Raw genomic sequence first — 119,126 nt, forward strand, 5'->3', positions numbered from 1 at the left:
GGGCTTGAACTTAAAACCCCGAGATCAGGAGTCACATGTTCTACCAACCGAGCCAATCAGGCGCCCTGGGAACGTGGCTTTCGTAAACCTCCAAAGCTGGGGGCTTTAGCCTGGTAAACTTCAGTATAGTTTCTGGGGATACAGCAATGATCAAAACAGGTCGAAGGCAGCCTACAGTTTGAGAAGATGATGTTCATCAGGAAAAATGATGTAGTGTGTTGAGGCCCATGTGTGAAAGCTCCTGAGTGTCTAACAGGCAACCTACATAAGATAGGTGGTCAGGAAAGGTTCTGTTTAAGAAAAGGTAACTCTAGCTCTAGTGTGCAGAAGAGATTGCAAGGATGGAGTGACTATAGCATGTGAAGCTATTGCTATAGTCCAGAAGAATGAGGGAAGCCTGGACTAGGGGCAGGGCCATGGAGAGACATTCACAGAATAGAGAGATTTTGGAAGGCAGATCATAAGCACACAAATGGGTTAGATTTGGGGTATGGTGAGGGGCAGGAAGGGATGGAGATGACACCTGGGTTGCTGGCCTCAGAGCCTGAGTAGATAGTGACAACACTGAAATAGAGACTACATTGAACAAAGACCAGGCTCAGGGGGGTGGAGGAGTGAGGAAGATCACAAATTTGAGGTGCATTTGAAACATCAAGGGTCAGTTAGGCATATGCCTCTGGAAGTCAGAAAAAAGAGGTGGGAGATGTACATCTGCGAGATGTGCGGGTATAGGTGGGAATGAGATCTCCTAGGGAAGAGCAGAGTGCAGGGGGAGGTAAGGGGAGAGCCTAGGACAGAGCTTGGAAGTTTATCGACTAAGGAGAGGAGGATGAGCCTGCAAAAGCAGCTCAGAAAGACAGCTGGAGAGAGAGGATAGCCACAAGAGTGTCTTGAGAGCCAGGGAAGGAGTGCTGGATGAGGAGCGGGGAGCACAGTGTCTAACGCAGCTGAGAAGACAGACGGTAATACGAAGACACCAACCACCTCAGCCAGAGATGTTTCAGTCAAGTGATGGGGGCGGAAACCATACCACAGCGGGCTGGGTGAGAGCGGGTCACCAGGGGGCACAACTCTTTCAAGAAGTTTGGAGGAAAGGAAGGGAGCCCTAGAGCATTAGCTGCAGGAGCTGAGGGGTCCAGGAAGGAATTTGTGATGGTTTTTAATGGGAGAAGAGTTCAGCATATTTAAAAATCCAATAGGAGGAATCTAGTTGAGGAGGCTAATGAACGGGAATGGGATCAAAACAGATGTAAGAGGAGTGGCTTTAGACATGATAGGTGCAGGGAAGAAGATAAACAGATGCCTACCTAGGTCAGCCAGAAGATAACAAATTGGGAGGGTACTTCTGGGTGGCTGCGGTTTTCTCAGGGAGCTAAGAGGAAAGAGAATTTGTTGCGAGAGGGACAGAGACAGAGGTGGGAGGCCTGGGGTTTGAGCAGAGTGAAGACGGTTTGAAACCCTTTCAAGTGAACCCAAAGTGAGCGGTGTTAAGGGCATACCTGGTAAAGGCTGGCAACCTCTACAAATGTATAGAGGTACCAATTTGCCTTGGATTTTTCTCCCCAGGAGTCAGCTGCTCGGGCAGATGCAGGAAGAGAGCTGGGTTCCCCCAGGTGGCTGCTATGAAGACAGAGGAGCAAGGGATTCACAGGTTTTGGTGAGGGTGGTGCCGCAATGGTAGGCTGTGGAATCAGAGCTGGGAAAGTTGCGGGACCGACAAGAAGGTGAAAGAGTGGGTAGACTAGTTAAGGACCCAATAGACTGAAGGGTTGTCACAGTGGGGACGCACTGGAGAGAGATGCTTCAGTTATTGATTTCGGAAGATGCTCTGTTCCAGCACTAACAGTCTAGGGGGCGGCGGTGGGAGTGGGAGGATGGGTGAGCTGGGGTGAAAGGGCCATCGTCATACACGAGGAGGTTGAGGAACCAAAAGGCCAAGCAAGGTGCTGAGCGTGTCTGTGGACGGTGGAGTCAGGATAATGGCAGGAGTGGCAGGACAGGGTTTGCTGAGCCTGGGTGACACAGGGAGACACACACACGTACAAGTCATGGCTCCTCAGCTTCTACCCTGAACACTGCTCTTTCAGACACTAACAGAGCTGAGCGGGGAGGCTTTTATTTGCTGTTATGCACCCGACAAAGGCACTGCCCTTGTATTTATTTAAATTTTTAAAAGTTTGTTTATTTAGAGAGAATGCGCACATGAGCTGGGAAGTAGACAGAGAGGGAGAGAATCCCAAGCAGGCACCGTGCTGTCAGCACAGAGCCCAGTGTTGGGCTCGAACCCACAAACTGTAAGATCGTGACCTGAGACGAAACCAGCAGTTGAAGGCTTTACCGACTGAGCCATCCAGGGGCCCCAAGGCCCAGACTTTTTAAATCATTGAGAGGGCAGGGCTGGGTCTTTTTCAGGGCTTGATAGGGAACTCACTTCATATTTGCTGGATGTATTAATAATGAATTCATTAAGAAGAAATAAGGGACCCTAACTGACAGATGAGAGTGAGGCAGAGTTGAGAACATACTAACCTCCCACACTAGGCAGGGCTGCACAAGTCGGAAGACAGAATCAAAACACAAGTCCCTACAATTAAGGAGGGCTGTGTTAGTCTGCTAAGGCTGCCATAACAAAATACCACAGGTCGGGTGGCTTAAACAATAAAAACTCATTTTCTCCATGGTTCTGGAGGCTGGAAGTCCAAGTTCAAGGTGTTAGCAGGGTTGGCTTCTTCTGAGGTCTTTTTTCTTGGCTTATAGATGGCGATGCTTTTGTTGTGTCCTTGCATGGTCTTTACTGTATGCACAGGCATCCCTTATCTTTGGCCAAGCTTCCCTTTTTTTAAAAGGACACCAATCAGATTGGACTAGGGCCCACCCCAACGGCCTAATTTTAACCGAATCACCTCTTTCAAGGCCCTATCTCCAACTACAGTCACATTCTGAGGCGTGGGGGGTTGGGTTCAGCATTTGAATTTGGTGGGACACATTCAGCCCATGGCAAGAGCTGGGTTTGAGATCCACTGGCTCTGTGCTCACGTTCTCTTTGCTCTGCCTACTCAGCTTTCTTGGGACTCTTGCTTAGCTGCTGTGTTCCAAGAGCCTGAAGTACACAGACTGACCCTGCCGACAAAGCAGAGTTTCTCAGGGGAAGCTCCCCATCCTGGAGGGAAGCTGCTTCCAACGGCAGCTTGGTCACCCATTTCTCCTTAAAGGATACCTTGAAAACAGACTCTGAGAACCCCTCAGTGCTGCAGCGGTGTGGCCATTGCTGGGGCTGGGGGAGTCAGTGGAAGAGGGAAAGGGGAAATAAAGGCATTACATTTATTTGTGAGCTGGCACATGGAAGATGTTGAGGCTTCCTAAATCTGAATCAGATCAAGAACTTCCTATTCTAACTTTCTCCCTAGAGCAGAAATCAGATTCTCAGCTCCCACACATTAGAGCTCCCACACTTCAGGTAAAGAGTCATTGACTTGCAAATACACAGTTCCACTTTCTTGCACAGCACTTTTCCAGATAGGATTCTGCTGATGCTGACAATGTGGCACTTGTGGTAAACCTGAGCTTGGACCAGTGAGTCAACTTTGCTTAGCTAATACAGCCTAGTAAGATCAGACTATACAAACGTCAGCATTCTAGGGCTCATGCCAAGGAGTAGATTCTTAACTTGGTTAAGGAGCCCTTGGATGGGGGCCGAGAGTGGTGTGGAAGAAGAGGAACAAACACTGAGTTCAGGTGAATAACAGTTTGGGAAGGTAGGGCCAGGCCAAAATCTCAAGCAAAGTGAGTAATGGACACCCAAATAAATGGAGCACTGATGATTCCTAACATGATTCCTGAGAAACCATCTCCCCTCCTCTGTGTGACTCAAAGTATAATAAAGCTCAGACTGATCCAATGATTAAGCTCCTGTCAGTGAAAGTCAGTGATGGAAGTAGAACCACAACTAGGTTTTTAGGAATTTGGAGTTGGCCTAAATCTGCTTAAAAATGGCACCGGAAGAGACTGATGAGACATGACCATCAAACGCCACATGTGATACTGGATAGGATCCTTTGCCAGAAAGGAAAAGGAGAGGTTGCTGGGACGATGGGCACAATGTGAATGGGGTCTGCGGATTGGGGGGTAGTGTTGTGCCAGTGTTGATTTCCTGGTGGGGAGGGCTGGACGGTGGCAACACAGGACGGTGTCATTATGTTTGGGAGTTACACACTGAGAATTTAAGGGTGACAGAGCATCATGTCAGAAAAGACAAGAGATGATAATGGAACAAATACAAAATGTTAACAATTGCGAAATTTGGGTGAAGAGGATGTAGATCTTTGTTTCGTACCGCTCTTGAAATGTTCCTGTAGGTTTGAAACCATTTTAACATAAAACAGAAAAAAAAAAAATACAAGTCTAAAAGCATTTTTTTATTTACAGTATAAAGGTTACAAAGGTATATATGTATTTATATATATAATACCCTTAAGTTACAAATTTTCATTGTAATGTACAACGCTATATATGTTGATGTGCAACTCAAGGGGAAGTGTTGTCTATGCATTTATATTTATTGAGTACACATAAAGCTTTTTTTATTATTATTAAGAACACAAATACTGCCCTGTTTTATGCCATAAGTTTTGATTTGGTAGCCTGGTGATACCAGATGATTTGAGAACTAAATCTTAAACAACACTTAAAAAGAAGTCCTGTTTAAATACAGTGTTCTAAAAAGAAGAAAAAAACAGAATATCACATACTTTTAATTTTTTGTAGAAGCATTACTCTAGCCTTCTAAGTCTTAATACTTAACAAAAATTAAAGTTGTGTGGAACAAAATACACACAAGGGAGTATAATCAGAATTTGCACAGATTAGCCATAATAGGCCTTCATAGGTAGTGGTTTGCCACATTATCTTCTAGAAGATCTTGGATCCGGTACCAAAAGGGAAATATTCTTTGGGCACCAAGGTCTTATCATGAAGACATCCAACAGATTGTAAACATAATACTGGAGTCTTATGCCGGAGAAAAAAGTACAAAACTAAAATGGGTTCTTGTAATAAGGGTAGATTTGCTATAGGTGTGAAGAATATCACTGAGAATGATGATTGTGCCAAACCCAAAACTTAGTTGAAATCATTTCCTCTCTCCCAAATTCAGGTAATTCACAAAACAGAGGTGAAAAACATAACCGACACCCATTAGAACAGGACTAAGATAGAAGGCAAGCAATTCTTCCAACTTAGGAGGAATAGACCCTTACACCACAATACTTATGTGCTGGTTCCAATTCCATATAATCGTTAGCACCTGATTGTCGAAGTGTAGGTTTAGCGTAAAGGCCATCACACTGAAGGCAAGCTGGATGGAAGGGACTGTTACTGTCTGAAAATCATGAAAAAATTCAGTTAACCTCTCGTTTCCTTGAGGTGTCCTTTTTATTGAGTTTGAATGCCAGAGTGTTCTAGAATAAGTGGAATTTTGCCAGGTTTAAAATATCTTCAATTGGACACACCATCTACCATGTGTAAGGACTTCCAACAAATGAGACATTTAAAGGGTGTAAGTGTAGAAATGAATGGGTCAGCACAATTTAGAAATGGGGTAGATGAAATAAGTATTAGCTTTGCTATTTATAGTTAAAAGAAACATTTCTTTAAAGTTTATTTTGAGAGAGAGAGAGAGAGAGAGAGAGAGAGAGAGAGGCGCAGATATGGGGAGAGACAGAATCTCAAGCAGGCTCCACACCATCAATGCAGAGCGTGACGTGGGGTTTGAACTCACGAACCGTGAGATTATTATGACCTGAGCCCAGATCAACAGTCAGATGCTTAACCAACTAAGTCACGCTGGTGCCCCAAGAAGCATTTCTTTAAAAAGGCTTTCCTGTTGATCCACTTTGGGTAATAGAGCTCAATTGTTGTTGTTGAGATTTATCTTGCTAAGGATGTTCTACACTGTTCTTCCCAAACTAAAGTCTATTTTTTTTTAAGATTTTTATTTTTAAGTAATCTCTACACCCAACATGGGGTTCAAACTCACAACTCTGAGATTCAGAGTAGCATGTTCCACTGAATGATCTAGCCAGGCGCCCCACTAAAGTCTAATTTTGCATTAAAAAGCTAGGCATAATGAAAAGACTAACCTACTTAAGTGTGCTTGGAGTTCTTTCATGTTGGCATGGACCAAAGACCAAGCATCATTTTAAACATTTTCCAGTTAGCCAGAGTAGCTGGACTGCAGATGTACTTTGGTAAAAGTATGAAGTGGTTAATTACTTAACCACTGATTGATAAACAGATGGCAGGGTGTAATTGAGAAATAATGGATTATGTGCTACTTGCAGGCAGGAACTTTCTTTTGGACCCTGAAGAGAGCCTGTGAAGAGTTGTGTGTTAATAACTGCTTAGTACATGGAATACGTGAATTAATGCGTCGTTAATTAGCCTTGCAGTGTCAGAATTTCCCTAGGCCCCCAAAGAACCTTTTGTCTATGCATAAAAGACTTCTATTACTTTGGAAGAGGTGACAGAACATTCAGGTTCCAAAGGTGTATATGTGACTGGCATAAAGAGGGGCTCAAAAACTAAAACAAAGCATTTGCGTCAACCGCATGGAGCTAAGATTACAACAGAAGTGAGTAAGGTACTTAGAGGACTCAGAAGTTAGAAATCTATCAGGGTAGCTAATCTTACAATATAATAAAGTATTGCTTCTCTAGCATAGCTTTTTAGCTTCAACCAATCTATTTTGGAGCAATTCAAGAATTATAATTCAGATGGTGGATTTTGTTGAATATAATCAAATATTCATTAGAGAGCAAGCAATCATTTGCAAACGGCCTTCTTTATGAATTACATCAAATTTAGATTCACTTTTAAAACTTAAATATACTTTGGTTCAGTCACCTGAAGTGGGAAGAATAAGAGGTGGCAAGAAGTTTATGTTCAAGTTTATCACTTTGAAACAAAAGAAGAAATCTCGTTAAAATATTTTGTGGAGTTAATACATAACAACCATTCTTCTAGTTGGTGGTTTAGCTAGTGTAAAAAAAAAAAAAGAAAAAGACAACAGATGTACAGGTGTGCCCCATGAGCCTAGTTTTGGTTACCTTACTTTAACTTGAAATTCTATCTTTGATAGAATGAACTTGTATCATTGATCTGCCAGATGTGTTGTGTGTGTTGTAGAGAAATGGTTTCAAATCTGCCACTAAGTAGTCTATTACCAGCATAAAGTAAATTTCAGTTATCAGTACACCATAGGAGTAGCTAAATTGCTCAAAACCACATAATCCTGAAATACAACATGATTATTTTATAACTGTCTGCCATCACACATTTATTGTCTATACACCCAGCACAGGGAAGGAGACAGCTTTAAAAAAGAGGGAGTGGGGACTGCTGCTGTCAGTATTAAAAGACAGTATGCAGAAAGTCAAACTAATTCTAGATTACCAAGCAATCTCGAGAGAGAGAACAGCAGCAAATGGCAGATTCTTATGCTTTCATCTTCAGGAGGGGGGTTGGGGGGAAACCGCAATAACATCTTAAATTTAACTGAAAGAGATTTCCAAATTTAAGATAAAATATAATACCACCTGGCATATTATAGACCTGATCGAGATCTACATACAAAAAGAATGAATCGGATTATGGTCAAATTCAACTTAAAGTTTAAGCAGAATCCCCAATTTAAAGAAGTCTTTTTTCCTTGGGTAGATGTTTGATCTGACCGGAGCAATTTGCTTTGAGACCAAAGAGATCTGACATTTCACTTCTTCATGATCAACTGAAAAAAGATGACCTTTGGCTTTCTAACCAGCCATTCATTCATGCCATCAATGGTGGATGGCAGCGACAAGGAAATGTATGCTGGATATTTGGACAGTTTAAATATTATGTACAATCAATAGCTTATAACCAGTGAAAATAAGAACAGTTCAGCGTAAGTGTCCAAGATACAAAACAGCAGAGAAAGTGCTTAAGTCTACAGGTCTTCCCTGAAAGCTTCAAAAATGTTTAACTTTTAAGTAGGTAGGGCTTTTAATAGAATTTGCATAGCAGCGTACAATAAAATTTGCATTAAAAAATATGGAGATTCTTCCATGTTTCTGAAAACATACAAATATATCCACGTGCATATAAATTAATAAACAAGAAGACCTGGAGGTTCTCACAAAATTTAAAAAAAAAGTTCATCATAACCTTGTCTCAAAGTGGTCACACTTTTGTCCATCAAAACCATTTACAGCGAAAACTTCTTCTGGGAGAAACATAATCTTGTCCAGATTCCACACAGCTTAATTTTATTTTTAAGAATAAATTCTAGTTTATTAGCTAAGTGCATCTAATCAACTGAAAAAAGCTTGGTTACCATCCTGCCTAGGAAGATAAATTAGGAAAACAATCAGGGACAACTTTAATCATTTGTTGGTTAGATTAGAGAAGAAATAAATAATTCAATCTCTCCTGCCATCCAATAATGTTCAATAACAAAGTTTGTGAGGGTATAGCTGATAAAAACATGCACTATCAGACTTCACCTAGCCTAAAAAGTGCTCAAACATGGCTTCAAAATAGGTGAATGCCAAATAAGGTAATATTTTTGATTGCCTGTACAGGTCCCAATATGTAATCTGAACCTGTCTACTAGGTAGGTGAGTTTGCAGTTCGAACTATCTAATAAATACTGTATAAACATACATTTAAGTATTACTTCATATAAAATAATAGATACTAATTTCTAGGTAAGGTTTGTTTGGTAACTTCAGGAAAGGACTTACCTTTTTCAGAATAAGAATGACTGAGCCTTTTCTTTTTCTTTCCTTTTCTTTCTTTTTTTGGAGAGGAAAGGGAGAAATTTTAAGGAATGAGAAGGAAGAATTTTCACACACCAGGTGGCTACTTCCAGGCTTCTGTGTGGAATATGGAGAAGACGTCTAAGCCCCAGGTCTGGGGGGGGGAGGCGGGGGGTCGAGGGGCACAGGAAGCGATCCACTGGAACAAGGCACACACACTACTCTGCAGGTTCCTTTCCGTTCTACACAGGCAAGCCCACAACATTCTCAACAATTTTCCTAATTCGAAATGAAAAAGAAATGAAAAGCTGTTCTATAAAAGATGTGAAATATCAAAAATGCCCATTTTTAGTTATCATTTGAAAATAATTTGCCATGTTTTGGCATCTTAATACAAAATACATATTAATCAAGGCTGTCCCATCCGTAAAAAGCTCTTCATCTGTGGTTTGAAAGTTCCACAAACACACTTAGTTGAATAACAATCTGGTCACCCACGAGTGGAAAGCTGCTGATGTTAAACAAGCAGCTTAAAGGCTCTTGCTCTCGGGGGTGCTAGTGGTCAAAGGAAATCTCCCACACATTTTCATTTCACATTAAGACTCAAAAGATTTAAAAACCTTATGGACCTTGGTGACAATTTAAGCTGGAACAAAATGAGCCAAAATGGCTCACATGCTTTTCCTTCTCCTGCCCACATTTTCATCACACCTTTTTTAGAGTTGTTTTTCATGTAAGTGATGAGCAGGGTGGCTCAGAAGTTCCCCCTGAAAATATTCTCAGTGGCTTAGCCTTTCACACTAACAAAGAAAACCTCCACCAAATGGCTTCGCTGCAAAGTCTGTGACTGCATGTGCAACATTTCAGATTAATAATGCTCTCACTGCAAAGTGTCTAAGCTCCCTTATCTGAGGGTATTATGTGTTGAAATTCTGCTTCCAGAAATCATAGCTGGACCTTCAAGGTATTTTTTTTCCTTCCCTATTTGCAAATTTACTTCAGCTGGAGCCAAATACAGGTTTATGAACCTTTAAAACGTAAAAAAAAAAAAGCCCTTGAAACACATATTCTAGTGTAGATGTCAATTTCCAGTTTTAAGTGGACCACATCATTCATTGTTGGAACTGTAGCTGGGGGGAGAACAGTTCTCTCTCCCCAGCCTGTGCATGTGGTTATTCTCACCGTACACAAGGGGAAGGAGGACCGACTTATGGGCACAGGGAAAACAGTGGGGTTACAATGTCTAACTCAAACTCTGTTCATGAGTCTGCTCTTTCAAATGTCCTACCTAGGTCAGTCGGCACTCACACCAAATAGCTCGTGTTTTCCATATGATTGTGGGGTTTTTTTCCTTCCTATTTGGAGTGCTACCTTCCTCCACTCTCCAAAGAGCTCACACCCTCTTACGGCATACTTCATAAATCTAGTGAGAGCTCGGCATAGACTTTTCTTCGGAGAACACAGAGAACATCCAAGTCAATATTACCTTCTCTTTCAGATCTGGGGACTGTGGTAATCTTGACATTTTAGACAGCTCTTATATTATTTTGAATGTTTTCAGATATATACCTCCTTCATAATTAGGAAAAACAAGCTGAATGTGTTTCTCTAATACTACAAAATCAGCAATCTTACTGCTACTATGTCCTAAAGATGGTGTCTGGCAATGCTTAGCAAAACCCAGGTAGCTATTCTATGGTCTCGTCACCCTGCCCGCTGTCGAACGCATTACTACACCAACAGTGAGTCCTGAATTAGCAGCTGCCTGTCTGTACCCATCTGCTTCCACAAAGGGCCAGGGCCAGGGCCCTGCATGGGCTCACAAAACCCAAAGCAACTCAACATGATGTTTGTGAAGAGCTGCCTTTATAGTCTACTCTTTAAACAAGCAGGCTCTCCAGAATTTATCTTCCCCAATGAGATCTGCCCACTAGAAAAGATACTACTCAGGAAATCCATCTTAAAGACTATTCCTCAAAACTAGGATGGATTATCTCCCTGGAATGGCAGTGATATCCAGTTATTCATATAGTGACTAATAAAGCTCCACTAACCCTAACCAAAGGCACATTTGGTAAGCAATAAAAAATGGCTTAGGCTAAAATGAGGACTTTCTTTTAAAATAAATCTTACTCCCTGGCTCCTACCAAAGATAAATCAGAAAAATCTAAAACAAGCAAAACTCTTCTTTCAAATCAGTGGCTTCCAACTTGGTTACCACTAGAAAAGAAGTGGAAGGCAAGGCAAATAAAAATTTGCAAGTTCTAAGTCCTAAAGTTAGTACTTATGAGTGGCAAAGCTTGTGATGTGGTGGGAAGTGATGGCCAGGGTGGGATGCAGGAGAGCCAGGACACATGGAAGAACACTTGGGTGTGCAATTCCAGGACTTCCTAGGGTGGAAGGAATAAATGACAGCCAGCTCCAACAGAATGTACGACCTATCTGGAATGGCCAAGAAGCACAGGCTGCTGCCAACTAGCACCTGGGAAGAGATGGTCAAATAAAGCAAGAGACCAAGGCTAAGCTTGAAACAAATCCTGTAGGAAGAAGAAAACGAAAACAACTCTTCGATATTTGATTACGTCCCAAAAGAAACCCCACAATGAGCCATCCTTCTTAACAGGGGAAATAAACCTAGTTACTTAGAAACCACATTAGGAAACTATACAGTCAATCAACAGCTTCATGTTGGAGCTTATTAGAGTACTAGAATTTCTGGCCAAGGTAGCTTGTGAAAGGCAGGCTCTTCTTTAAACATGGTTACTGTTCAGCAGTGATTTGCAGGTCCTTGTCAAGGCACTGTGCTGGAGGAGAGAGAGCTTTCTTTTTGTGCTTTTTTTCTTTCTTTTTTTTTTTTTTTTGAGGTGGAAATACTTCTTGTGACATTCAAGACTCTTTTCTGATTTTTTGCTGCTCATACAAGCAGTCCCATACGAGTGACTTTGGCTGACAAGAACGTGTGCAACACAAATACAATCGGCTTCGGACAAGAGTGCAGGTCCATGGTCTGTGGAGAAAGCACATCAGTCAGCACTACCATACACAGAAGCTTTATTTGCAAAAAAAAAAAAAAAAAAAAAAAAAAAAAAAATTAAGGTTTATTTTCAGAGACAGTGTGTGTTGGGGGAGGGTCAGAGAGAGGGAAAGACAGAATCCCAAGCAGGCTCTGCAATGTCAACGCAGAGCCTGACACAGGACTCGATCCCACAAACTGTGAGATCATAACCCAAGCAGAAACCAAGAGTCGGATGTTTAACTGACCGAGCCACCTAGCCGCTCCTACCCAAAAGCTTTAATAAACAGACACAAAATAAGCAAATTTGGACGTGATGTTCTACTTTTTAAAAAGAATTTGGATTAAGAATGTCCTAGATTTATAGAAATTCTTGGGAGTTTCTTAAAGTCACAAATGAAAGTATACTCTGAAGTAAGATCATTCAGTGGAGGAATTAAATACTGGTGTGAGCTCCCACATCACAATTAGAATACAACTGGTGGTGTACCAGATCCCACTATGCCTGGTAGAGAGAACTAAAAAGTAGAAGATGTAAAAGAAAGAGGAATATCCTATATGGAAACCATTCATTACGGTTATATTCCCAGGAGGAAATCACGGTGAACTCAACTGAAATGTGACTATGGATGGGTATGATTTTTGACATCCCTCATAGGTTTGTAATGGGAATGAGAGCTCCCAAGGCTCGTTAGAAGGGCTAGCTATACCCCCCTAAGCACAAGTGTCTAATCTGGATGGCTGACACCAGATGAACAAGGAGACCTGGCGTCAGGCTGAGTGAAACGAGTGATTCGTCAATCATTGGCGCTGATACATAGACTAGGAATTGGACCTTGTTAACTATGCCTTTTAAAGAAAAGTAAAACCTGATTCAAAATATAAATTACAGAGCACTAATTTCATCATTAAACTTTGTATATATTAAGTATAAAGCAGGAATTAAAACTATATAGCCAGGGGCGCCTGGGTGGCTCAGTCGGTTGAGTGTCCGACTTCGGCTCGGGTCATGATCTCACAGTTCGTGAGTTCGAGTCCCGCGTCGGGCTCTGTGCTGACAGCTCGGAGCCTGGAGCCTGCTTCACATTCTGTGTCTCCCTCTCTCTCTGCCCCTTCCCTGCTCATGCTCTGTCCCTCTCTGTCTCAAAAATAAATAAACATTAAAAAAAAAAATTTCAAACTATATAGCCAGGATTGCTCTAACACCTGGCTTGCTAAATGACAACTGCTAATAATAATTTAATAGGTTAATTTAATAGAAGCATTTAACTCTCTCTAATGCTTCAGGCTTTTGAAAAGCCCTGGTCCATGCCCCAATCATAGTCTCCTAAAGGTTTATCTTTGAAAATAAGATTTTTAGACATAATTTCTTATTTGGAGGTTGAACTACATTATCTCTAAGATCTCTTTCAGTTATAAAATTTCAAGATTCTGTTTTGCAAATTTCCACCTATGGTAATTGTGTCAAGAGACATAATAGTTCATGTATAAAATCTGAACTACTGGCTGAAAACTGATAAGAGAGACAAGGTATTATTTTACTCCTTTATCTTAACTTATGATTTCTGAAGTATACTCAACACACTCTGTAGTTCACTAAGGGAAATCATGAATTCCTGTTGACATTTTTTTTTTAAAGACAAGGATATCAAAAAAAGAGCATAACTGTATGGAGATACCCATGTATCTTTTTTTCTGATCATCACAATTTCTGTAGCGACCAAGTCACTCTGTTACTTTTAACTCTTATCTCAACCAACTGCTAACAATAGCAATGGATAGAATTTATTTATTATAGTTTACCAGCTTTTGCACTTTATATCTCATATTCGATAAAAGCCTGTGTCTTAAAAGGGCTGTATTTTTTTTATACCATTCAAACAAAACTTTTTTCTTTTAAGTTTATTATTTTGAGAGAGAGAGAGAGAGAATATGAGCGAGGGGCAGAGAGAGAGGGAGAGAGACAATCTCAAGCAGGCTCCATGCTGGCAACAGTGAGCCTAGCACAGGGCTTAAACCCACAAACCGTGACATCATGACCTGAACCAAAATCAAGAGTCAGATGCTAAAGTAACTGAGCCACCCAGCTGCCCCCAAACAAAACTTTTTAAAAAGGGAATGATTTTTGAGCACCTGGGTGGCTCAGTCGGTTAAGCATCCAACTTCGTCTCAGGTCATTATCTCATGGTTCGTGGGTTCGAGCCCCGCATCGGGCTCTGTGCTGACAGCTCAGAGCCTGGAACCTGTTTTGGATTCTGTGTCTCCCTCTCTCTCTGCCCCTCCTCTGCTCACACTGTCTCTCTCTCTCTCTCAAAAATAAATAAATGTTAAAAAAATTTTTTTTAAAAAGGGAATGATTTCCTAATGTGGGGAACAGAAAACACACACACACAACCCCCCAAGCCCAAACCCAATACATCTTGAAGAACAATTTTCTGATTGCAAATGGACCATCAGTCCATAATTTTCTATACAAAAGGTAAGAAGCAATGAGAAAACAAAAGAATATTTATTAGAGCAGACATGGTTTTCTGTGACACTCTTACCAGTTCTCCCTCAGGACCACCAAAATCCAAATACAGATTTCTGATGCCATCATCAGCAGACATTTTCAGCCTTTCAAAGGGGTAGCGGTACAGTATGCTGCTGGAACCTCCATTTTCCTTGGAGACAGTGAACCCATTTTCATAGTGGACAGTGAGTCTTACTTCTTGGCCATTTAATGTGCAGCCTGTTGAAGACAAGCAAAAGCCATCATTAATAAAGTTACTGCTTCAGTTATCAAGTGGAAAAGAATTCTTCTGACTGCAAAAAAAAAGGAAAAAGAATCTTCTTTTGAGAATGTGCAATACCTAACCTACTTGGAACTCTGTCAAGTAAATCTTTTTCTGGTTGCTTGCATCCACATCTTGATGGAGATGAGAAAGAGATGGCCATAACTCTCCACGATATCTGATTTGATTCAGTTTAATTCAGTGAGAGTATCAATTAAACACCTGTGCTGGAAGTAGGCTGTGTGAGGTACCGGAGAAGTAACAGGCATGGTCTCTGCTCTCCAGGACTTCATAAATGAAAGGCATAAGCATGAAATCCCTAACCACATGAGGTAGAATAGATAGAACACGACTAACAATAGAATGAATAAGGCCAAAGTCAAGGAAATGTTTCCTGGAGGAGATGGCACTTCAGATAGGCCCTAAAGAATAGGTCAAACTTGGGGCGCCTGGGTGGCTCAGTCGGTTGAGCGTCCGACTTCAGCCCGGGTCATGATCTCGCGGTCTGTGAGTTCAATCCCCGCATCAGGCTCTGGGCTGATGGCTCAGAGCCTGGAGCCTGCTTCCGATTCTGTGTCTCCCTCTCTCTGTGACCCTCCCCCGTTCATGCTCTGTCTCTCTCTGTCTCAAGAATAAATAAACGTTAAAAAAAAAAAAAAAAAAAAAAAAGAATAGGTCAAACTGCATAGGCAGTGAAGTATGGGAAGGTTTCAAGTGAGCAAGAAGGAACCACCAAAGGAGCAAAGGCAGAAATGCCTTTCAGGGGCAGTAACATGGTTTGGTTGGTATCTAGGAAGAGGACAAAGATAGTGTGTATTATCAAAGGCAAAGGCTATAGTTGGCAAAAGTCATACAGTCGGACCTATCAAAGATAAAATTCAAAGGGTTGATCTGAATTGACAGGACAAAAAAAATTTTGGTCATCAAGATTGGCAAATAAATGTCTTCTCTCAACACTGGTAAAGTTTCTGTTCCATTAACACCTGAGCACAGTTTTGTTGTTAGTACAGTGTTGTTGGTGCTACAAGCGTGAGGCCCTCTGAGACCTGGGAATTCACATAGCAGTTTGTCAGTTCAAGTCCCGAGTCAGACTCTGCACTGACAGTACAGAGCTTGCTTGGGATTCTCTGTGTCCCTCTCTCTCTGCCCCTCCCCTGCTCTCTCTCTCAAAAAAAAATAAATCAACTAAGAAAAATAATCTCTGGAGGTAGAACTTGGGCATCAGTATTGTTAAAAAAAAACTCTCCTGGGGGCACCTGGGAGGCTCAATGGGTTAAGCATCTGATTCTTGATTTTGGCTCGGGTCATGATCTCTTGGGTTCTTGAGATCAGGCCCTGCTTTGGGCTCTGCACTGACAGCATGGAACCTGCTTGAGATTCTGTCTCACCCCCTCTCTCTGCCCCTTTCCCACTTGCACATGTTCTCTCTCTCAAAACAAATAAATAAACTAAAAAAAAAGCACAACTCTCCAGGCTATTCCACTGTGCACAGAGCATTAATACTGTTTTTTGGGCACAATTCCTGATGATTAGGCTAACCTTATTTAAATAAGTAAATATAAGACATTGGGATTGGGATGAGAGGGCCAGTAATACTCCATTATTCTCAGTCCTAGACTTCACAGAAAATCCTCAAACTAAAATTCTAATGTTTCTTCTAGCTTCTCGGTGAATATTATATTGTAAAATTCTTTAAAGCGATGGTTATGGTGATGAGGTTAACTCATGGCTCCTTAGGAAAAAAAATAAAAATTACTGTTTTTTTCCCATTATTATACAAGTATGATATAACTTTAAGAAGTGAGACATAAAAGTAGCCTATTATTGCACTTGGAGTTAGGTATGGAGTAAAAGCCAGGGATGTCAGGTGTATAAGACAGTATCTTCCTCAACAGCTAGGATGTGGATGTACACACCCACCCATCCTCTCCTCTCTCTGTCCGTTTGTCCCTCTTCCAGGGACAAGGCCAATCCCTCCATCTGTGCTTTGGATCCCATCCATTCCCACCTTCTCAGAAACTGTCCAAGGTTGATTATTCCTTCTTCCTCTGCATTTTCAACATTTCCCTTTAAACTAGATCTCTCCCATTAACCTTTTTAAAACTTCAGGTTTCTCTCATTATTGGAAGAAATGCCATCACTTGACTCCTTACCTTCCTCTTTCTCTCTCTCTTTTTAAAAGATTTTCTTTTTAAGTAATCTCTACACCCAGTGTGGGGCTCGAATTCACAATCCCAAGATCAAGAGTTGCATGCTTCATGGACTGAGCCAACCAGGTGCCCCTTGTTCCTTTCTTATAGCTATTTGGTCAAAGGCATGAAGTAGGTCTTACTTATTTTTATTTCTCTCATTACAAAACATAGCACTTTGTAATTAATAAAACAGTAAATATTTGTTGACTTAGCGAATTAAGAGAAACTGATACTGTATATGTCCCCCAGGAGTTTAATCTGGGCATAAGAATGAGTCATTGAGAGGGGAAAATTCAGGGGCTTAAGGCACTGGTTTTGGAGTCAGAAGAGACCCAATTCAAGCCCTACCTACATTAACCCCAGTTCTTCATCTTTTTTAAGTTTATTTTGAGAGAGAGCATGTGCACAAGTAGGGAAGGGTCAAAAAGAGAGACAGGGAGGCAGAGAGAGAATCCCAAGCAGGCTCCACACGGTCGGCACAGAGCCTAATGTGGGGCTGGAACCCACGAACTGTGAGATCATGACCTGAGCTGAAATCAAGAGTCAAAGGCTTAACCGCTTAACCAACTGACCCACCCAGGCACCCCTCCAGTTCCTTCATCTTAAAAATGGAGGTGATAAAACTTGCCTTAGAAGGGTGTGTGTTAGGGTTACATGCATTCCACTCATGACTTCTAACAACTCTGATATGTACTCATTATTCTTTCTGCTTCTCATTATTTACAGGCAGGGGCTATGCCTACAGTATCCATTTTAGTATAGCCAGTAAAAGCAGAGTATATACTCAATCAATATTTACCTAGTAGATGAATAAAAAGGGATTCAAGATGACTTTATAAAACTGAGAACATGGATAAAGCAAACTCTTTGGTCATATGTCCTAACAATATAAATACTTTAAAATGCTCATTTTTCTGGGGCGCCTGGGTGGCTCAGTCGGTTGAGCGTTCGACTTCGGGTCAGATCATGATCTCATGGTTTGTGAGTGTGAGCCCCACATCAGGCTGTCTGCTGTCAGCATGGAGCCTGCTTTGGATCCTCTGTCCCCCTCTGTCTGTTCTATCTGCTCTCTATTTAAAAATAAATAAAGCATTTTTTTATGCTCATTTTTCTTCTCCTCTTGCAGATTTTCTACATATTTACTAATGCAACTCTTCCCATGTCTACTACTTCTTAGTAGTAGTTCTTGTTTGATTTAAAAATTTTAATAAGCTTAGGTAATTGGTATGATGAAATTAGCCTTTATTTATTTATTTATTTTAAATTTTTTTTCAACGTTTATTTATTTTTGGGACAGAGAGAGACAGAGCATGAACGGGGGAGGGGCAGAGAGAGAGGGAGACACAGAATCGGAAACAGGCTTCAGGCTCTGAGCCATCAGCCCAGAGCCTGACGCGGGGCTCGAACTCCCGGACCGCGAGATCGTGACCTGGCTGAAGTCGGACGCTTAACCGACTGCACCACCCAGGTGCCCCTGAAATTAGCCTTTAAAAGCATACTTCTTAAAGCTCAAACAATTATACACATATATGTATTTTCATATTTTGAATTCCTGTGGAAGTCACAGGATGGAAAATGATAAAGCTTAATGCACCCGAGGGAAATAACTGTGTGCTCTGCCTAGTGATCCTGAAGTTCACATTTGCTAGAAGGAGAAAGTCTTTGTGTATCAGAAGGATTACTGGTCAATTCTACTGTAATCTAATAAAGGTTTAAAGCTAAATGAACATTATGAAGTTCATGTATTGCATTCACTAGTAAAATCTCATAGGTAGTCCCTAACATTTTCCTAAATGAGTAAACTACATAATAAATAAATAAATAAAACATAATGAAACACATGAGACAAAGAAACAGAACTTAAATGATTTCTTCTTGTCAACTTCCTTTCTTTAGGCCACAGATATCTGAATATGTAGTACAATGTGCCATAATTATAATTTTAAATAAACCTTTCTGAAACTCCCAACAATTTAACATAAAGGGGTAACGTGCATCTGAAGGACATACTGGCTTACGTATGTATGTGTGTGTATACATGAAGGTGGATGTGCACAGTAAGCATACACATATCAAGACATAACAGATCAGGTGTGTGCATGCACGCACATACAAAAACACATCTGAAAGGAATTCGGGCTCTCATCAAAGCAGTTCACCTTCAGCCAGTTTAATATATCTGACAGAGCTCTAAATACAGTAATGAATAAGTACGTTTGTTGACCTGAATTGTGGAAATGAAAGTATTACCAAGGTAAGATTAAAATACAGCTGTGAATGAGAATAAAAAAGTTCAAGATTACCAAAAAATGTTTCTTTTGTCTATTTTAAAGTATAAGGACCCAACCAGTCCTTATTCTCTCTCCCCAAGCCATCTGCATTTAAACAACTGTGAGCCAGGGACTGGACAGATTTTTATTTCCTGCCACAAGTTTAGCTGTCAGACACAAAACAACATGAAACTAAAAAAAATGTTAAAAATCCAAGTTGCATTCTTTGTTTTGGGAAACATATCTCTCTGGATCCTTGAAGAGGATATGGTGATCCCAGATGCCAGTCAAGGGCCTAAAGAGTGTTCTTGGGCTCCCCAAAGGAACACGGGGCATTGTAGACCTTCACACTGAGGACACAACCCAGAAAGCACATTCTGTGGCCAAGACAAAAACCAGAGTCCTGCAGCCCTTAACTAACATCTCCAAAGAGAAAATGGGCAGGAGACAGACAAGTGAGAAAGACAATGTGGATATGGTAGCCTTGGTCAAAATCCAATGTGGGGTCTTACTAGTCATTACTTGAATCATCATTGTGGTTGTGAGGAAAGTACTGAGCACGTCCTAAAGGGTTGAAGAATTAGGTCATTTTGACAACACTTAAAAAACTGTCGCTGTGCCAGTTTTAGAAGATGACCCACAGAAATGCTGCCTATGCAAATTCTAAAGCCATGGAGATCCCTCACTTTCCAAAAGCAATGGAAAGAAAGATAAGTATCACAAGACATTCTGCTCTTCACACATTTTCTCTTTCTAAAAAATCCTATAAAGCTATGTTTATAAAATAAAATGCATAGAGAAGAGGGGCAAAATCAAATAAACTGACTTTGCAGGCAAGATAATCAAAGTAATTCAAACCCTATTAGAAACTCAAACATTTTGACTATTCTTTGTTCTTGCTAAAATGGAAAGTAATCTGGAAATATCTATACAGATGTATATGTGTACATACACACAAATATATACAAATGAAACCATAAGGGTGCCTAGGTGGCTCAGTCAGTCAAGCATCCAACTTTGGCTTAGGTCGTGATCTCACAGTTTGTTAAGTTTGAGCCCCACATCAGGGTCTCTGCTAATCAGTGCAGAACCTGCTTTGGATCCTCTGTCTCCCTCTCTCTCTGCCCCTCCCTCGTTTTCTCTCTCTCTCTCTCTCTTTCTGTCAAAAACATTAAAAAAAAGAAACCATATAGACTAGCCACAAGAGGGCGTTTCAACAATGAAAAGACACCATCTTTCCTTTAGATGCTTATTTCAGTAAGTACTGAGCACACACTTTCAAACTTTTGAAGACAAATTCCTACTCAAAATTCCTCATTTTTCTACAGCCATAAGCCTTGCCAGATGCTTATATTTTAAGGATGTCTACCCATATCTTAGACACCAAATCTTCTGAAATAGAGGGTTAGTGCATCTAGTACTTCATTAATGAATCTTTATACTATCACATACAGATTAATATGAGGAACAGCAAAACTGCCATGTTGTACATAGGGTGTTATGAATGAGCCATGTACAAGGCTACTACTGAAACAGAAAAACCAGGTTTCTTTCTATCATGATAATTTTAAGCTGCCATATTTTGGAATATTTTTAAGTCTGGCACATATGTTAATAGTTTTTACTTTAAAATAAAGTATAACAGTTCCATTTAACTACTGCTAGAAGTGATACATCAGGATCTATACCTAGAGAGACTTCCTTAATTAGTTCAGCAGCAGCATGACAACCCTGAACAAGTATCCTGGTCCAGGTTGACAGATCCCGATGTGTCTCCACTCTGAAGAGATGCATCTCAATGCCCTGCCGAGAGCCCGTCCGAGTAGCAAATGTAAGGTCAGATCCAAGTGAGGGTGATCGACATCCAGAGCCAGAATGAACCAACCTAGGATCACAAAAAGGGCAAAGATCAAAAAGTAATTAATGTATCATTACAGGAACATGTCAGCCATATACTGAAAAATAAGCAAAAAATTAGAAAAGCCCTCAGCAGTTATTGGAAAAGTACATTTCAAAACAATATTATATAGTCTTTGAAGTATATGCTATTCTGTTTTCCCATAAAATGACCCCTATTGTCACAGGCAGAACACTGGGTTGGATGGGCTAATGCCCAATTTTCCACTGGCTTTTTTATGCTCTCAAAAGGCTATACATACCAAAAAAAAAAAAAAAAAAAGATTCAGTTTTGGTTAGGAAGTGTTAAGCCCCCACACATGCACAGCCTCCCCTATTACCATCACTCACTTGACGGTAATTTTTTTTTAAAAACCAAGAATGAACCTACACTAACACATCATAATCATCCAAAGTCTACAGTTTACTTTAGGGGTGACTCTTGGTGTTGTACATTCTATAGGTTTGGACAAATGTGTAATGACATATATCCATCATTATAATATGCAGAGTATTTTCAATGCTCTAAAAATCCTCTGTGCTATGCCTATTCATCCACCTCTCCTCCCGGCAATCACTTATCTGTATACCTTTTACCTTCTTTTCTTAGTTGCATTAGCAACTAAGCATTGCTGGTATGATGTTGAAAAGGAGTGGCAAGAGGGGACAGGACATCCTTGCCATGTTCCTGACCTTAGTGGGAAAACTTCCTGTTTCTTCCCATTAAGTATGATGTTAGCAATAGATTTTTTGTAGTCTTTATCAAGTTGAGAATGTTCCTCTCTATTCCTAGTTTACTTTTTTTTACTATGAGTGGGTGTTGGATTTTGCCAAATGCCTTTTCTGCATCTCTTGATAGAGTCATATGATTTTTCTTATTTACCTTGTTGATATGATGGATTACTTTAATTGATTTTTGAATAATGAATCAGTCTTGCATATGTGGGATAAATCCCATTTGGTCATGGTGTATAATTTTTTTTATACTTTTTTTAATTCATTTTGCTAATATTTTGTTGAGGACTTTTGCATTTATGTTCATGAGAGATACTGGTCTACAGTTTTCTTATAATGTCTTTGTCTGGTGTTGATATTAGGGTAATGTGAGCCTCACAGAATGAGTTAGGAAGTATTCCCTCTGCTTCTATACTCGGAAAGGGATTGTAGGGAATTTTTTTTTATATTTATTTATTTTGGGAAGGCGCATAAGTGGGGGAGGGGCAGGTGGGGAGGACAGAGGATCTGAAGCAGGCTCTGCACTGACAGGCTGACAGCAGTGAGCCCAATGTGGGGCTCGAACTCACAAACTGCAAGATCATGACCTGAGCTGAAGTCAGGACACTCAACCGACTGAGCCACCCATGTGCCCCGGAATTTCTTTCTTAAATGTTTGGTAGAATTTATCAATGAACCCATGTAGGCTTGGTGCTTTCTGTTTGGAAGACCCTACACTTTTCACAAATATTAATTAAAAATGAATGTTAGATCTAAATGTGAAATGTAAAAGTATAAAATTTCCAGAAGACATTAAAAGAGAAAATCTAGGTGATCTAAAAAGATACAACACCAGGGGCACCTGGGTGGCTCAGTTGGTTGAGCGTCCGACTTCGGCTCAGGTCATGATCTCACGATTCATGATTTCGAGCCCTGCGTTGGGCTCTGTGCTGACAGCTTGGACCCTGGAGCCTGCTTCGGATTCTGTGTCTCCCTCTCTCTCTGCCTCTCTCTCTCTCAAAATGAATAAACATTAAAAAAAAAAACTTTAAAAGATACAACACCAAAAACATGATCCACAAAAGAAAAAAGGTGTTAAGTTTGACTTCATAAATTAAAAACTGCTGCTCTTTGAAAGACACTGCTAAAAGAATGAAAAGACAAGCCAGAGTAGGAAAAAATATATGGAAAACAAATACCTGATAAAGGACTAATATCCACAATAAACAATGAACTCTTAAAATTCAACAATAAGAAAACAAAAAAACCCAGGTGAAAAATGGGCAAAAGACTCACTTCTTAGTATATATCCAAAAGAAGTGAAATCAGATTCCTGAGATATTTTACATCTATGTTCACTGCAACATTATCCACAATAGCCAAGAGGTGGAAGCAACTTAAATGTCTACTGACAGATGAATGACTGAAGAAAAATGTGGCATTTACATACAATAGATTATTATTCAGCCTTAAGAAGAAGGAAATCCTGTCATATACTATAACACACAAGAACCTTTTAGATATTATACTAAGTGAAATAAGCTAGTCACAAAAAGACAAATACTGCCTGACTCTACTTACATTAGGTATCTAAAGGGGTACAACTCAGAAACAAAGTAGAATGGTGAGTTGAAGCCAGTAAGTCGTATCAACTACTGTGCATCTCAAGGGTTTCAATGAAATGCTTACGTGAACATTTCTTCATCTAACTCCTGGTTGACTGGAGCAGGGACCATTATTTGTGATAAATGTTGTGCCTGGGGACTTTGACCTTCAGTCTGTTCAGAGAGCGTATATTTTTTAGGCTGTGCACATTATGATAAGAATGAGACATAATTAATTTCTGTTCCTAAAGTAAATAGCCAGTGAAAACTGATTTTCTAAATTTTGAAGCTACTCGACTATAACTCTTCACTTCCATTCACTTGAAATGTGATACTGTTCCATTATATTAAAAAAACAAAAAATGATGTGCCATCTTTTTACTTTTTTGCTTGTTTTTATTTTTATTATTTTTTAAAATGTTTATTTACTTTTGAAAGAGAGAGAGAGAGAGAGCACAGCAGGGGAGGGACAGAGACAGAGAGGGAGACACAGAATCCAAAGCAGGCTCCGGGCTCTGAGCTGTCAGCACAGAGCCCGACGTGGGGCTCGAACCTATGAACCATGAGATCGTGACCCGAGCCAAAGTTGGACACTTAACTGACTGAGTCACCCAGACACACCTTTTTGTTTGTTTTTAAATGTTTATTTCTTTTTGAGATAGAGTGTGAGCGTGAGCAGTGGGGGCGGGGGGGGGGGAGTGGAGAGGGGAGAGAGAAAGGGAGACAGAGGATCCAAAGTAAGCTCTGTGCTGATAGTAATGTGGGGCTTGAACTCACCAACCATGTGATCATGACCTGGTTAAGATGGATGCTTAACCAACTGAGCCACCTAGCTGCCCCCATCTTTTTGCTTTAAAAAGTGGGTTCAAACTCATTTGTGGGGGGCTAGGTAGTGATGCTCTTGAAATACTTTTAGATGTAACAAAATGAGAGCCTTAACTAATGTTTTGGAGAGAAGGTTCAAATCAAGTATGAGGCAGCAATGAAACAAAGTACAGAAGAGAAAATACTGAGAAACAATTAGCAAAAAACCCTAGAGTTTCTATCATACATTGTATATACTCTGTCCCATACTTTTTTTTTTTTAATGTTTATTTTTGAAAGAGAGACAGACTGCAAGTGGGGAGGGGCAGAGAGAGAGGGAGACAAAGAATCCAAAGCAGGCTCCAGGCTCTGAGCTGTCAGTACAGAGCCTGATGTGGGGCTTGAACCCATGAACAGTGAGATCATGACCTGAGCTGAAGTCGGACACTCAACTGATTGAGCCACCCAGGCGCCCCCCATGAGATTTCTTAAGAACAGAGTTTCAAGGACAAAGACATGTAACATTCATGAACTAAAAACTATTTTTAGATACAAGAGAAAGAGCAGAATATTGTCTAAGAAAGTACTGAGTGCTAACAAAATATATTTTAAAAATCCCTTCAACTAACAGTGAAAAACTTCCCATGAAGAAAAAAATCTCAAGCCCAGATGGCATTGCTGGTGAATTCTACCAAATATTAAAAAAAAAAAAAAAAAAAAAGAATTAATGCCAATCTTTATGAACTCTTCAAAAAAAAAAAAAAAAAAAAAGACAAAGGAACACTTCCCAACTCATTCTATGAAGCCAGTAGTACTCCAATACCACGCAAATATCCTCATTAAAATACTAGCAAATTCAATCTAGCATAACCAAATAAGATCTATCCTGTAAGTGCAAGGTTGGTTTAACACCTGAAAATCAATATGGTAATATACCATATAAACAGATAAAGGACAAACCCACATGATCATTGTTATTAGACATGGAAAAAGCATTTGACAAACCCCAAACCCTTTCATGAAGAAAATACCCCAAAAACATGGAAGAGAATTTATTCAACCTGATAAAGGGCATCTATGAAAAGCCCACAGCTAACATCACACTTAACAGTAAAAGACTGAATGCTTTCCCATTAAGATTGGGAAACAAAGATGTCTGTTTTTGCCACTTCTATTCAACATTTACTGGAGATTTTAGCCAGAGCAACGAGGCAAGAAAATGAAATAATAGGCACTCAGAATAGAAAGTAGTACAACTACCTCTTATTTGAAGATGATATGATCTTGTACATAGAAAGTCCCAAGGAATCCACTAAAAACCTATTAAGCTAATAAGTTGAACAAGAATGCAGATCAAGATATAAAAATTAATGTCTTGATTATATACACTACCACCAAACAATCTAAAAAGGAAATTAAGAAAACAATCCGAGGCGCCTGGGTAACTCAGTTGATTAAGTATCTGACTCTTGGTTTTGGCTCAGGTCACGATCTCATGGTTAGAATTCAAGCCCCACATTGGGCTCTGTGCCACTGTGTGGAGCCTGCTTGGGATTCTCTCTCTCTCTCTCTCTCTCTCTCTCTGCCCCCCCTCCCTCCCCACGCCCCCCCCCCCCACCCCGGTCTTTCTCTCTCTTTCTCCCATCCAAGTACTAATCAGGTCCAACCCTGCTTAGCTTCTGAGATCAGACGAGATCGGGTGTGTTCAGGGTGGTATGGTTGTAGACTGTGTCTCTCTCTCAAAAATAAATAAATAAACTTAAAAATTTTTAAAAGAAACAATCCATTTAGGAAATAAATTTAGCAAATGAAATATAAAACTTATACTCAGAAAACTACAAAGCACCGCTAAAAGAAATTAAAAACCTAAATAAATAAAAAGATACACTGTGTCACAGACTAGAAGATAATATTTTTAAGATGGCAATATTTCCTAAATTGATGAACAGATTCAATGTGATCTCTACCAAATTCCATGTCTTTTTTTTTGCAGAAATTAACAAGCTGATACTAACATCCAAATTAAAATGCAAGGGACTCACAATCACCAAAATAATTTTGAAAAAACAAAATTGAAGGATTCATACTTCTGATTTCAAAACTTACCACAGGTATATAACTGATAGTCCAGAAGAAAAAAAAAAAAAAAAAAACCACTTACAGTTATGATCAATTGATTTTTGCCAAGAGAGTTTAATGGAAAAAGAATAGTCTTTTCAACAAATGGTACTATGATAACTGGATATTCCCAAGCAAAACAATGATATTTGACCACTACTTCATACTATACACAAAAATTGACTCTAAGAATTAAGTGTAAGAGTTATAAAGCTTTTAGAAGAACACAAACGAGTAAATTTTTGTAACCCTGGATTAGGGAAAGCCTTCTCAGATTAAGACACAAAAATGAGACACAACATATGAGAAGACTGAGAAATTGGACTTTATCAAAGTTAAAAGTTTTTCTGCTTCAACATTTTTTTAAATGTTTATTTACTTTTGAGAGAAAGAGAGAGAGACACAGAGGCATGAGTGGGGTAAGGGCAGAGAGAGGGAGACACAGAATCTGAAGCAGGCTCCAGGCTCTGAGCTGTCAGCACAGAGCCCAATGCACGGCCTGAACTCACAAAGCTCAAGATCATGACCTGAGCCAAAGTCAGACGCTTAACCAACTGAGTCACCCAGGTGCACCAAAAGCTTTTGTGTTTCAATGACACTATCAAGAAAGTGAAAGACAATCCACTGAATGGGAAAAACATTTGCAAGTCATATATTTAATAAGGTATTTGTCTACAGAATATATAAAGAATTCTTACAAATGAATAATAAAAAAGCAACCCAGTTAGAGGATCAAGGATTTGAATAGATATTACTCCAAATAAAATACACACATGCCCAATAAGTACATGAAAAGATGCTCAACATCATTAGCTATTAGGGAAATGCAACTTAAAACCATGAGGATGAGCTACAATGTATCATGCTAAGCGAAATAAGTCAATCAGAGAAAGACAAATACCATATGATTCCACTCATATATGGAATTTAAGAAACAGAACGGATGAACACATGGGAAAGGGGGGGGGGGAAGAGAAGAGAGGGAAGCAAACCCCAAGAGACTCTTAAGGATGGAGAATAAACTGAGGGTTGACAGAGGGAGATGGGTGGGAGATGGGCTAGATGGGTGATGGGTATTAAAACAGGCACTGTTGGGGTGCCTGGGTGGCTCAGTTGGTTAGGTGTCCGACTTTGGCTCAGGTCATGATCTCACGGTTCGTGGGTTTGAGCCCTGCATCAGGCTCTGTGCTGATGGCTCGGAGCCTGGAGCCTGCTTCGGATTCTGTGTCTCCCTCTCTCTCTGCCCCTCCCCTGCCTGCTCTCTCTCTCAAAACTAAATAAAAACATTAAAAATTTTTTAAATAAATAAAAATAAAAAGGGCACTTGTTGGGGTGCCTGGGTGGCTCAATCGGTTAAGCATCCGACTTGAGCTCAGGTCATGGTCTAGCAGTCTGTGAGTTCCAGCACCACATTGGGATCTGTGCTGACAGCTCGGAGCCTGGAGCCTGCTTCAGATTCTGTGTCTCCCTCTCTCTGCCCTTACCCCACTCACGCCTCTGTGTCTCTCTCTCTTTCTCTCAAAAGTAAATAAACACTAAAAAATAAATAAAATAAAACAAAATAAAATGACATAAAATAAAAAGGGCACTTGTGATGAGCACTGGGTGTTGTATATAAGTGGTCAATCACTGAATTCTACTCTAAGTGGTTTCATGTCTCACATTTAGGTCTTTAATCCATTTTGAATTTATTTTTGTGTATGATGTAAGAAAGTGGTCCAGTTTCATTCTTCTTGTGTGTTGCTCTCCAGTTTTTCCATCACCATTTGTTGAAAAGACATTCTTTTTCCCACTGGATATTCTTTCCACCTTGTTGAAGATTAATTGGCCAAATAATTGTGGGTTTATTTCTGATTTTTCTCTTCTGTTCCATTGATCTATAGGTCTACTTTTATCCCAATACCATACTGTTTTGATTACTACAGCTTTATAATATAACTTGAAGTCCAGAACTGTGATGCCTTCAGCTTTGCTTTTCTTTTTCAAGACTGCTTTGGCTATTTGGGGTCTTTTGCAGTTCCATACATATTTTAGTATTCTTTCTTCTAGTTCTGTAAAAGATGCTGTTGATATTTTGATAGGGATTGCATTAAATGTGTAGATTATTTGAGTAGTATAGACATTTTAACAATATTTGTTCTTCCAATCCACAAGCATGGAACATCTTTCCATTTCTTGGTATCGTCTTCAATCTCTTTCATCAGTGTTTTACAGTTTTTAGAGTACAGGTCTTTGACCTTTTTGGTTAGGTTTATTCCTAGGTATCTTATTGTTTTGGTTGCAAGTGTAAATGGGACTGTTTTCTTAATTTCTCTTTCTGCTACTTCATTATTAGTATATAGAAATGCAACAGATTTCTGCACATTGATTTTTGTGGACTGTGATTTTACTAAATTCGTTTATTAGTTCTAGCAGTTTTTTGGTGGAGTCTTTTGGGTTGGCTGCATAGAGTAGCACATCATCTGCAAACAGTGAAAGTTTTACATCTTTCTTACCAATTTGGATGCCTTTATTTCTTTTTGTTCTTATTGCTATGGCTAGGACTTCCAATACTATGTCAAATAAAAGTGGTGAGAATGAACATCCTTCTCTTGTTCCTGACCTTAGGGGAAAGCTTTCAGTTTTTCCCCATTGAGTATGATGTTCGCTGTGTGTTTTTCACATGAAGTCTTATTATGTTGAGGTATGTTCCCTCTAAAACTACTCTGTTGAGGGCTTTTATCACGAATGGATGTTATACTTTGTCCAGTGCTTTTTCTGCATCTACTAAAATGATCATATGGCTTTCATCCTTCCTCTTACAGACGTGATGTATCACATTGATTGACTTGCAAATGTTGAAACACCCTAGCAACCCAGGAATAAATCCCATTTGATCATGGTGAGTGATTTTTTAAAATGTATTGTTTAAGTTGGATTGCTAGTATGTTGTTGAGGATTTATCCATCTTTGTTCATCAGAGATATTGGCCTGCATTACTTTGTGTGTGTGTGTGTGTGTGTGTGGGCGTGTGTGTGTGTGGGCGTGTGTGTGTTGTCTTTGTTTTTTTTTAATTTTTTTAATGTTTTATTTATTTTTGAGACAGAGAGAGACAGAGAATGAGCAGGGGAGGGGCAGAGAGAGAGGGAGACAGAGAATCCAAAGCAGGCTCCAGGCTCTAAGCTGTCAGCACAGAACCCGACACGGGGCTCGAACTCACAACCCTCGAGATCATGACCTGAGCTGAAGTCGGACGCCCAACTGACTGAGCCACCCAGGCGCCCCTGTTTGGTTTTGATATCAGGGTGATAATGGACTCATAGAATAAATTTGGAAGTTTTTTTTCTTCTATTTCTTGGAATAGTTTGAGAATAACAGTTATTAACTCTTTTTTAAATGTCTGCTAGAAATCGTCCAGGAAGGCATCTGGTCTTGGACTTTTGTTTGTTGGGAGTTTTTGATTACTGATTCAGTCTCCTTGCTGGTAATTGGTCTGTTCAATTTTTCCATTTCTTCTTGCTTCAGTTTTGGTAGGTTATGTGTTTCTGTAAATTTATCCATTTCTTCTAGGTTGTCTAATTTTTTTAGCATATAGTTTTTCTTATATTCTCTTACAATTATTTGTATTGCTGTGGTGTTGGTTGTTATTTCTCCTCTTTCATCTGTGATTTTGTTTGAGTCCTTTCTCTCTTTTTATAAGTCTGGCTAGAAGTTTATCAATTTTGTTGATCTTTTTAACAAATCGCTCCTAGTTTCATCGATGTGTTCTGTTGATTTTTGGTTTCTATATCATTTATTTCTGCTCTAATCTTTATTATTTCCTTCCTTCTGCTGATTTAAGGTTTTGTTTGTTCTTCTTTTTCTAGTTCCTCTGACTGTAAGGTTAGGTTGTTTGAGATTTTTCTTGCTATAAACCTCCCTCTTAGAACCACTTTTGCTGCATCCCAGAGATTCTGGACCATCGTGTTTTCATTTTCATTTGTCACCATGTAATTTTTTATTTCTTCTTTAATTTCCTGGCTGACCCATTCATTGTTTAGTACCATGTTATTTAACCTCCATTTGTTTGTGCTCTTTCCAGATATTTTCCTGTGGTTGTAGTTTAATACCAGTGTGATCAGAAAAGATTCATGGTATGACTGTGATTTTTTTAATTTGTTGAGACTTGTTTTGTGGCCTAATATGCGATCTAATCTGGAAAATGGTCTATGTGTACTTGAAAATAATGTGTATTCTGTTGTTTTAGGATGAAATGTTCCAAATATAAATGTTACATCAATCTGGTCCAGTATATCATTCAAAGTCACTCTTTCCTTATTGATTTTCTGTTTGGATGATCTGTCCATTGATATAAGTAGGGTATTAAAGCTCCTTACTATTATAGTGTTACTGTTGATTAGTTCTTTATGTTTGTTATTAACTATTTTATGTGTTTGCATGCTTCCATGTTGGGTGCACAAATATTTACAACCGTTATTTCTTCTTGTTGGATTGTCCTCTTTATTATTATATAGCATATAATAAAATACTTTGTTATATACTTTGTTAATATACTGACAGACTTGTCTCTTGCTACAATCTTTGTTTTAGAGTCTATTTCATCCAATATAAGTATTGCTACCCTGGCTTTATTTTGACATCCATTTGCTCAACAAGTGTTTCTCCAACCTGTCACTTTTAATTTGTACATATCTTTAGGTCTGAAATGAGTCTCTTGTAGGCAGCATATAGATGGGTCTTGTTTTTTTTACTTATTCTGTCATCCTATGTTTTTGGAATGAGGCATTTAGTCCCTTTACATTCAGAGTAAAGTGGGTGATGGGCATTGAGAAGGGCACCTGTTGGGATAAGCACTGGGTGTTATATGGAACCCAATTTGACAATAAATTCTATATTAAAAAAAACAAAGTAATAATTGATAGATACGTATTTACTGCCATTTTGTCACTTGTTTTGTGGTTGTTCTGATAGTTTTTCCCTGATCTTTTCTTCTCTTGCTCTCTTTCATGGTTTGCTGGCTTTCTTCGGTGATATACTTGGATTTCTTTCTCTTTATTCTTTACATATCAATTACTGGTTTTTGATTTGTGGTTACCATTCAATTTGTATATAATATCTTCTGTATATAGCAGTCTATATTAAGTTGATTGTCACTTAAGCTTGACCACACTCTTGACTCCCACTGCAACGTGTTAGGTATATGGTGACATATTTTTTTTACATCCTTTTATTTTGTGAATGCCTTGACTGATTTTTACAGATATACCTATTTTTACTGCTTTTGTGTTTCTTACTTTTCATACTCATAGTCTTTCCTTTCCTCTCAAAGAATCCCCTTTAACATTTCTTGAGGGCTGGTTTAGTGGTCATGACCTCCTTTAGTTTTTGTTTGTCTGAGAAACTGTTTATCTCTCCTTCTATTCTGAATGATAGCCTTCCTGGATAGAGTATCGTGGCTGCAGATTTTTCCCTTTCAGGACTTTGAATATATCATGCCACTCCTTTCTAGCTAGCAAAGTTTCTGCTGAAAAATGGGGTGTCCCCTAGTATGTAACTATCTTCTTTTCTCTTACTGCTTTAAAATTTGTTTTCTTTATCATTACTTTTTGCCACTTTAATTACTATGTGTTTTGCGTGAACCTCGTTGGGTTGATTTTGTTGGGGGATCTCTGTGGCTCCTGGATCTCGATATCTGTTTCCTTCCCCAGGTCTGGGAAGTTTTTAGCTATTATTTGTTCAAATAAACTTTCTGCACCCTTTTCTTTCTCTTCTTCTGGGATCACTATAATGTGAATGCTATTGTGCTTGATGGAATCACTGAATTCCCTAAGTCTATTCTCATTTTACATAATCTTTTTTTTCTCTAACCTGCTCAACTTGATTACATTCATTACTCTGTCTTCACGGTCATTCATTTGTTCCTCTGCTTCCTCTAGCTTGCTGTTTATTCCATCTAATGAATTTTCATTTCATTTATTGTGTTCTTCAACTCTGGTTCTTTTTTATCTCTTTGTTAATGGTCTCACTCATGTCCTCCACTCTTTTCTCAAGTCCATTGTCTATCTTATGACCATTACCTTAAATTCTCTATCAGGCATATTATTGATCTCCATTTCATTTAACTGTCTTGCTGTGATTTTGTCCTGTTCTTTCATTGGGGACATAATCCTCAGTCTCATTTTTTTTTTTTTTAATGTTTATTCATTTTTGAGAGACAGAGACAGAGTGTGAGCAGGGGAGGGGTAGAGAGAGAGAGGGAAACACAGAATCTGAAGCAGGCTCCAGGTTCTGAGCTGTAGCATAGAGCCTGATGCAGGGCTCCAACCCATGAACCACGAGATCATGACCTGAGCCGAAGTCAGATGCTTAACCAACTGAGCCACCCAGGTGCCCCCCTAAGTCTCCTCATTTTGTCTAACTCTCTGGGTCTGTTTCTCTGTGTTAGAAAAGCCAGAGATGCTCTTCAAAGTAGTGGGTGGGGCATGTACATTTCACAAGGTGGCACCAGTCCTCTTCCACAGGGGATGTGCAGCCATTGAGGACACTGGGGCCAGTGGGGGCCACCTCAAGCCTGTGTGGTTGGAGGATTAAGGTTTAACAAGGTGCATGCAACCTCCCTGGAAGGTGGCCAACTGCCACCACCAGGACCAAGGCCCAATAAAATGAGCAGGTTGGGAGACATGGTGTTGAAGTTTATGCAGGTCTTCTACAGGAGGGGACCCAAAGGCAAGTGTGACAGGAAAGGGTGGATAGGTGGCTCAGTCAGTTGTGTCTGACTCTTGATTTTGGCTCAGGTCATGATCTCATGATTCAGTTCATGAGATTGAGCCCTCCATCGGACTCCATGCTAACAGTGCAGAGCTTGTTTGGGATTCTTTCTCTCCCTCTCTCTCTCCCTGCCTCTCTGCGGCTCACACTCTCTCTCCCTCTCAAAAATTCTTTTTATTAAAAAAGAAAAGGGTGGATCCACCGAAGCACAGGGTGAAGGGGTGGCTTGTTATAAGCAAGTTAGGTAGTGAGTAGTGATGGCCGTCTGTTTATGCTGAGGGGCAGGGGAAGGAAATGGAGAAATGGCACCTATAAGCTCCTTTGTTCCTGGAGGGGGTCTCTCTGCAATCCCTGCCTCTCTGGGACCTGCTTGGAGATAAGTAAATTACTCTCCCTCCCATATGACCCAGGTGTTTTCAAACTGCTGCTTCTACACTGGATCTCCTTGGGTGTTTCTTGTGCTGTCTCTATAAGGGTGGGGTCTCAGCTTCCTACAGCCCTTGGGGCTCTCCCAGAGCCAAGCCCACAGATTTTCAAAATTCCAGACTTTAAGCATGGCTGGTTATAAGAACTCGTGAAATTTAGCCCCTCAGTTTCAAAGACAAATGTTACGGGGATTTGCCTTTCCTGTGCAGGCTTCCTGACGTGATAGTCTGTTTCTTGCCCTTCTCTGTGCCGGTGGCTCCCTCTCTACTGCAGACAGCCAGGGTCCTTTTAGCTCCCCACCATGTCTCTGCCCTTTCTACTCTCTTCAGTGTAGCCTCTTCTCTACCTTTAGTTGTGGGGTTTGTTCTGCAAGCCCTTGGGTCGTTTTCTGTGTTATCTACATTGATGTGTTATCTAGTTGTATCTGTGGGATGAGGTAAGCTTAGGATACTCCACTCTGCCATCTCTCCATAAGTTGTTTTTTTCAAGTAAAAAATGGCAGTCCATGAAAAAACATAGGTACTTAAACCAGCAACTCCACCACACACTTGTTTTTCTTTGAGACAACTATCATACTACAGTACATAGCAGAGGTGCTTTGTGAGTACTTCCCACCTCATCTTACAGAATATTAAAAATATGAATATTCAAGGGTTAAGATTAAATAAACTCATAATTCGTACTGCTCCAACAAAGGCACTTTGAGGTTAAACTGGCATTCCCCATCTCCTCCCGCAAATCTATACAGTTTGGTGCCAACTGCCTTGATTCATGCTAAGGCACCAGCAATTTTACCAACTCTCTACAAATATCAACAGGGAAAAAAGCAAATAATATCTTAGTATTACTATGAAAACAGTTCTCAACTCACAGACCCCCTGAAGAGGGGATCCTCAGAGGTCCATGAAAATATGCTTAGAGAGCTGCCTCCCTGAGCTGGTTCCTATAGAACCAACATGCCAATTAAACATGAATTATCTCAGCAAGAGTTACGTAGGTTTCAAAATTACTCCACATATGATCCAAGTAAGATAGAGCATGGGGAAAGTGCCAGGGTGGATTCTACCACATTCAGTTTGATTGTTAATCCCATGACAGACGTTAAAAAATATAAAGTCTAGGAGAAATTTTCCTACAGGTTTTGATTATGAAATATCTGGCAGAAGAAATCTAATTCAAACCAGCTGCGGACTCTTGCTGAGCAGCAGTTGGTTAGAACACACTGCCAAAAGGCCCCCTTTAGTGGGGAGGCCAGATGAGCTCATGCAAAGGCGTTTTAGCAGCTTTTGTCCCCTAAGTCCCATAAGCACAACACCACTTCAATTTTCCACACTGTAAAGTAGCCACACTTTCTTTGGATCTTTTTCTCTTTCAGTCAAAGATCAAAGTTTATAGGAAAAGACTACAAAATGCACATCCTGCAAAATCCACAGCCTTTTTAAAACCATTGTGTTTTTCTACCTGTGTCACGTTTCTGACTTACTCTCTAGAAATAAGTAAAATAAAATTAAATAAATTAAATAAAAATTCTCTTCATTTATCGCTCTCATATTTTATTTAATTCATCACCAATGTGAAGTACTAGCTATTAGGTACACAATACACATACACACACCTTGGTTTCTAGGAATCTGTAAATGTGCAAGCCAATAAATGATGTTAATTTATATTACTCTAGCAACATTCTTTGATTTTTAAACCACAATTAACTCTTATCAGGGACCACCTACCTTTGTGGGTAATCAAGGTCCTTGATTTCTTTTCCTTTCCTATGTCTTTATACTATCTTTTTTTCTTTGTCTCATCTACTCATAAGAACATTTTCCAAAGTATTAGAATTAGTGAAAGTGAACATTCAGCCCTTTCTCATTACTCATAAATCTCAAACCCTCTCTTTCCCCCCACACTAAAAAGACATAAACGTACCACTTTCTGGCCTTGCTTCTCTCTGCGGGATACCTCCTGGTCTGGTTCCAGCCTTTGGTTTCTCTCAGTGGCCAAATTCTACCCGCTCTGGGAGGCAGAGGGTGATTAAGCCCCACTTAATTCTATCTTGCAGTGACTTCAACCAGTTCCACCTGGCTGACAAGGCCACATGGAAAAAATAAACCTCTCATCTGCCTGCCATCTTAGTTCCTAATCCCCTGGTACCTCCTGAACAAGGAGGAAAGAATCCCTACTGTTAAATTAATTAAACCTCTTAAGAAACAAGATGTTCAGAGAGCTACAGGCTCCACCCATTTAATTGATAGCCAAGTTCAATTTGCATGTCTAGGTTGATCCAAATAATACATTTTAGTTCCTTAAGTTTAACGTGAAACTTTCTCTACTTACACAAACTAAGTTCCTCTTTTAACAATGGAAACAAACCATTTATACATTTTACACAGAATTTCTCTTTGACAGATTTTCACTCAATAATAAATAATAATTATAATTAAAGCAGCTAACATTGACTTGAGCATTTACAATGTGTCAGGTACCATTGTAGGCATTTTACAAGTATTAACTCATCTAATACTCACACCTACCCTATCTCATTAAGATTCACTTAATAAATTAAAATTCTACAGCACAAAAAGGTTAAGTAACATGCTGCCAATTACCTACTATACATGGCAGAATAGGGACTCAAACTCAATTTATTAAGGATTGGTCTTAGTCTCTTCTATTACATCTTTGGATTTGGGGGGCAGGGGGAGGAGTTGTTTTAATTATAACAGCTTTACTGAGATATAATTAATGGCTTTCAGTATTTTCAGAATTGTGCAGTCATCACCACACTCAAGTTTTAGCACATTTTCGTTACCCCAAAAAGAAGTCCTATACCCATTAGCCATCACTTCCTATTTCTCCCAACCCCTGCCCCTTCCCTGGTAATGAATAATCAACTTTCTGTTTCTATAGATTTGCCTCCTTGGGCCATTTCACATAAACTAAGTCATGCAATGTGTGGTCTTTTGTGTCTGGCTACTTTCACTTAGCATGTTTTCAAGGTTCATCCACATTGCAGTGTATTCTTTTTTACTGATGAATAATATTTCATTGTATGGATATACCACGTTTGTTTACCACTTGGTAGACACTTGGGTCATTTTCATTGTTTGGGTGGTATGTATAATGCTGTTATGAACATTCCTGTATAAGTTTTTGAGTGGACATAAGTTTTCATTCCTTTTGGTGACTCAATGTTTAGCCTTGCGAGGAACTGTCAGACTGTTTTCTACATCAATTGCACCATTTTACAATCCCATCAGCAGTGTATGAGGGTTCCATTTTCTCCACAGCCTGGTCTACACTTGTTTTATAATTATAGCCATCTTGTGGGTAGGAAGTGGTATCTCAATGTAGTTTCAATTTGCATTTCCCTCATGTTGAGCATCTTTTCATGTGCTTATTGCCCATTTGAATATTTTCTTTGGACAAATGTCTATTCAGACCCTTTCCCCATTTTTAATTGGTAATTTACATTTTTATTATTGAGTTGTAACCGTCCTTTTATTTTCTAGATACAAGTCCCAAATTAGATGATTTACAAATATTTTCCCCCATTCTGTGGGTTTTTTCACTTTCTTGATGGTGACATTTGAAGCACAAAAGTTTTTAATTTTAATTAAGACCAATTTATTTTTTCTCTTGTTCCTTATGCTTTCGGTGTCCTATCCAAGAAGGCTCTGCCTAAACCAAGGTCATGAAGATAAACTCCTGTATTTTCTCCTAAGAGTTTTAGAGTTTTAGCTCTTAAAACTTACTTATCTCTTTTCCCTATTTGCAAGTTAATGCCACACTGATAGTATACACAGAACCACCCCATTTCCTTCTTTAGTACGAAGTACTTTCGGGATCTAGGCCCTGTATGTCAATGGCCAGAACTTATCTGTTTATAGGACTGTACCTTCTAGTATTGAACTCATCTATGGGATGTCACAGATTTCTGCTCCATGCCTCCAGTGACACACAATTAGGGAAATGTGTAAGGATAAAGCTACCCTCCTTGCATTGCACGATCATAACTGAAGTAGAAGCTTCTTCCATAAAATTTAAACTTAAGAAATCTCGATAGTCATATTCATAAACTCTAAATTTTGGGAAATACAGATTTAATTGATATAATTATAACTACTGATAGGTCTACATGTTTTCATAGGATTCCTGTCAGACTCCCAATGTAACCATGACCAAGAAACTATAATTTAAGTAATAGAATTGAACTCAATTAAGATTTATTGAGGGCCCACTATATGCAAAGCATCATGGGAGTGCTGAGATGACAAAGTCATAGTTCTTGACCTCAAAAGGTATAATTTAGTGGGAATTAAAAAAAATCTGGAGGGGGGGGAACAAAACCAGAGAAACTGATAAATTCAGTCTTTCTGCAGGACCCTTATGTCCTCAAGGAATTAATGAGGGCGCACCTGCCTAATTCTGAGGCTCAACAAATCTTTTATCACTATTCTGTGATCTAGGTGCTCCAGCTCTAAATTACAGAGAAACTCCTAAAAGCTATATAAAAATTATATTTTTATGAGGGGCACCTGGGTGGCTCAATCGGTTGAGCATCCGACTTCGGCTCAGGTCATGATCTCACAGTTTGTGGGTTCGAGCCCCGCATCAGGCTCTGTGCTGACAGCTTGCTCAGAGCCTGCAGCCTGCTTCAGATTCTGTGTCTCCTTCTCTCTCTCTGCCCCTCCCCTGCTCATGCTCTGTCTGTCTCTGTCTCTCAAAAATAAATAAATGTTAAAAAAATTTTTTTTAATTATATTTTTATGAAAATGGCATATATAAAAGAACTTGGCAAATTGAAGGAAATCCTATAAAACGTGCAAGTCTTCCTATAATTTAAAGAATATTCTTCTTCACATGAATCTTTGTCTACTCAAAGCAGGAACCCCATCATCCCCCTGACCCCACAACCACACTGCTCCCTGGGGGACATACCAGGGGTGACTCTATCATTTAGCTTTTTTTTTTTTTTTCTACCCAATACTTTTCTGTGGAGTTCCTTCTTAATGTGTAATTTTTGAGTTACTTCAAAACTGGATTATTTTTTTTAAGCCCAAATAAAGCTGAATGTGAAAATGTTTTCTAGTCTCACACTAGTTTCCAGTTACATCTGAAGATATCTTGGCCCCTGAATCTACATATCTCTATTCTTTTCCCTTCCAACTCTCCACATCTGGCATGCTAGAAACATCCTGTTGCTTCAGGTCAAATCAATGTTTATTTGCTGGCACCAAAACTGTGTGCTCTTATGCCAGAGATAGAATTGAAGAATATTTTGGCTGAGTTATGTGGCTTATCCACAGTACCACATTCTGGTTTATATGATTTCATCACTCAGTCAAAAGGCTGCCACAATTTCAGTGGTTTTCTAGTCACAGTCAATAAAGTAAAGGAAGAAAAAAACCCTACTATTTATCTTCATGACTAAGCAAGATTTGAAGGGAGCAATTAAGAATCTGCTTCAACAACTTAAAAAAAATTCTAATGAAAGAAAACATTTATTCTGAGCTAGGAGCTGCAAAATAATAAGGTTGTGAAAGATAAGTTTTTGTCTCAACCAACTATATCTCAACCAACAACTTAAATGCTATTTTAAAAAACGAAGATAATAGAATTCACCTTACATTTTTTTTAGGTTTAGAGTAGGATAGCTATTTTTTTTTTTTTTTTTTTTTTTTGTCATCAGACTTACCTTGTAGCAACAAGGGGGTAGCTATGACATGGTGATGCCCAGGCATCCCTTGTCCATGGCATACAGTCATAAAGCAGCAAATCCTTCTCAGTCACAGCCATAAGGACAGGTCTCCACTGTTGTCTTCCACCATCTAGCTTTGCCTGTTACAATGGTAAAATCCAGAAAGCAGAGCTAACTATAATGATATATAGCTGTAAAAGTCCCTTCAGTGATGGTCTAACATTGTGGGTCTCCATTTTGTTCCCTGATCCTAACAGACTTGAGGAACAGGAAACATCCCATCAGGTTCCTTTCCACTGGCTGGGATTCTCCAATAGGAGTGTGAGGTGGACTGTGCAATCTGAAAAAAGCTCTCCCAGAGTTACAGACATTATCTAGTGATAGGACTCTGTTTTTATAGAGTTGCCCATTATATTTTAGGAAGTTTCTGTTTCTGTTTTAAATGTACCATTGCATTTACGTACATAAAGTTCAGTTAACTCTGTGAGGGCTTAAAAATGTAGGAAAACAACTACTCTTTATCCATACTGTCAAGGACCCAAAGCCAAAAAGCAAAAGACGATGCTCAAGAAAAGCCCTGGTATATCAAAAAATTTCCCCCATGAGATGAGGAACAGGGAATGCTTAATGATAGTGTTATTTTAACAACGATCCTTCAGCTATCACTGGTGGCTTCAAGGAGATATCGAACTGATGAATCACTTATCTCTCAAAGAGTTATCTTTAAAGCTACTTCTTATATTTTCTTCCTTAATGATTTCTGAAGGTAATTTGGACATGTCAGAGCACCTTAAGAATGTATCTATAATCTGAAAAGTGGCCTGAGTGGTTCGGTTCTGTGTTATAACATCTATTTACCAGAACTTTCCCCTCATAGTTACAGCCATCAGCTAATTCCAGGAGTTGGAAATGAATTCTATCCAGGGAAATGCCTCATGTTCTTGGATGTGCTGAAAGCACAAAAGGTATGACCCAACTCTGAGATTCCAGCAAAGTACTGTAGAAATAGTTATACTTCTTTGGACAGTGAACCCAAGCTTTCTAAGATTCTATATTTAGTCTATGGGTAACTCTGGAGGGAAAATATCAGTTCTAAAGAGGTTGTCTTGGATTCTTACATTTTTGGGTCAAGATAACCCAAAGGGATTTCTAAGTCTTTGTCTCTGAGATTGTTATGGATAATGCTGCAGTAGGAAAGATACGGTAGTCTTCCCTAGGCATGGTTTTGCTTTTCACGATTTCAAAACCTACAGTCAACCATGGTCAGGAAGCAGATAATCCTCCTTCTGATGTATGGTCAGAAGGTCAATCATTGCCTAATGCTATGTCATGATGCCTACATCATTCACCTCACTTCACCTCATCACACAGGCATTTTATCATCTCACATCATCACAAAAAGAGCTAATACAGTACAATAAGATATTGTGAGAGAAAGAAACCACATTCATATAGCCTTTATTATAGTATACTGTTATAATTCTTCTTTTTCATTATTAGCTATTGTTAACCTCTTACCGTGCCTAATTTATAAATTAAATTTTATTACATGTACATAAGAATAGGAAGAAACATTATATATATTTTACATTCAGTGCTACCTGTGGTTTCAGCCATCCACTGGGGGTCCTGAAACAGATCCCCTCACTTGGGGTGCCTGGGTGGCTCAGTCTGTTAAGTGTCTGACTTTGGCTCAGGTCCTGATCTCACAGTTCATGAGTTCAAGTCCCACAGCAGGCTCTGTGCTGTCAGTGTAGAGCCCACTTCAGATCCACTGTCTCCCTCTCTTTGCCCCTTCCCAGCTTGTGTGCTCTCTCTCTCTCTCTCAAAAATAAATAAACATTAACATAAAAAAAAGAAGAAATATATCCCCCATACAGAAGGGGAACTACTATAACATAAAATCTATCTTTCAAAGAGGTTAAAATAGCAAACTGACTTTTTAAAATTAACTTTTCCTCTCAGTTACAAGAGAGATTTTAAAGGCTCGATCAGAGTATATGCAGCTGGAAAACCCAAATTAAATGCATTTCTTCCCATAGAAGATATTTTAGGCAATAAAAGAAAATCGCTATTATCAATACAAACAATATCCACTTTTAAGATAGAACTTTTTGTTCAACTAACAACTTTTAGGGGCACCTGGGTGGCTCAGGCAGTTAAGTGTCTGACTTTGGCTCAGGTCATGATCTCATGGTTTGTGAGCGCGAGCCCCGCCTTGGGCTCTGTGCTGACAGCTCAGAGCTTGGAACCTGCTTTGGATTCTGTTTCTTTCTCTCTCTCTCTCTCTCTCTAATAAATGAATAAGCATTAAAAAAATATTTTAGAAGACCCACAATTTTTCAAAACTATTCTTTGGACCTTTGGAGTCAGTGTTTGGAGAACTTCTTTTTCCTCTTCTACTTACCATTGTAGAAAAAAGAAACGTCAATTTAAGTCATTCTGTTTGCCTATTCGCCTGAAGTTATAAGGATACTATTTGCTCTCACTGGAGTAAAAATGCTGCCTGCTAGAGACAGTATGTGTTTTTGTTGTGGTAGCAGTCCAAGCAGCCTTGGGGCTCCACTATTAAGGTTTTGGCCAGAGAAAAAAGGGATACTAATGTTAGGGTTCTGGTCTGTTTGGGTTTCAACACCCACACATACACACACCTGGCCAAACAACAGCCTTCTCCAGATTTTATTTTTTAATAAAGTTGTAGAGCACTAAACATGAAAAACTAATGGTTACTATTCATTCCCTAAATCCTTAATCCTATAAATCAATCTTTTTGATAGGTGATGTACTTCTGTTCTTTATTTTGTTATTAGGATAGAAAACAGAGAAGAAACTAAATAAACCGTTCCAGTAATGCTGATTTAGTGTGTATGCTCTAATTTGAGTCTTTACACATTTTGAGAATGATCAGGAACAAAGCTGTGGAAACAAAGCTTTCTTTGGCTGTCTTGTCTTTTCTAATGAATACTCAAAAGCCTAAAAACTACTGGTCTTAAAGATAAATACGTCCCCCATTTGGTGGACTTAAAATTCTCTTTTAAGACTATAACCAACTAAAAAGTAAACTATCAGTTACATAAAAATCAGTATCAATGAAGAGACAGAAGTCCCTATGCAGAGAAGAGCTTATCTATTGGTTATCAACTACCTGTATTATAGGTTTTCCCTGTTTTAAGCAAACTGAGTTTTTAACAATGTGAAATAACAAAAAAGATAAATGAGAGACTATTTAAAGTTAAATTAATGATCCTTCCTAAATTTATCCCTGTAAAATGACTATCTTTTCTAAGTACAACTGAAACAACTTCATGTATACAAGATTTTCAATAAATATATCTCATGCTAAAAGAAATGCTTATCTATATTGAAAAGATTATATAATATAAAATTATTTTGACCATTTTCACACTCAAAGAATTAAACAATGTTCCAATTAGAAAAGTTTTGGCATTTGCTTAGTCCAACCTTTATCAGATACATAAACTCAATATAACACTTCTGAGAAATGTATCTAGTCTTGCTTGAAAACCCTATACTCTGATTTGGGTAACCCCCCAAAAAAGTAAAAATCAAGAGTATTTTAGAAATAGTACTTGGAATTAGTTCAGTGGTACGATTTTTCAAAGTGATTAAACTTTCTCACTTAGTATTATTTCCCAAACTTGAGCTTGTGTTCTTGGATAATATTTTATAGTTAGTGACTTCTCTGCTTTTCTTATACATACGTATAAACATACACAAAAAAATTACTGAGCATCTACAGTATACATAGCATCAGGCTAAGTTCTTTGGAAGCAGGAAAGATTTGGGGAAAAAATGTGCTCCTGTGTTCTAAGAGCTCAAAATTGATCGGAAGACTCACCACATAAATATGGCCCATAAAGTACATATTGTAATGAACTGGTGGCTTTATTTTTCTCCTTTCTACTTGTCTTTGTGTAGCATAAACTAAATTAATTTCACTTTGAAAGTCTGACAGCTCTCATGTATTGCTGGTGGGAATCTGATGGAAGGCAATTTGGCAACATTTATCAAAATTACAAATGCATATACCCTTTTTAAAACATTACGTCCACAAATTCTTTACTACTCTTCCCTTTAAGAGGTGGAACCTTTGGGTGTAGAGTGAACTTAGTAACTCGCTGCTAATGAAAAGAAAAAAAGCAGAAGAAACTAGGTCAAAAAATGGCACTGTGGCTTCTATCTTATTCTTTCTCTCAGATCACTCACTCTGAGGAAAACAAGTAGCTATGTCTTAAGGACACTCAGGAGACCCTGCACCAAGGCCTCCATGGCAGATAACTGAGGCCTTCTGCCAACAGCCACGTGAATGAATCATACTAGAAGCGGACCTGCCAACACCCCAGTCAAGCTGTCAGATGACTGCTCCCTCGCTAACAGTTTGACTGCAACGTCACAAGGGATCCCAAGCCAAAATCACCCAGTTATACCACTCCCCTATTCCTGATTTTTAGAAACTATATGAAGTAAATATTTATTTTAAAGCCACTAAGTTTTGGAGTCATTTTTCATATAGCGATAGATAATTCATACACCCTGGGACCCAGCACTTCTGGAGATTTCTTCTCCAGGTATAGAAATATCCCCTACTTTCTAAGCTCTCAATATCCAGATACAGGAACTGTTGCATCAGTTACATTTTTGGATAAATCCCTTACTAACCAAAGTTTTACTACTCACTCCTGTAAACTTAAGAACCAAATATATTCAGATAATACAGGTTCCCTTATTATCTGGTATATATGAACTTGGAAACCAAAGACCATGGATCGCATATGTATGGAAGGATAAACTACAAGGTCATTCACAGTACCATCGTCTATAATGGCAAAAGATTGTAACAAAACTGGGAGGAGTGCTTATTTAATTATGGCCACACAATAGAAAACTATACAGTTATGAGAAAGAATGCTCTCTCTGCACTGATACGGAAAGATTGCCATGATATATTAATGAAAAAAAAAACAAGGTATAAAGTAGTATGCATAATATGTTGTCTTCTCTTATAGAAAAAAAGAATATGTGTTCATATTTGCTTTTATTTGCATAAAGACACTCTCAAGTGATTGTCTGGAAGGGAATGAAAGTGATTACCTCTCTAGGGGAAAAGGGTGGGAATTGGCTAGATGGGGGACAGAAAGGAAAGAAAGACTTTTCACCTATTAACTTTTTATTCTGACCTTTGAACCATGTGAATGTATTACCTTTTAAAATCATGAACATTTCTAACATGGCTGAAAGCACAGCACAATTACTACTCAATTGAGTTTTTCAATCAGCATATAAAATTTTATGTATGTATGTATGTATGTATGTATTTATTTATTTATTTTAAATGTTTATTTATTTTTGAGAGAGATTCAGACAGAATGAGAGTGGGGAAGGGGCAGAGAGAGAGGGAGACAGAGAATCCGAAGCAGGCTCCAGGCTGTCAGCACAGAGCCCGACGCGGGGCTCAAACCCACTAACTGTGAGATGATGACTTGAGCCGAAGTCGGACGCTCAACGACTGAGCCACCCAGGCGCCCCTCAGCATATAAAAATTTAGAAGCAATGAACTTATGTAACTCAACACCCAAAAAACAAATAATTCAATTAAAAAATGGAGAGAAGACATGAACAGACACTTCTCCAAAGAAGACATTCAGATCACCAACAGACATAAAAAAGATGCTCAACATCACTCATTATCAGGAGAGTGCAAATCAAAACTACAATGAGATATCACCTCATACCTGTCAGAATGGCTAAAATAAAAAACACAAGAAACAACAAGTGTTGGCAAGGATGTGGGGGAGAAAGGAACCTTCATGCACTGTTGGTGGAAACGCAAACTGGTGAAGCCACTGTGGAAAAGTATGGAGGGTCTTAAAAAAATTAAATATAGAACTACCCCACAATCCAGTAGGATTGTAATACTACTGGGTATTTACCCAAAGAATACAAAAATACTAATTCAAAAAGATACACACACCCCTATGTTTACAGCAGCATTATTTACAATAGCCAATCTATGGAAGCAGCCCAAGTATCCATTGACAGATAACTGATTAAAGATGTGGTACAGGGGTGCCTGACTGGCTCAGTCAGTAAAGTGTACAACTCTTGATCTAGTGGTTTGAGCCCCACGCTGGGTGTAGAGATTACTTAAAAATAAAATCTTAAAAAAACAGATGTTGTATATATATATACACACACACACATGTATACACATACATATATATATACATATACATACACACACACACACACACACACACACACACACACACGGAATATTATTCAGCCATAAAAACAATGAAATCATGCCATTTGCAATGACATGGATGGACCCTGAGTGTATTACCATGCTAGGTGAAATAAGTCAGAAAAAGACAAATACCATAGGATTTCACTCATATGTGGAATTTAAAAAATAAAACAAATAAACAAAGGGGAAAAAAAAAGAGAGAGACAAATCAAGAAACACTTTTTTTTTTTTTGAGGATAAAAAGTGCATTTTATTTTTTTTTAAGTTTTTAACTCCAGTTAGTTAACATACAGTATTATGTTTCAGGTGTAATTCAAACAATTTCATACATGACCCCTGTGCTCATTACAACCAGTGCACTCCTTAATCCTCATTACTTATTTTACCCATCCCTCCCTCACTTTCCCTCCAGTAACCATGAGTTTGTTCTCTATAGTTAAGAGTCTGTTTCTTGATTTGTCTTAGTTTTTTTCCTTTGCTTGTTTATTTTGTTCCTTAAATTCCACATGAGTGAAATTATATGGTGATTTGTCTTTCTCTAACTGGCTTATTTCACTTAGCCTTATACTCTCTAGCCCCATTCATGTCATTGTAAATGGTAAGGTTTCATTCTTTTTTATGGCTCAATAATATTCCATTGTATCTATATACCACATTTTCTTCAGACATTCATCTATTGATGGATGCTTGGGCTGCTTCCATACCTTGGCTACTGTCAATAATGCTGCTATAAACATAACAGTGCATGTATACTTTTGAATTAGTGTTTTTTGTATTCTTTGGGTAAATACCCAGTAGTCTGATCATAAGGTAGTTCTATTTTTAACTTTATGAGGAACCTCCATACTGTTTTCCACAGTGGCTGCACCAGTTTGCATTCCTACCAACTGCACAAGTGGTCCCCTTTCTCTCCACATCCTTGCCAACACCTGTTGTTTCCTATGTTTTTTATTTTAGCCATTCTGACAGGTGTGGGGTGTTATATCTCATTGTAGCTTTGATTTGCATTTCCCTGGTGTTGAGTGATGTTGACCATCTTTTCATGTGTCTGTTGTTGGTCTTCTTTGGAGAAACGTCTGATCATGAATTCTCTCCATTTTTAAATTGGATTATTTGCTTTTTGGGTGTTGAGTTTTAGAAGTTCCTTTATATTTTGGATACTAACCCTTTATCGAATATGTCATTTGCAAATACCTTCTCCCATTTGGCTACTTTTTAGATTTGTTGATTGTTTACTCTGCTGTACAGAAGCTATTTTTTTTTAAATTTTATTTATTTATTTTGAGAGAGAGAGAGAGAGCATGTGAGCGAGCATGAACAGGGGAAGGGCAGAGAAAGAAGGAGAGAGAGAGGATCCCAAGCAGGCTCTATACTGTCAGCATGAAGCCCAATGTGGGGCTCAACCTCACCAACAGTGAGATCATGACCTAAGCTGAAATCAGCAGTCAGACACCTAACTGACTGAGCCACCCAGGTGCCCCAGTGCAGAAGCTTTTTATTTTGATATAGTCCCAAGAGTTTATTTTTCCTTTTGCTTCCCTTGCTTCAGGAGACATATTTAGAAAGGTGTTGCTACGGTCAATGTCAGAGAAATTACTGCCTGTGCTCTCTTCTAGGACTTCTATGGTTTCATGTCTCACATTTAGGTCTTTAATCCATCTTGAATTTATTTTTGTGTATGGTGTAATAAAGTAGTCCAGTTTCATTTTTTTCATGTTGCTGTCCAGTTTTCCCAGCACCATTTGTTGAAAAGACATTCTCTTTCCCACTGGACATTCTTTTTGCCTTTGGTGAAGATTAATTGGCCATATAATTGTGGGTTTATTTCTGATTTTTCACTTCTGTTCCATTGATCTATAGGTCTACTTTTGTCCCAGTACCATACTGTTTTGATGACTACAGCTTTGTAATATAACTTGAAGTCCAGAATTGTGATGCCTCCAGCTTTGCTTTTCTTTTTCAAGACTGTTTTGGCTATTTGGGGTCTTTTGCAGTTCCATACATATTTTAGTTTTCTTTGTTTGAGTTCTGTGAAAAATGCTGTTGATATTTTGATAGGGATTACATTAAATGTGTAGAGTGTTTTGGGTAGTATAGACATTTTAACAATATTTGTTCTTCCAATCCACAAGTATGGAACGTCTTTCCATATCTTGGTGTCATCTTCAATCTTTCATCAGTGTTTTACAGTTTTCAGAGTACAAGTCCTTGACCTCTTTGGTTAGGTTTATTCCTAGGTATCTTATTACTTTGGGTGCAAGTATAAATGGGATTGTTTAGTGTATAGAAATACAATAGATTTCTATAACTTTTTTTTTAATGTTTATTTTTGAGAGCAAGAGAGAGTGATCGAGCATGAGCGGGCAGAGAGAGAGAGAGAAAGAGAGAGAGAGAGAGACAAAGAATCCGAAGCAGACTCCAGGCTCTGAGCTTCCCACACAGAGCTTGACATGGGGCTCGAACTCACGAGCTGTGAGATGATGACCTGAGCCAAAGTTGGATGTCCAACCGACTGAGCCACCCAGGCTCCCCAAAATGCAACAGATTTCTGCACGTTGATTTTGTAGACTGTGATTTTACTGAATTCGCTTATTCTAGCAGTTTTTTGGTGGAGTCCTTTGTGTTTTCTAGAGTATCACATCATCTGCAAACAGTGACAGTTTTATTTCTTCCTTACCAATTTGGATGCCTTTATTTCTTTTTGTTGTCTTACGTCTATGGCTAGGACTTCCAGTACTATGTTGAATAAAAGTGGTGAGAGTGCAATCCTCGTCTTGTTCCTGACCTCAGGGGGAAAGCTTTCAGTTTTTCCTCATTGAGTATTACATTCAGTGTGGGTTTTTCATATACAGCCTTTATCATGTTGAGGTATGTTCCTTCTAAAACTACTTTGTTGAGGGCTTTATCATGAATGGATGTTGTACTTGTCAAGTGCTTTTTCTGCATCTACTAAAATGATCATATGGTTCTTATTCTTTCTCTTACTGATGTGATGTATCCCATTGATTGATTTTCGGCAAATACTGAATCATCTTAAAACCCCAGAATAAATCCCACTTGACTGTGGGGAATAATTTTTTTTAATAATATTGTTGAATTTGGTTTGCTAGTATTTCATTAAGAAGTTTTGCATCCACGCTCATCAGGGATATTGGCCTGCAGTTCTCTTTTTTAATGGTGTCTTTATCTGGTTTTGGTATCAGGGTAATGCTGATCTCATAGAATGAATTTGGAAGTTTTCCTTCCTTTTCTATTTTTTGGAATAATTTAAGAAGAGTAGGTATTAATTTTCCAAGAAACAGACTCTTAACTATAGAGAACAAACTGATGGTTATCAGAAAGGAGGTAGATGGAGGTATGGGTGAAATAGGTGATGGGGTTTAAAGGGTACACTTACCATGAAGAGCAGTGAGTAATGTATAGAATTGCTGAATCACCATATTGTACACCTGAAACTAATATAACACTGTATGTTAACTATACTGAAATTAAAATAAAAAACTTAAAAAAAATTTAGAAACAATGATAAACATAACTAAAATACTAAAACTTTCAAAGTCAAAAGTACTTATACCATGACTTTCATTAGTTTCTTCTCTTCTTAGTTATCCTAATTATACTTCCTCAAAATTATCACGGCGTTAATTCTGTGTTCTAATATATTATAAATTATTATCTGAAATGTTTATAAAATTTTAGAGTCATAAGAAAAACAGATTAGTAGAGTCCAAAGTTGGTCTCTATACAATCTCCCGGGAAGCTATCAAACAAGACTGCTAGGCCCCACCAAAGATCTATCAAATCAGAACCCTGTTGAGGTGGAAGGCCAGACCTCACAAACTGTAGTTAAAACAAAACAAAAACAAAAGAACAAAATATTCCTGGGCTGATATTGACATAATCCCTGCCCCCCTGGACACACATGAGGGATTTAGGATTCAAAGTGATGAAGAAACCTTTAAAAAGATCTAAAACCAGTGAAAGCCAGAACTACCACTTGAACACTCATCTTGGAACCCTTAGTCCAGTCTTCCTTTCTCAACAACTTTTGCCCCAGCTGACAGTGAAAGACTCAAAAGAAGGATGTACTGTAACATCATGTATACTCAGAGTCTCCCTTTCGTCAAAATGGGATTTAATCTAACTTGGATTAAGTTTTTCCTTTCCCTTTACCCAATGTCCCCTTAGGTTTTGTTTCTCCTTTTTTCATTTTGCAGTTGTGGAAGACAACTGTACATTTGTGTCGAATGGCTTATAAGATAATTTGCATATTTATGCTTTTCTCAGAACAGGGGAGTAAGCTTTCTGGCCCTGAAACTCTGACAGTAGACTAGAACAGGGGTTGTGAAACTAGGGCCTATGGGCCAAATGCAGCCCAGTACCTGTTTCTGTAAATAAAGTTTTATTGAAACAGAGCCACACCCCTCCATTTTCATCCTGTCTACTACTGTTTTCTTGCTGCAACTGCAGAGTCAAGTAGTTGTGACATTGTCTGGCCCTTTGCAGAAAAATTTTGCTGATCCTACTCTAAAATCATGAAAATTACCCTCTGTCATTAAGGACAGAGATGGTAATAAGACTATCTTTTTAGTTATGTTGTAATGATGATTATCATGACAGTCAGTTCTTCTGGTGCAGGTGATAATTAGCAACAAATAACTAAATGATAGGGAGGAGAAACACAAGACCGACAAACAAAAGATCTGCAAGCTAGATATCCAGGACCTGACTGCATGATAAATATTACAGATATATGAAATGGGGGAAACACTTTGGCTCTGAATGGTGACCCAGGGGGACCCTGCCCTGCCTGTCAACCCACCTGTTCTGCCAGCCAGGCAATGTGCTTGACCTCCTTGCTGCCTCCTGCTGTACTGGTTGCACCAAGCATGGCATTGAGTTCAGCCAATACCTGTGGGAGGAGAGCCATTATGTTGGTGTGGATAGCTACGAACCAGGAGTGTGCCGTGGCTGTATCCTTGCAGCGTAGGATCAACGTGTTCCTGCTATCAGGAGAATGTAGTTCTATCAATCTGTGTGGAAAAAGAAAAAAAAAAACAAACAGTAAGCTAGATCAGAAGTCATCAAACCTGCCAGAGTGCAACATACATAACTGGAAATCTATTTGAATTTTAAATCCGAGAATAAAGATACTTTCTCTTAATTCCTTAGGGCCCAATTCCAGAGAAAACTACATATGGAAAGATAATCATCAGAAAGACTAACTGCTGGGTCTGTTGTTTTAGTGTGTTAACGTAATGACCTAAAATGAAGGAACCTATTGTATGGCCTATAGTAAAACACCTCACTTTGCTTTAATTTCTATGTCAAAGAAATGGAAACCATGCTTGTTGAATGTCATAGGCACATTGTAAAGAAGGAATTGATATTTTTTTAAATATGTAGAAAATTCTGGTATAAGGTATTGCTTGGTAAATACATCTGACTGCCAAATAGTGAACTGAAATTTCCACCATGTGGAATAAAGAAAAGAGAAAATAACTGAAGAATATGACTCTTTATGAAAATCTGAAACTGTTTTTTAGTGTCTGGGTAACATTATATGATTAAATCAGCCACTGAGTCATAGTAGAAAAACAGTTAAGATATCTTCAACTCTATGACTATTATTTGTCAGTGCTCAACTGAGAACAGCCTATACTTCAAAAGTAACCTTTAGGAATTTGCTAAATTTTTTTACAAGTACATTGGTCAAATTTCTTAGAAAGCAACTTATTGAGTGCTTTCTTCTGTTTTGGTCAAAGTTTTTGCCAAGGTGAGTTTTAAAAGTCAAATAAATGTTGTGCTCTAAAGGGGGAACATATGTACCTTTCAAAATGGGAAAAAGAAAAAGCTCTTAGGAGTGTTCTTCTTGGTGGGTTAGAAACTGACCAACTGCTACTGACCAAGGACAGATCTTTTTATTCTTTCATCTTTCTGAAGACAGTTTTTCCTGCCTTGAAGCACTGTCACGAGATCCTACACCACCTGTCAAAGATAAGCAGTTTACACGATACTAGCATTCCTGCCTTGAAGTTTGCGCCCCTCTCTTTTGCCACATTTCTTAAACCCTTTATGATTACAAGTATTTTAATTTGACATAGTTAATATGGCAAATATTCACTGTCAATTGGTCAGTCTGTCCTTTCTTAAATAAACATTTATTGAGCACCTACTATATGTCAGTTAGTGTGAGATACTGACATTGGAGATACAGTGGTGAAAAAGAAAAAAAATAGTCTCTATCCTCGTTGGACTTATTGACTAATGGGGAAGGTAGAAATTACAGGTTACAAAAAGTGCTCCTATAAAGGACTGTGATTACTATGAAGTTCTTGTTTAAAAGAGGCAAGATGAGGGGCGCCTGGGTGGCTCGTCGGTTGAGCGTCCGACTTTGGCTCAGGTCATGATCTCACAGTCTGTGGGCTCGAGCCCTGCATCGGGCTCTGTGCTGACAGCTCAGAGCCTGGAGCCTGCTTCCGATTCTGTGTCTCCCTCTCTTTCTGGCCCTCCCCTGCTCATGTTCTGTCTTTCTCTGTCGCAAAAATAAATAAAAACATTAAAAAAAAAAATTAAAAAAAAAAATAAAAGAGGCAAGATGGTAGGGGTGAAACAGGACTGCAGGGGAGGACTCTATACCTCTGAGGCACACTTACTGAGCTAGTGTCCTGCTTTGAAGCAGGTTTTATTTGTTTATTCTTTTTTTAAATGTTTATTTATTTCTGAGAGAGAGAGAGACAGAGTGTGAGCGGGAGAGAAGAGGAGAAAGAGGGAGACACAGAATCTGAAGCAGGCTCCAGGCTCTGAGCTGTCAGCACAGAGCCCAACATGGGGCTCGAACTCACTGACCATGAGGTCATGACCTGAGCCGAAGTTGGGTGCTTAATCGCCTGAGCCACCCAGGTGCCCCTGAAGCAGGTTTTAAACACATCTACCTTATATTACCTATTCACCTATCTATTCACTTGCCCTCCCACTAGAGTTAGTCATCTAGTTATCAGTCTATCCATGTTTTATATGCCTTTAAAGTTCTAGGGCAATAGCCAAAAGACCAAGAAGTTCTAGAAAATAGCCACAACATAAAATCTGGGAACAATCAAAACTTCACTTAAGCCCATACTAGAAAGTTCATACTAGTCAGAAAAAAAATCTTTAGATAGCAAGTCATAAGCTATTTGCTTTTCTTTTAGTTACAGTTTTAATGAATTTATTTATTTGATTTCCCATCCTATAACTACATATAGTGAGAAGTAGCTTGAGACCAAAATTTAGGGGGTTTGAGTAGTAGGTTAAGTCTGGATACTAATAGGTAAACAATGTGGAATCCTGAGGACTTTCAACAGGGGAACAACATATCAAAACAATTAAAAAATAATTTTATGAGGTATCTGTACATCCATGTTTATAGCAGCATCATTCATATAGCCAAAAGGTAAAAACAACCCAAATGTCCACCGATGGGATGGATAAACAAAATGTGGTATTATATAAATAACAGAATATTATGCAGCCTGAAAAAGGAAGGAACTTCTGACATAAGCTACCACATGGGTGAACCTTGAGGACATTGTGCTAAATGAAATATGCCAGCCACTACGGGAGAAATATTGTATGAGTGCACTTTATATGAAGTATCTATAGTAGTCAAACTCATAGAAACAAAAACTAGAATGGTAGTTGCTAGAAGAGGGGGGAATAGATGAAAAAGTTCTTGGGATTGTGGTACTATATATACACTTAAAATGGTTAAGATGGGAGGAGTTTGGGAGGCTCAGTCAGTTAAGCGTCCAACTCTTGATTTCAGCTCAAGTCATGATCTCGTGGTTCTTGAGTTCGAGCCCCATGTACAGCTCCGCGCTGACAGTGTGGAGCCTCCTTGGGATCCCCTCTCTCCCCTCTCTTTCTCTGCCCCTCCCCCACTCATATTCTTTCTCTCTCAAAAATAAATAAACTTCAAAAAAATGGTTAAGATGGTAAATTTTATGTTATGTGTATTTTCCCACAATTAAAAACTGTAAAATAAATTAATCAGAAATAATCTTATGGTAGCATGTAAGATGGATTACAGTAGAGAGAGAAATGGCCTGGGGAGATTTAACTGGACCCAAGAAAATCTACACAGAGCTCACCAGGAGGACAGACTCCTAGATAGGAGGAATTCATCCATCCTAAAAGGCAGCAAAAGTAGAAAGAGGAAGATAAACAAATACCTTAGTATTCATATTGACCTTTATCTAGTACTTCATGTTATGTTATCATATTTATTATTTATTATTTTTGATGTTATTTTTCACGATATCAATTGTTGCTGTCATGGTATTTAAGGTATTTATTTATTTTTTATTAAAAAAATGTCTTTTTTAATGTTTCTTCATTTTTGAGAGAGAGAGAGAGAGCACAAGCAGGGAGGGGCAGAGAGAGGAAGACACTGAATCTGAAGCAGCTCCAGGCTCCCAGCTGTCAGCACAGAGCCCGACATGGGGCTTGAACTCACGAACCACGAGATCATGACATGTGCCGAAGTCGGACGCTCAACCGACTGACCCACCCAGGGACCCCTTCAAGATATTTATTGTCTAAAAAACTGATTATATTCTCTAGAAGAAAAATAGCTATACATCTGTTATGGGACGAAGATTTAAAACAGTACATTATACTCAATAACAATAAACTATTACACTAAAAGGTAGAATAATTTCTACTTTAATTCTTTGGATGAGTTAATAATTGTATTATTCAGAGAAACTGCTCGTCTAATCATTAAAGTAGCCAAACTTATTTTAGAGTAAATTTACTTAATGACAAGTAGTTATCTATAAAATACAATCCTAGATTATTAGATAATGTGTGAATATAAATGCAAAGCAAGCTGTTTTATATTTTCTTTATTACTTACACTAATCTTAAAAAAAAAAGTATTTCCAGTATTTCTAGAACTCCCTATATACCACAGCAATTGAGCAGCACACACATTTAGTCTATTCCTTCCTGAAATCCCACTAAATACAATTAAAGGGGATTTCTGAAAAACTTAACGGACTTTTTCTTTTAGCAGTAGTAGGTTTACATAAAAAAATGAATAAGAAGTATAGAGAACTCCCAAATACCCCTCTTTGCCTCTCCATAATATACCTTAATATTAACATCTTGCATTAGTAGGGTACATTTGTTACAAATGATGAGTCAATTCTGATACAATATTCCTTCAAAAAATTTTTTTTAATGTTATTTATTTTTTGAGAAAGAGAGAGACAGAGAAACAAAGCACAAGAGGGGGAGGGGCAGAGAAAGAGGGAGATACAAAATCCGAAGCAGGCTCCAGGTTCTGAGCTGTCAGTGCAGAGCCCGAGGAGGGACTTGACTTGAATTCACAGACCATGAGATCATGACCTAAACCAAAATCAGACATTCAACTGACTGGACCACCCAGGTGCCCCTAAGAATTGTTAGTTAGGCGCCCCTCAATACAGATACAATATTAGGAACTAAAATCCCAGTTCACTCCTTGTGTTGTATATTGTGAGTTTTGACAAATGTATGGCATATCTCTACCATTACTGATAGAGAATAATTTCACTCCTCTAAAAATCCCCTTTGCTCCACCTATTGATTCCTCCATCATTCAGGCCCTGGCCCTGACTTCCGGCAACCATTAATCATTTTACCATCTCCATGGAAATCACACAGTATGTTGCTTTTTCAGACTGGCTTCTTTCACTTAGCAATATGCATCTAAGGTTTCACCATGTCTTTTTTGGCTTAAGGGCTTATTGTTTTTGTTTTATTGCTGAATAATATTTCAATGTCTGGATGTACCACAATTTTTTTTATCCATTCACTTACTGAAAGACTTCTTGGTTGCTTTCAACTTTTGGCAATTATAAATAAAGTTTCTATAAACATCTGTGTGCAGGTCTTTGTGAGAACATAAGTTTTCAACTCCTTTGGGTAAATACCAAGGAGCACAACTGCTAGGTCATAGAGTAAGACTATGTTTAGCTTTGTACAAAACTGCCAACTGTCTTCCAAAGTCTCTGTACCATTTTTTATTCCTGCCAACAATGAATGAGTTCCCATTGCTCTACATTTCTCTCCAGCATTTGGTACTGGTCAGTGTTTTGGATTTTATGTGTATTGTGGTATCTCCTTGTTTTAATTTGCAATTCCCTGATCACATAGGAAGTTGAGCACCTTTCATATTCTTTAAAAATTTTTTTTTCATGTTTATTTATTTTGAGAGAAAGAGACAGAGAGAGAGAGAGGGAGGGGCAGTGAGAGAGGGAGACACCGAATATGAAGCAGGCTCCAGTCTCTGGGCTGTCAGCACAGAGCCTGATGCAGGGCTTGAACCCATGAACTGTGAGATTGTGACCTGAGACAAAGTTGGATGCTCAACCAGCTGAGCCACCCAGGAGCCCCAGCACCTTTCATATTCTTATTTGCCATCTGCATTTTTTCTTTGTGAGGTGTCTGTTCAGATCTGTTGCCCATTTTTAATTGGGTTGGTTTCTTACTGTTGAGTTCTAAGAATTCTTTGAGGGGCACATGGGTGGCTCAGTCAGTTAGAGTCTGACTCTTGATTTCGGCTCAGGTCATGATCTCATGATTTGTGAGTTCAAGCCCCACGTCTGATGCGTGGAGCCTGCCTAGGATTCTCCCTCTCTCTCCCTCTGCCCTTCCCCTGCTTGCACATTCTCTCTCTCTCTCTCTCTCAAAATAAATAAAAAACATTAAAAAAAAGAATTCTTTGTATATTTTGGATACCAGTCCTTTATCTGATACATATTTCACAAAAGATTTTCTCCCAATCTGTGGCTTATCTTTTCATTCTCTTAACAGTGGGTGAAGATTAGTTTTATGTGTCACCTTAACTGGGCTAAAGGATGCCCAGATTTCTGGCAAAACATTATTTCTGGGTGTGTCTGTGAGAATTTTTCTGGAAGAAAGTAGCATTATCAACAGAAAATGGCCTTGGGGTGCCTGGGTAACTCAGTGGGTTAAGTGTCCAATTTCAACTTATGTCATAATCTTGTGGTTCAGGAGTTTGAGCCCTGCATCAGGCTGTCTGATGTCAGCACAGAGCCCACTTTGGAGCTTCTGTCCTTACGTTCCCTGTCCCTCCCCTGCTTGTGCTCTCTTAAAAAAAAAAAGGGTGACTGGGGGGTTCAGTCGATTAAGCATCTGACTTTGGATCAAGTCATGATCTCAGTTCATGGGTTTGAGCCCCACATCAGGCTCTGTACTGATGGCTTAAGAGCCTGGAACCTACTTCGGATTCTGTGTCTGCCTCTCTCTCTCTGTCCCTCCCCCACTCACGCCCTGTCTCTGTTTCTCAAAAAAAAAAATAAAATAAATAAATAAAATAAAAATAAACATTAATAAATAAATAAATATTTTTAAAAAAAGAAAGAAAATGGCCCTTGCTAACATGAGTAGGCATCATCCAATCCAGTCAGGGCATGAATAGAACAAAAATGTGGAAGAAGGGTGAATTTGCTTTCTGCTTGAATTGGGACATCCATCTTCTCCTGCTCTTGCACACTTGCACTCTGGGTTCTTGGGCCTTTGGACTCAGACTGAATTACACCAATGGCTTTCCTGGTTCTTCAGCTTGTAGACACCAGATCATAGGACTGGCCTTCATAGTGCACTAAGCCAATTCCTATAATCTATCTACCTCTCTATCCATCCAACCACCCATCCATCCATCCATCTACCTATCCATCTATCCACCCATCATCTATCCTACTATTTCTGTTTTCCTGGAGACCCGATTACAAGTGCAATTTTTTTTGTTTTCTGTATTGTGCTCTTGGTGCTGTATCTAAGAAGTCATCAGCAAACTTTAAAGGGGATTGATTGATAGACTGATTGTAAGTAATCTTTACCCCCACTGTGGGGCTCGAACTCACGACCCCAAGATCAAGAGTCACATGCTCTACTGACTGAGCCAGCCAGGAGACTCTAAAGGGGACTTTTAAACAGCATAATCCTAGGGCACCTGGGTGGCTCAGTCAGTTGAGCATCCAACTCTTGGTTTCAGCTTAGGTCATGATCTCATATTTCATGGGTTCAAGCCCCATGTCAGGGTGTGCGCTGACTGTGTAGAGTCTACTTGGGATTCTCTCTGTCCTTCTCTCTGTCTCTGCCCCTCCCCTGCTTGTGTGCGCGCGCTCTCTCTCTCTCTCTCTCTCTCTCTCTCTCTCAAAATAAATAAATAGGAGCACCAGGGTGGCTCAGTCGGTTAAGCATCTGACTTTGGCTCAGGTCATAATCTCACGGTTCGTGGGTTCAAGCCCCACATCGGGCTCTGTGCTGACATCTCGGAGCCTGGAGCCTGCTTCAGATTCTGCGTCTCCCTCTCTCTCTGCCCCTTGTCCACTCACACTCCGTCTCTCTCTCTCTCTCTCAAAAATAAACATTAAAAAAATTTTTTAATAACAAACAAACATTAAAAATGTTTTTAATAAATAAAAAGCATAATCCTGGGGTGCCTGAGTGGCTCAGTCAGTTATGCGTCTGAGTCTTGGGTTTTGGCTCATGTCATGATCTCATGGTTTCTTGAGTTCAAGCCCTGCGTCAGGCTCTGTACTAGCAGTATGGAGCGTCCTTGGGATTCTCTCTCTCTCCCTCTCTGCCCCTCCCCTACTCATGCTGTCTCTGTCTCTCTCAAGTAAATAAATACACTTAAAAATAAAAATAAATAAAAATAAAGAGCATAATCCTACAAGAAAGAACAGGGAAGAGCAACTACAACAAAATTTTGAAGGCTGGCAAACAGAAAGAGGAGTGAAATGACTTAGCAGACTTAAGAAAAATGGGGAGAGTAAAATCCCAGCCAATCCATATTACAGAATACTGAAGAGGATGAACAAATTAGAGGCACCAGTTACCTCTGGGAGTGGGAGTAAAACACACAGCTAAAATGAAGAGGCTGGCTGAAAGTCTCTTCCAGCATTTCCCACACCCAGCAGCCAGTGACTGCCCCACCCTTAACCCAGCAAAAGATTCATATCCGCTCTCATCCCACTCAACTGGTAGAAGAGCCAATGATGTCCCTAATTCAGTCCTTCTGTCAGGTCGGTTGTTCAGGGCCATTTATTTCCACCTGGCTGCTTTGGCACTGTAACCAGCTTAACATCCTTTAAACACATGCTAAAAAGTTTGGTCGCAAAACCATGACGAGAAATTTCTTTCACTCCTCCTACTGACCTACTTAGTACTAAAGATAGGAATCTGTTCATCTTTCTCTAGGCACAAAATGTTCACCTTCTGAAAAAGCCTTTACACTTCATACTGTTTCTGGGACAGTCTCTCAGACTCCTTTGACACAGTCTAAACTCTAAAAATCCTGATGTCAAAGATCCTAGTTATTAATAACTGGAAGAATGGAAAATAAATCTGTTATAAAATAAAACTAAACCTGATTAAACAGGATAAGATACTAGGACCACCAGCCTGGAAAAAGATGAAAACAGACAGTACATTAGTTTATAAGGCAGGAGCACCAATTTTTCATGAAAAGAGAAATCTAAGTGGGGTTTTTTTTTTTTTTTGTATTTTTTTAAATGTTTATTTATTTTGGAGAGAGAGAGAGAGAGAGCGAGCAGGGGAGGGGAGTGGCAGAGAGAAAGGGAGACACAGAATCTGAAGCAGGCTCCAGGCTCTGAGCTGTGAGCAGAGAGCCCAGTGTGGGGCTCAAACCCACAAACCGCAAGTTCATGACCTGAGCCAAAGTCAGACACTCAACTGACTGAGCCACCCAGGTGCCCCTGAAATCTAAGTGTTTCTTAAGAACAGACTGTGAAATAGAAAATTAACTTACAAGAAACTGAAAAGAGACTCCAAAACAGGACTGAGGATTCTAGGATGCAGAAGACTTTGTTTTTGGAAAAGGAGCCCCAGAACTGATAAAGGAGACAAAGTATTTCAGAAAGTCTACTACTGTTTTAAAAGAAAAACTCGAATGAAAACTCTGCTAATAAAAATTTGAAGGCAGTCTGCCAGTAATTGTTCAGCCTACAGGAGAGAGGAGGAGACAGCTACAGTGTGAAAAGTTTTGGCTTCTAATCAAACCACTGAGGATTTCCTGAGAAATGCAAGTACATTTTGATCAGATAAATCAAATCAATGTTTAGGTACACCGGAACATAGGATTCTGTAAGTCTAGCCTGCCTATTTCTTCTTTTAGTAAAGTCTTGGAGATAACATATTTTATTCAGTAACAATCATATTGTTTTATGGGTCATAAAGCCAAAATTTAGCTTTTACATGGAAAATAGCCAATGTGAAGATGACCAAGACTTTGTGAAACAACTCAAGGTTAAAGATTTATATTTCTGAAAAGTAGCATTTTAAAAAAAATGTTTATTTTATTTTTCAGAGAGAAAGAGCAAGCACAAGTGGGGGAGGGGCAGAAAAGAGGAAGACCAAGAATCCCAAGCAGGCTCCACACTGCCAGCACAGAGCCCCACACGGGGCTTGAACTCAAGATCTGTGACCTGAGCCAAAACCCAGAGTTGGACACTCAACTGATTGAGCCACCCAGGTTCCCTGGAGAGCAGCATTTGAGAACATCTTGTCCTTGCTGAACTCCGTACTGCCCACAATGCCGTTTGTGAAAGAATGGGCTCGTGTTCTCTCTCTGGACTTTATCATTATTTATTTAGCTTTCACTTCCCACAATGAACTGCCTAAAACTATCAGAAGCATCTAGTGAGGTCTTGAGAACAAACTTCCTCCTCCTTGTTTACTCATTCTGATGATCAGCACTTTTTTCAGCTCTAGATGTTGAAACTAAATCAAGGTAGTAAAACAAAAAAAGGATGTTTCCCCTCTCATGTCAAATAAACTTTATGTCAAAATGAAAGATGATCCAAAAAGAGATTCCACTACATACCACCAGAATAGTTAATATTAAAAAGACTGACTCCACCAATGTTGGTGAGGATGTGGAACAACAAAACCTCTCATATACTGCTGGTGTATTTAATTTTTTAATACAGTATTAATTTATTGATAATAGTATTCATTTAAATGGCACAATCACTTTGGGAAAAAAGTCTAGCAGTTCTTAGAAAACTAAACCTATTTCTTTTAAAGATTTTATTTTTAATAATCTCTACACCCAGTGTGACACTTGAACCTATAACCCTAAGATCAAGAGTCATATGCTCTACCATCTGAGCTAGCCAGGCACCCCCAAAACTAAACTCTTAGACCCTGCAATTCCACACGTAGGAATTTACCCAAGAAAAATGAAAATATACATCTATAAAGGGGTGTACAAAAATATTCATAGTAACTTGATTAATATTAATTAATATTAACTCTGAACTGGAGTTAACTGCTAAACTCTAACTTTATTAACATTAACTCCCATCAATGGGAAAATAGACAACGAAACTGTGATATATTCATATAACACCATATCATTCAGCAATAAAGGATAAAAAATTTTTGATATATGCAACAAGATAAATGAATCTCAAAAACTTTAGGCTGAGTAAAATAATTCTACCATAAGAGTACATATAATTACATTTATACAAAGTTTTAGAATAGTTAAAACTGATCTATACTAGAAAGTCAGAACAGTGGTAACCTTCAAAGGTGGGAGAAAGAATTGACTGAGAAGGGGCACAAGAAGACTTTCCAGGGTGATGGCGATGTTCTTTATCCTGATATACTTGGGTTACAAAACTATATCCACTTGTCAAAGTTTATGATTTGTGCCTTTTATTATATGTAAATATTTCCTCAAAAGGAAAAAAAAACTGCAGTGAATCACCCAACTACTTATTTATATGCATGCTTAAGTATTTAGGAGGGAAATATATTATCTGCAATTCACTTTGAAGTATATCCAAAAAAAGTCAGAGGGAGTAATGGATGGATAGATGGGTCAATCTGTGCTAAAGCAAGTATAGTAAAATGTTCATGGAGAATCTAGGTGGTGGGAAAATGAATGTTGACTATAGAATTCTTCTGACCTTGCTACATACATGCTGGAAGATTTTCCACAATAAAATGTTAGTAAAAAAAAAAAAGATGGGAAACCACATTCCTACCAAGGGCTTAAAAACCATATTAAGTATTTTCCACATTAGGAACATTCAGGCCTATTTCTTGCTCTGAGTTTTACAAGAGACTGTGTTGAAGATTAAAGTTTTCAAACAGAAATATGGTCAGTTATATAAAACTGCAACGTGATAAATGTTTTGCTCACAGATGTCCTAACGAGACCTGTTTTTACTGTTACCACAATGGACTATTTTTTAACATGGCTTTAAATGTTGGAGCTATGTTACTTGTCATGACATTTTCCTGTGACAGAGCTAAGATAAACTTAAGGATCAAAGGGCTTCAAGTGATTTTATAGATATTATCTTATTTATCCTTGAAGTAGTTCTAAAAGACTCTAGTTGAGCAAGCTTTATTATGTCAATTTTACAGACAGAGAAAACAGGACAGGGGAATTAAGGGATGTATTTAAGGTCCTAAGGACATGGCCCCTATAATAATAGTATACTGAAAGCTTACTAGGTCAATTTTACAATCATTCTCTTATTTAATCTGCACATAAGCTTTCATTTTATATAGGAGGAAACCAAGGTTTACAGAAAACAAATAGCTTGGCTAAAGTTACAAAGCCCATCATCCTAACTTCTATCTAATTAGTTAATGGGTTCTGAACACTTAGCAGTTCTGACTGCTAAGACATACAAGATAGATGTTCACATTCTTGTGGACATAACTGAAGTTATGCATAATCTTGCCAGGTACTTGTAATTCTACTTCTTCTCTTTTTGTCTAGTCAGCACACTGAAATGCAAGTAAGAGTGATATAGAAATAACTTTGAATCTCTTCCAATTTATATTTTATAAAAAGCAAACTATCTACAAATTTTAGTATTTCAAGTAATATGAGAAACAAATTACTTTGCAGCATTAAGACTGAGAATCTGCAATCGCCTGAATCTTTTAAGACCTTCCCTTGTATTTTATAACACGGTTCAGAAGACTGACACATCTTACTGAAGAGCAAGGTGTAATACAATTCTTGTATCCCAAACTGCCCTCTCCAATTGGTTCTGAAGGCCTATTTCAAACCTGATCATGCACCCAGTGTCTTTAGCATTTACCATTTATGCTAGAGAATGCAGCCCCAAGTTTTAATGAGTTCTAAAAGATGTCTAGGTAGAAGATAAAGTAGCACAACCTTCAATAATATAGCCAAGTCACATCACCTTCCTCCTTCTTTTTCTCCCCACTCCTGACACCCCAGAGTTCTACAGAAACTTTATAATACTTTATCTTTTTCTCTAATATCCAGCTATATCAGCAGCACTAAGGGTGCTATGGACTGAATGCTTGTGCCCCCCACATTCACATGTTAATACCCTAACCCTCAATGTGATAATATTAGGACATGGGGCCTTTGGGAGGTGATAAGTTCATGACAGCAGAGACTTCACAAATGGGATAAGTGTTCTTATAAGAGAGACTCCAGAGAGCTCTCTAGACTCTTCCGCTGTGTGAGGACATAGCAGGAAGACAGCCACCTATGAATCAGGAAGCTGGCCCTCACCAGACACTGAATCTGCCAGCGCCTTATCTTAGATTCCTATCCTGTCCCAGAAATGTGAAAAATAAATTTCTGTTGTTTATAAGCCATTCAGTCTATGGTATTTTGTTACAGCAGCCAAAACAGACTAAGACAACAAATGTTTATTCTCATTCTCAGAATCGATTTACAATGAAGAGACTTAGCCTGAAAACTTTGGTCGGCCTGACAACCAGTTGATAAATTTAGTTGCTGTTCGCTCTTTATCACATTGTTTCTCTATTCTGGTTCCTTCTTTGTGGTCCCTACTAATTTTTTTAGGTCCATGATTAACCAAAGGCTCTATATAAGTATATCTCATTTGAAGAAAAAAATTAATTTTGGCTTAAGAGGCAGAAGTGATTCTTTACAAATTAAATTCTTACTTTATGAAAAAAATGGAGCATTTCATTAAAGACTAACGTTTACTGTATTTAGATATGATTTAACATGCACACAATCTTTCAAAAATAAACCTATATGTAACTCAAAACAATTTCTATAATATCTTGAACTTTTAAAAGAAAGCAAACTGAGCCTGGGTGGCTCAGTCGGTTAAGCAGCTGCCTTCGGCTCAGGTCATGATTTCACAGTTCGTGGGTTCAAGCTCCACATCAGGCCTCTCTGCTGTCTGTGCAGAGTCTGCTTAGGATCCTCTGTCCCCCTTTCTCTCTGTCCCTCCCCGCCTTGTTCTCTCTTTCTCTCAAAAATAAATAAATTAAAAAAGAAAAAAAAAGAAAAAAGAAATTATCCAATCCAGAGGTGCCTGGGTGGCTCAGTCCATTAAGCATCCAACCTCAGCTCAGGTCATGATCTCACAGTTTGTGAGTTCGAGCCCCATATGGGGCTCTCTGCCATCAGTGTGGAACAGAGCTTGCTTCAGATCCTCTGTTCCCCCCGCCCCCACCACTCCTCTGCTCTCTCTCTCTCTCAAAAAATAAATAAATTAACATTGATACTGAATCAGTAATTACATTGGTTGCTTTAAAATTAGATTGGGGTACTGACTGGCTTGGGCAGTGAAGCATGTAACTCTCGGTCTTGGGGCTGTGTGAGCCCCACATTTGGTGTGGAGATTACCTGAAAATAAAATCTTAAAAAAAATTATTCAATCCAGCTCTCTCTTTTTACAAGTAAGGAAACTCAAGGGGTGCCTGGGTGGCTCAGTCGGTTGGGTATCCAACTTCAGCTCACATCATGATCTCACAGTTCGGTTCATGAGTTCGAGCCCCACATCAGGCTCTGTGCTGTCAACACAGAGCCAGCTTTGCATCCTCTGTCTCCCTCTCTCTCTGTCCCTCCCTCACTTGCACTCTCTCTCTCTGAAAAATAAACAAACTTTAAAAAAAATAATATGGAAACTCAAGAGACATTAACTTGCCAGGGTCACATTGCTAATTGATGCAGCCATACCTATGATCAAATCTCTGACTCTATACACTAGCCACAATATAAGGAGCTTCCATCTAAGGGGACATTTAAAAGAATTTAACAAGATTTTTTAAAATTATAGAGTAATTTCATAGTGAGAGAAGTACTAACACTCCAGAAAATATAAAATGAAGAGCAGAAGCCCTTCCTCTCCTACCTTCTAATCCTATTTCACTCCCTGGTAGTAACCACCATTAAATTTCCTACCTGTTTTTCCAAAATATTTCTATATAAGTACATGTATATATGTGTGTGAAGTAATTTAAATATGGAACTCCAAAGATTATTCACTCATCTCAGGCTGATGTTTTCCTCTGTATAATTTAGTCAACAGTCATATTATTAAAAATATACGTAAGTTATATTGCAACATGTCCTTAAGTTTATAAAGCTGTAAATGATGTTCTTCTTAGGTACAGCTCACCTGTTTTCCAGATCCGGCATGCTTAGGTTTCTAGCAGCAAAGCACATTTTGAGAGGGATGACCTTCCTGTCCTTGGTGCTGTTCTGGTGTTTTGGAGAACCAGAGTCCTCACTGCCACTAAAGCTTGGTGACTGAGGAGATGCACCTTCCCACGGTAGATCTGATACTAATGATGGCTTCTTGATATATGGTGTTACTTCTCGGATGAACTTGACTATGAACAAAAATCAAAGAAGAAGGTTACTGTTTTTGCTTCCTATGAAAAAATGACAACTGAAATACACACATACACATAATATCTGCCAGGAAGTGAAAAAAATACACTAAGTTAAAGAGCTAGCACACAGAATCTTAGGATTAGAGGGTATTTTGAGGCCACATAATCCAAATGAAATACCACTACTGTGTTCTAAAAAGTTTAACTTTTGAGCTTTTGCATGTATTGTTCCTTCTGCTTAGGACTCCTCTCTTTCTGTCTGTCTGGTCAACTCTACTCCAAAGTCACCTCCTCGGCAACCTTTCCTGTCAACTCTCTGCAGGGTATCACCATTACACCTCTCTAACAACCTCTTGGCACCCTGGGTTGTAATCCTTGCTAATACTTCCTTTTGCTTGCTGGGTCTGAGTTCCCTAAGGGCGGAATTATGATTTATTCTGTCTTAATATCCAACACCTAGAGCAGTGTGTGCTCAATATATGTTTGAATAAATGAGTAAAGAAATAAATGAACAATTAAATACTTGAATTATTTCCATAGTTAACCAGCCACGAATGAATCTTCTGGTGATAGATTCAGTACCTCCTGAGACAGTGCTACCTAGCTTTAGACAACTCAACATTTATAAACTTCTTGAAACTTCCACCATTGGTTTGCCTACCCACTGAAGCCATACAGAAAAAAACTTAATCTTGGGGCGCCTGGGTGGCTCAGTCAGTTGAGCGTCCGACTTCGGCTCAGGTCATGATCTTGCGGTCAGAGCCTGGAGCCTGTTTCCGATTCTGTGTCTCCCTCTCTCTCTTCCCCTCCCCTGCTCATGCTCCGTCTCTCTCTCTCTCTCTTTCTGTCAAAAATAAACATTAAAAAAAAATTTTTTTAAAAGAAAAAAACTTAATCTCTTCCACATGAGGATCCTTCAATTATCTAAAGACTGAGATTATTTTTCTCTCTCTTCTCCCAACTAAGCTAAGTATCTCTAGTTCAACTCAACACAATGAATATCTTTAGCTACGTACCATGTGTCAATAATTAGGCTAGCCACTAAAAATACAGTAACAAATGAAGCAAGAACCCTGCCCTCACAGAATGCCCCATCTAGTAAGGGAGACAGCTATGTAAACATCATTACAGATTTGAAAACAAGTACAAACAAGTACAAAAATAAAGTATATTCAAGATAAGGTATTTTGATTAATGGTAGCCCCAAATTAAAACACAGCTTTTAGTAGATGGAAAACTTTTTTCTCTTTAAGTTCATTTTTAGGACTCATAAAATAAAATACTTCTTTTACCTCAGTCATGACTGGCGACTGCTGTCATTTGAGGTACAGGGTTCTTGTTTCAAAAACCAGATAAACCGCAGTTTATTAAAATTTCAAATCGCATTAAAAATGTAAATAGTTGAATGCAGACGCATCAGTTATCATTACCTCTGCTATCACGATCTATCAGTATTCTACTTCCCTCTCAAATTCTACTGTGGTAGGTCATCAGAGTAGTATCATGGGAATTGAAAAACTAGAAAGATGATCATTATCAATGTTTATCAATATCATAAGTCAGTATTAATATTCTACAGCATTAGAAGCTTTACAAGCCTAAGAAACTAATAACAAATAGATTACTAAACCTAAAAAATAATTTCAGATGTTTCTAAAAACATGCTTAACAGTATTTAAAATATTTTGTTTTTTGAACAACTAATATACACACACAAAACAAAATTCAAAAAGTATAAAAGATTTTATAGTAAAAAGTCTAGATTTCTAGCAGCCCAGTTCCCATCCCTTGAGGCAACCATATGGTCTTTGAGGGATATGCTAGATATGCTAAGCGTATGTAAAAATAAACACACACACGTGTACATTACTTCACATAATGGTAGTGTATAATAACTACTGTTCTGCACCTTGCTTTTTTCATTTAATAATATTGGTAAGTCTTTTATAAGCCCATTCTACAGCTCATTCTACAGCATGCTTTGGACTCAGATGGACCTGGATCAAATACCAACTGTGTTTTCGAACTCAGTTACTAGACTTCACTTGACTGTTCTAAGGTCCTCACCTATAAAATGGAAGCAACACTAAACAAGTAAAAACTTCAGGCATATACTAAAAATTCAATAAATAATACATGCCTTTCTTTTCCTTCTCTAAATTGAACAGTTAGAAAAGTTAAAAAACTTTAACAGCCATCAGTAGAAAAATGAAATTATTTTCTTGTAAATTATTAAACAAGATCTGCTGAAATTAAGCATAATCCTAGAAAATGTAACAATGTTAATGCCAGCATGCAGATATAGTTTATGGGTGTTTCTGTATGTGTGTGGGTGCTTTCTATGCATAGTTATAATATGTGCATTTCCAGGTGGAGAAGGTAAAAGCTAGCTGCCTCGGGTCACCAAGGAGATTTTTTCATCCTAGAAAAATGAGCAGAGGTGCAGCCAGTATATCCCTTGAGTGGCTGACTCAGGCATTTCAGTACATTTTTTAGTTTTATGCTTTCAAGAAAGAATTAGATCACAAGAACTTTAGCAGAAATTCCTGTTTCCAGTCACTGCCAATGGTAGAGACTTGTTTTCTGAACATTTAAGACAGTATAACCACTATTGGGCTACCAATGAAAGGAAATTATAGGCATTCTAAATGACTACTCTTGAATATTATAGTGGCTGGGAAAGGACCCTTCACAATATACTCAGAAGTTTATTCAGTAACACAGTTGATCACTGAACTGATGACTGCACGTATGTTTAAACTGACATACGTAAAGAGCCTATTTCATGGCCTTATGAAAGAGCAGTAGTTTCACTTGAGTTGATGACAATGATGCCCATATCCCAATCTAACTGGTCATCCATAATGGGTAAAGAACTGTTTCTTTTCTTTCTTTCTTTCTTTCTTTCTTTCTTTCTTTCTTTTTTTTTAAGTTTATTTACTTAGTAGGGGGAGGGGTAGAAAGAGAGGGGGAAAGAAAGAGAATCCCAAGCATTAACAGCAAGGAGCCTGACGCAGGGCTTGATCTTACCAACTGTGAAACCATGACCTGAGCCAAAATCAAGAGTTGGACACTTAACAGACAGAGCCAACCATGTACCCCTAGACATCTGTTTCTAATTTACCTGAGATTTGGGAAAGGTGGGGAGTTAACAGTGTTCTGTTTTAGTCTTATTAGACCTCTCCAGTTACCACAGTACTTTAAAATGGACACCTGGCTAGATAAGTAAAGACTCTACACCCCTTCGTGGCAGTCAGGTCGACTCAGAACTCAATATATTTCACAATTATCTCATTTTGCCTGATAGCTGAAAATCATCCTCAAAATGTTTAATTAAACACTATTTGTAGTGTTTTAGGTGTTTAGATGTTTATCACACTTACTGAAAATGAAAGAGGCTTCCCTGCACCCTAAGAGCATCATTATAACCCTTTTGTCATTAGAGTGACAAAAACATATACATGTACTGTATATGCCTCTGGAGAGATGTCTGGAAGGATTTTCATCAAAATACCAACAGTGCTTATATATAGGTGTAAGACTGCCTTCTTTTTATAATATAGTTCTATATATCTGACATTCTTATGAATCCATATAATTTATAAAACTTAAGAAATGAAGATAATTTATTCTGAAACCTTGCTCAAACTTTAAACATGGAACCACCTTAAATTAAAATCTTGATGAGCTTCAAAAACTATAATGCATTGGATGGGATCCAAGATCCAACTGATTCTTACTGAATTCCATGCTCAGGTTTAAAGGAGGCCCATGTATTTTAATGAGGTACTCTGCTTTCCTGCTTTGGGGCATTAGGCAACATCAGATTTTGAGCTGAATGCCATTTTATGATTTTTTTTTCATAATGCAGACATAACTTACCGCTATAAACACCAGTGTTCTAGTAAATCAATCACCTTCTCCTCCAAACACCTTTTCTTCCAAACATCTCTCATACCGTAATTATCTTCCTCTTTATCTCTAACACTTATCCTTTTCTTACCTAACCTGGTGACCTTTACTATGAGTTTAAGTGAAACCAATGAATCAGACAATGCGGGCAGAATGGTGCCATTATTTTCCTAGATGGCCACCGGAAACATTAGGGAGGAATTATTTACTTTCAGTAAAAAGTCTTTTACATTCTCAACTTGCTGGTGTCTTTTAGCTCAAGTATCCTGTCATCTGGGGTTTGAGTAGACTGCACAATCTAGGGAATGGCACTATAAACCCTAAACATATTCAGAGTGATTATGGTTCCACTATACCTTTCTATTTTAAAGCAACATTGCATATTCACTAATTCACTGCACTCCTGGTATATGCCAGGAACTGTTTTAGCAACTTAGAATAATAAATCCATGAACAAGACATACCAAAAAAAAAGGATAAATGTAATTAATAAGTAGAATACCACTTGGTGATAAAAAGTAATGAACTATTGATACACTGAGCGACTTAGATGAATCACAAAGATATTATGCTGAGTAAAAGAAGCCAGTGTTGAAAGGTTACATTCTAATGTTCCCATTATTGAAAAGACAAAAATATGTGACTAAGAACAGATGAGTGGTTGCCAGGGTTAGGAATGGGAAAGATGTGATTCATTTTTTGGAGGATGGAACTGTTCTGTATTATGACTGTGGTGGTCATTATAATTTATACGTGTGTTAAAACTCAGAACTGTATACCATGAGAGGGGGAAAAAAGGCAGTTTTACTGCATGATAATTAAAAGATAAGAAAAAAAAGTAAATTATATAGTATGTTTTAAGATGTTAGGTGTTACGGAAAAAAAAAAACAGTAAGAGAAGGCAGATCAGGAATACTGCAAGGGGGGGTCCATTTGCAATTTTATTTTTTTCAATTTGCAATTTTAAATAAGGTGGTTAGGGTAAGCCTCATTAAGAAGACATTTGAACAAAGACTTAAAGGAGGTGGGGGACTTAGTTATGCAGATATCTGGGAGAAGCATTTCATAGGGAGAACAGTGTCAAAGCAGTAAGGAAAGTCAGTGTGACTAGTACAGGATAATGGAGGGAGAAAGAGTAGAAAGTGGGGCCACAGAGACAGTGGGAGTGGGAGGCAGATCATGTAGTGACTTTTAGGTTCACTGTAAGCACTTTTGGCTTTTATTCTGAAATGGTAATACATAGGGAGGTTTGAAGCAAAGGAGTGACATGATTTAACTTGTATTTTAATCGTTCTCACTAGTATACTGAAAATAGAATGAAAGAGGAAAAAGGCAAAAGGAGGAAGATCAATTGTTAGTGACAGATTACCGAGGCACCTGAGTGGCTCACCCAGTTAAGCATTGACTTGATATCGGCTCAGGTTGTTATCTTGCGGCCATGAGATTGAGCCCCGAAACAGGCTTGTGCTGGGTGTGGAGTCTGCTTGAGATTCACTCTCTTTCTTTCTCTGACCCTCTCCCCTACTCACACTCTCTCAGAAAGAAAGAAAGAAAGAAAGAAAGAAAGAAAGAAAGAAAGAAAGAAAGAAGAAAGAAAGAAAGAAAGAAAGAAAGAAAGAAAGAAAGAAAGAAAGAAAGAAAAAGGAAGGAAGGAAGGAAGGAAGGAAGGAAGGAAGGAAGGAAGGAAGGAAGGAAGGAAGGAAGGAATGGGGCGCCTGGGTGGCTCAGTCGGTTGAGCATCCGACTTTGGCTCAGGTCATGATCTTGTGGTCTGTGAGTTCAAGCCCCACCTCAGGCTCTGTGCTGACAGCTTGAAGCCTAGGGCCTGCTTCAGATTCTATGTCTCTCTCTCTCTGTCTCTCAAAAATAAATAAACATTAAAAAAAAAAGTGAAAGATTATGGTAGGGGGACCCAGGGGACAGGAATGAATGTGGTGAGAAATGGTGAGATTCTCTACTAAAGGTAGACCTACTTACATATCCTGACAGATAGGATGGGGCAGGAGTAGGGGGGGGGTGGTGAGAAAAAGGGAGAAATGGGAGAATAATTTTAAGATTTTTGCCCTAAACAACTGGAAGGACAGAGTTGCCATCAGCAGGTTCAGGAAGAAAGATTAGTGAGTTGATACCTGTATTAAACAACCAAATCTAACTAGCAGCCAGATATATGAGTCTGAAGTTCAGGAGAGAGGTGTAAACCCGAGCTCTAAATTTGGGGACAACTGGCATATGGCTGATACTTTAAGTCATAAAACTGGAAAAGATTACAGTATAAGTCAGGGTCCCAGCAGCAAATGAATGAATGGCACAGGATTTAATAAAGAGACAATTTATAAAGTTGTGGGCAAGAGTTCAGGGAAACACAAGGGAAAACAGAGTGTGATATCCTGTTTACATACCTAGGCCTAAAGGAACCAGGAGAGGAAGTGGTTACCAGACCCAGGGGAGTACTGTAGGGGGCTGACTAAGTGACCTTCAGTCAATTCAGCTAGATTGGGAGCCAAGGGGATAAATGCTCCAATTTCACTTTGGTCCTTCTTTCCCTCCAGGCCCTCCTGTTGGGACTCTACATTGACCAAACTCAACAAAAGCCAAAGGGCAAAGCAGCTTGTTGATGTAATTCATGCAGGTCAGCCTCCTGGGAAAGAAAGCAGGTAGAGAAGGAAGAGTGAACCCAGAGGGGCAAATGGAAGACTTCCAGCACGACCACCAAGGAAGTAAGCATAGATGTGGAAGAGGACTCTCTACTATTAAAGGACGAGGGAGAAGAGAATGAGCAGCAAAAGAGACAGGAGACTCATGAGACAAAAGAACTCCATGAAAATACTGGCCTACAATATTTCCAAGTTCACCCAAACTGAAAAAGCCATGCTCTGATCTTACTAGCCCTGACTTGGTTCCTTCCTCTCTTTACCACATTTTGGAAAAAAAAAAAAAAAAAAAAGTTTATGCTTGTTTCTATTTTCTCCTTTTGCTCTTTAACCTTTCCTGAATAAAACTGCATTTGAAAGAGTTACTAATGTTTTCTTACTCACTCAATCCAAATTTCTCAATCCTTAATCTTGCCCATTTCAACATGTGACGGTGTACTCCATCAACTGTTTTTATTCCTCCTTTCTGTGCCTTTATTTTCAAAAGCCTTGTTTCTCCTCACATACCTGCAATGTAGCTGCTCCCCAAGGCTACAATTTTAGCGCATTGTTCGCACTTTGTCCTCTAGTCCCTAGCAACTTTCAATGCTAGATCCCCAAATTTAACATGGATCTCTAGAACCAGTTTCTCTTGTTGGTCCCAATTCCTGCCACTTGGGTGCTGACCCAGCCCTTCAACATCAACATATCCAACTGTGAACTAATCTTCATTATCCTTAATCCTCTCCTGTGTGCATTGTTTTCATTGCTAGCATTAGCATAAGCATTTTTCTAGCCATCCAGTATCTAAACCAGTAGTATAGAAAGTTTAATTAAAGCCCAATAATCTGTATCTTATTTTGGATTAAAGACCTAAATGTGAGACCTGAAACCATAAAACTCCTAGAAGAATGTAAGAAGTTATTTCTTTGACATCAACCAAAGCAACAATTTTCTAGCTATGTCTCCTGAGGCTAGGGAAACAAAAGCAAAAATAAACTACTGGGATTACACCAAAATTGAAAGTTTTTGCACAGTGAAGGAAACAATTAACAAAATGAAAAAGCAACCTACTGAATGGGAGGGGAGAAGATATTTCCAACTGATATATTTAATAAGGGGTTAATATAGGAGATATATAAAGAACTTACAAAACTCAACACACACACACACACACACACACCCCCCAAATAATCCAATTAAAAACGGGCAGAGGACCTGAATAGACATTTTTCCAAAGAAGACATATAGATGGCCAACAGCCACATGATAAGATGCTCAACAGCACTTATCATCAGGAAAATGCAAATCAAAACCAGAGTGAGATAACACCTTACACCCATCAGAATGGCTAGAATCAAAAGGACAAGAAATAACAAGTGTTGGCGAGACCGTGCAGAAAAAGAAACCCTCATGCACTACTGGAAGTAATGTAAATTAGTACAGCCACTGTGGAAAACAGTATGGAGGTTCCTCAAAAATTTAAAAACAGAAATACCGTATGATCCAATAATTCCACTACTATTTACCAAAGAAAACTAAAACAGTAAAAACACTAATTTGAAAAGATATATGCACCCCCATTTTTACTGCAGCATTATTTACAATCGCTAAGATATGGAAGCAACCCAAATGTCCATTGATAGATGAATGGATAAAGAAAATATGAGGGGCACCTGGGTGTCTCAGTTGGTTAAACATCCAACTTCGGCTCAGGTCATGATCTCACAGTTCTCGGGTTCGAGCCCTACATCGGGCTCTGAGCTGATAGAGCAGAGCCTACTTGGGATCCTCTCTCTCCCTCTCTCTCTGTCCCTCCCCCTCTTTCTCAAAAATAAATAAACATTTCCAAAAATTAAATTAAAAAAATAGGGGCATCTGGGTGACTCAGTCGGTTGAGTGTCCGACTTCGGCTCAGGTCATGATCTCACAGTTCGTGGATTCAAGCCCCACGTCCGGCTCTGTGCTGACAGCTCAGAGCCTAGAGCCTGCATGGGATTCTGTGTCTCCTTCTCTCTCTGCCCCTGCCCCACTCGTGCTCTGTCTCTCTCTTTCAAAAAAAAAAAATAAATAAACATTAAAGAAATAAAAGAGAAAAAGGCAGGAAATTCATGTTTCTTTATATTTTCTTTGTCTGAAGACATGGGAGGAATGATTTGTGAGGCTGTAACAGTGAGGAATAACAAGATGATCACCTGAACCTCAGATCTAATACAAATTTGATTTATAATACTTTGGATTTGCTGTACCATCATTTCCAAAGTCATACTTATTTTCTCATTATTGCCGTATCATTTAACCCTGTGAAGTTAGCTCATTCCTTCTTGCTAGTCACCAGGAGGGAAAAATTCCCAGTACAGAACCCAAGCATGTCCTCAGAAGCAGTTCATGTGCTTGTAAGATACAATTTTCCAGTTAAAACAAATAACTATAGTTCATGTTGGTCCTGCGATTTTCAATTCATTTCATTACCCATCTTTCCTTCTCCATTCAATCCAAGCCCTTTCTAAGTCAATAAAAATAGGAGATATATCCTTTTCAAGCATCTCAAATTACTCTTAGAAAGACAAGGAGAATCAAGTTTCTTTTGGAACCTCTGAGCAATAGTGGGATGAGTCTAAATAAGACAGAAACAAGGTAGCTCTGAAATTTGTTCCCAGTAATTAAAATTTTAGGATTTTTGAAGTATAGCCTTTTATAATACACTTATGCAAACTGGCAAAAAAAAATGATATAGTTTTTAGGCCTCAATCAAATTCTAACATGGGTATCTATTACTTTTGTACAAAAGTATTAGCTTTCACACTTTGATATGTACAAGCATAGAACAAAACGCTAAATTGAAATAATTTGGGTCTTTGGACTCTTTACTGTATAATTTCTCCTTGGTAGTCTTTAACTACTAATCTTACATGGTAAAATTAGCTGTGGGTCATTTATAAAGTAAATATATTTTAAGTGAATTTAAAAGGTGATTTTCTTTAGAATGTTTCCTCAAACTGGAAAAAATATGCAAGCTTTTCAACTTTTTATTAAAAAAAGTTTTAAACATCTTAGGTTTTTAAATGTTTCTGTACGGAAGACAGCTACCAGCAAACTTCCCTGTGGAAAGTGCCATACGTTAAGTATGTGTGTTTAAAATCCTATATATAACTAATCCAAAAACTGAGAAACACTGCATCTGAAAAATGACTTCAAATTACATATTTTTATTTTTCTAATTGCTTCTCGGCCTTTTGGCTAACATCAAGTGTAGTACATATTTCTCTTTTCCTTTTGGTGTTGAGATTTGTATTTATTTTCTATGTTCTATCTCTGTTGTTATGAGTCAATTCCACTTTTAGTACTTCTCTTTCTCCTAATAAAAAGTATCACTTTATGAGAAACAGCCTTCCAATCTGTTTCAGACCATTCTGCTTACTTCAAAACGTACAAAGCAGAGAGAGAGGAAAATTGACAACAGTAGAAAAGTCTTGACCACCTAACAGGATTAGAAAAAATAGAAAGATAGGACTTTATTTAATTTCATTTTCATTGAAGCAGAGGCAATTTGAAAAGTAAGCTGCATAAGGAGGAGGAGACTGGTTAGGAATAATTGATACTGCTTCTTAGTCTCCTGCTGAAATATTAAAATAGAGGCTAGTTTTTTGTGGGAAAAAAATGAACCCTACCATATTTTATAAAATACCATAAAATGACTCATACACTATAAAACTAAGGACCAGACTAAGGGTATCAGAGTTTCCAAGTGCCAAAAGCGATTTCTCAGTTTTATATCCCCCCACAAATTATATAGTTAGTATGTCCATACAGTGATCAAGAAAATATGCCAATTTGCTAATAGCAGTTATATTTGCACTGCAATTATAGGGACTTCTATTTTTGTTTTGTTTTGTTTTTGAGAGAGAGAGAGAGAGAGAGAGAGAGGGAATAGCTTAAGTAGACTCCACGCCCAGTGAGGAGCTGGACACAGGCCTCAATCTCATCAAGGTGAGATCATGATTTGAGCCAAAATCAAGAGTCAGATGTTTAACCGACTAAGCTACCCAGGTGCTCCGGGGACTTCTATTTTTGAAGTTAACTGTTCCTATAATGTTTAAGCTTTTTATAATAATCACGTGTTCTATTAAAGTTAACTTTAAAACACATGCTGCCAGTTAATAAAAATGAATTAGAAAAGTAATTTCAGAAATAGATTCAATAGCAGAAATTAGGCAATAGTGGCAGAAAAGTCACTATTCAATAAATGCTGAAAAAAATGGAGTATCAGTATCAAACTGTCTTAGATCCACAGCTCACACCCTATAATGCACTTGCATTAACCTATAATCGATGCCCTTTGCATCATTTTTATAAAATCATTAAAGTATAAAAGCAGAGCAACAAACTTTAAAGTCAAATGACTCTCAGTTCAAGTCTTGATATCACATTTGCTTTTGGGGACGTTTGAAGCACATAATTAACCTCTCTGAGCCTCAGTTTCCTCATTTATAAAACATAAAATACCATTCCTAAACGGCTATTGTAGGTATTAAATGAGATAATGAACGAAAGGTACCTAGGCCTGTGCTTGAGTGTCGTAAGTACTGAATACTAGTGTGTACGTGTGCGTGCAATTATTACAACATACTTTGGAGGGAGTATAGTAGATAGAGTCTAAGATTTGAGTTTGAACTGACCAGATTCGAAGTTCAGTTCTGCCAATTATAAACTTTGTGATCTGGACAAATAATTTCATTTTTCCAATTTCTAATCTATAAAACTCTAATATTAATCCTAATGCCAGTTTTACTGAGTAAATGAGAGGATTAAATAAGATTAACTAATAAAATAAAAGGAAACTGTTTGAGAGCCTGGAAAATAGTAGGTGTTGAACAAAAATGATTTACAGAATGGGATTATTATGCAACTTTAATGTTAATTATTTAATGAAAATCTGGAGATGGTAGTGAAGATATCTCCAGAAAAACAGCAATTGTTCTTTGTCTCCCCTTTCACAAAAAGACCAATTTTGACAGCACATAGCCTTCTTCATTTATATTCCTGTAACACTCCCCTTATCACTGTAATGGTACTTGTCATGTGTCACAGTTTCTGTTTTGCCCATCTCTTCCACTTGACCAAGGTACACTGAAGGGATTAAACTCAAGACACCATAAAAGTCCACCATAATTACAATACATCGCTTCTATAGTGTTTATCTATCTGTGGTTCTTTTACTTTTTCCTTCTAGTCACTTGTCAGAGCTATGTTGCAATTTGTGCAGGACTATTTAGGGCCCTGAATACATTCTCTTGCACATTCATGAGGCAAAATCCATGTGTTTTTCTAGTATGCACACAATCTTTCTGTGACCCTGGCTTGACATTACATTTGCTTCTAACCCTTTAGAGCAAGTTGTACCCCACTCCATATGACATCATTATAACAATATGCATGCTTAGAGGGCGCCTGGGTGGCTCAGAAGCAGCCGACTTCAGCTCAGGTCATGATCTCGCAGTCCATGAGTTCGAGCCCCGTATCGGGCTCTGTGCTGACAGATCGGAGCCTGGAGCCTGCTCCTGTGTCTGCCTCTCTCTCTGCCTCTCCCCCATTCATGCTCTGTCTCTGCCTTTCAAAAATAAATAAATGTTAAAAAAATATATGCATGCTTAGTTACTGCACAAATGAATTTTATCCATTAGTCAAAATTTGGCAATATTATCAATAGTGTTCGTAGCAGCGATCACTAACACACAGAAGATGTGCTGTAAATAGTGGTTAGATGAAGTATGAGAAATTCTGTCACAAATATAGATATATTTTTGTAGTCCTAATTTCCCTGTCCTGGTGAATCATGAAAAGTATTTATGGCATGAGTAATAAAATCCAGTTAAAAAGTGTTGCTAATAATGGGTCATCTGGCTGGCTCAGTTGATGAGGCATGTAACTCTTAATCTCAGGGCTGCGAGTTCAAGACCCATGATGGATAGAGAGATTACTTAAAAAAAAAAAAATGTTGCAGGGCACCTGAGTGGCTCAGTCAGTTAAGCGTCTGACTCGAGATTTCAGCTCAGATCATGATCTCACAGTTCATGAGATCAAGCCCCAGGTGGGGCTCTGTGAGCAGAGCCTGCTTGGGATTCTCTCTCTCTCTCTCTCTCTCTCTCTCTCTCTCTCTCTCTCTCTCCCTCTGCCCCTGCCCCCTGCTCACACACACTCTCTCTCACAAAAAAGAAAGAAAGAAAGAAAGAAAGAAAGAAAGAAAGAAAGAAAGAAAGAAAGAAAGAAAGAAAGAAAGGTTGTTAATAGATATAGATTAAAGTTTTTGCAAGTATTTGGGTAAAGGATTATTGCTCAACACTGTTAGGTGCCTTTTGGATATGTGGGACCGGGTCACTCCTTCCATATACTATAGGTTATCACATAACTTCTGTATGTATCATCTTTGTTGAGGTTCTCCTCAGCTAAATTTGCTATTTGAACAAATCTGCCATTAGAACAAAACTCTCCTTAATAAACTATTATATACTTAAACACATGGCTTATGGATACACAGTTCTCGCAGTGACATAAAAATTTAATCCTATTACGAGAGGTCAGTAATGGATTTAAAAATTCCTTTATAAGAAAATCCTTTCCTCAATAAACTCAGTAGGCTTTCATCTATTCCTAACATAAATGATAAGAAATAATTTCTTACTCTTAAAAACTATGTTTCCCTCTTTCATCAACAAAGAACTCTCTCTTATGTATTAAGCATATAGGATATTTACAATGTCTGATATATATATTCTGTTCTCATGTTGTGTAGTTGAGAAGGAAAAAGAAAACATGTACCCTCAAAAAGACTAACTAATAAAGTAGAAATTATAAAAGACAAAATGTGATAAATGCTATAAGAGAAATAGAAATAAAATGTTATATACAATTGGATATAACAAAAGCAAATAAAACAATTGAAAAATACTTAATAAAAATGCTAATACAGTAACATTTTCCCATTAGACCAAAAAAAATTTTTTTAGCTGTTTAAGCTTCAAGGAAATCCTTATCCATATTTTTGTTGCTAAGTGGATGTGTCCTGGACTAGCTGGACACACCGGATGGTTTGTTTAGATCAGCACCTAAGTGATAACTATAGACGGAAACACAATATTAAGCAAGCACAATAGCTGTGTTCAAGGGGTCAGCAAGCACTCCATCCTGCACATCCAGTCAGAGTTACCAGTGGGGAAGGAGAATGCCATCCAAGTTTCCATATCTTTAAACACTTGGTAATTTTTTTTATTGTACAAAAGAACTGCTATTCATAACTGCCAAGCTTTTGTTGTCATTAGGGGTTTTCTGACCAAATTGGCAGAATTAACTGAGTTCAGGAAGAGGAGAAGAGACAAAGATGTGTTCATGTTCTCTTCCCCCTCATTCTTATGTAACAAACAGCTAAGGAGTCAGTTTTAGTAGCCTGAGAATTGTCAGAGTTCATAGGAATCAACTGGTGAACGCTGAGCTGAAGTGCAATCCATTACTCAGTCCACATCAAACAAATGTATTCACTGATAATTTTTTACTAATTTTTTAAAATAAAAAGTAATGAAAACAAAAGCTGGAACACTTGAGCATCAAAATAAATCATAGTGGCATGGAATTATAACCTATAAAATAAAGAAAATAGCCATGAGTCCATATTGATATAAATAATTGAACAAATAAATAAATGGGGGGAGAAGGGACAGCTCCTAGAGAACAATTCCAATTAATAAGTGTAAAAGAATGAGAGAAATAGAAAATCATCATTAGACCACTATAATAATAATTGTGACAGGCATGACCCGTTGATGAATGCTAAAATTACTGAAAAGTTTAAAGAGTAAAGGGTGAAAGTTTAAAGAGTAACAGGATATTTGCAGTTTCAATTAATCTCCCCCAAGATATCTGTTAATTACACAGGGGAAAATGTAACATTATGTGGAGAAACCTGACAGTAATCAAAATTTACAACACTGGTATTGAGACATATTGATGTCATGGGCCCTATGTTCTCATATACACTGAAAAGGAAGTATCACCTCTGTGGCATTCTTGCTATAAACACCTAATAAGCTCAGTCTATTCATGATAAAACCAGACAAATTGAAATTGACATTCTACAAAATGACTTAAATGATTTGAAACTGAATACCACATAGGGTTAGTTAGCAAATCTATCATCTTACATAATTAGAATTTTTTTGTGTGGTGAGAAAATTTAAGATCTACTCTCACGGCACCTTTCAAGTATATATAACACAGTATTGTTAACTATAGTCCTCATGCTGAATAATAGATCCCCAGAACTTATTCACCTTATAGTTGGAAGTTTGTAGCCTTTGATCAACATTTTCCCATTCCCCCCACCCACTTTTACTTCATTCTTAATGAGCCAGAGTAAATTTGAGGTGTGAGAATAATGACAAAAGCAAAAAATACCGTCATTCTAAAGGCATCTATATTTAATTCCAAAATTCCATTAAGGTACTATTACAGAGCAGCTTTGGACATTTGAGGGTTTGCCCTTGCAACTGACAGTCAATCTGTGTTAATATTAGGTTCCTATAATCAGTAAGAGGGCTTATCTTGAGATTATATTTATCTTTATGCATGCTAAATCCTCCTCTCTCTCTCTCTCTCTCTCTCTCCTGGAGATTATGCTAGGAAAGAAGAAAGATTCACCAGTGTAAGTACACATGAATTACAGAGGTACACTCAATATAGCCTAAATAAATTACTATACTTAGAGATTAATGAAATAGCTATCAATTTCAAGTGTATTATGTTTGGCCCCTTCTCTCTCTCTCTTTCTTACTCACTCACTCACATTCGTCCAGTGTCTTGGGGACAAATACTAATCTAAAAATAGATAACTTACAAATTGTAGGGCTAGCAGACACCTTAGTGATAATTCAGTCCAACCTGTTCATTTTTAAACTAAAATTAAAATTAATTGTAATTAGTTGAATTAAACTAAAAGCCTGGAAAAATGAGTCTGAGAAAAAAGAAAACTTCTTCAAAGACACACAATCTGTGGCAAAGCCATGGCTAAAAACCCATGTCATCTTTTCCTGAATATATCCTCAGCTTTCAGTTTGCCTTTTTATCTTTTTATTTTTATTTTTATTTTTTTTAATTTTTGTTTAATGTTTGTTTTTTTTTTTTAAGAGAGAGTGCACATAAAAAAAGAGAGAGAGCGCACGTGGGGGAGGAGCAGAGAGAGAGAGAAGGCAACAGAAGATCTGAAGCAGGTTCTGTGCTGAGAGCAGCAAGCCCATTTGGGCGCTAGAACTCACGAACTGGGAGATCATGACTGAGCTGAAGTTGGACATGCAACCAACTGAGCCATCCAGGCGCCTCTGGTTTTTTAGATAGTGTAAAATCATAACTAGCTGGCTAACAATCTTGCAGAAAGGTAATTTTATTACTACTACTTTACCGTTAATATATTTTAAAGACTCAGCCAGAGTCCTTTCACCTTGTTATAATTCACCTTTTCTATATGAGACATAAGACTTTAAAAAAAATAATCAGAGATCAATGTTTAACTCACTAGTACACCCACTCTGATACAAATGGTGCTTTCTGAGTCATCAGAAGCACAGTGGGGCTGGAAGAGTCACAGACACTGTCTCCTTCCTTGTCATGACCATGGCAGCAATGGCAGGGGAGACGGTAGTTAGAATAGTGGCACAGTAGCCCCAGCCAAGTGAAAACTAAATAAAAATCATGAGGTAAGAATACAATTTTTCAGGGGCACCTGGATGGCTCAGTCGGTTAAAAGCATCCAGCTCTTGATTTTGGCTCAGGTCATGATTTCACAGTTTGTGAGTTCAAGCCCTATGTCGGGCTCTGTGCTGATAGCGCAGACAAGGCTGTTTGGGATTCTCTCTCTCCCTCTCTCTCTGCCCCTCCCCTGCTTGTGCGTGCTCTCCCTCTCAAAAATAAATAAACATTAACAAAAAAGAATACAAGTTTTCAAAAGAAAGCTATTCCTTTTTGGAAAAGATTGTGCTTCCACGTGACCATCCCTTTAGAACCTGTATCTCCATAAGTGTCTTAATGACGTTTCTTTAGATTTCAGTTTCTTTATATGTAAAACCTATCCTTTTTTTCTTTTAACGTTTATTTATTTTTAAGACAAAGAGAGACAGAGCATGAACAGGGGAGGGGCAGAGAGAGAGGGAGACACAGAATCTGAAATGGGCACCAGGCTCTGAGCTGTCAGCACAGAGCCCGACGCGGGGCTCGAACTCACAGACCGTGAGATCATGACCTGAGCCAAAGTCGGACGCTTAACCGACTGAGCCACCCAGGCGCCCCTGTAAAGCCTATCCTTAAGGGGTTATTGTGAAGATTAAGTAAATTAAAGTATGGAAAATGATTTCAGAAATTATAAAAGCCACACAAATTTGAGAAATTACTGTTATTACCTAATGCAGAACTTGACAATCATTTCCACCAGGTTCAGAAGTTAGCATGGTATCTGGCAAAATGCAGGTGCTCAGTGTTTATTAAATGAATAGTGAACAAACCTGGCTAAGACCTCCTCCCAAGGGCATTATCATAGAGCATAATGGATTACATGTGATGGGAATTCAGAAAAATGACCGCAGTGCCTTTCTGAGTCTGACCTATACACATCAGAGAACTGTGAGAGCTAAGGAGATAAAGTTCACAAAGGAGACTAGGGCTCTGAGAAAAAAAGGGTCCTCTCAGTACCTGTGTTCTTGAATGTATAAGCCCATCACATCACACAAAGGACATAGAGCAAAATAAAGCTGAAAATTTAAGTGGAATACAAGCCTCTTAAAAGAAGACAAAATTGAATAATTCTTAAACTTGGATTATTCTGCTGAAATGTTCAGTGACTGGATAAAATGTTTTGATACCATACATACTAATTTTTAAAAATGCCTCAGTGCTCTAATTTTACAATTATATTTTTATTTTCTGTTGGTAGAAATCCCAAAAGTACAAAAGTGTGAAATAAATATTATCTCAGCAATAATGCAAAGAGGATGCCTAGAATGAGTAGGAAAGCATACACATATGAACCATAATGGGATCTTTAATAGGAAATGTCTCCCTTTTTTATGTGGGTTAAAAATAAGAACTGGAAGAATACAAAAATACTAACTCAAAAGGATATATGCACCCTGATGTCCATAGCAGCATTATTTACAAGAGCCAAATTCTGAAACAGCCAAGGGTCCATTGATTGATTAATGGATAAAGAAGACGTGTTACACACACACACACACACGACAGTATTACTCAGCCATAAAAAAAGAATGAAATTTTGCCATTTGCAACAACATGGATGGAGCTACAGTATTATGGTAAGCGAAATAAGTCAGTGAAAGAGAAATACCATATGATTTCACTCATATGTGGAATTTAAGAAAGAAAATAAACAAGCAAAGGGAAAAGAGAGAGGCAACCAAGAAACAGACTCTTAACTATAGAGAACAAACTGATGGTTAGCAGAGCGGAGGTGGGTGGGGGGATGGGTTAAACAGGGGATGGGGATTAAGGAGGGCACTTGTGCGGAGCACAGGTGATGTATGGAGGGGTTGAATAACTATTTTGTATACCTGAAACTAAAATTACGCTGTATGTTAACTAACTCGTTTTTAAATTAAAAAAAAATAACCTGGAAATCTCTGACAACACATATGTCGGGCTCCCCAGCCTCATGCAAAATTAGAAGTGTCCAGTTACTTTTCTCTTGTCTTCTTTCTCAATAATCTGCACCCTCCCCAAGAGACAATAATGTGGCTCCTTGTTCTCACATAAAATAACCCTCACTCTACAAGAACTTACAAATGCACTTCATAGATCCAAAACTGTGGTAAAATACTGAACTCCTGAGACCCTTAGGTCATGAAATCCTATTCTAACCCTGAACACAGCATATTTGAATTTATTTTTTAAAAATGTTTTAATGTTTATTTTTTTGAGAGTGAGATGGAAACAGAGTGTGAGTGGGGGAGGGGCAAAGAGAAAGGGAGATACAGAATCCAAAGCAGACTCCAGGCTCTCAGCTGTCAGCAGAGAGCCTGATGTGGGGCTCAAACTCCTGAACCTCGAGATAATGACCTGAGCGAAGTCAGACGCTTAACTCTGCCACCCAAGGCCTCTGAAGCATATTTGAATTTATAATTATTGGTAAGTAATTCTTACTAAGGGTTAAAATCGATATTTTTTTAGAGTTTTATTTGTGCTGAAGGCACAACACACTGTACAAAAATCTTAAAATAATAGTATTTCTCACAGTATAGCCTATTGGAATAAGGAAGAAGACAAGAAGTACATAAGTAGGAACATAAAAGAAAATAGATATAAAGCTCTCATGGTGTTAGTTTCTCACTGAATCAGCATTTACAGATCAAACCTATTAGAGGCAAAATACTGGGAAACATAAGATGAAACATGACATTCCATGTCTTCAAGAAGCTCAAAATACAATAGAAGACATAATTACGCAATCACCATCCTCACTACTCATCTATGTTGTATGTGCAAAAAAGAGTTACGTGTTTTATATGTATAATCTCATTTAATCTCACAAGTTGGGGTCACATTACCCCCACTTTACAAATGGAAACCAACATCTTAGAGAAGGTAAAACAAAACAAAACAACATGCCACTCTGCCATTAAATAGCAAAGATGGAAAGAAAGACCAAGCACATAACTAGTTAGTACTCTTATATTTTACCAATGAACAAATAATTAAGCATGATTATAGAAATATATATAAAATGTATTATACAAAGTAAAAAAGGTAACCTAAAAGAATACTTTACTTTGAAGACAGAAGATAGGATGGAGCCAGTCAGGAAAGGTTTCACATAGGACACTTTGATCTCTGAAAGATAAGCAGAAGTGCCTCAGGCAGACAGGGTAGAAATGAGTGATCATGGCTGGGGTTACAGCATAGAGGCAAGGAGGAACATGAAACATTCAGAGAAATGTAAGTAGGTAGGAAAGGCTAGAGTAGAGGCTTCAAGGTGAAAAGCAGTGATCTGCTATTGAAAGATTGGCTAGGGACTGCGTTCGCGCTTTCCCCTGGTTAAAAAAAAAAAAAAAAAAGAAAGAAAGAAAGATTGGTTAGGGGCGCCTGGGTGGTTCAGTCAGTTAAGCATCTGACTTCAGCTCAGGTCATGATCTCACAGCTTGTGGTTTAGGGCCCTGTGTGGGGCTCTATGCTGACAGCTCGGAGCCTGGAGCCTGCTTCGGATTCTGTGTCTTCCTCTCTCTCTGCCCCTCCCCTGCTTTGCACTCACTCTCTCTCTCTCTCTCTCTCTCTCTCTCTCTCTCTCTCTCTCTCTCTCTCAAAAATAAATAAATAAACATTAGGGGCGCCTGGGCGGCTCCACCGGTTGAGCGTCTGACTTCAGCTCAGGTCATGATCTCGTGGTTCGTGAGTTCAAGCCCCACGTCGGGCTCTGTGCTGACAGCTCAGAGCCTGGAGCCTGCTTCAGATTCTGTGTCCCCCTCTCTCTCCGCCCCAACCCTGCTTGTGCTCTCTGTCTTTCAAAAATGAATAAACATTAAAAAAAATTTAAAAAAAAACCATTAAATAGAAAGAAAGAAAGAAAGAAAGAAAGAAAGAAAGAAAGAAAGAAAGAAAGAAAGAAAGAAAAGATTGGTTAAGGGTTATCAGCCACCATGAAACGTAGTCCTGGCTGTTAAGGATTATTCCTCCTTAAAGAGCTACCAAGGCAAGTGTACAAAAGGAAAGAAGGGCTCTAAAAACTACAAAAGAATTTTCTTTCAAAGCAGAGTCTGAGATCACTACAAAAACACAGATCACAAACTTCCTCAGATAATGCATAAATGTATATTTTATAAGAATTAAGTTAGGTATGTCTGGGTGGCTAAGTCAGTTAAGAGTCTGACTCTTGATTTTGGCTCCCAGGTTCATGGGATCCAGCCCTGAGTGGGGTTTGGCACTGAGGTGAACATGAAGCCTGCTTAAGATTCTCTTCTCACTTCCCCTCTGCCCCTCTCCTGCTAGTTTTTTTTTTTTCCTCTCTCTAATAAAAAATTAAAATTTAAAAATAAAAGAAGTGAGTTAAAGAAAGTCCACAAATAGATTTTAATCATGCATCAAACATGTCACATGAGTTGTGAGCAGGACATTATAAGACACATACTACAGTGTTCCTGCCCTCAAGTAATAACATATAATCAGGTAAAGGGATTGTCTCTGTGCACTCCAAAGATACCTGCACAGGTTATCCCAAATTTAGCTTTAGCCTTAATCCACAAATCCAAGTAAAACAAACCCCAACAACAGAGGCCACATGGGAAAACCTTTTCAATATAACTTGCTTCTTTTTTATTTCAAGTTTATACTGAAGAATAGCTAAAGAATGATTAAATAGCATTAGAATCTTGACATTTATAATGGTTAATTATGCAGCCTTAAATATATACACACAACACAAGTTTTTTTAAGTACATGCCCAAAAGTACTACGGAATTTTGCCCTAAGCCTCAGTCCAATAAATATAAGATTTCCTTTTTCCTTTCATTGCTTTACAATTTCATCTCCCCCCTTTTTTTTGAATCACAAAAGTAATTGGTCACCCTGTAAACATTTTAATATCACAGAAGCATATAATATAGTAGATGAGATGGCTCTGTGAAACTTCCCTAAATGATCATCGTGAGAACACAAACTGCTTACCACTATTATAATAAATCATGTAGGTACATCTATAAGAGTAATATATTCTCTTACCTTATAAAATGATCCAAAATAAACTATAAACAGAAGAAATCTGGGGAAAGGGGAATCTTTAATTTATACACTTTCCTATTGATTGCATTTTTAAAAATACTCAATTATGTTGTGACAAAGTTATTTTTAAAAATTAAATAATGGGGCAACTGGGTGGCTCAGTTGATTGAGTGTTCGACTTCGGCTCAGGTCATGATCTCATGGTTCATGGGTTCAAGCCCTGCATCGGGCTCTGTGCTGATGGCCCAGAGCCTGCAGCCTGCCTCAAATTCTGTCTCGGGCTCTCCCCACCGCAACAGCCCCCCCACCCCGCCCCTGGCTTGTGCTCTGTCTCTCTGTCTCTAAAATAAATAAACATTAAAAAAAATTTTTTTTAATTAATGAAAATGTCAAATTTACCAAAAACTGAAGAAATTACAAAATAGATATCTCCAGAATTTTGCTGTGTATATCTGTGTATATAACTATCTTGCTAAACTTTTAGGGTTTGTCCTCTAAAGTTGTACATTTTCCTAGTTACGTAACTATCTAGTTACATAAGAATCAACATTTGGAATGAATTTTGATCATAATTAATAAAACTGTAGGCTCTGGAGCCAGATAGCCTGGGTTCCCATCACACCTTCTCTACTTGCTAGTTATTCATACTTGGGCATATCTCAATACTTCAAGTTACTTACCCTTAAAATAAGGGAAAACAGTCCCTCCTTCATGGAGTTGTTATGCTAATTAGTTAAATGAGGCAAAGCACTTAGAACAGTATCTGGAACACTGTAATTGCTCAATAAATGTTAGCTATTATAATTGCTACCCATTCTCTTAACAGTAGTAGTATTAATTTTTTAAAAATATGCCAGATATTGGGGTGCCTGGGTGGCTCAGTCCGTTAAGTGTCTGACTCTTGATTTCAGTTTAGGTCAAGATCTCATGGTTTGGTTCGTGAGATAGAGCCTCACATCGGCGTCCACACTGACAGTGCAGAGACTGCTTGGGATTCTCTCTCCTTTCTCTCTGCCTCTCCCCACTCGTGCTCTCTCTCTCTCTCAAAATAAGTAAAATTTAAATGAATGAATGAATGAATAAATAAATAAATACGGCTCACAGAAGGTATTCCTCTTGTAGGGAAACTGGAGATTAATTACCTACATTTTGCCCAAATAGTGTATTTACTGGAGACATGAGTAATGACAGCTAAACAAAAAGTTAAAAGGTAGGAGCCAAGAGTGGCTTCCCATATTCATTAACACTTCCTAATAGCATAACTATGCAAAGGGCCTGAATAGAAAGACAGGATTTCATGAATATACAATAGATTCTCTCTTGTTTTGTTTTGTTTTGTTTTGTTTTGTTTTGTTAGAGAGAGAGAGAGCAGAGGGGCAAAGGGAGGGAGAAAGAATCTTAAGCAGGCTCCACACTCAGTGCAGAGCCTGACACAGGGCTCAATCCCACAACTCTGGGATCATGACCCAAGTTGGAATTAGGAGCAGACACTTAACCTACTGAGCCACTCAGGAGCCGCTACAATAAAATCTTTTTATTTGAGGAAAAGTTACTTACCTTTTTCCTCTCTCAAATTCATCTAAAGTTACCAGAACCCTGAAATTGTGTTTGGGATCACTAGGGGATCATGTGTGTGAAATGTCAAAGTAGTAGACTGTAAATGTTAGACGTAGGAAAGAAAAAATGGGAAAGATAGTATTATCCAATTAAAAGAAAAAGCCCACTAATTCAAAGGGATACATGCACCCCTATGTTTATAGCAGCATCATTTACATTAGCCAAGATATGGAAGCAACTCAAGGGTCATTGAAGATATGGCACACACACACACACACACATGCAACGGAATATTATTCAGCCATAAAAAAAATGAAATCTTGCCATTTGCAATAACATGAATGGAGCTAGAGAGTATAATGCTAAGTGAAATAAGTTAGAGAAAGCCAAATACCATATGATTTCACTCATATGTGGAATTTAAGAAACAAACAGGCAAAGGGAAAAACATATGAGACAGAGAAATCAAGATGTAGATTCTTTTTTTTTTAATGTTTGTTTATTTTTGAGAGAGAGAGAGAGTGCTCACGAATGGGGGAGGGGCAGAGAGAGAGGGAGACACAGAATCCCAAGCAGGCTCCAGGCTCTGAGCTGTTAGCACAGAGCCTGATGTGGGACTCAAACCCATGGACTGTGAGATCATGACCTGACCCAAAGTCAGACCCTTAACCAACTGAGCACCCAGAGGCCCCTGTAGATCCTTAATTATATAGAATAAACTGATGGTAAACAGAAGGGAGGTAACAGGAGCAGGGGGGGTGAGGGGTGGGGGGAGATGGGTTAAATAAGTGTTGGGGATGTAGTGAGCACCGAGTGAAGTATGAAATTGTTGAATTACTATATTATACACCTGAAACTAATATTACACCGTATGTTAACTAACTGGAATTAAAATAGAACTTTAAAAAAAAAAAAGAAAAAAGAAAAAGCCATTATGTCACACACACCAAAAAAGATGCCAGAACCCACACCCAAGGATCAATGGGGAGAGGGAGAAGGAAAGAAGGAAGACAAAACTGCTGGTCTTTGTCCCTGCCTTATGACGGATCACAAGAAGTATCTGTGAAATTTGAATTCCAGTAACGACCTCTTCCCTGGGATAGAACTGAGGGCAATTACAGAGAAATTATTGAATATTTCTTCCCTTGAGAGTAAACTGGGTCATGCATATGTGGATTCCCCTTTGCTAAGGGTGCCACTCTGTACACAGCCAATTTAAAATACAACTTCAGGGAAACAAAACAAGATTATCAGTACATAAAAACTGAACATATGTGAATGATGCAGCGGTAACATCACTGAATAATTTCCATTACTACTTCCATAACTGAATTCAACTCAACAGTTAAACAATTTAAATTAAGCAGAAAGGTAATTTGATGCCAAGAAAGATGTGGTAAACTGGAGAGTGGAAAAATACTTGCTTAAGCCACAGACTATTCATCTGAGATGGATCATTGAAGGGGCCCATGCTGTAGATTTCCTTATGCTGCTATATCATCTGAAAATATCTGGCTTCGGTTTAAAACAGGATATTCTTAAATGTTTTAAGTTTCCCAAAGCTTAAATCAGCAGTCAGTTCATTTAGTTTGTGGGCAATGCACTAACTTAAGATCCTTTCTTTCCACAAACCAAAATTAATCAATCATCTGTCCCTGTAAAGAATTTGTGCTTCTGAAAGAATTTTTAAATCTATGTTAGGAAAGGCCTGAGGTAGTAGGTCTAAAAGGAGGAATTGTGGCAAAGTCTCACTTCTTAGAAACTGCTGTCTCAACATGTTTTTCTTCTGAGGAGCAATAAAATTCCATATATGATATAAGACTTGATGTGGGATGCCTGGGTGGCTCAGTCATTTAAGTGTCTGACTCTTGATTTTGGCTCAAGTCATGATCATCTCATGGTTGGTGAGTTTGAGCCTCACACTGGACTCCACGCTGACACTGCAGAGCCTGCTTGGGATTCTCTCTCTCTCCCTCTCTCTGCACCTCCCCTGCTTTCTCTCTGTCTCTTTTTCAAAATACATAAATTAAAGGGGTGCTTGGGTGGCTCAGTTGGTTAAGTGCCCCACCTTCGGCTCAGGTCATGAACCCATGCTTTGCGGTTTGATCCCAGCATCAGGTTCTGTGCTGACAGCTAGGAGCCTGGAGCCTGCTTCAGATTCTGTCTCCCTCTCTGTTTGCCCCTCCCCTGCTCATGCTCTGTCTCTCTCTCTCTCTCTCAAAAACATTAAAAAAAAATACTATTCCAAATAAAAAAGTAAAAACTTTAAAACTTTTTTTTTAACATTTATTTATTATTGAGAGACAGAGACAGAGCACAAGCATGGGATGGACAGAGAGGGGAGGAGACACAGAATCTGAAGCAGGCTCAGCACAGAGTCTGACACAGGGCTTGAACTCACAAACCGTGAGATCATGACCTTAGCCAAAGTCGGATGCCCAACCAACTTCCCCCAAAAAGGGAAGGAAAGGATTTAAGGAAGCTGCTTTAAATGGAAAAGAAACAGCAAAAATCCAAAGATGAACATTATTTTTAAAAGTAAAATTATTTTAAAAAATAGTGCATAAAATTCACGACCTGCATTTAGTATGAATAGCAACCATCATATTATATTTGTTATAAGCTCTATCTGTCTGTCTATCTATCTATCTATCTTTAATTCAGAGAGACAGAAAGTGCAAGCAGGGGAGAGACACAGAGAAAATCTTAAGCGGACTCCAGGCTCAGTCCAGAGCCCAACGCGGGGCTTGAACCCATGACCCTGAGATTATGACCTGAGCTGAAATCAAGAGTTGGACACTCAACTGACTGAGCCCCCAGGTACCCCATAAGCTCTTTAAAGGTACGAACTTTTGTTTGCTCAAAATAATGCCTTCTAACTGGGAAGATGTGAGGAGTTACTCCTGCTTTCTTCATTAGCCTTGAGTGAAAATTGGGAAGGACAAAAACAATGAAAACGCCTCCTAGCCAAAGAGAACAGAGGAGACAGGGCCAGAGGCTGTAGCCCCTTGATCATATAATATGAAGCTGCAAAAAAGTGTGCCTCGCTCAAGGTTAAATTTGATATGCCTGTAAGGGATCACAGAAAGGCTGGGAACAAAAAGATGTAACTAAACATCACAGATACTCAGGTAATAGCTGAAATTATAGGAGCAAATGACCTAAACATAGGTTGTATACAAAGGAAATGAATGGGGATCCTATCACCTTCTATTGCTTCACTGACCTCCTAAACTAGCTAGCACCAGTTTCTCCCAATAGGCAGAATGAGATCCTGAAACAATTTTCCATCCAGATATGAAGTACAGAAAGGAAGTGAGGTTAACATTTTTTGAACACCTATCATGTGCTAGGTTATATAAAAAACTTGACATAACCTTCACAATCATTTGACTGAGAAAGAAACTGAGGCTTAAAGTTATTTTCCTGACATCATGCAGAACACTAGGTCTCCTTGGCTCCAAAGCCAATGCTATTTCTATAATATAACACAATCATCAGCACAGATTCACTTGGGTATATTCTGCTCAACAGTACTTTCTCCTTCCCTGGAAGAGAGGCAGCCCTGGCCTGTTCTCGTCACCTTACTGGGTCATAATAAGCCACTGATTCTCTAGCTCTTGCCTTAATTATGGCTCTCAGGCTGTGCCTCGACTGGTTCATGACAGCTGTTCAGCTTACTCCTACTGCTGAGGAGATGCTGCAGAGACAATGTCATGGAAAAGGCATGCATGAACTGCTGGTAAGTTAAAAAACACGTAAGAAGCAGAATTCTACCAGGGTCAAGACTTCTAATTCTATCATTCTCACTAGTGGAAAGGATAAGGAAACAGTCCACAATAGTGGATATTTCACAAATAATTTAAATCTTCACTATTTGTTGTTGTTTTGTAGCAGCAGCTTTACCTCTCTAATTACACTGTGCTCAAGCAAATATTAAAATTCATCTTCCGTCTCAGAGTAAATGCAGCAGATTGTGGCAATTCAACACACCACCCGGAAACAGGACAAAAGAAACCTGACGGAGATGAAATATTCTAGGAAAATAAGTAGCAAAACTGATCCATCTTACAAGAATCATTAAGAGCTGATTGCTCACAGAAAACGTTTTAACCAAACATAAAACTAAACAAAACCAATTTATACAAAAATAAATTCTGGGTGCAGTACAAACTTAAATATGAAAAATAAAACTTAAAACACAAGAAGGAAAAAAGAAAGAAAGAGAATGTTTTAACCAAATTTAAGATTATTATCCCCTAAATAAGAAATCCAAAATAACTTTTCAAACTTTTTTCCGAAAATCTGGGAATAGCTCCTCAGGGGAGTCTCCTGGGAGGCGGAGAAGGAGATGTGTTGCTGTTGACAATAAACACAAAAACACAATCTAACAGGGTTAAACATTCCTTTCAGATGCACTTTGTTCCCAAACTGGTTAATACCCAATGATTTACTAACAGTCCCCGCCCCCAACCTAAAAATACATTTCTCCCATAAATAATTTTAGATTTCTTCAAATGGATATAATGAATACCTTACTAAGCAGTATTAAAGGGTTTTATGTCCATGCCTTTTTAATCCTTCCTATTTCACCACATCCTTCCCTCCCCATTCAGCATATCAACTTGGCCAAAATAAGTTAGCCTGGTATTTTAAGTACAGACCTGCATTTGAGACAGTCTTACAAGTTCAAGACTGCAACTTTTGGCTCACTGCATTCTCTCCCATTTATTCGCGTTAATGAGTAGTCCTCCTAGTTTTGTGGCATTAATACCATTACAATGCTACAACTGTACAAGATGCTTAAACAAAAGGTAAAGGAGGCATCAAGATCTTTTAAATAATCATGCATTCACAGGTAATACTTCATTATTCCAGGTAGCAACTTCTAGGCCAGGATGCTGTTTTCCTATGGCTTTCCTGAATATTCCGCTTCAAAACCAGACCCTAAAAGTGTGATAGGGAGTAATTATAATAAAACAGAGAGAGAGGACTCCATTTGTCTGATACTTCAGTGATACGTTGCTGAAGAGGAAACACACATAAATAGGTCAGCAGTGTAGAGCAAAGTGTTTGCTAAAAGTTACACAGCAGTCTTCTGCCATCACCCCACAAAGAGAAAGAATGAAGATCTTTAGGGCAAAAGAACCTTGTCAATCAGTTGAGGACAAAGTGATAGCAAAGAAAAACAGTCAATATGAAAAAATCATTTCAAGATGGATCATAGGTCTAAACTTGAAATGCCACCATAAAACTTCTAGGAGAAAACACGGAATATCTTTGTGACCTTGAAGTCAGCAAAGATTTCTTAGACAGGACACACAACACCAACCGTGAAGAAAAAATTGCAGCTCAGCTAAATATCCTTAATGGAAACGAGTAGACAAGCTACAGATTAGAAAAAAAATTCACAACACACTCTTCTGACAACCAACTTGTACCTGGAATACAGAGTTCTATAAGAATAACTAAACAACCGAGTAAAAAATATATCTAAAAGACTTGAACAGACACTTTTAAAGATACATGAATGGTCAATAAACACGTGGAAAGGTGCTTTTTCTTTATTCACCAGGGAAGTGGAAATTAAAAACCACAACAAAATACCATTTCATAACTATTACAAGGGCTAAAATAGTAAGATGAATAACATCTGATGTTAGCAAGGATATGAAGCAATTGGAACTCTCATACATTGTTGTTAGGAGTGTAAGATGGTACATTTACTCTAGGGGATTGTTCTGCGGTTTCTTTTAATGTTTTTTTTTTTTTTCCACGTTTATTTATTTTGAGAGAGAGTGAGAGCAGGGGAGGAGCAGAGAGAGGGGGAGAAAAAGAATCCCAAGCAGTGCAGAGCCTCACTTCCTCAATTTCACAAACCATGAGATCATGACCTGAGCTGAAACCAAGAGTGAGATGCTTAACCAACTAAGCCATCCAGACACCCCTAGAGCATATGACTCTTGATCTTGGGGGTCATAAGATCGCGCCCCACGTTGGGCAAAGAGCTTACTAACAAAAAAAATTGATACAGATAAAAACTATGAATCTCAAAAGCATGATGACAAGTGAAAGAAGCCTTATGCAAGACAGTGCCTACTGTATGGCTCCATTCCCACATAAATTTCAAGAACAAAACTGGTAAAAGAAATCAGAAAGTAGTTATCTGGGCTGAAGATAGGGAAAGAAATTGATTTGAAAGAGCAAAGAGAACCTTCTGGGGTGATAGAAATGTTCAACAGCTTCTGTTGTGGTTACACAGGTATATATAATTGCCACAACTCATTGAGCTGAACACCTAAGAACATATTATTGTATTCATTATATTCCAATTTTCAAAAATGTTAAGGAATCAGAATTAATCCAAGTGATAAATAGTCCAGCACAAAGAAAAATCTGACAGCTTTTTAATTTCATCTGAATTTTCAAGACTGTGAAATATTTAAAATATGCTAAAGGGGCGCCTGGGTGGCTCAGTCGGTTAGGCGTCTGACTTCGGCTCAGGTCATGATCTCACAGTTCGTGAGTTCGAGCCCCGCGTTGGGCTCTGTGCTGACAGCTCAGAGCCTGGAGCCTGCTTCTGCTTCTGTGTCTCCCTCTCTCTCTGCCCCTCCCCTGCACATGCTCTGTCTCTCTCTCAAAAATAAATAAAGAGTAAAAAAAAAAAAAAAAATTGAAAAAAATATGCTAAAAAAATGTAGTGTCAATATCATGAACATTCATATAACTCAACTTGATCAATCTTAAACATTCTGTCATATTTGTTCAGGTTTATTTCCTCACAAAAAGCCCCATGAACCTCTCTTTGACTCCATTCATCTTCTCATGCCCTAGTAGTAATCATATCCTGAATTTGGTGTATAACAAGTTCATTATTTTTCTTTTATTTCAACTCCAGAGACCTAAAAAATAAACTGCACTGAAAGAGCATGTTTAGGGACCTGTATTTTAAATAACCTTTTTATACTTGAGATCTGACGCTCTGTATATTCCATCCTTCTTTCATTTAGCAAACATACATGGTAACAGTGATATGAGTGATGTTTTGCTAGGTGCCAAGGACACAGTCTACAGGAGAATGCCTGGCATAAAAATAATTTCATGCCAGTGTGCTAATGCTAATAGAGAATACATAAAACTTTTTCAAAAGATGTTGATTCCTTACCTAATCAAAATATTCCAAACATCTAAATCATTATGAGTAGATTTGCTTGACAACAAAGGCCAACACAAATATAATATTTATTGCAAATAATTTCCCCCTTTCTCTTGATTTTTCACACTAAACAGGGCAAAGAGAAAGGAATTATTTGGCATCTAAGTCCTAGAGTTTGGTCTTTCTTTGCCAAAATTCATTAAGAGAGTCTTGCCCTCATTCACTAAAGAACAATGAAGAAATCTCAAGTTACACAATAATCAGTGGCAAAATTAATTGCAATCTAGATCACTCAATATTCCTTCTTCCTAAGTGATTCTTTTCTGCTTGAAGAAGACAGCTTTATACATGCTGCCTGTGTTGGTCCAAAGGAGATTAGTTACAATGAAAGATGGAAAAGCAAAGGCTGATTTATCTGCAGATCTACAACATAAAATCTCTTATCTGACACTTGTATTTATCTCTATCACAGCAATAAAGTTCACAATAAGGTATTACAAATCCTGAGGCTCCATCTGAATGATCAAAAAGAGATTAAATTGTATTTAGGGTATTTTTAGTGTTAAAAATAATTTGATTATATTTTAACTCTCTGACAATCCATGATGTATTTGTACACAATCAGTTTATTTAAAAAAAATTCTTTTTACATTTATTTATTTTTGAGAGACAGAGCACAAGTGGGGGAGGGGGAGAGAGAGAGAGGGAGACACAGAATCTGAAGCAGGCTCCAGGCTCCAAGCTGTCAGCACAGAGCTCGCTGTGGGACTCGAACCACGAACTGCGAGATCATGACCTGAGCCAAAGTCGGACGCTCAACCAACTGAGCCACCCAGGCGCCCCTACAATCAGCTTATTTTAACAACAACTCTTCATTCGCTATCTTATATTTAGAGTGATAAAATATGAGAACTAGAAGGCATCCTATTTTTAATAGATAAGAAATATAATGCCTGTAATGCTGAAATTATTTTTTCCAAGGTTACATAGAATGCTAATGGCCGTCAGAAATGCTTTGCTTTATTTTTCTCCCAAGTAACTTGTCCTCTTGTGCTTGGGTTTAGAAGTATTTTTGGTGTCAGAAGATCCAGGTAGTTTCTGTAACGATCACGTCCCAAGGACTGGAGATATCTTAAAGATCCCAAAGACTTCTTTTGAGACCCAAGCACAAAAGAAATAGAAGAAAATATAAGAAAAATACCCAAAAATAAAAAGATAAGAGCGGGAGGAAACTGGTTGGTTGAAGAATAACAAGAGTGGACCAGATCCTTCTCGCAACCACAATCTCCCTAGAGAGAAGCAGAGGGAAAACATTTTTCTTGTCAAAATATACATATGAAAATATATATACAAATATATATGAATATATTTATAAATCTGCCAGACCTGGCTACTAAAAAACATCTTGGCAGCATTTAAAATTATTTTATTTCTTTATTTACCAATATCAATGCCATAGACTAATCTTGTAATATTATTACTCCATATCCAGAAATGAAATTAACAAGTACAAAAATCAACTCTATGACACTGTAGGTAGACAAAGCAGATCCATATTAAAACATCTGTGGTAAGCAGTGACTTTCAGAAATATCACTTTAGTCTTTGTCTTATTTTTTGGCAGAATTTATATTTGCCCAGAGCCAGCTTGATTTTTTTCAATTACTTTTACTTTATGTTCATTGAAAAACAAATGCAGTTTTATTCTACAATGTAATTAATAATCTTTGAAGAGACTAATGGCAAACATTTATCCTTAGCACCTAAAATGTAGTACTGTTTACTAGGGTTTTTAAAAATATAGATAGCCCTTATTGCAATGAAAACAGCTAACAATTTAAATACTTCTACTGGCCACCAATTACAGCAGAATAAGGAGGTAAATCCAAGACGCTTAGTGTTCAGTGAAACAGATTGTATTTCATTTGGGCAAACATTTATTTGTAAAAGTAAATATGGTTTAGAGATGTTTTTCAAAAGTAAACTAACGTAGGGGCGCCTGGGTGGCTCAGTCGGTTAAGTGTCCGACTTCAGCTCAGGTCATGATCTCACAGTTCGTGGGTTTGAGCCCCGCGTCAGGCTCATGCTGACAGCTCAGCGCCTGAAGCCTGTTTCAGATTCTGTGTCTCCCTCTCTCTCTCTGCCCCTTCCCTGTTCACACTCTGTCTCTGTCTCAAGAATAAATAAACACTTAAAACAACAACAACAACAACAACAACAACAGTAAACTAACATAGTAATATACCAAAAATGGAAGAGCACCAAAAAAGTTTGGCTACGGGGTGCCTGGGTGGCTCAGTTGGTTGAGCATCTGATTTCGGCTCAGGTCACGACCTCATGGCTCATGAATTCGAGCCCCATATCTCTCTCAAAAATAAATAAATAAACTTAAAAAAAATTAAAAGAGCTTAGCAGAGTGAGCTCTCAATAACATCATTATTATTTCCATTGTTTTAATTTTTAATTTACAATTTAGTTATAAAATATTTTGAGGCACCTGGCTGGCTCAGTCAGTACAGCATATGACTCTTGATCTAAGGGGTCATAAATTCGAGCCCTACGCTGGGCATACAGATACCTTAAAAAAAAAATGTTTTTTAACTCTATAGCTTCAACATCTGCACTGTAATAGCAGAAGCAAGTTTGCCTAGAAACCACCCCATTCCACATTTCAGTTTGGCGAGGATGCCAATCTTGATATAACAGCGTTGGGCACATGACCCAGGTCTAGATCACAGTCTCCATCACCTTAGAAATAGTGCTAGTTTGAAGAGGTGGACAAAGCAGAGCTAATCAGAGTCCTTGCCAGAGACTGAAATGCAGGTGCCAGAAGAAAAATGTTTCTTTTTTAACAGGGGTTATTAAGTTAGGGTGATATATTCCTAGACTGCCAATGCCATTTTAGCTGACTAGGCAGAATTAGACTCCACAGCAGGAGATGTTGCAGCCAAAATAATCTGAGCCTTTGGATCCCTCTGGACCTAAACCTAGATCCGCCCCCAGTCTTAAGAACTATGTGAGGCAATACGTTCCACTTCTGCTCAGTTTGGTGTGGGTTTCTGCAACAAAAATACTTCTTACTAAAAACTGTATGCATCTATTTCGATAGACAAAGATTTTTCTCTATCCCAACCTACCTCTACCTTCAAGGCCTGCCCCTAAGCTCTAGCTATACATTTTTATTGTCCCTGTTATAACACAGTCATGATGCATACTTGTGAAGTTGCTTGAAATTCATACAAAAGTAATGTTCAAAAACTCAAATAAATGCTGGGAATGATTTATTAGTCACTTCGGAGTGTCAAAAGTTTTTGAAAATTTCCAACTAGCTCATCTGTACCCAAGTGTATTCTTCTTGTGTTCCTTTTATATCTGTCTATAAAGTTTCTAAATCCCTCAACTAATAGAGTAATTAAGACCATCTTCTGATGTTTTTAGAACATCATAGTAGATCACTGTTGTTGATGTCTGCCTGGTATCCATTTTCCTTTCTTCTAGTAACACCATGTTGACTATCCTTGGAGACACCCCACTTTCAGTCCACATAGAACCAGGGGAATTGCCCTATTTCCGGACTCCAAGGTGAGTACATGATCTGGGCCTGGCCAATCAGAACTCCTTGCACATGATTGGAACATGGATGAGTGAGGTCCAGTACTCCTGGCAGAATGATTGGGAAATAGGTGTTACAAAGACATTAGTTTTCTTCAAATGAATTTATGAATTTAATACAATTTTAATCAAAATCCTAAAGGATTTTTTAATGATAAAATCATTCTAAAATTTACCCAGAGAATTAAGTATACTCTCATCCCACCCTGCAATTGTTTACTGTTATTTTTCAAAATTTTCTTGACTGGTATAGCTCACTTCAATGATCAGATATTAAATGTTAAAAGGTTTAGTATGTTATAGTTTAGTATGTTACAAAACACTCAAATAGAATATAATACAAAATCCAGAATCAGACTGCAGAATACAACAAATTAATTATATAAAAGGGTCCATTTCAAATCAATGAGGAAAGGCCAGGTCATGCCTACGGTGACAGATACACAGCATGTGTACTATACCTCACCCGTGCGGCACACTCATTGCAGACATCACTAATTAAGCAGAGCATGCTTTCCTGCTGGACCCAGGTATGGCTTTGGAATCTTTCCCTACATGGCACTCCAGGCAGCCCCATCAATCTATTAGACAACTCATGCAAGAGCATTATTTGACAAATAATGCTAAGATAATCAGTTAACTGTTTGGAAAAATAAAGTTAAACCTCTATGGCAGACCATATGCCAAAATAAATTCTACGTAGATTAAAGAGTTAAATGTAAAAAAATGAGACCATAAAAAGACTAGAACAAAGCTTTTGCAAAAGATATTCTTAGAGAGAAGCATAAGCTCTGAGATGAGGAAATGTGAGAGGGAGTGATGGAGCAGTGGTCCTCAGCAATGCCTTGGTTCTTGACATCACTGACGCAGGGCTGCTTAGTTTTTTCTGGAGTCCTGAGACTTGTCTGTATCTATACCACCACCATTTTACTTAAACTAGTTTAAATAGCCTTCTGTGCTTTAAAACCAAAAGCACATTAAATAAGGCATATATACTTTCTTTCAGAAATTTTTTTATTGATCAACTCCTTTTACTACTAATAAAGAAGTTTATGATTTTTTTTTTTTTAAATAAGAGAGAGGGCACCTGGGTGGCTCAGTTGATTGAGTGTCCAACTTCAGCTCAGGTTGTGATCATGTGTTCCAAAACACAGAGCCCCGTGTTGGGCTCTGTGCTGACAGCTTAGAGCCTGAAACTGCTTCAGATTCTGTGTCTCCTTCTCTCTCCCCATCTCCCACTCATGCTCTGTCTCGCAAAAATAAACACTTAAAAAATTTTAAATGAGAGAGTGAGAGAAAGAAAGAGAGCATGCATGAGCAGGGGAGGGGCAGAGAAACAGGGAGAGAGAGAATCCCAAACACACTCTGCAATGATGGCCCCTGTGGGGCTTGATCTCACAAACCATGAAATCGTGACCCGAGCCTAAATCAAGATTCGGACACTTAACTAACTGAGACACCCAGGTGCCCCAGTCTATGACTTTTCTGAATCCCTTTCAAATCAAAGCTTCCCATTTTCTGAGTGTGAAGTATAACATTTTATATACATGACAGATTATTCTTAACTGTAGTTATATGTCAAAGCATTCTAGCAACTTCTAGTGAGCCAGATTACAGAAACAAAAACCAAGTTGGAGTTTAGTAACTATTTTACTCTTTCCAAAAAGCCAATCTACTGACACCATAATCACTGGCACTTTGTTCCTATACAAAATCATTTCATGAGATTTGTTTTTAAAATGAAATCAAACACAAATTGTATGAAGAAATCAGCGTAGCTTCCTTAGAATGGCACTCACATAAAGTGACTAAATCAACTGTATTTCTCCAGACACAAAACATTAAGTGTACCAGAACATACAATCATTTCTCTGAAGCTAAAAGCTCCTTTCTCTAATCTAGGGGGGGGGAAACCCTTTAAAGGAAGAATATGCTCTCATGCTGTGTGACCAGATGTAAAGTACTGTTTATAAAACTAAAATTTTTCTTCTCAGTGCCCAGAGCCAGCAGTTATATCACCTAAGTGCTTTATAACAAAGCTAAATGGTATAAGCTTAACACCCTCCCAAAGTATTCCATTTTTTCCCACTGTCAACAACCATTTTCCTATTATCCCCGGAGAGAAATCTCAGGGCTAATTGATGATATCCAATCTGTACCCGCAGCCCATCATTTCTTCCTTGAAAACAGTGGCTCTCAATTTTCCACCCAACGTCTCTGATGGATCAAATGCCTGGCTAGCAACAGAAGCGCACTGCCAGAGATTCTCCACACGTGTCAAATCTTTGGGAGCACAGGCAGTGAGAAGGAGGCTTTCTGGGTAGAAAAAGGTCCCCGGCGGATTCTGCTGACCCCTGGCAAAAATCATCTGCTTTAATATGTTTCCTGACTTGCATCTTCGTATCTATTCCCTGCTACCACCACTACCCCATTCAATGATTATCATCTCTGCTTTGGGTTGCTTTTTACTCTAACAGCTGTAGTTTTTCCTACCTTTTGTCTTTCCTCTTTGCATTGGATCCAGATCATCCACTGCTGCCAACCCAAAATTCTGTTCCCATCATGTCACTTCCTGGCTCAAAAATGGATTGCATCAGTTCCCCACTCCTTCTATCTCTTCAGCCTCTTCCCTTGCCTGTTGGCCTTGTTTCCTTGCTCTACAAATACGTCCCAATTATTTCCCATGTAAAACAAAATAAAGAACAACCAACTACAAAACTAAAACGTTCTTTGGACACTTCATTCAACTCTAGTTGCCATCTTTGCTTCTTTGACTTTTCTGAGAACTTTTAAAAAGCATAGTCTATTCACTGCCTTCTGCTCCTGTCATTCTGCTGAAATTGCTCTTATGAGAACTTTAATGATCCGGTTCTCTAATTACCAAATCCAACAGATTTCATTTTTGTTCTTTACTTTCTTGGCTTCTGATGCTGATCACATCCTCCTTTTCAGATTCTTGCCTCACTGACTTCCACAGCACCATTTTCTCCCGGCTCTCTCCCTACCTCCTGGACCATTTCTTTCCAGATTCTTCTCCTCCCACTCCTTGCTTCAAATGTAGGGGTTCTGCAGGGTGCCATCCTGGTTCTACCTCCCTTTTTTTATTTGCATCCTCTCTTGATGATTATATCTATCCTCATGGCATCAATTACCACCTTACCCTAACATCTCCTAAGTCTTCATTCAGTTCTCACGTTTCTCTTCACTATAGACCACACTCCAGACCCGCTATTAGACTTTTGTGCCAGAATGTCACACAGGTAACTCAAATTCAACATGTCCAAAACCAAACTTATCTTCACCCAAAACAGAGTTCCTCCCCTGTCAATTTTGTTATCTGGTTTCCTAAGCCAGAAATCTAGGAGTTTCCTCCACTTTCCTTTTTCCCTCGGTCCCCAAACCGATCATTTAGACCTGCTGTTTCTATCTCAATATTTTTCAGTCTCAATATCCTTATGGTGTCACAACAGCTTCCTAACTGCTTTCCCTTACCTCATGTCTTGAGCGCCTACACTCCATCTGCCCCTCTGAACTTCCTAAGACATCACTCCCTCACTTATTTTTAGTATTTTCTATTTAATGTTTATTTATTTTGAGAGAAAGAGAGGAAAAAAACATGAATGGGGGAGGGGCAGAGAAAGAGACTCCAAGCAGGCTCCACACTGTCAATACAGAGCCTGATGTGGGGCTCAAACACATGAACGTGACATCATGGCCTGAGCTGAAATCAAGAGTCGGACACTTAAATGACTGGGCTACCAAGGCACCCCATCACTACCTCATTTAAAGCCCTTTAAATTAACCTGGTGGCTCCTAGGCCTAAAACTTCTGACAGCACACACCATTAGGAAAAGCGTGAGCCTACACTCTCAATCTGTGAATATTGTCTAATACATGTATATTATTAAACATCCATAAAATACAGAAATCAAGAAAGAATGAGATGAAGATGAAATAAAAACACTAACATATTTCTGATGATGTCATACTATCATTGTTACTACATTATTCAAACTAGAATATACTCTTAGGGTCAAGTTCATTAATAATGACAATGTATTAATCCACATTTCAAATAAGTCTTCTTGGCAATTTCATTTTTTAGGCTGACTTCTTGACAATACAGTTACCTTGAGATGTGACAAAGAGCTCCTATTAGGAGAAATGTTGGCTTTGCCTTTTTGTTATTGTTTATAGTGTTATAATTGCCTTCAATCCATGGTTTCTTTGTGCAAATCTTAAGGCATTTACTTTGTGAAGACTAATTTAGTTAAAAGCACATGCAATATATACATTCAATCATGCTCAAGAAAACTGCAGTAAGTCGCGGTATAATAGCAGACTAAACAAACAAACAAACAAATAAAACAAGAGCAGACAAATTAGTAAGGTCGCCACTAGCAATCCCTTTGCTTTGTGAAGCTTCCACTCTTTCCTTGAGATTTCACCTTGTGTACCAAATGTGTAATGGCCCTGTCTTGTAAGACTAAGAGAACAAGTGTCACCAATACATTAAATATTAATAAAGCTCAAATTCTTTTTTCGGGTTGAAAAGCAAGTATAAGCCCCACTGAGAGACCATTGCTTGCACTGCACATAAGGCACTTGATGATCTCTGGCCTCCGCCCATCTTCCCAAGTACACACTTCCCGTACCTTACTTACCACGCTTTACTTCTCTCAACACACCAGCTACTTATCACTTTCCAACCTTTGACACGCTGTCTCCTTTGCACTTCTTTCTCTCCTCTAGGGCACCAAATTCTCACCTCTTTTAAAGCACTTATCACAAACCTATTATAACTATTTCCTTCCTAGCCTAAAGGGTGGGGATTACTCCCAATTTTTAATTCCCGGCATCTACCACAACACCTTGTTTGTAGTAGGTACTTAATAAATGTTGACTGACAGAATGAAAAAGGTCCAAATTCCTCTGGCTGGCTTTCAAGGCCTTGCATAATCTGGCTCCAATTTATCTTCCCAGCTTTATTTTCTTCCAAGTTCAATCCTATTCTCCTCACTTCCTATCATGTGTCAAGTTCATTTTGGCTTTTGCTCAGGTTATCACCTCAATTTGGAAGGACTTCCATCTACAGGGAAGCAACCTGTCCCTCAAGCCTCAGATCAAATGATCCTTTCCCCATGACAGCACACTCTGCTCTTCCACCCTATAACTGATCATTCCCCTCAGGGAACTCTTGAAGAGGGAGTACTACCCATTCGATCAATTTCTGTGTGGCAGTTTTCTCTTTCCAATTTCAGTGTCAGCTCTTAGACACCAGGGACTACCTTCAACTTATTTTGCATGCTGACCTCTCACAACACATTGCAACATGATAATGTTCAGGAGATCCTAAGAGACCTGAGTGACTGGCTGTACGTAGCACAGTACAAGGCAGAAAGCAATGACCTGGGTTTTAGTCCAAGTTCCACCACTAACTAGCTAGTTGACCTCAAACGTGTCGTTTAACCTCTCTGGTCATTAATTCCTCATCCAGAAGATGAGACTTTACAACTTTAAAAAATCCTGGTAAGATGTTTCCTTTTGCCCAAAGAACATTAAAATTTTTCCTCTAAAAATCAAGAGAAATTCTGAGACCTTTAGTCACTCACTTAACTTTAATGAACTTTAGCGTAATCATTTGTAGAACAAAGAGAAAATGCCCATCACTTCCAAGGACTGTGTAAAGGTCAAATGAGAAAATACAGATAAAAGTGCATAGATAATTTAAAAATGTTAATAAAAACATAAGGCATTGTTATATTATTTAGGGGAAAATGCAAGCAAGTGACATTATTTGTTGTTCAATTAGGATAGGATGTAAACCTAACCAGGAACAGTGATTGGATCCTTGAATAGTCAGTCAGCTCAGAACAGCTGGACACTTCCACAGCCACAGGCTGTACCTCATTCCTTATGTACCAAGACACACATCTGATCACAAAGTAAAGCAACCTTTATCCCGGAAGAATTACACAGCAGGTAATCTATTAAAGTTACTGAGTTATCAGTTAAGATCTAAATTAAAGCCTGGTTTTGGTTTCTAAAAATGTTCTTAGAATTTTCATAACCACTCTATATTAGAATCAATAAACTTCTCATATTTTGATAATAATTTGGGGGACATATTTTAGCACGAGACTCTATGAGAAGTAAACTGGTTACAAAAACATAGTTTCTCATATAAACATGTCTAATCATTCAAGTGAAACATGATGAGGCTAGTTAAACAAAAAGAAAGGAACACAGAAACACAAACTTCCTGACAATTTAGATGTTCTTGTAGAGATAAATTAATGACTACACACACAAAATCTCAAAGAAAATGTAGAATGTTTTCCTTAGAAGACTCCCAACTTGTCCAACATACACTGAAGAAACTGGCAGTATAGGAATCCAAACTAGCTTCTTTAACTTAGCAGCCTAGTAATGTCAGCAATATGTTACATGTCCCCTAACACACACAAAGAACCATATTATATAGAACACTGAAAATCTCAAGCCATTCTGGATATAAAAATTATTTTCAATTTTCAAGATACGTTTCATGCCAGTCCACTTCCTCTATACACTTAACCATTTTCTTTTCAGTAGATTTGATAACAAAACTTAGAATTACATTTAGGCAATAAATGACTTTCCAACAATATTCCAACGAGAATTGCTTCAAAAGTACTGATCATTTCTCAAATTATCAAACTTTTTTTTAATGTTTATTTATTTTGAGTGCAGGAGAGTGTGTGTATGCCAGCAGGGAAGGGGCAGAGAGAAGGAGAGAGAGAATCCTAAGCAGGCTCTGTGCTGTCAGCACAGAGACTTAGGTGGGGCTCAAACTCACAAATCCTGAGATCATGACCTGAACTGAAATCAAAAGTCACATTCTTAACCAAGTGAGCTATCTAGGCATCCTTAAAATATCAAACCTTAAGTTGAACACTTTAAAACTGTCTTCCCTAACCTCTTCTGGAACATTTTCCAATGTATAGTCTAATTTATGTTCACTTAGTTTATTTCATAGCCCTAAAAAATATAAATGCTAGAAGCTACTTAGACCCTATTTTTAGCACTCAGGATACACTAAATTCAACATCTAATATCTGACAGGTGAGTAGTCACCTCTTTATGCTTAAAATCTGAATAACTCTGCATGGCATATCTTAGTATCAATGCTAACAGTCACTAGCTAAAACTGCAAGTACACAGTGAGTAGCAAATTTTAAGGTTCTGAGTGATAAAATCACTTCTTGACCTTTTGGCTAAAATCAAGGGTAAGGTATGGGGGTGCCTGGGCGGTTCTGTTGGTTAAGTGTCCAACTTCAGCTCAGGTCATGATCTCACAGTTTGTGGGTTTGAGCCCCGCGTCGAACTCTGCGCTGACAGCTCAGAGCTTGGAGCCTTCTAAGGATTCTATGTCTCCTCTCTCCCTGCCCCTTCCCCGCTCATGCTCTCTGTCTCAAAAATAAAACAATAAAAAAATTTAAAATCAAGGGTAAGATTCTACAATAAATAAATAAATACATACAATAACAATAAATAAAATAAAAAAGAAAAAGAAAACAAAAAAATTAGAAAAAAATCAAGGGTAATGTTCTGAATGGTAAATGTGAAGAAGAAAAAATCAGGAAGAGGAAACTAAATGCAAAATTTTTTAAGTTTATTTATTTACTTTAAGAGAGAGAACACATGAGCAGAGGAGGGATAGAGAGAGAGGGAGAAAAGATGAGCAGAGGAGGGACGGAGAGAGAGGCAGAAAAGATAAAGAATCTCAATCGGTCTCCGCGCTGCCAGCGCAGAGCCCAGGGCGGAGCTCAGTGCGGGGCACAAATTCAAGAGCCATGATATCATGACCTGAGCTGAAATCAAGAGCTGGACACTTAACCGACTGAGCCACCCAGGTGCCCCTAAATGCAAATTTAAAAATAAAAATGTTGGCCTATACAAGAGATGTTAGGAAAATAGGAAAACAAGAATCTTTGCTTCTAAGAAATGCAAACTCATTTCTTTCTTTCTTTTTTTTTTTTTTAATGTCTATTTATTTTTGAGAGAGAGACAGAAAGCAAGCAGGGGAAGGACAGAGAGGGAGAGGGAGACACAGAATCCGAAGCAGGCTCCAGGCTCCGAGCTGCCAGCATAGAGCCCGACACGGGGCTCGAACCCATGAACCATGAGATCATGGCCTGAGCCGAACCTGGACGCTTAACCAACCGAGCCACACAGGTGCCCCGCAAACTCATTTCTTAACCTGTTCGCCTAAAGTAGTTCTTTTCCTTACCATGTTTTTCTTTTCAAGTAAAATGGAACCTTGGATTTTAACTTGTTATCCTGGCTATTCTGAGAGTGCTCGTGTTAATTCAGAGCATACCTTCATGACCCAGTCCTACCTTCCTCATTCAGAGTTTTGTTTTTGTTATTGTAGATTACTGCCATATTCCCAGTCCCCAAAAAAGCATCCAGCACAAAAACTATCAAATGAATAACAACCCTTTGAAGGAGGTATTATCATCCTGGTTTTTCAGATGAGGAAACCAAGGCTTAGCAAGGTTGAGTAACTTGCCTAGGGGTTACAAACCACTACTCAGAAACAGACCCACGTCTGTCTGACCACAAAGTCCTCACTTGTATTTACCCTCACCGGGCAGAATAACTTCCTAATGTTTCTCATTTGTGTGTATTTTCTGGTGGCAGCTTTCTCTTAGGGGAAACTTTAGCTTCACCATCAACCTTTTCCCAGGCATCCTCAACCTCTGATCCCCATTAAGGTCTTCTATACATCTCTCCTTCCTTTGTGTCCTCTCCAGAGTTCTATTATAACATCACTTTAGCCCTTTGCTGCGGTTATTTCTCCCCTCTCTCTCTTATGTCAACTCCAAACTTCCTGAGGGCAGGAATCAGGGAACTTCAAGCGCCTCTGACACATGGCAGAGTTGAGTAATGTTTGATGTATGAATGAATAATCCTGACAAATCCATGGGATAATAAGGAGCCCTTTAGCTCAGTTCCCTAACCACAGGCAACCAGAGACTACTGCTTTCCTTTACCAGGGGGTGGCAAGGGCATGCCTAAGATTCCCTGCCCACACCACAAAAGAGTATCACTGTGCTGCTTAAGACAGCTTTTCAAGTTTTGAGACATCTAATGGAGGAACACTACGGTTCCAAAACTTGAAGGGCTAAGCATAAAATCTATCTTTTAGAAGTGGCCTACCTGGATGGAACAATAGCTCTCGATTTTAAATAATGTTTGCTTCAATTAAATGACTGTTTTCAGTGATTTTGCATATTCTAAATAATTTTATTTTTATATCTCTTTGTCTTGAAAGTGCAATTGCATACTTCCACACACATATAAGGACAAAAACTACTTGCCCCCCCCCTTTTTTTTTTTTTTTCCAAAAACGACTTGTCTTTTACAAATTAGGAAAATAAAGTAGAACCTGTGTGTTAGGTAAAAAGGCACTCAATAAATATGTTATTATGCTGCTGTTTGTAAATCCTCCTTCTAAAAACACATGTGGCCTATTTTAGACTAATGAATACTGGGAAACATTTACTAGATGATTTTCATTTAACTGGTATGAATACCAGGTTCAAAATATACCTAAACAAAAGCTGTGTTTTTAAAAAAATATATGGTGTAGGGGCACTTGGGTGGCTCAGTCAGCTAAGCCTCTGACTTCAGCTCAGGTCACGACCTCACTGCTCCTGAGTTTGAGCCCTGCATCGGCCGGCCTTCTGCTGTCAGTGCGAGGTCCACTTTTGCTTCCTGTCTCCCTCTCTCTCTGACCCTCCCCAGCTCATGCTTTCTCTCTGTCTACAAAATAAAATAAAAAATAAAAAATAAAAATATGTGGTGTAAAGAGATGAAATATCTGCCCGTTACCACCGAGTACTACATAAACAGTACTACTTCAATATTCTGGCTCTGGGGCTCCTGGCTGACTCAGTTGAGCGCTGACTTTGGCTCAGGTCACGATCTCATGGTTTGTGGGTTCCATCCCCAAGTTTGGCTCTCTGCTGACAGCTCAGACCCTGGAGCCTGGTTTGTATTCTGTGTCTTCCTCTCTTTCTGCCCCTCCCCCCCTCAAAACTAAAATAAACATTAAAAAAAATTCTGGCTCTAAGAATTTATAACCAAATGCACATCGAGACCAATTTCAAGGTACATATTTAAGGTTACAATTTTTAAAATAATTTTTTTAAGTTCCTTTTACTCATTTTGAGAAACAGAGAGCACAGGAGGGGCAGAGACAGAATCCAAAGCAGGCTCCACATTGTCAGCATGGAGCCCGATATGGGGCTCAAACTCACCAACCATGAGATCATGCATGACCCGAGCTGAAATCAAGACTTGACCGCTTAACCAACTGAGCCACCCAGGCATCCTGGTTACAATTTTTTTTTTTATATACCCACTACCCAAGCCACAGTCTACAATTTTACTCCATTTATTAACACTAATTTCTGAGAAGTGTCTGGTCCCACCTATAGTGAGATATAAATAATACTTGTAAATAGAATATTATAAAGATGGGACACGGAAATTTCACACTTGGAGCACATACAAACTAACATTTTCCCAAATATTTACAAGCAGATTTGGAAAAAAAAAAAAAGTCAAAATCACTTTGCCAAGCTGGACTTCTGACCTCTCACTTTGTGACTGGCCTCCCATTCCCCAAGTCCCTTCTGTTCTTCCTCTGCCAGGAATACCCTCCTGACTCATCTCTGCCTGTCTATGTCCATTACTTCCTTGGAGACCTGGCTCAAGATTCAGCTCCTTGAAAAAGGCCTCCCTGACGACTCCTGATTTCCACTGCTTCCTAACTTTGCATTTCCTTGGCATTTATATATAGTTTGCATTACATAATCAGTAACTTGTAAGTTGTTTTGCATTTTTCCATCATGTCCCCAACTAGAGACCAAATACAGAAACATTATCTGTTATATCCTCGTCTATATAGCCAGTAATAAATGCTTCTTGAATGACTGAATCACCAGTGAAAGAAAGCCAATTGCTCACAAATTTCTGAAGTAAGCCAACTGGCTTTTCAGATCACATTTACAATAGTCTACCACCTCCAATATGGATAGGTCCTTCAAAGAAATGAGATTTAATTTGGCCTTCCATAAATCATCACGAAGGATCCAGGTTACAGATCACTATACACTTAAAGTAAAAGTAGTGGCTATTCAAACCTATCTTGAGATTTAACATTTCAGGCTTCATTTAAAGCCTTGAAGCAGCATGCCTGTGAATGGTAGGAAGCTGGCACCGGTCTCGTGCAAAAGGGGCAAAACTCTAGTTGGCAGTAAATGTTCAAACACGTGAGCCTCCACTGTTAAACAAGGCTCATTAGCCACACGAACTTGCTGTTTCAGCTTTCCGTCTTGAATGAAGTGCTATGATCTCTTTTGGTTATTGTTGAGAGCCAATGATGGGTTAAATTCCCATAAATTAACCAGTAGTTTTGGTGGTTTGCCCAAGCATACCACTGGCATGGGTGTGGGTGATTTTTTATTTATTTATTTTAACAGACCCTCTCGCCCCAGGAAGCCAGATGTGAATGAAGAAAGCGCCAACCGGGCACTTCTCGGGAGGCAAACCGAGACCTCCAGGACTCGAGCCCTTCAGTTTCCCCCTAGTTCTTAGTGTCAGCTTATCGTGCAGAGGCGGGGCTTCAAGCGCGGCTGCTTTTTACTAAATCTCAACCGAGTCTTCCTTAGGGACTGAAAGCCAACTTCTCCTGCAAGGACCATCAGTTTTTCCATACTCAAAGCCCTAGCAAGCAGAGTCAAGGAGGAGCCGGGCCACTAGCTCAAGGAAGCCGAGGACGCGGAGGGGGAGGGACCGGACCCGCTCCGTAAAGGGCAGGATAGAAGAAACAAAGTGAGCGCCGGCCGGCCCAGCGCCGCCCGCCCGCCCGCCCGCCCGCCGCCGTCGGCCCCGCTCACCCTCCAGCAGCACCTCCTTGCCCGCGCGCTTCAGCGCCTGCACGGCCTGGTCGTGGGTGGCCTGGCGCAGGTCGGTGCCGTTCACCGACAGGATGGCGTCGCCCAGCCGCAACGCTCGGCTCTGGTCGGCCGCCAGCCCCGGGAAGATCTTGGAGATGAGGATGGGCATCCGGTTCTCGCGGCCGCCCTTGATGCTGATGCCCAGGCCGCCCGCCTCCTGCTTCACTACCCGCACCCGGCGCACGGGCGGCGACGCGCCCGCCTCGCCCGCCGGGCCCCGCGGCGGCGCGGGCGGGCTCGGGGGACCCAGGCCGCGGCTGGGACTCCCGGGCAGCGAGTCGCCGGCGCCACCGCCGTTCGGGAGGCCGTTGAAGGCGGCCGCCGCCGGCCCTAAAGAGGGCTCGGACTCAGCCGCCGCTGCGTCGCCGGTGAGGCTTAGGCTCTCTCCGCTGAGCTCGGCCACCACCCGAACCCAGCGCTCCCTTAGGAGCAGCTCCACAAGCCCCGCTTTGGTGGCCCGCGTCCACACCGCCATGGCCTGCCCCGCTCCCGCCGCCGCAGTCGCCGCAGCTACCCTCATTCCAGTCAGGCAGCCTCGGCGCTTCCCCCTTCCCGCCCGAGGGGGCGGGCCCGGCCCCCACCCCGCGGTCGTTTACTATTCATGAGGGGCCACGCCCATCGTCCGGAGGGGCGGGGAGCGGCGGGCGGAGCTGCTTCCGGAAGGTTAACTTGCAGCGCTTAGGCTGGTTCTTTGCTGCTCGCTGGATGTGGACAGCCTTGAGCGCTTTGGGGCTCTATCTCAGGTTCTCCTCCTTCGTTTCGTCTCCAAGGGCCACCCCCGAAGCTCCTGACCTCCACCGCGTAGCTCAAGGGAGCAGCCCCGGCATGGAGAGCAAAATCAGCTTCAAGAAGCACTTTGCAAGTCTGCAAGACTGGGTTGCACGTTCACTCTTGCATTGATTGGTTCATTATGTATTTACTGAGTGCTCAGCCCTGTGCTCCTTTTGATGCCTGGAGATGAGCTGAATAAAATGTACCACAGTTGAGAGCTGGCGGTCTAGTGGGGGAGGAGAGTGGAGAACCAACCATCCTGGTGTGATACTGTGTTGTTAAGTAACATGTAGAAAACGCCTTGAGAGCAGAATAAAAGAAACATTCGTTTGGGCTTGGGGTCAGCTTCACAGAGGTATAGAAGGTGAGTAGGTGTAGCAGAGGGAATTGTATAAGGAAAGGTCTGGAGACAAGAATACAGGCATTTGTTACTCTGCTTTGTAATCACCCATTTGCCTGCCTAGAGTGACAGAGGGGTTTCTTTTTCAGCCCTGCAGCCACTACAGGTAGGCCTCAAAGATATTTACAGGATGATGGTTACTTAGGAAGATGTCAGAAATCCAATGTGAACAGAGCATAGGGTCAGTGGAGGTAAAAGGATAGGACTGTGAAAAGTTTCATATAATTAAACATGGAAGAGTTTGGACTTGGCTTATAGATCTAACCTTCTTGCCCTGGAGGTCATGGCCTTTTGCTGTGGCAAATGTTGGTGGGTGTCCCCAGAAACTGTGTGCACACTGCAGAGCCTGCAGTGGCTTTTATCCAAAGATAAAGGTGGTGTAGTCCACCCCCTTGCAGCTTCATGGGCTGGGAGAGCTGAGGAAACTGAGGCCCAGAGAGCCAAAGACTCTGGTCCGAAGTCCACAGTGAGGAAGGAGAAAAAACTGAGGTCTCCCAGATTCCTGGGCATGACTACATACCTCAAGCCTCGAAAATGAGGATCCAGAAATCACACTGCTGAGACAGATCTCAGCAAAAACATGAGGTCAAGGTGCCCTCTAACTTCCCTTCAGCCCTAAAAGCGCAATCCCCATGTTTTCACTTGTTGGGAGTAGGGCTACAAGCAGAGGGAATGTGCACCAATTCCTGTAAAAGGGTCTGTATACCTGCTTGCTCATGAAGTACATGTTGAAGCTCGTGAGCCATGTTCTTGCACCTCTCTATGAATGCACATTCATGTGTGGGCAGGAACTTTCAAAGAGCCTCCTATACTAGGAGTTAAAACAATAAAAATGGAGACTGGAAAGTACCCAGAGCCCAAATGAAGAAAGAATTCAAAATGATAAAAGTATCTTACTAAAAAAATCGTTACAGCAGAATCCTCTTTGCAATTAGTGGAGCAGGATTTTCCAAGCTGCAAATGTCAGCAGAAGCTCAAACCTCCAATCCTCTCCTAAATCAATTGTAGTGAGGCCAGTTCCCCGTTCCAGCAGGTCCCAATGTGCCTAAGTGCATCTGCAGTCACAGACGTTTCTGGCTTTGCTCCAGCTGAGGTGTGAGCCCCCAGAGGCCTGAGTTACATGCTTTTGAGAAAGCACTTGACAGCTGATTCCTTAGAGTATAAGCATTATTTTGAACACTGTTACATGCATAATTATCCAGAGGTTGGGCACTTGAAGACACCTTTATTAGCAAAAGAGAAGTGCTATAAATTATTTCTAAAAGTATCAATACCTTTTGATCAATAGAGCTGGAGGAAGTCATAGATCTTCCAACTAAATAGTAAAGGCACTTACATAAGATAGTAAGTTATGTAACAAAATATTTAGCTCTAGGAACAGAGAAGGTAATGAAGATTGCTATTGGGATTATTTGGGAGTTTTTACTTAAGCTATTTTTAGGGACACCTGGTTGGCTCAGTGGGTTAAGCCTCTGACTCTTGATTTTGCCTCAGGTCATGATCTGAGATCTAGCCCAGAGTAGGGTTTTGCAAAAACAGCATGGAACCCGCTTGGGATTCTCTATGTCCCTCTTTCTCTGCCCCTCCCCTGCTGGTGCTCTCTCAAAATAAACATTTAAAAAATTATTTGTAAATATATCCATTTAAAATTCCAAATTTATTGAACTGCTTTCACAAGGTCCTCCATCAGAATCTAAATTTCAGTGTTCTCTCTCATCACTACTTTCAGATTAGCCAAACTCATCCAGTCAGTGTCTCCCAATGATGTCCTGCATGGTCCCCACTGAGGCATCCTTCCAAACACCTCCTTGCCTCTCTCAACTACTTTCCCACCTAGCAAGATCTCATCGTAGTTTTCACTGTCTACCCAATTTTGGGGGATTTTTCCTCTAAACAATTTTGTTGTATGCCTGCCTGTTTTGCCCAAGTAGGTTATAAAATACAGAAGGGCAGGGACCACCCACTGACTTCATTTCCTGCTATTCCAAAAATATTGCCTTGCTGAGAAGAAACTCATTAAACATGTGATTGATTGAAATTCAGTGCCTCCTGTGCTGTAGTCATTTCAAATAATCCCTCTGAAGGTTTACTGGTTCCTTGCAGAGTGAAAATTACCATCTAGGAAATCTCAAGTAGTGGGAATCTACTTACTGTGGATAATGAAATCTGCAACAAAAAGAGTACACATCTGTTTCCACGGTTTCTTAGGGACAGTGAGACAAGATTAGATAATTCTTTGAACATGTTATTTTATCTACCTCTAAAAAAGGAAATGGCTGAGATAATTCCTAATAAGCTTTCATTCCTGTCACCTATCAATATGTAATAACAGGCGTTATTACTATTCTGTTTCTCAGAACAAGGGATGGATCATTGCTACTTTATTTTTTATTACTCCTTTATATATTTTTCTAATGTTTATCTTAGAGAGAGAGAGAGAGAGAGAGAGAGGCATAGGTGGAACAGAAAGAGAGGGAGACAGAGAATCCTAAGCAGGCTCCGCACTATCAGTGCAAAACCTGACGTGGGGCTGGAACTCACAGAGTGGTCATGACCTGAGCTGAAGTCGGACACTTAACCGACTGAGCCATCCAGGCACCCCTATTTTTGATTACTCCTTTAAAATGAGGGGGTTAAGGGGCGCCTGAGTGGCTCAGTTGAGCCGGTTGACTGCGAGATCGTGACCTGAGTCAAAGCTGGACACTTAACCGACTGAGCACCCAGGCGCCCCATGAACCTGTTTCTTATTCAGAAAAATTCAGATACCTTCTGCCTCTAATGGGGGTTGTAAGGGTCAACTGGGATGTCGTATGCTGCTTTACAATACTGTAGCTTCCACCCTTTAAGAATTCCATAAAAAGTACCTGCTCCTGATATTGTTACCTGTTGACCTTAAGCAGCAGCAAAAATACAGCCTTTGGTAAGAAGTCTCAAATTAAGAGTCTATACTTTATCTAGGAATGTGTCTGCCATAATACCATTTGATTCCAGGATTAAAAAACAAATGGCCAAATTAATTTTGGTGACAAACAGATCTTGTATAAAGCTACAGTTTGGTTGAAAGGGAGTACATATTGCCAAGAGTCGGTCAAAGGAAAGATTTAGTGAATCTGGGGTTCGTTCCAAGGTTTGAGTGTTGTGTAATTTCATAAGGAAGGAGGGCCCCAGGCAAAATTGCAGCCCTTAGCAAGCCTGAAGGTCACCACCACAAAGGCGGCCAGATGCCAGAGGAGCAAAAACAAGAGCTGCTCAATTACTATAAAGAAGAGACCAAAGGAAGAATGAAGCTTGTAAGAAAACCAATCCAACATGCAACTTTGAAAATTTATCCATGCGTAACTCTTTCCCAGTTATAAGACAGTGAGATCAATTGTCCCTTTCAATAGGCAGTATTCCTTTGCCTTCCAGGAGAAATATCCTAAAATGTGTTTTTCTTTCCAGCACAAACATGATGTGAAAAGAGGGAAAGGTGCATATATCCTTTAGCTGATGCTAGCACATTTTAAAATTCATCCCACCAAGATAAACCACTATTTATCTGAAACCCACAAAAATGTATTAACTATCTCATGCGTTATGACTATGAAAACCCACATCTGCTAACCACATTCTTAATGAGCAGCAGCTGGTGACAGTTTTGTAGCTCTGTGACTTTCTTTTTAGGAAAATATTCGTAAGGACATACTAAGCAGAAGGTTAGTTTCATTGAATCACTTACTTATAGAAAATCATCAGTAGTTTTTTGTTGTTGTTGTTGTTAATGTTTATTTATTTTGAGAGAGAGAGAGCAAGCAGGAAGGGGGAAGAGTTTATTTTGAGAGAGAGAGAGCGCAAGCAGGGAAGGGGGAGAGAGAGGGGGAGAAAGAATCCCAAGCAGGCTCCATGCTGTCCACGCAGAGCCCAACACAGGGCTCCATTTCATGAACCATGAGATCATGACCTGAGCTGATATCAAGAGTCAGGCACTTGACCAGTCGACTGAGCCACCCAAGCGCCCTGGAAAATCACCAGTGTTTTTAAGTGACAGTCATAGAAATTGCACAATTTGCCATGAAATTTAAGTAAGTTCCTCAAATAAAAATCCCCATTCCCTCAATACCAGTTCCAACAGAATTTCCAGTGCCTCACCATAAGTCTTGCAGTCAGCTTCACCTCTTCTTTCCTAGGTCACCGAGCTCCATATCATGTTTACTGAGGCAAATGGTGTATTTAGGCTTTCATCTCACAGCTTCAATTCCTTCTTCAGTCAGTTAACACAATGGCCCATTAGAGGGATCCTAGACCCCTTTGAAAATCAGCTGTATGCTGTGGACACACCTCAGACAAGTATTCACTAATGCAAAATACGGCATTCAAGCTCAGGGGCTCAGGAAGCCTCTAAAGCCCTTCCATGGACTCTTTCATGGGCTGAATTGTGTCCCCTCAAGGTTGATAGGTTGAGGTGAACCCACAATATCTCAGACTGTGAGTGTATTTGGAGATAGAGTTTTAAAGAGGTAATTAAGTTGAAATGAGGTCATTAGGGTGGACCCTAATCCAACATGACTGTTGTCCTTATAAGAGGAGGACAGGACACATATACATACATAGGGAAGTCAAAAAGATGGCCATCCACAAGCCAAGAAAAGGCCTTAGAAGGAAACAATGCTGCTAATAATACCTTGATCTCAAACTTCTGGCCTCCAGAACTGTGAGAAAATAAATCTCTGTTGTTTAGGCCCCCCAGCCTGTATTACTTTTATGGCAACTTCAGCGGACACATACAGAACCCACATTAAGAACCTACACAACAGCCTGGTTTTTTGCTTCCCTAACTGCCAGTCTCTTCTGGCCCTTACTTACACAAATGGGCATGTTTACTGTGTCATTACTTTGAATTTGAGTAGTTCACAACTGTGTTTTCTACTGAATGAAAATTCTTTTTATTTATTTGAGATGGGGGGAGGGGGAAAGACAATCCCACGCAGGCTCCGCACTGTCGGCACAGAGCCCAACATAGGGCCTGAACTCACAAACCGTGAGACTATGACCTGAGCCAAAACCAAGAGTTGAATACTCAACCGACTGAGTCACCCAGGGGCCTCTGGATGAAAATTCTTAACTACAGACTTCAAGGCCCACTCATACCTGGTCTTATTTCTCACTACCTGTTGGCTTAAGGGTTCTTTATCCAAAGTTTATTTATCTTTTCTACACACTTTTCTAAACTGCTTAGCTTTCCTCTGTGGAAATTGCTCTACTCTTAGCTTTTATAGGAACCTCACCTGCTTCTTAGCTACCATACGCAAAGGAAGCTGTCACCCTACGGGGCAAGCTTTCCTAAATAAGACATGCATGCTCTCATTACTTTGGTAGGGTCTGCCTGCCATTTTGGCCTTATTTTTCTCCATTCCCAATATATACGCTGTGTTTCAACCATGTGGAACTACTGGTAGTCCCTGAACCAGGCTATGCTCTCTCTTGCTTCAAGCCTTTGTACTGAGAATGATCTAGGAATGCCTCTTTTCTTCTCTCTTCCCCCTTGATCATTACCACCCAATTCCAAGAGTTATTAGCTCAAGGACCATCTGCTACCTTCACCTGATCTGCTAACTCTACTAGTTAGGTGCCCCTTATCTGTACTCATCTCTAATGTAGCATTGTTGATTTACTTGTTTCTCCCCTTCCAGCTAGGCTATGATGTTCCTGAGAGCTGAGAACATCTTTTATCTGTTATGGGTAGACATCATATAGTAGGCACTCAATAAAATTTCAGTTCTGTAACTTCCTAAAGACAAAGGACACAGAGCTAAGCCTTCATATCTGCATCTTTGCTGTCCATATATGAAAGCTACTAGCCACATGCGGCTATTTAAATTAAAAATCAAATAAAAATAAAAATTCTGTTCCTTTGCTGCACTAGCTACATTTAAGCGCTCAATAGTAGGTGGCTCAATTGGTTGGGCATCCAACTTCGGCTCAGGTCATGATCTCATGGTTCATGGGTTCATGCCCCACATTGGGCTTGCTGCTGTCAACACAGAGCCCACTTTGGATCCTCTGCGCCCCCCCCCCCGCCCCTGCCCCTTCCCTGCGTGTGCTCTCTCTCTCAAAAATAAATATTAAAAAAAAAAAAAAAAAAAAAATATAATATATATATATATATATATATATATATATATATATATATATATTGAAGTGCTCAATAGCCACATGGGATAGTAACTATCTTATTGTACAGCACAAACAGAACATTTCCACCACCACAGATAACTGATCTGTACCTTAAAACACCTTAGAATATCAAAGAAAAAAACCCAACACGTTAGGGAAAAAGAAGAGGTTATGAATATGTAATTTAGTTAGCTCAACAGCCAAAACACATTTTAAAAAAGTGAGCAATCTCTTTAGTAAACAAATGCAAAATAAAATGAGATATGATTTTTCACCAATTAGATGAACTGAAACTGAAGTCTTTCACTACACTGGCAGAGTGTAAAGAAATGAGTACTTTAAAACACTGTGGATAGAAATCTAGCCACTCCAAAGGGCAATGAAAAGTGAAAGAAAACGAACACTATATGAGCTAGCCATTTCACTCCCCAGAGAAACACCCCCAAGGAACACTACCCCACTACAACACTCTGTATGATTTACACACAAGACTGCCCAAAGCACTCAATAAATCAAGTTAAATCAAACTAAATCAAGCTAAATCAAGCACTCATTCAGACCAAGAAGTGCTTAAACACCTTCCCTGCAGCCTGTGAGATGGAAAATCTTTGGTGTATCATGCTTGCTAATAATATTTACAATTGGGTCCCTACAAGCAAGAGACAGTAGGGTAACAACTGTAAGGATGCCACCTTGGCCTCTCATGAACTGTTGTGTCACCATGGGAGAAATAACTTCCTGGTCTCTATTTCCATAAGTATAAAAAGGAGGCCATGAGGCAGTTTCTTTCGCAAATCTTGTTTCTTCTACCCTCAACCGTAACAACAGTCAGAACAGCTTCACTTTTATCTGTATATTATGGTTCAGAGTACTGTTTGAAAAAAGTTTTGATGCTTAAAAAAAAAAGCTTAAAAAAACCTCCACGCTATGCTTCTTGCCTCCAATATTCCAAGATTTTAGTTTCTGTCTAATTTGCTATAAATCTCCAGGCTAAAGGGTACATTATCCATCTAGAGATCAGATTACCAACTACTATATAAGAAAAGTGAACTTTTAAAGCATTTAAGTTGGCAAAAAAGACCTTTTCTAGGTTAGTTCTCAGATCAAAATTTTTCTGTAGAATCCAAGTAGGAGCCATAGTCTGCAAAATGCCCAGAACAGAAACAGG

General features: G+C 39.0%; 1 protein-coding gene across 1 annotated transcript; it reads right to left on the bottom strand.

The window, feature by feature from the left end:
- Nucleotides 1-11,312: 11,312 nt before the first annotated feature.
- SNTB2 (syntrophin beta 2) lies at nt 11,313-111,197 on the bottom strand. The gene is made up of 7 exons (XM_027076084.2): nt 110,575-111,197; nt 64,777-64,990; nt 50,139-50,349; nt 39,046-39,188; nt 20,730-20,926; nt 14,352-14,536; nt 11,313-11,799 (listed from the first exon to the last, which is right to left on the bottom strand). Exons 1-7 carry the CDS (start codon nt 111,152-111,154, stop codon nt 11,707-11,709), a joined length of 1,623 nt encoding a protein of 540 aa, XP_026931885.1. The 5' UTR covers nt 111,155-111,197; the 3' UTR covers nt 11,313-11,706.
- Nucleotides 111,198-119,126: the final 7,929 nt, after the last annotated feature.

This window comes from Acinonyx jubatus, chromosome E2, assembly GCF_027475565.1.
Source record: "Acinonyx jubatus isolate Ajub_Pintada_27869175 chromosome E2, VMU_Ajub_asm_v1.0, whole genome shotgun sequence".
NCBI lineage: Eukaryota > Metazoa > Chordata > Mammalia > Carnivora > Felidae > Acinonyx > Acinonyx jubatus.

What these genes read in the sequence shown, in the direction of transcription:
- SNTB2 (XM_027076084.2), bottom strand. Translation starts at nt 111,154, where the DNA reads ATGAGGGTAGCTGCGGCGACTGCGGCGGCGGGAGCGGGGCAGGCCATG. An exon ending in AATTAAGGAAGTCTCTCTAG is followed by an intron (nt 14,537 to 20,729) that starts GTATAGATCCTG and finishes TGTCTTCAACAG; the next exon opens with GCTGCACATTAAATGGCCAA. An exon ending in GTGGTCCTGAGGGAGAACTG is followed by an intron (nt 11,800 to 14,351) that starts GTAAGAGTGTCA and finishes CTTTCTCCACAG; the next exon opens with ACCATGGACCTGCACTCTTG.